At 40.2% G+C, this 144,179-nt stretch overlaps 6 protein-coding genes across 9 annotated transcripts in view; 3 read left to right on the top strand and 3 right to left on the bottom strand.

Annotated features, from left to right (window-relative positions):
- Nucleotides 1-5,176: 5,176 nt before the first annotated feature.
- Nucleotides 5,177-44,069, top strand: ephb3a (eph receptor B3a). Its single transcript, XM_063886564.1, has 15 exons — nt 5,177-5,685; nt 14,758-14,822; nt 17,738-18,410; nt 21,705-21,860; nt 26,051-26,386; nt 28,852-28,976; nt 29,916-30,072; nt 30,792-30,900; nt 31,150-31,202; nt 31,931-32,053; nt 32,765-33,012; nt 36,296-36,511; nt 37,216-37,365; nt 39,884-40,077; nt 42,170-44,069. Exons 1-15 carry the CDS (start codon nt 5,622-5,624, stop codon nt 42,279-42,281), a joined length of 2,781 nt encoding a protein of 926 aa, XP_063742634.1. The 5' UTR covers nt 5,177-5,621; the 3' UTR covers nt 42,282-44,069.
- A 30,128-nt stretch (nt 44,070-74,197) lies between these two features.
- mfsd8l2 (major facilitator superfamily domain containing 8-like 2) lies at nt 74,198-86,659 on the bottom strand. The gene is made up of 11 exons (XM_063886480.1): nt 86,542-86,659; nt 86,174-86,359; nt 84,669-84,731; nt 84,465-84,584; nt 84,204-84,283; nt 82,253-82,538; nt 79,562-79,635; nt 78,268-78,481; nt 76,284-76,406; nt 76,019-76,149; nt 74,198-74,895 (listed from the first exon to the last, which is right to left on the bottom strand). The coding sequence occupies exons 1-11, from the start codon at nt 86,615-86,617 to the stop codon at nt 74,815-74,817; spliced, it is 1,434 nt and encodes a 477-aa protein (XP_063742550.1). The 5' UTR covers nt 86,618-86,659; the 3' UTR covers nt 74,198-74,814.
- Nucleotides 86,660-88,814: 2,155 nt separating this feature from the next.
- Nucleotides 88,815-93,723, top strand: kcnmb3 (potassium calcium-activated channel subfamily M regulatory beta subunit 3). The gene is made up of 4 exons (XM_063886711.1): nt 88,815-88,900; nt 90,136-90,342; nt 90,889-91,063; nt 93,355-93,723. The coding sequence occupies exons 1-4, from the start codon at nt 88,815-88,817 to the stop codon at nt 93,721-93,723; spliced, it is 837 nt and encodes a 278-aa protein (XP_063742781.1).
- A 2,414-nt stretch (nt 93,724-96,137) lies between these two features.
- On the bottom strand, nt 96,138-125,465 carry LOC134866128 (phosphatidylinositol 4,5-bisphosphate 3-kinase catalytic subunit alpha isoform). The gene is made up of 21 exons (XM_063886113.1): nt 125,155-125,465; nt 123,292-123,707; nt 121,174-121,383; nt 120,822-121,072; nt 119,287-119,532; nt 119,007-119,092; nt 117,776-117,881; nt 114,695-114,847; nt 113,379-113,513; nt 112,499-112,623; nt 112,308-112,389; nt 110,730-110,894; nt 110,499-110,602; nt 109,361-109,532; nt 107,438-107,544; nt 105,120-105,241; nt 104,707-104,785; nt 104,346-104,516; nt 102,624-102,741; nt 102,382-102,533; nt 96,138-101,746 (listed from the first exon to the last, which is right to left on the bottom strand). The coding sequence occupies exons 2-21, from the start codon at nt 123,641-123,643 to the stop codon at nt 101,476-101,478; spliced, it is 3,207 nt and encodes a 1,068-aa protein (XP_063742183.1). The 5' UTR covers nt 123,644-123,707; nt 125,155-125,465; the 3' UTR covers nt 96,138-101,475.
- A 1,284-nt stretch (nt 125,466-126,749) lies between these two features.
- Nucleotides 126,750-131,045, bottom strand: kcnmb2a (potassium large conductance calcium-activated channel, subfamily M, beta member 2a). Its single transcript, XM_063886449.1, has 5 exons — nt 130,913-131,045; nt 130,684-130,797; nt 129,906-130,079; nt 129,044-129,239; nt 126,750-128,801 (listed from the first exon to the last, which is right to left on the bottom strand). The coding sequence occupies exons 1-5, from the start codon at nt 130,921-130,923 to the stop codon at nt 128,517-128,519; spliced, it is 780 nt and encodes a 259-aa protein (XP_063742519.1). The 5' UTR covers nt 130,924-131,045; the 3' UTR covers nt 126,750-128,516.
- Nucleotides 131,046-142,020: 10,975 nt separating this feature from the next.
- tbl1xr1b (TBL1X/Y related 1b) overlaps nt 142,021-144,179 on the top strand; it is a 31,978-nt gene continuing 29,819 nt past the window's right edge. For 2 of the 4 annotated variants that reach the window (XM_063886499.1, XM_063886502.1), the window contains exon 1: nt 142,433-142,620. The gene's annotated coding sequence lies outside the window, so the exon portion shown is untranslated. Of the gene's footprint in view, nt 142,185-142,432; nt 142,625-144,179 lie in introns of those variants that run through there. The other 2 variants (XM_063886501.1, XM_063886500.1) reach the window with 2 other exon arrangements.

The following is a 144,179-nucleotide window of genomic DNA, read 5'->3' as shown; positions in this document are numbered from 1 at the left end:
CTACTCGTGTTTGTAGACCTTTGAATTAAGATCGGCTTTTTGCCTCCTAGGCACTTCCAAGGTGATCTTGAGCAAGGCACCGATTCCCCAATCTACTCCAGGGTTGCTGTACTGTGGCTTACTGTGGGCTGCGAAACCTCTGAAATGCATGTGTGTGTACATTTATCTCGAGGCGACAGTTGTGAATTGATTTTGTTTATGGAATTGTTTTTAAATCTTATCATCTTTGGTATATGGTATAGCCTCAATTTATAGAAGCTATTTCAAGATGGTCAAGGTTGGACACTAACTTCAAATTGTTAAGGTTATGGGTACCACTTTACAATAAGACTACCCGTATAAAGGATTCATAAAGGGTTTATAATGAGGTTATTAATGAGGTTGTAAACACTTTATTAATCATTAAGAACCATTTATAAACCAGTTCTAATGTAGTTTTCATACATCAACACAGGCTCACTATTTGTCAAGATGACTAAGCCTTATATTGGCTACATAGCTTTCTTCATCCAGCATCCTGTATCTGTTGCTCACTGAGTTGATTCTCCCCCCATCCATCTGGATGTTTTGTTTATCTCATGTCTTATGACAGCGTATTAATGATTTTTAAAGTGTTCACAACCTAATTAATAAATGAATTACAAACTATTCGTAAACCCTTTATTATGGTAGTTTTATTGTAAAGTGGTACCAGGTTAGGTTACAGGGGGATGGTGTTTGTGTGTACATTTGGGTGACAGCCAGTCCTAGTGATTGACAGCTGGACCTTGAATGGTTAGTGGTGATCTCCAATGGTTAACAATAGGCATTGATTTGGAATTGTGGTTAGGGATTGACCTCCAATGGTTAAGGTTAGACATTGACTTTGGTAAGGATAACAGATTAACCTTGAATGATTATGCATTGACTTTTAGATGGTTAGAGATAGACATTGACCTCCATTATTTAATGTATTGCATTGATCAGGAATGGTTATGATGAGGAGAGGTTTTCAAGCAGCAAACTTTGCAAGAGATTTTGCCAGTCTTCATCAATTGAGGTTACCTTCTATGCACCCTATTTTATCTTATAATTGCCATTTTATCCATCCAGATGAGGCCCTCTGACTTTTTTTCTTTGCCCCTTACCTGACTGCCATACACATGTTCCCAGACAGCCTTGCAGTTTAAAAGCAGGTGTATTACATACAGTGTGTTGGCGTGTTTTGAAGTTTCGTTTTCCTGTCCTTTGTCTTTGAAGTGTTCTGTTATCTGAACCTGAACTTCAACCTGGACTTGTATCAACCTGACCTTATGAATGATTACGGATTTATAATTCTTTGCCTAGCAACTCGTCAGCTTTGTTTGCCTTTTTTGGTGTTTCCTGCTTCGACTCTGGCCTCCTCATGACTCCGTAAGCTCTCGTAACCTATTTTTTTGCATAAGTCTGCATCTTAGTGTGCATTTGGGTTCTATCCCCAGCTACCCTGCTAACTCCAACCGTGACAGAATTGTGTCAGTTTTATGGCCAGATATTTTAGCAGCTCCGCCACGGTTGTGCTAATAGTTTTATTATGACATAGGCTTAAAATTGTGAAATAAATGTTGTATTTAAAGGAATAGTGTGGCATTTTGGGAAATATGTTTTTTCGTTACATGAGAAGATTGAAAAAAACTTTTGTACGATAAATATAGAGCTAAAAAATGCTTAGTTTGGGTCAGATATTTTGTCTGTAGTCTGTGGTTTTGCAGAAAATGACCAACTATTTCTTCCCCAGGCGCAGTGATGAAGTGATTTAAGCTTCCGATAATATGACATTCTCTTAATCGGTAGATGGAGTTCTCACAAAATTGTAAACATTAAAGGTTCTCCAAGGAAGAGGCAAGAAACTTTGCAAACTGTTTTGACGCTTATGTAGTATGAGAGAAAACCCTAAAACACATCAAAATGGTGCTGTGATTATTGAAATAAATGTTGAATTCAAGTTCAGTTTTAGTTTTTATACTGCGGATTCAACCTGAAATAGATTGCAATTTCAAGTGAATAACAACCAGAATTCTTTGCCATTCGAAAAGTTTTCTGTCACTTGGTTTCATAAGCCATGTTATTATTGTAATATATTCATTGGAGTGTGAACCCAAACTATAAATTATGATTTTTAGTTGTATGTCTCGAGCATACGCCTAAAACTATAGTAAGCACATGATTAGATTCATATAGGAAAAAAGCTGCATGTGTCTCACATAAATCCGCACGCACACAATGCTTTATGTGCGGATGCATGTTTATTATACACACGCAGTGCGCTGAACTGGACAGGCTTCATAATTCACAAGTAGTTTGCAGGAGACAGTTCGGCTTTGTGGAGCTGTTCTGTCATCGCCTCTTGTCAGCTTAACACTGCTGTCCCACAGAGCTAGTCTTCATCCCTCTGCCTCATCTTCGGCTCCACTTGTCTCCTCTCTGTGCGCTGTAAAATATGTATTTTTTCCCCATGAGCCCGAGAACGGATTTCTCATCTGCAGCTGGATGGAAAGGACTCTCCAGAGCAGCTATTCTTTATTCCACATGTCCCTGCACCAGCTGAAGCATACACAACCCCGGTCCAGTCCGAGTTTGAGATTTAACTGCCATTTCATCATGTTCGAGGCGGTGAAAGGTTGCACTGGGACAAAATCTGAAGAAACATGTGGATGAACTTGAAGGCATGACAGCATGGGGGCCCTTTTCAGACCGAGTGATACATCTCAGCCCTTTTTCCTCCACATAAAAAGAGAAATATAATTGCCTTAGTATTAGTCAAAGTGGAAGGATAACATGCATTTATATTGCATTTTTGTTTTTCATCCATTAACAAGTCTGCTCTGTTTGTGTGGGTTTTAAGACACTGAGGGATTTCAAGGACTGTTGCAAAGCTGAATTAACAAGCAGATTTGCAAATTTAGTCCAAAACACTCTCTTAGGAGACTCTTAAAAACACACACAAACAAACAATCTGTGAGGGAATTTTTTTCAACAAATAAGACCACACATACAGCAGCAGCGGCGGCACTGTCACAAATTATTTACATTACCTGTTCATAATGACTGCAGCAATGCTGCCTCTGTCTTTCCTGTGTGTCTTAGTTTGAATACAGCCGATTAAAGAGAGCTGTCCATCACTGGCTTCAGCAGTGGAGGCTGACCCGAGCCTGCTGGGAACTGAACTGTAGTTAATTAGTGCACAAAGCCCGAGGGACAAAAGAAACTGTAGGGGTGGATGTGACGGGGGAGCTGCTTAGAAGTGGGGGGTAAAGATTTGGGAGAGGGGGGGATCTTGAGTTTGAAATACAGAGGGACTTTTTTCAGGGGGAATGTGTGTGTTCTTATGTTGGGGTGCAGCAGCAGGAGGGGTAGGGGTCGAAGCAGTGGGAGTGGGGGCTCACAGAGGAATGAATTAGCAGTGTGAAGGGGAGCCTTGTCCCTGAGCTGAGAGCCCCTACCAGCCAGCACACACACACTTTCTCCGCTGGATCCCGCCAAGGGACAAAAGCCTGTGTGGGTGGGGTGGAAAGGGACCTAAAATGAGCGACTGCAAAAGGTCAAAGTGTGGCATGAACTAATGAGAACAGGCAGTCTGTCAGGAAACTGATTTAGACTGAAAATATCTCTTTGATAATTAGTATCTTCTTTCATAATCCCCCCAAGGGACGCATGATCCTCCCAGCAGTATCCCCATATGTGTCTGTGCTGATTTAGGGCCATTATAATAGGTCTACATGTTGGCACTTCCTGTGAAATTGATCAAATAATGCTAACATATTTGTATGATATCAATTAGCCGGATTCGATTGATTAGTCAGGGTGAAATCTGTGGATTTGCTTGTGTAAAAAGACCCAGTGTAACTGGTACCACAGATAGTTATTATGCAGAAGGCTATCACCCTCAAAGGCCACTCAATAACCCGCGGGAGGCGCTGCATATCCAATGGGACCAAAGCTGATATTGACGTCCCCCGCCGAAGCGACCACAGTCCCTTTAATGCCACAATTGATCGGTGTTTAGCGGTGGTGAGCGGAGCGCGAGGCCGGTGTTACCTGCAGCCTGGACTGACAAACACTGCGGGTTGGTGGCCTCCTCCATCTCCCTGCACCTCCTCATTCCCTGCGCCCCCCGCTAGCAACATAAAGCAATACTAAGGAATTCAGAGCAAACCCGGAAATTCAGCTGCTTTGACTTCAAAATAAAAGCGTAAAATGTGGTTTTGACGTGTAATTATTCTTAAGAATAAATTAGTGACTGAATTCCGTTAGCTTGTTCCGTTATGCATAGAGCTCTCCAATCATGTCATGACATGTAAGAGCAGGGTAGTTTGCCAGGCGATAAAAAAACGGCCATGACGTCAGACGACGTGTTTAGGATGATGTCATCTTCTGTCCGGATTTCTACCTGGTGTGACTCACCTTTGAATTACTCATGAACAATATTGATTTGATACGTAGGTCTATAAAAAAAACAATGTTTCACTAGTGATAAATGCTATAATTATGGTATTGTGAGATCACAGACTGTAGAATATTGTTGTGAAAAGTGCCTTTTATTTGTTAAGCGCCTAATGTAGTCTAATTAATTCATAATAAAATAGAAAGATACATAGACAAAAAACAATATATCCTATACATAACTGTATAAATACTGTTGTATAGGCTATATTGGTTAAATCATAAATCTATTTCGAAGTAAGCTTAGAATACTACAGTGTTTCAAATTATCGTGTATATATGTTGAAACACATATATATATATATTTATATTTATATATATACATATATATAATGTTAAATCATAAAACTATCAGGCCAACAAATGAGGCTTTGTCTACTACAATGTTTTCCAAATTGAAGTTTACCTTCTGAATAATTATATTATAGATATGTAAATACATAACAACTTTTATGACAGTAAAAAAAAACAACAACAACAACAACAACAACATCATGTTTTTGTTGTGGCTTAATCTTGCCCATTAGCGTCACACATCGCTCCTAAATGTAATGTAGATATCTCTTGGATGAACAAATTAAGTAGCCCAATACTCGTATCATTATTTTGAAGATTCTGACCGGAAGTTAAGGTTCACAGTGTGTGGCTTGAATCTGCCGGAGCCCCAGCCCCCTCTGTGTCTCTCTGTCCCAGTGTTGCCATTCCGACGCACATCCCTCGCAGAGGAGCAACAGCTATGCGGAGTTGCCCAAAGTGGACTACATAGATTCCTCTGCGGACAGAAGGCGACCTGATACCCGGCTTTCATATCCACTGCTTGGGGAGGGCAGCAGCCGTGATATGCGCTCATGGACAGAGGCTCGGTGTGGGTAAAGTAGGATAAAGAAATGAGACTGGAAGGGTGCAGACTGTAAGCATCGCGTTCACAACTCCGGAGGAATAACAGGACCCAAATGAATGTGAAATAAAGACGCGTTCGGTTCTTTTTTTTATTTTTGTTTTTTATCAGGGAATGGGTCGAAAACACCCATCCCCACATCTGAAGACATGAGAATTGGGAGAGAAACAAAAAGCTCGGCTGCGGTGCTCTGTGTTTGAGTCTCCATCCACCCGAAGGGTCCAGTCTGCACACCGTTATTCATGTTGCAAAAGCCTGGTTTATGACAATGGATTACTTGCTGTGGATGTGCAGCCTCGTTGTCCCCGTGGTGCTGGCTGTAGAAGGTATGTGCTTTGATATTTGTATGACTACTTTTGATTGCTGTGAATGCACAATGGATGGACAGCTTTGATGCATTCGAATTTGGCAAGAAAACACATGATTGTCACATACTGAGAAAGATACATCATTAACACTAGAAAAAATTATTATTTTATCTGACAATTTGAATCATATTTAGCCCAGTCTAATTTGCCAGTTTAAACCCCCGGTTCAGTCTTTAATGCTGAAATGAGATCTGTAAGCAAGACTCGTGTTTTGGTTAATTAAAGCTGTTAATATAATGCTCTGTTGAATAGGCAATTTTGCTGAGTATCAATTGACTCTGTGATTGTATTCCATGTACTCATGTATCATTCCCTCTGTGTGTGGTGTGTTTGATGTGTGTGTGTGATTAAAAACCCCAGTGTTCCCATTGCGGCTGAAGCACTGCCCTGTTGCTATTGTCCCTGCTGTTGTTGTCACACCCACAAGCCGACTGAGGGTGCCCACCTGCCCCACCTTTCCCCCACCCCCCTACAGCACCACTGGTTATACAGTACAGAGGGGCGTCCCTCTCGCTGAAATAGGAATACACTGATGCATGCAGAAGGGTTTCGGGTTGGGTTCTCCCACCAATCAGTGGTGTGTTGAGACCAAAGCGGATCAATCCCGGCCCCTGAAGCTCTACAGTCACATGCGGAACCTATTAGATGACAAGTGTGAATTAAAGGTCAATGGCTTAACAAGTATGCTGCAGCCCCTGGAAGCTCCCTCCATCACTGAGGGGAGTGTTGCTCCAGGGAGAAGCCCACCCTTGTCACTGCCTGCCCAGCTACTGTAGCTACATTTCTCTCCCTTCTTTCCCTCCCCGTCCAATCTGCCTCCCCTGGACCGTGGCCAGCTTGATCCCTCATCAATTCTGGTGTCAGCAAGTAAATCAATGCAGCGGCAGCAGCCCTCCAAGTCCCAGTGGGCTTCTCACGGCGTGATGATCAGCCCCGTTTCCCCCCCAACCGGACCAGTAGCTGTTACTCACAGCTCAGGGGTTAACTAATGTTTGTCCTCTGAGGATAAACATCAAGGGCAGATCATCGGATTGGGTTTAAATGAGGGGGAAACTAACAGAAGCCTCTCTTTTTTTTTTCAGTTGCATGTCGTTTTTTTTAGCTGCTTACTCAGTGGACTCCAACACATTGCCTGAATCTGGAATTAGGTTTTTTTTCAGATTGGCAAGTGTTTGCGCATGGATGATGCAAGCTGGACTGAAACTTGTAGTGCGCTCTTGCTTATTTACAGAAGCCCCAGTTAGGACTTACTGTATCTCCATTCGTCTACAACAGACTGCAGTAAAAGCTTCAGTGTCTTTGACATTTTTATGTTGTGTTACACTTGTTTACAGTCAGTCCTTACTGTACTGTTACATTACAAAGCTCATAAACCAGATGGATGACCCATAAGGAAGGGTTTTATAAAGTTGTACACAGCTTATGTGTGTTTGATTGTAGGGAAGGCATTAAGCATCAGTTGATTTTCATTTCAACTGAGAGCTTCATTGGCCTTTTCCTGCTTTCTATACATTAGCAAATCAACAAGAATAATTATCTGTTGACCTGTAAAAAGCAGATGCAAGCAACCCTGAAGAGAGATTGAATTAGGTCAGCTTGACTTGTTCAGAAAGTGCTCGTCAAACATCAAACCGAGTATCACACTTGGCTGTATTGTTGTGATTCAATGGAGGGAAAAATGCACTGAAATACAAATGAACCATGGCTTAAAAAGAGCCAAGAAGTCAATTTGTTCTATCTTGATCACCCGATTTTTCCTCTACCTATTCATCGCCACATATTCAATCATCCTGTGATCACTGATGATGATGTTAATATTTTATATGTTTGCTTGTTGGCAGCAAGTGTCAGTGTAGTACAAGGCGATGCCTCTCTTTCATGGTGCACAAAGTGAATAAAACATTAGCATGTGTGAGCTCCCAGAGCGCACTGGGAATGCAGAGTTGTGTGGCATTTTGGCTCCTGCGGGTTTTTAAAAAAACCACACAAAAAAATGACGGTACGGTAAATGCCACGGGTGGTGATGCTCTAAAGTTCCCTCTGCAGCATTGTTTTCTTACCCCAGGGGCAGAATGACTCCACCACTGCTGTGGTTTTATGGGAGATGAGGGAGATTTCTGGATTTGAGTTATGGCAGTGAGGCGATCTCAGAGGCACTGTAAATTTAGCAGGGAGGGGGAGAACTGTGGAACAAATGGGATCTTTTTCAATCTGAACCGCTTTCGAGGATTTAGAGTTGGCGATAACACACTTCGGTCAATAGAGTCTTTGGCCAACGATAACCTTATTCCCACTGAAATGTTAGTGTTGAGCAACACGTGAGCCTGGACTCAACTGGTAAAGTAATAATTTACCTACAGAATTACCTTTTGTACAAATCTGTGAGAATACTCTGCTTTTTCCATATGCTTATGGGGTCAACAAAGAATCAAAAAACTGAAAAGTGTTGACGAAATAAGGTAAACAGTATTTATATAAATCCTTCAACAAGTCTTACACAACTCCTGGAGTATAATCCAAGTTTTTTGAATCCAGGTTTTTCCCTCTTTTTTCCAAACACATACGTTTTTGTTAAAACGGGACTATTTTAAACACTTGGGAATTGCTAGGAAAAATAGCCTACGTTAGTGGGACACTGTTTACGTTTAATGAAACGACTCGATAAATGATTGTCAGTAAGCAAACTTTTTATTTTATTTTGTATGGCTAGAGCTCACATTGGCTCCAATTTCCTTTAATTGATCAAGACTTCAAATATGTAGGATTCTTCATTCATTGTTGAGGATTTCAAGAAACTAATAGGTTATTCCTTAGCTCAAGGATATACAGCGTCATCCCCCTCCAGCTGGCTTATAATAGTTTTTGTTAAATAATTATCAAACAGAAAAAAGGTCTTAATGAAATAAGGTATAAATCAACAAAAAAACTATATCAATTCATCTATTTACAAAGTCTTACACAGCTGGTGTGGTAAAAAACAAATCTCATTTATCCAGCCTTACGCTCACTATTTTCCAAATACCTGCATTTTTGCTAATACTAAGTGAAACTTAGAAATACACAAGTTCTGTGAGTTTGTAAAACAATCTTTTGTTTTAGCTTTCCTAGTTTAAAGTGGCCACTTTACTTCAATTCATCAAGACCTTTCACATTGTTTGGTTCTTTGTGAAAGAATTTGTAAAAAAACTCAATTCTTTCAAGAATTTAAGGTTACCTATGTTGAGTATTTGAAAGAATTATTTTGTGGTTGAAATATTTTTTACATCTAAACACAGGCTCAGTTACTCTAAAATCTATATTTTCTCAGGAATAAGGTTATACGTTAGCTTGAGGACATACACCGTCATCCCCTCTAGCTGACTAATAATAGTTTTAGTAAAAGTATGTATCAAGTAGTAAGATTCTTTGAAATCTTGTGCAGAGAAATACTGTCCACGCTCCAAAGGGAGGTTAAAGATCATGTTCAGATAGAAGAGCTCCTCTCAAACGGTGAGGGAGTCCGTATCTCCTTCCAGATTCCTTCAGCGGTGTGAAATCCCGCTTTCACAGGGGCTTGAACCCGGCTTTCTACGGATGTAAGGATGGTCAACCTGCCGCCCGTCGTGTGAGGTGAAGCCTGCTAAAGGAGCATCAGGCCTGTGGGTTAGTTGAGGCTGAGTGATTCTGCCTCCGATGCCTCGGGGCGACCGGGAGAGGAGAGGGAAGGGGCGCCGCACCGGATCAGACACCCAGGGGACGGGCAGTATCAGCAGCATGTAGCCCGGGAGCATTCAGTCAGCTGTGTGCCATGAGTGCAGCCAAGCAGAGACAACAGACACTGATTTCCCTGATTAGTTCTCCGCTCTGACTCAAGTCGTGCAACAAACAACCGTGTTCACAATCGTGTATTCGAGCAACCCAACTGTTGTCGCTCATGTCCTCACACACACTACAGAAGGCCGAGAACGCTTTCATAAATTAGTGACAGGACTTGCTTTATGAATTTAAAGCATATTTCTGCTAAAATATTGCTTATTTAATACCATGCAGAATAAAGTGATGGAGGGAGCCACTTATTTCTTGTGGAAGGGAATCATTTGTACATTGTGCAGCTGTTTATTCAAACTTTTCTTTCCTTAAAATACAGCTTTGTGCACATTAAAGTATTCCGGTTACAAAATACCGGCCTAATGCACCCCATAAAGAAATTACAAAGTGACTATGAGTTCATTAGCTCCTTCTTAATGGATCGTCATTTAATGATCGTTAATTCAACGTACTTCGTTCTTTAATTTATACACCACCAAATGAGCTGGACTCCAGTTACATAGAAAAGGCATTTTCAGGGCCACACACTTAACCCCTTATCTTATTCAAATATCCATATGTATATCCATCTGGTATTCTTATGCAAACCCATTTAGCTTTGTGATGGTAAAAACACATTTTAAAGACATAAAATAAATCATATTTGGCATGTAAGCGCTCAATCCAATGAGAAATGCACAAAGCCTATATTCAGAAACATCGTTAAAGGATCTGTTTTGACTTGCTATAAGGTTGTGATGTCACAACTATACATATACATTATAAGTGTTTCTCGGCAGCTGTGACAAATGTCAAGATCGCAGATATAAAAGACCGGTAAAGCTGACTAATACCTAAGAGATTTTTTCAGGAAGATGTCTAAGACACAGGCGCAAAAACAGAGTGTCAGACAGAGGGTGAATACAGGTTCAGAAGAAGTATTTAGGAACATAACATTCTTTTTGAACATTAGTGCATGTATACATGTTCTATTAGAAAGCCAATATAGATGTATGAACCTGAAAATGTGCATATGATGTGCTTTTTAACCAATAACATGCATCATAAACTGGAATCAATGAGACATCCAACATTAATTCATTATTTAAATGAAAATGAATCATGCTTTAGTTATGCATTACTTACAGGAAAAGTGCAGCGGGTTTAGAAATATACATATTCCCTTTTTACTTTGCTGAGCTATAGATGAAAAGATTGCTACCACTTTCATGTTTGTTAGGATACATCTGAAGCTAGAGCAGCTGGCTAACTAGCTTAGCACAAAGACGGGAACAGTGGCAAAAAGCTAGCCTGGGTCTGTAAAAACAGACCAAACGTCCTCCTGCAGACATAGACCCGTGTAAACCCGCTGTCTCTTACCCTATCCAAATACACGATAAATTATTCATTGATGATTGATTGATATTATTTTCTAATATTAATCTGAATCTTAGTAATTATAGCTAGATAAATGCAGTAAAAATGCAACATTTTCCTCCGAAATCTTTTGAAATAGACGCATAGTCTAGCAGCAAATGGCAATACTCAAGTAAACTTCAACAACCTAAGAAATGTACTTAAGTATGTGTGCTTATTTATTATGCACTTATGATAAAGCATTAATGAAATGTTTAGTTTCTAGGCATGATAGCTCATGATCTGTATAACATAAAATTATTCTAAAGGGAAACAAAATGCTCAGAGAACATCCCATAAATAGTTAATCACCGCACATCAAATACCAGCGGTCAACTCTTTTCAACTTGTTTCCATTTACGGTACACACACCGCCAGCTAATTTGCATTGAAAGTAGGAAGTAGGAGGCCCTGCCGCTTGCTTTTGATCTTTCCTGCATCTGCAGTGTGAATGTAACCACATGAAGCTCTGCAGTGGTAGAACACCACAGATGTAATCTACCCTGTAGGATACACAGATCACTATTCATTATCTCTCGGCCTTTGAAAAGAAGAGAAACCATTGTGGTTCCTCTAATGAACAGAGTGTAAACACTGCACATATCCCCTGCTCAGCATCCTGCAGATGGACTGGTAATCTATCCACTCAATCAAACTTCTATTATTGACACGCAAGCCAGTAACATAACAGTCTCTAAAGCTAAATCCTCCACCAACACTCAGGCATGGGGAAGAACGAATTACAAGTAACGGCATTACGTTATCATAATACAAAACATACTAGCAGCTCATCTACATAGCCTTTAATTCAAAGAAGGATTTCACTGGGTGGACATTTTCTCCATCACTAAAACGGAGCATTTTCTATTATATTCTTTAGGTGATATGCCTCCATTGAACTCCTTTGTTTACTTCTGGCTAGCGCTCCAACACATTGTACCTGAGAGGCTAAGAGGCGGGATGGACAGAGGGTTAAAGAGCTGCTGCAGCACAGGCAGTATGAGAAAAATAAAGAGCTTTTTGAACATTAAAGCATGGAGACATGTCCCAGTAATGAAACAAAATACAAATATGTACCTGAAAATGAGCAGAATATGTCCTCTTTAATAAAATAAAAGAAATGAACCATTGTTCTCCAGTCCTAAATAGTACGCTAAAGTATTGTTATATCGTTTCTCCTGTATTTATTAGCATTGTATTTCATCATGTAATCAGGTTCCATTATTTTTACATTGTGATTCTCAGATGAGGTTACTGAATGCATTTTTTTTTTTACCTGTATCTACTAATTATAACACTTTATTTAAAACCCTTCTATCACTATGGGGCCGGAACAAAGCCAGAGCTGATGATGTAGCTCCACACAGGTCACGCTATTTGTTTAACCTCCTCCAGCACAGCCAACAACAACTTGTGAGCAAATGGTGCACAGCAGGCGCCGTGTCACTGAGTCTCCGCAAAGAAAGCGTAATTGTCCCAGTAATTAGGCGTTAACAACAACAGAACAATGGGAGTCGATGCGGCCACAGCTGTATGCAGGGAGCCTTGAGAGGGGGTCGCACCTTCGGAGGTGTAATGAACCCGCCAGACCACCAATCAGGTGACGGCAGACCGACAACAATGCTCATTGAACCTGGTGTTTATTCTCTGCCTCCCATCTGATTGTCTGCTCACATGTCACCTCCTCATCACGTCGTAAAAAACTGCTCAGATTACCTGCTATTATCAAACCCCTCTCCCGATGTGGAAAAACCCATTTATATCTTGTATTGACTGGATACAGGATCGGTTACAATCATGATTTTTTTTAAAGACTACAGTAGTAACGGTATTTATTGGTTCCAGTCCCAAATACAATTTTCTGAAACCCAAATTTACGCCCGGGTTATGGCACAATGATAAGCACATGTTGCAGTGAAAATGTAATTATTAAAATCAACAGGGTATGGACAATCACTATCATTTATTAAAGTGTAAAACATTTAATTAATATGTTCTCCTCAAGACTCCATTGACAGTAATAGTGGTTTTACCTCCCTAGTGATTGTAAAACACCTCATTTAATCTTGACAGCAACTCAAAAACAAAACTGTCTTTGTTTAAGAGTCTTTAAGAGAGATTGAATAATTAACAGATGATAATAAAAGAAGCAGCCATGGTAACATTTTAACAGTTTACAATGCTGCCTGGCGCATTGTTAAAGTTGAACATTAGACAAAATAGACCAGAGAAAGACATTCTAGGCAATGTCAATGGGAAAGAAGTTTTACCTATTTCTTGTACAGGTTTAGGAATGTTTAAATACCTGCTCATACTGGTGGGTGAAAGCCCCTCACCTCTTTAAAAAATCTCCCTGTGCTTGTATGACCTCTCAACCAGTGCTAGTTAATGAAATATTTCCCATCCAAAGGCATCTTGGAGAAAGCTTTGTTCTTAGTTTCACAAATGAATATTGAAATAAATGACTACAGAATGGGTAAATGGGTACACACCCTCATTTTAGCCCAGTTACAGAACGATGATAAGCACATGTTGCGGTTAAAACATAATTATTCAAATCAACAGGGATTTGGACAATCATTCCGATTACTAAAGAACATTTAATTAATAGGTTCTCCTCAAAGCCACCAGACTCCTTTGACAGAAACAGTAATTTCACCTCCCCGGTGATTGTAAAACACTTCATTTTAACACGACAGAAACAAAAAACAAAACGGGCTTTGTTTAAAGAGTCTTTAAGAGAGAGATTGAATAAGTAACAGATGATAATAAAAGAAGCAACCATGGTAACATTTGAAAAGTTTACAATGCTGTTTGGCCCTTCGTTGAAGTTGAACATTACACAATCTACAGCCTAGAAAGACCTTACTCGTCATTGCCAATGATGAAGAAGTTTTGCCTATTTTAGGCAGGTTTGCCAACGTTTAAAGGGGCCCTATTATGTTCATTTCCCGGTTTCATATTTGTATTTATTTCTTCTACTGATACATGTCTCCATGCTTTCATGTTCAAAAAACGCTTTATATTTCTTATACTTTTTCACCCTCGGTCTGAAACCAGAGCCCGGTCTGCTCTGATTGGTTAGCTGCCCGGCTCTGTTGTTAATGGTCAACCGCTTGGAGATGTCCTGCTCCTTAGCGTTTCATGTACAATGTGTTGGAGCTCTAGCAACTAGAGTGTTAAACAACAGAGAGTCCAATGGAGGCGTTTGAGGCAGGGGGGGAGTGAGTGGGATGGAAACTCCCTCTGGAGGAAGCTTTGAGATTTTAGCCTTTGCAGACCATTTACATGCACAAAAACTTATAACACACTACAGGAGAGGGAAACCCCCCCCCCCCTCCCCCCAAGGCATAATGGGGCTCCTTTAAAAACCTGCATATTACCAGGATACCTGCTTATTTTGGTGGGGGAAAGCCCCTCACCCCAAATCTGTTCCAAAAACTCTGCCTCTGCTTGTAACCTCTCTGTACCGTTGCTAGTTAATGAAATATTTCCCATCCCAAGGCATCTCGGAGGAAGCTTTGTTCTTAGTTCCACAAATGAATATTGAAAGGAGTGCATTTGTGAGTGCCAAACACACAGAGAGAAAGCCTTAATTAGGCGCCATCACAGACATGCCATGATTGTCAGTGCTGTCAAAAACTGAGTGCATGTGGGTGGAGGTTGTGAAAGAGACAGAGAGGAAGTTTATACCTGCATCTTTTGTGTGTGTGTGTGTGTGTGTGTGTGTGTGTGTGTGCTCCTTAAAGCTGTGCAACAATTTACCCCCCTCCCCCTCATACCATTTAATTCAGGTTTGTCAACCTTCCTCCTACTCTTAATTTGCAGAAACCCTTATGGACAGTCGGTGGGCAACAACAGAGCTGGCATGGACTACGTTCCCAGAGAGCGGGGTGAGTTAGTGTGTGTGTGTGTGTGTGTGTGTGTGTGTTTTCTTCATTTAACAACATTTGTTCCATTGGCTTGTTAATAGAGCCCGGTCTGCCTTGAACAGCACACCTCCTACTGTTTTATATCTTTGTTTTTGCAGTGTATGTTTGCTTTCCCCGGATACTTAAAAAAAAAGCAAAGGAGAAACACATTGCGTGGAAAAATCAAAAGATTGTTAATGTTGTGTAATGAGAAAACGAAGGACTTTCAACTAAAAAAAAAACACGGATACACAGAGCAAATCCCCACAGTGTGCCAGCACTATTAGGTACCTCACATGTCTCCCCAGGATAGAGTAATTGAAAGCATGTGTCTTTTATAATATGGGCCCAGGAGCGCATTACAGGCAGAAATTAAAGTTTTCAGTTGATACCCCCTATAGGAACGTTGAGAAAATAAAACAACATGAATTTGACCCCGGGGCTAACAGCCTGACAGACCTCCCCCACTACCGGCCAGTGTAATTTGTCTTCGCTACGTGAGCGCAAAGTCAGTCAATGGAAATGGTGGGTTTCCATGGAAACGATCTCTGGCAGCCCTTCCTCCCTTTCCTTTTCCCCTTACAAGGGCCCGGGCTCTGAATATACCAGCATCCATGAAGTCATATGTCACGAGTGGCGAGGCGGCCCCTCTCCTCACGCCTGACAAGCCCATACGTTCAGAGGGCCCGGCAATTATCATATTTGTCAGGTAGTGCATCAACGTGTTGCTGGTGATTTACGATGCCTAATGCTGACTCGTAGGGCTCATCGTTTGGGAATAAATTGCGCAGGAGCTGCAAGACGTGAGATGAGTTATGCATTATTTTCTTCCAGTTGAAATAATCAATTCCTGTGAAGCTCATTTGTTATGGAAACTAAGCATTCTGTCGGAGAGGGAATTAGGGGGAAAAAAATCCAAAAAAGATTGACTCCTCACAAGGTTATTTCCTCATAGACTAAACGTATTGACAAATGGAGCCATTTATCATAGTCTGTAATGTTAGCATGTTTGGTTTGAAGCTGTACATTGACATTATTCAGATTATTTAACTTATGCTCATGCCCAGGTCGTCAATGCAGGAAATTAGAGCAAACATCGACCGTTATGTCTAAAGAATTGGCCGTTATCAAAATTGTAGTTTGTAAATAAAGTTGAATGATTAACATGCATAGAGTTATCACCATATAGTGCAAACATGAAATGATAAGAAGGCATACCATCACTCTTCCAAAGAGAAGTGTTAACCTTTGATATTTAAAATTTGGTAGGACTATGTAGCATGGTGCGATGCACAAAAATGCCCCTTGGAGGCATGTTGTATATTTAACAGGAAGTCAGCCATTCTAAATTTTAGTGCAATTTATGGCACTTAATTTTTATTTACTTTTTTTATTTTATTGGACATTTTTACTTCAAATTCTTGTGTTTATATCATTTATTATTGTATATTACAATATTTAATGATTTCATTGCACAATCTCACGATTATATAGATATTTAATATAATGATTTGAAGTTCCAAAGAGAAGTATGTGAACCATAACATTGAATTATTTTCATTTTATTTTGTGCTTTATTGGACATTTTACCAATAAATGATTATTTTTGTATACTATCTTATCATATTTTACCTTTTATTGCCCATCCTTACTTCCTACTTATATATACATTTATTAACATTATCTTTTTATTTGTATTATTTCAAATTATTTTTTAAATACTAAAATGGATCTGGCTCAATCCCAATTCCCTCCGGGATACATAAAGTATTTCTGATTCAATCTTTACTTCATGTACAGAATACCATCTGTATATGTGAGAGATAGCAGGAGACAGTTCCAACTATGTTGGCTTTAGCCTTCAAAAATGTATAATGCGTTAGTTTATAACTAGCCTTGAATAACCGCTTTTTCCATTTAAATGTTGACTTTTGGCCCTTTAATCATGATTCTTTTAGAGTTCTCTGGGCATTTTTTGCCAACATTTCTGATGTTACATTACTCCTTAAATGATCATTTCCAAAGCTTGATACTATAAGAAGACATCAGTCTACCTAACATATTAACCACAACAGTTATCTGCTCTCAGGCTGAGTGTGTAGGCACTGGAAAAATATATAAATACAATATATTCTGCGTAACATGAAGTACTCAGGAGTGCAATCACACTGACAGCATTGCATTTAGATGACCATTTTAATAAATAACTCACTGTCTGCATTATAGATATACGGGAAAAGTTTCCATTTAAAGTGTAAAGATTTATGCTCTCATCTCTTCTCGAGCACAGATAACGAATTTATGAGGTATAGAAACCAAATCTCCTCTTGAGGCTATTTCGATTGCACTGCAGCAGTTATAGCTGCTTCCTATAGGTGTGAGTCCAACACACAGAGCTGCAAAACATCCGTCTTCCTACAAACCTGCAACACGTGAGCAGCGTCAAATGTGCATAACGCGTGAAATGTTTTTTAATGAGACGTTTTCTATTAATAGCCCGTAATGATTGTAATTTTCTGAATCATTCAAGTAATTAGAAACATTTGAGCTGCAAATTATCCCTTACAGGCCGCATGTACACAACCTCACTGTTGGGGAGTGTGAGTTGCGTTTTTTATTATCTGTGTGCAGCAGGCGTCACTCCGCTGTTTTTGGATGCCCTCTATGCTTGAATGGTTTGCATTAGGATGCGTTTAACAGTACTCAATTTTAATTAACAACATATTGGATGAGGGAGTTTCCACGCGGTTGTCGATGAATGGGTGATAAATCTGTTAATAAAAAGCGTAAGATAATCAATTAAATGTAGCCTGGCTTTATTCTTAAACAAATTCTTCTCCATCAGTTGGATTCCCTGCCTCTTCATTTCTCACACTGTCTCTCTGTTGTCTTTACAGTGGGAGGAAGTAAGCGGCTACGACGACTCCATGAGCCCAATTAGAACCTACCAAGTGTGTAATGTCCGACAGCCCAACCAGAACAACTGGCTAAGGACGGACTTTATCCCCCGCAAGGGCGTGCTGCGCGTCTATGTGGAGCTCAAGTTCTCCGTCCGGGACTGTGCCAGCATCCCAAACATCCCCGGCTCCTGCAAGGAGACCTTCAATCTGTTCTACTACGAGTCCGAAGGGGACGCAGCCACCGACAGCAGCCCTCTGTGGAGGGAGAACCCATACGTGAAGGTGGATACAATCGCCCCGGATGAGAGTTTCTCCCTCCTGGAAGCGGGTCGGATCAACACCAAAGTGCGCAGCTTCGGCCCACTCTCCAAGGCCGGCTTCTACCTGGCGTTCCAGGACCTCGGCGCCTGCATGTCGCTCATCTCCGTCAGGGTATTCTTTAAGAAGTGCTCCACCACTATCGCCAATTTCGCCGTCTTTCCCGAGACCGCCACGGGGGCAGAAGCCACCTCCTTAGTGATCGCCCCGGGGGCCTGCGTCAACAACGCCATGGAGGTGTCCGTCCCCCTGAAACTGTACTGCAACGGCGACGGTGAGTGGATGGTCCCCGTGGGCTCCTGCACCTGTGTCGCCGGCTACGAACCCTCCGCGGATGAAACCCAGTGCCAGGGTACGTGTATTTTGTTTTGTTTAACGATACTTTTGGTCAAAACATCCCTTCATTGTACACAGACAGACTTCAAATGCAATGAAAACTAAAGTACATTAGTTCAACAAATGTACCTACACTGAAAAAAATGAAACGTTGACTTTAATTAAATGTATTTTGTCAACAGATGCCACATAACTGTATTAACTTAGTTGAAAGCAATAATATTAAGTTGAACCTAATACAGTTATGTGACATCTGTTGACAAAATACATTTAATTTAAGTCAACGTTTCAGTTTTCTCAGTGTTGGGAGAGAAAAGGGATGGCACGCAGCAAATGGTTGCGATCCAGATTTTAACCAGGGCCCTCCACATGGGGACCAAGCCACAGTACATGGGCCGCCTGCTCTACCAATTGAGCTACACGGCGGTACGTTTTGGGCCAAGAGAGTGCTTTTATTGGCGATTTAGAGTTGTTAGGGGGAGATAGAGGGGAGGACGTTGCATGAAATGTTCAGCTGGCTCGGGATTCGAACCAGCTTACTAGGCAGCGGACACTGCATATGGGCCGCCAGCTCTAGCTACTGAGCGATACAGCGGCCCGGTTACGTGTGTTTAACAGACATTCAGACTTTTTATTTAACCAAACCTCCTTTATATGCTCGCTGCACGTCACCTCGGTCTGTGCCCTCCTCGCTGCATTTATTGTGTGGCTCCTGGAAAGGGGGTGAAGGAGGGTGGAGGAGAGTATGAATTAATGAGCTGTTGCAGAGAGGAGCAGAATACAAATATTGCAAGAGCGGCGCGGGAGGGAGAGAAAGATAGAATAGAGAGGCAACGCTTTTTGTGTGAGGAAAATGCAGATAATAGAAGGGAGAGGCGTCCGGAGAAAAGGAGATATTACCAGAGAAAGAGAGATAGTGCGAGGTGTGAATTGCCCAAGATGGGAAGGTAACAGCAGCCAAAATGAGAAGAATGAAAAGGGACGGGAGAGGGGGATGGGGGGATGGGGGTTGCAGGAAGTCAAAGACAGACAAGCGAAAGCCTCGTCTCACCTGGGCGTGAGAAATAGTCGACAAGCGTTTGGAGAGCTCATTCGTTGCCATTTGGCGGCTCAAGGTTAAAAGCTTGCCGCCAACGCTTGATAAAAAGCTCTCCAGGGCTTCAGCCGGCGGTGGCGATGAGGAAGTGTAATTTCCTCCCGTTAGTTAATCTACAGGCGGCCACACTCATTAACACCATTCAGACCCAACGTGAGCCAACACTGCCACGCTAACATTAATCACTCAGACGTTTCATTTCTTACCCGCGGAAGGAGGCTAACACAAGAGGAGACAATGGAAGGGGTTGTTGGTGGTGGTGGTGGGGGGCATTAGTGTATCGAATACAGGAGAATCACCGTGCCCTCCAAAAGAGGTTAATGGATTGAAGAAAGACAGCGTGGGTGATTCAGCACCCTCTTCCAAAAGGAGCAAAGGAAAACAAACAAACGAGGAAAATGATGATGCATTTTGTAATAGAAGTGAAATAAATCAGAGCGGAGGGCCTTAAAGGTCTCGCTGAATTATGAGACAGAGAGGATGAGAAAAAAAAAAGGAACACATTTTCATCTTATCTTTGGCTTTTTATTGCATGGCTATAGAGCTGCAATGCGGGGGCCATTAGCCGTGCTGATTTCCCTCAAAGTGCCATTGTTTGGAATTAGGGTTGGAAGTCGAGTTCAAACTGAAAGACCACTTAGCCTAACTAGTTAATCACACTCCATCGCTGGCTGGGATTTTTTTACGAGGCCCCTCACACTGACAGGACAGATGTTTGCCAGACCACCACTTTTACACAACCAGTAAGGAATGTGGCAACAGTAAAATGTGGGGCTCTGGAGGCTGATATACCCAGACCTTTTGCTGCTAATCCCCTTTATCTGACTCCTTCTTTAGTGTGGGCTTATGCTGGTTTATCCTTAAGACTCTGTATCAGCAACCTTCAGCGTCACGCTCTGGAATTCAAATGAACCGCTCGGACACGTTGTATATTTTTCCAATATCCTCTGCTAATTTCTCTGATGTCTAATGGTGGACCAAGTATACAGATTCTTTACTTGAGTAAAATAACCAATACCACACTGTAAAAACACTCATTTTCGAGTAAAATAACTGCTCCGACAATGGTCCTTAGGTAAAAGTATTTGAGTAGGAAATAGTACTGAAAGTATGAGAAGTAAAAGTACCCATTGCAGAAAAAAACCAAAATATTTTAAAGCAAAAGTAACAAATCTTCAGAGACAAGAAGTTGAAACTGTGAAATATATAAAAAACGTTGATTGCTGTTAAATACTTAAATATAATGTTTGATGGTTTAATCTATTCCAAATAATCATAAAATCAATAATATTGTGTGTGAGAATATGAATTAATAAAGCTACTGGTAAATAAATCTGTAAAATAAATTTAGTGTAGTAAACATTTGCTTCCAAAATGTAGTGGAGTAGAAGTACAAAGTAGTATCAAAAATACTACACAAGTACAAGTACCTGAAATGTGTGATTAAGTACAGTACTTCAGTAAATGTACTTAGAGTGAAAAAACTGAAACGTTGACTTAAATTAAATGTATAATATCAACACATTTCTATTACTGTATTAGGTTAGTTGAAAGCAATAATATTAAGTTGAACCTAATCATTTGTATTTAAACGTAATATAATTGCTTTCAACTAACCTAATACAGAAATTTGTTGACATAATACATTTAATTAAAGTCAATGTTTCAGTTTTTTCAGTGTAGTGACTTATTATCCATCTTGTGAATTGATTTATTGGCTTATTATGGAGCTTTGTGCATGCATGTGGATGCCCTGTTTGTATTCAGCAGTGTGGTTTTGGAGAGCTGAGGACACTCCAGACACTGATTGATGGGTTTAGGGTGTATCCCGTTTTCTCAGAAGCATTCTCCTTTCCTGTTTGTCTTACAACAGCAATCTCCTGTCAGCGAGGGGGCCTATCTCCGTCTTCATCCTCCTCTTCAACACGAGACTTAGCTGTCATCCCGACTCTCTTTTATAATGGGAGATTATTGTCACCTGGTAGAGGGAGGGAAGAGTGAAGAGCGCATGCAAATGTAAAGATAAGAACCTCGCGTTGAAGTGTTGGCCATCTCATATGGACTTATCAACGTTTTTCGCATTAATATCGAGTGCCGCATGTGCAGGTTTTGTTCAGATGTGACAGCCTCTTGTGTTTTAAATGACAAGCACATTTTTGTTTTTGTTCTCATTGTCTTTTTTGTTTTTGTTTGTTTTTTCTCCCGCCCATCCAGCTTGCATCCCTGGGACCTTCAAATCCAAATTTGGGGAGGGATCCTGCACTCCCTGCCCATCCAACAGTCGCACCAGTGCTCGAGGAGCCAATATTTGTCCCTGCCAAAGTGGCTTCTACCGCGCTGACAGCGACCCCCCCGACTCTGCATGCACCAGTAAGTAATCGTCCACTGCACACGCACGCTGAGCTCCTCGAATGTTGTTATTCTGAGAGGAGGCACAGGAAGCAGGAGTGACGTTTGGTGAATTGTCATTGCCATGTTTCAAAGATTCATTTAAAGGCTTTATTGTTTTATGCATGACAATTGTTGTTGGCAACAAAACATTGCAATTCTTATGATCCTTCAAGTGTGCAACATACAGTATATTTAAGGCATAAAAGAGATACAGAAGAAAAATAATACAGTAGTGTGAGTGACCCAAAGTAAACTATGTACTCAGGGTTTTGTCTAAACCGGTAACAGGGGCGCTGTGCCCTCTTACTGTCGCCCTCAAACCAAAATGCAGATTTTCCAAACGATATAATTTCTCCAGAAATATGGAAATCCTTTCAAATAGAGCGTCAAACTGCAGAGACAGCTTTATTTTTACGGAGAATAAATAAGGGATGGATGTCCGGTGGGTCTGCCGGTGGACGCGTGGCAGGCAGCAGGCTGACACTGAAACTGAGAATTCTGAATTAGTTTCTTTTACTCTTCTTTTTTCTATAGAGGAAGTAAAAAAAAACGTAACTCTGAGTTTATTTGTTGTTTGAGGTTCAATATATGACTCGCAGCTTTAAGACATGAAGAAACTATTATTTTCTGCGGAAAGTGGACGGGGCCATAATTTTGTCCGGAAGTGACATTAGCAACTAGAGATGGCAAATCCGGATCTTTTTACGGTCTTATGAGTCCTTTGAGTCAATTGAGTCTTTGAGTTTTTATTAATTCTTGTTTATTGTTTACTGCTTGTTTATTATTTATTATTATTTGGCTTCTCACAATTGACTGGGTGAAATCGTCAAATTATCTGTGCACAGTATGCATCTACGGTATCATAAACAGAGCTGACACTCACTGAAAACCATGACGGGTCCGACCGACGAGTTTGCTGTTTGGAGCTGTGTGGAATAATCCACTCATTCAGTCCGCTCACTGACTCTGTGTCTGTGAAGTTCCGCTGACTCACTCGTAGGCTACTACTGTTCTGGATCATTGATCTGGATCCACGGATCCCGCGAATCCGCGGGTCCACTATGTTTCCGGCTGTAAAGGAAGTTTCAGTGTGGCTATCTGGATCTGTGGATCTGCTACGGTTACAGCTCTGAGTCTGACGAGTCTGCAGGAAGTGTGTCTGATCCGCTTCCCCTGAGCCAAACGATGACTTGTGGTGGCAAGCGGATCAAAGTCCTTATCTATGATAAACTATGGACCTTCTGTTCTGGTAGCTACTTGCTAAAGGCTAGGCAGATGGACGGGGATATGTTGTAATGTGGTTTTACATGTTATAGGGAGCGTAGTGAATGACGCAATTTATAGTTTTAATGTGTACGTCACCAGGTTTAGGACTCAAAGGATTCGGGTTAATGGAGAAGGGAGACTCGTGACTCCCGGGTCATTATTAGGATCCGAGTTAATGATCCAGAAGAATCAGGACTCGTCCATCTCTACCTCATACTATATTATTCTTGAAAAAACCATGGTACATATAGTATAAGATGAAACAGAAGTTGAATTAAATACTGCTTATTGTAGCGATAAGTGGCGTCTGTCATTGTGTTGAAGGTCCAACAGGATTCAGATATTGCATTTTTTTTTTTTCTGGCTAAGGACTCAGAATAAAGATCTGTGGTGCTTCAAGTCATAAACCGAGATTAGAACACCACAGAGGGATTTTTAGGTTTAAACTGTTTAAACAAATAGAACAAATTCAAAATAATGTTATTCAACATTTTTGCATTAATCTCAAAATGCTTTATCATAAATTGAGTACAATATTAAACCACATACTTACAGTACATCTTGATCTGTTTTAACCAGATGTCTGGATGTCAAGTGATCAGAGATAACTGCTGAGCAAACATGAGTGGCAGCTAAGCAGCATCAGAGAAACGCCAATTTTAACAACTTTAACAAACTGCTTTACTCAGTTGAGCAGTTTTCTTCACATGGTCGGTTGTTTAAGGGAAGTGTAGACCTCTGCTCATTATTCGGCGCTGAACAATGTAATCCAACTCGGGGGAAGGATTCTGAAATTACAAAACCCCTATTATCCTAAGGTACTTCACAATGCCACAAAACAGCTTCTTTTGTTATTGTTTTGGCAGAAAATGAGATATTGTGCGTTTACCTAGCCAAAAGCCAGTCTTATCTTATATATACTGTAAACTAAGGGCAATGTGGGAATGGGAATAGCTTTGAGTGATTTGCCATTTTTTGTTGTGAAAAAAGCTCTAAAAACATGCTAAAGAGATAGATGTATCCCTCGCTCCATGATTCCAATGGGAGTCGTCCGTTCAGTGGTAACTAGGTTCTGTGTCGCTGACCGCAGCGTCATGCTTGTTGTGCATGGACAGGCCTCTGAGAGGAGTCCCGGCAGTGGTACTGATGGAGAGCGACATGTGCTGCCTTGACCGTGTAAAATCACCCCCCAGGGGCCTCCGGCGCGTTAAATGACACACAGGGCCCGCAACTGTCTTCCCCAGATCCTCGTCACAGGAACACAGTGGACTCTGACATTGACCAGCGCGCACAGACAGGCGGTCAGAGACTCAAGCAGCACCTCAGACTAAACACACACAAACACACAGCTCTGACAGCTCTGTCCCGACGGGCTGTCAAAGCTGTGCCAAGCAGCCTGCGCTTTGTGTTGCGCAAGAGAGGCTCAGCCAGTCAATGGCCGGCAGCTTGGGCTCAGCGTGTGTTTTAGACGGGTGTCCAATTAGAAGAGCCTCCTCTCTGAACTGTGTGCGCCTAATTAGAAAAGACAGGGTGAGGGAAGCAAATCTCAGGGCGAGCCGGCCGAGGAGCTGAACTCCGAGGAAAGCAGTCTTGGCCGACAAGCGCTGTTGGCCTCCCCTGTCTCCCCCCCCCCCCCCCCCCCCACATCTCCGCTCTGAGACAGGTTCTGCCACTGAAAGCTTAGAGAGGACCCTTCTCTTCTTTCGCTGAAAAGATGAAAAACATGTGCGCTGAACCAATCTCTGCTGCCTCCCTGTGTGGTTATCACACCTTATCCAGCATTTCAAACACTTGGCACTGAAAACGCAGCACTTCATATTGAACTGGGGTGGCCCTGGGTTACACTGATACAGGAACATGACGTTCTATCAAGAGTGGATTAGTTCCTCATGCATCGAGAGGGGGGCGGGGGTGTTCATAGGAATAGACATAATGTATATCATAAATCTGTATACTAAGGCTGGGGAAAAATGAATCCATGTAAGAATCAAGATGCTTAAGATTCTGAGTCAATTCACAATTAAAAAGAAATTATATATATATATATATATATATACATACGTATGTATTACAAAAAAAACATTTATTTTTATATCTATGGGACAGGCACAAACATACACAAAAATGTTTGGTTAATTTTCCTTTTTTTATTTTTAATTGCCAAGAAAAAAGGCAGGCAATTTTAACTTTATTTAACGTTATTATGGATATCACAATAACAACAACGTAATGCTGTCATTGACCACAGCCCTATTAGCAAACATCGGACTAAAGTAGATCCTGAAATTAACAAACCATGAATCTACAAATGTATTTTAATCAGGAACTGTTTTCAGTCCAATCTTGACCCAATCAATAATTAAATCAGATCGTAAGCTACAGAAAGACCCTGTATAGAATTATGCTTGTCATATAGAAACATGACTTGTTGATGAACAATTGCGTTGTGCTTCTGAAGACCAGCTGCAGTTATGTTTCTGATTGTGTAAATGTATTCATCTGCACACGTTGTTATGCTTCACATGTTTCCCTGCCCTTTCCTCCCTCCTAAGGATTTGTTTGGGCTTTTGTGCAGATGGATTTTATAAAAAAATTATAGGATTACACTCTTTTCATATTCCTGTACATGTATTACTTCCTTTTGCTGCCTTCTTACAGAGATGTTAAAACATTTATATCACCATAGAGGGTGTAAGCACTGCATAGGGAACATGACTAAAACCTCACTTGTGTGTTTTTCTTATCTGCCTGCCCACCTTCTTAAACACCTACTGTGTGTGTGTGTGTGTGTGTGTGTGTGTGTGTGTGTGTGTGTGTGTGTGTGTGTGTGTGTGTGTGTGTGTGTGTGTGTGTGTGTGTGTGTGTGTGTGTGTGTGTGTGTGTGTGTGTGTGTGTTTGTGCAGCGATCCCCAAGGCGCCTCGCAATGTTATATCCAGCGTGAACGAGACCTCGCTGTCCTTGGAGTGGGAGGAACCCGAGGACACGGGCGGGAGGAGCGACCTCGTCTATAACGTGGTGTGCAAGAAGTGCCTGAGGGACCGGAGCCCCTGCACGCGCTGTGACGACAACGTGGACATCGCTCCACGCCGGCTGGGGCTGAGGCAGAGGAAGGTAGTGGTGAGGAATCTGCAGGCTCACACCCGCTACAGCTTCGAGGTACAGGCTGTTAACGGGGTTTCTGGGAAAAACCCCATCTCACCCGTCTACTCTACTGTCAACATCACCACCAACCAAGCGGGTATGTGTTTTTTATTTCATTCTGCTTTTTTAGCTTTTTTAAGTAGTACTTAAAATTTCCCCTATAAAACTCTTTTTCAACAATATATTACAGGTCTCAAATAAACCCCTCTGTTTCATCCCTGTTACAAAAGAGCTGATTCTGAGTCTGTAGCTTTAAATGCAAATGAGCTGCTGCTGGCCACGCCCCTCTGAGAGATGATTGGTTTTGAAAAACACAATGGTGCTGTAGGAGGAGATTCAGGGGATAAGGTGGGTGGGGGCTACCTCTGTTGGTTATTGGCTAATGGTTGCATAACCCAAAAAACATTGTGACATCACAAAGTGGCCAAAACCAGATCAGCTCATTTTTTATAGAGATGGATCAGGACCAAAAGAGAGATGGTCTTTTTTCCTGAAACTTTCTGAATCTCTTAACACAGAGGGGACACATACTGTATTTGTGTATAAAAGACATGAAAAAGTGGATTTAGCATGAAAGGTGACCTTTAGAGCAGATATGTATCTCTGTAATTGGGGTGGAAATCTTTATCGAACAATATAAAGGGTGTTATGAACATCTTTTAGTTTGAGAAAATCTAATGATAGTAGTTTGTTTTTTTCCACGTTACTCTAAAAGTATGTTAATTATTGGCAGCTGTGATTGACTAAAGAGTACATAAAATAAGACTTTGTCATTACTGCTCCTTTCCATCACAGCTTATGTTAACTGCTGAAATCTTACATTTACTGTAAATTGTTTACCATTGGTGAAAAAAAATGGTAGTATTGCTGTTTGGCCACTAAAAATATTATCTTCAACGTACCTCCTCGGAACATGGATCTCATCGGGCAGATCGTTCCATCATTTCGGAGCCAGCATAGCAAACAGTTGTGTTGTAGTGAGGGGTACCTGAGTACAACACGCAGTGAGGGAGTAGCAAGCTGGTTGACTGAACCCTACTAACATGTAGCAAGGACCGGATCCATTCCCAGTATAATAGGCCAGTACCAGTGTCCTGAAGTGATTTCAGACAGCTAGTAACCAGTGAAGGGATCGGATATTCTTAGGAGAAGGACATCTATCAATGCCATTGGATGTTAGACGGACCAAGTTAATAGAGATGCTCCGATCAATACCACTTAACATCCCAATGAAACGGGCTGGTTAGTGGGTCCCGCGTTCAGTCAATGTCAATGAGTGTCCTAATGAGTATCCGGACCCGTATTAACACCAGCAATAAAACTTGTTGAACTTTATCAGTGAGAGCGACAGATGGAAAACTGTCTAATGCAGCACCGTTTGAGAGAGTTACAGGAAAGGCAGATAAAGAGTTACCATATATTTAATGTCTCCACTGGCAGCATTCAGCAGTCTGTCAAGCAGGCGTCTAACGTTACATCACTGACAATGTCACCTTTCAACATCTCCACTTAATATTTGCAGTGTCATCATCAACCAAACTGCTCAGCACCTTTCACAGACTGTAATTACTCTCCCAGTTAACCTGCACTTAATCCACCCTGCTGCAGTTTATGGAGCCAGGACAATGACTGTCAATTGAGTCAATTTCAAGCCTCACAAATCAATAATCTGCGGAACAGTGAAGGTGACACGTGTACCGTTTTTCTTAAACCGTTCAGGTTGAAGTATTTCGAATAATAATTATGTTACTCTGATGGCTGGTGACTTTGAAAGAGACAAATCTTGGCAACTTAGAAGATGTGAACCCCCTAACTCGTCACTGTCCGGTACCTTGAAAACATAATATGTAACAATTCCGTGAAAAAACAACTTGACCTATGTTATATGTATTTTTGAGAACTTTATCGCAGGTTTTCAACAATAAAAAAATATATCTGAGCAACTTCTTACTGAACGCCAGTATGTTAAGTCGGTCGTTTTAAATTATGTATTTTAACTGGAAGATGGATGTAAGTCATCAGATGACTAGATCTTAAGTTATCAGAATCCCTAAATCTTGAGAAAAACACAGATTTCTGACATGGAAAGGGCTTTATTTAGTGTTTTTAACAGTTGAAATCACCTGTTCGGATGGATTTAGAGAAGAAGAGTCCTCTGTGGATTATTCAGCTCCAAGTAAAGTCCTCCTGAACGTCTGGATCCTATTTTATCAGAAAAACAACCTCAGCAATCATTAGTGGCAACTCTGCTTGCAGCTTCTTGAAGACATCTATTTTCTGCCGGTTTGAGAAACTGATTTCTAGCACTGAACTGCTTTATTCAGTGTTTTTCCCATTTTAATCACTTGGTAGGTCTGTTTTGGAGACCAAGAGATCTCCTTCAGATAATTTGGCTTCCGGTTTGGACTTCCATTACAATGAACAATAAAGGAATCCTAACTGGGAGAAGCTGACTGCAATTCCACACTACTTTACTATTCTAGTCAAGTCTTTTTGTGCCAGGGCAGAATCTGACACCTAATCTGTATTGTTAACTGTGTCTTCTCGGATGTCCCTCTGCAGCACCTTCGGCAGTGCCCACCGTCCATCTGATGCGCTCCACCTCGGACACTCTCAGCCTTTCATGGCTGCCCCCTGAGAAACCCAACGGGGTCATCCTGGACTACGAGATTAAATACCATGAAAGGGTGAGGTTTGACTTTTTACCCACTGCCTTAATGTAGGTCACAGTGCCCGCCCTATTTACTCTAAAAAAATCAACTTTTTCAGCCTTGTGCAGAGAGAAGCATCTTTCATCGATGCAGAAAAATGTTGTATTGAAATGTGATGTGTGTGGGGGGGGGGGGAGACTGGTGGAGTCTAAAAATGCCTATTGTTAAAGAGTATGGGCCGGTCCAGCCAAGCAACTGGTGATGTAAGTGCTGCAACATTGCTATTGATTAAATTCTCTAGTGAAGTGCTGCAGATATTATATGGCCATTTTATAACTTTTGATGGTAAAGACCTTGCAGGGTGTTTGGACTGAAAACAGCTCTGCATTAAAATATTGCTAGGGTCTGGTTAGCATCAGTGAGGTCAGTTTTAGTAAGTGATCCATTTCTTTGAAGGCTTTATAGGTGGGAAAGATGCATTTACATATATATACAGTTTGTGATTAGCTACCTCAGTGCTTTGCTAAATGAATTAATTGCAGCAAAAGCTGAGCCACGGTTTAACTTGTTGCTGGACAATCATGCATTTAGAATTTAAGAATGTAATGATCCATACTCAAATAAATAGCAATCTATTAAACAGGTTGAAAATTACAGGATGGAAATAATAATACATATGTACTATTGTTCAAATAAAAAGCAATAACGTTAGAGGGCATTAGCAACCAGAGATTTGGTTCGTACTATAAAGAGCTCAAGCAGCAAAACCTCTCAGTCTGAAATGAACAATGTTGCGTTTATCGTTCATGAAATCCTGTTTAATTTGTAAGATGAACATTGTGTTATCTTTTTTTTCAAAATCTAAATAGTATTACTTCATAATGCTAACTATGAACTAAGAGATTGATTTATCATCTACAAGCCATTCGAAAATCTTCACAACACCTAACCTACATTTCTTTTCTTTGACTTCAGGGCCAGGCAATGTCTCACACCGTAACATCCCAGCATAGCTCCGCCAAGGTGGAGGGGCTGAGGGCCGGCTCGCCCTACGTGGTGCAGGTCCGAGCTCGCACTGTGGCCGGATACGGACGCTACAGCAACCCCATGGACTTCAGCACGAGCCTTCACAGTACGGACAATATCTCTCATAAAGGGCCTTTTACCCCGAGAACGATGACATATAAGATTAGCGTATAATAAGACTTACATTTCCTTGTTTAAACATAGCTCTATATATGTATGCGAGTCAGGTAAAAGTTAAATAATACCCAAGGCAACCTTTGTTATCTCCAATGTGTTTACAAAACCCTTTGATTGTATGTTTTCATATTTGAATTTTTCCAGGGAGATTTTGGAAATAGCTGACTTCCTGTGGATTTAGCAAATTAGCTAACAGGCTATTTCACTCAGTTTAGTTGCTTGTCTATGTCGATTGATGAATGAAATTAATATATGTTTTTTCTATGTGAATTTGAAAACAAAATTAGCACACCACACTGCGGAACGTTATGTTAACAGTCGCACCAAGTTACACACTTTAGCCCAAAAGCTACGCACATTAGCGCCAAGCAACGCACTTTAGCCCTAAGCTACGCACTCCAAACATATAGGATATACCCATGATTGGGTTGAAATGTGTTTCTGGCTATTTTAAAAGTGTTCTTTCTTGGTGTGGACGGCCTTTAACAGTCTGTTCTTGATGTCTGCTGCTTGTGTTTCCCTTAATAAGGGTTCTGGCTTGGTAGTTTTTATGGTGGCCATTACACTTGCGGAACAGGCCGCCCTTTAATCTTTTAAGTGTTCTTGGTGGTATTTACTTATTTGTGTGTGTATGCGTTAATGCTCCAGGTGACCCTCAGAAGTCGGTCCAGGACCAGCTGCCTCTCATCGTCGGCTCGGCCTCCGCAGGTCTGGTGGTCATTGTTGCGTTGGTGGTCATCGCTGTAGTCTGCCTTAAGTAAGTGTTTGATATTTTACCACTCGACCACATGTTTCACTTTATTAGACACTGAACAAAGAGGCTCATTAAACTTTAACATGCTTTCAAAAAGAGCTCTGCAAGAGAATAAAAACTGAGAGATTCTTCCTGGCAGTCTGAGATTTCATCTGATTGTCGAGTTAGATATTAGTTTCATTTGCTGTACATAGACAGGGTTGAGACTGATAATGTGAATGTGACTTTTGTTTGTGTGCTGCTTGTTTACAGGAAGCAGCGCAGCGGCTCGGAGCTGGAGTACACAGAGAAACTGCAGCAATACAGTGAGTCCATGTGTTCGACTCTTTCCTCTGTGCTCTTATGGTCATGCCAGTACAGTTAACCAACTGATCCAATCAATTATCCAATCACCTGATTGAGTCAGAGAAGCATTTTGCAATTTTCTCAGAGGAAGTCCGGACCATGTTGTCTGCCTGATGTCTGTCACGCACTACTGTGTATATGTAAACTTTAATAGACATGTTGTTTGGACATGGGAGTGGAATCCGTCCTGTAATCTCACTCTCAGCAAGAAAGCAAATCCTTTCCCAAAATGTCAACTCACAACATATAAATAAGTAAAAAATATATAAATAAATACGAAAAATGTAAATAAAATAAAGAATAAATCAAAAAATATATACAAAAAACAACTGCTGCAATAGTTGACAGATATCAGATAAGCAAAAATCGCAAACTTCTTTGATAATTGGTTAATCATGCTTTCATATCCTACAAAAGTGAAAATCTTTGGGTTCTAGACTGGTTAAGAGACGTCAACGTGGGCTTTGTGAACCTGCAATGGACATATTTTCATAATTGTTTGACATTTTAGACAAAAGCGACAATTCGATCAAAACAGAAAATAACCAGCTAATATTGTTGTTCTACATTTGCCATGTTGTTTTCTTTACCTAGATGATAACATTCTTATTATCATTCATACATTAGCTGTATTATATAGACTGGTTTGACTAGAGGTTGACTTTTCTGCGTTTTTGTTTCCTGTTAGTTTCTCCGGGTGTCAAAGTCTACATCGACCCGTTCACCTACGAGGACCCCAACGACGCCATCCATGAGTTTGCCAAAGAGATAGACATCTCCTGCGTGAAAATAGAAGAAGTCATCGGTGCAGGTACACCTACGCTGTTTGTTTTTTTGTCCGATAGATGGGAAAGGTCTCAGGTTTATGAATCATTTATTTGAGCAGGAGTGTGCCATCGAGCCTCGAGGTCTGTTCTGTAAGAGACTCCTCTCTGGGAGAAGGGTTAGAATTCAAAGAGTGCATGAGAGCTGCTGGTGGGAAAGATTGAAGTATAAGTCCCCTCTGAAGCTCTTCCCCCTCTAGTCTGTGTGTTTTTTTCTTTCTCTCCAGCGGCATGTTGTGTCCTAACTTCACCTCAAATGACAGTCTGCTCCTGCTTGTTCAATCTTCCTCCCTTTCTTTCTTTCTCTTTTTCTCTCCCCTTATAAACACTCAAAGACACCAATCGCAAAACCCCCAAGTTCCTTGCCCGTCCCCTGTCTCCTTCTACCGCTCCTAGGTTTCACTCTCACTCGATATGGGCCACTCCCTCTCTCCCAAACATCTTTGACCCCAGATCCCCCGGCCTCTCCTCTTCACTTTTCTAATCCTCTCCCGCAGTTGAAGCCGACCCTCAACTCTTTCAAAATCAGCTCCTTCAATCCGAATCCGACCAGTAACGTTCCCTCTCCCCGCACTTTTCCTCCCAAACCTCCTCTTTCCGTCAACCTTTCCTCTGATCACTCAACCCCTCTCCCCCTCCATCACCTTCACCCCCTCCCTCCCCTTCCCCCTCCCCCCACCTTGTTCTCTCAAACCCAGGTGAATTTGGCGAGGTGTGCCGCGGGCGTCTAAAGCAGGCCGGCCGCAGGGAGATGGTGGTGGCGATCAAAACGCTGAAAGCCGGCTACACCGAGCGGCAGAGGCGGGATTTTCTAGGCGAGGCCTCTATCATGGGCCAGTTCGACCACCCCAACGTGATCCGGCTGGAAGGCGTCCTGACGCGGAGCTGCCCCGTCCTCATCATCACGGAGTTCATGGAGAACGGAGCGCTCGACTCCTTCCTCAGGGTAAGCTCGGCAATACCTCCAAAAGAGAACATTGCTTTGTGTTTGTATCAAAGCGGAGAGGAGCACACACACAAAGAAAGTCACTCACGACACCTCTGCGTTATCACAATGTTTTACTCTCTTTTTAAACACCCCGAGGCGTTTACTTGCTGACTGATAGAGATTAAATGTGCAATATACCGCCTGGAGACAAGCATGGTGTCTTTGCTTGACGTGACTGAGTGATGCTGACAGGCGCTCAAATGCACAAACTCCTGGTGGAGACCCGCCACACGGCAGACCTTTGGATAAGTTTCTCTTCAGTGTATTAGATTCTTTGTTCAACTACAGAACACATTACTGATCAGAGATTTCAATTCAGACCATCCACCTACACAAAGTGCTGAACAACGGCAGGATGAGAAATGAGGTGTCACACAGTACATTTAAAGCTGCGTGGGGGCTATTACGTATCATTTACGTTTAATAAAATGTGTTTTTCCGCGTGGCTGCAGTGTGAAGAAGTCTACTTACTGTAACAGTTAGGCTGTGTGAGGATACTTAATGCTGCTGGTCCATCGATTGCCACACTGCTGGTCCTGAAAAGCAGTTTATATTTAAATGATATACGGCTACTGTTTGTATCGATGATTTTTATCAGCCTTGACATTGTCTGCTGTCTGGACACAAAAAAACATAATGCCAAAATACAAAACAAGACCAGCGCTTGGTATATTGATTGATATTTTTTATACTAATTAGAGTGGCAACAATTAATTGACTAATTGACTAGACAAGTATTTTTTAGCACTTAATCGCTCGAGTAATTTCATGCAAAATGTCTTAAAATACAACAAAATATATTGAATATAAAGATCTTGTGCTTTTTTGTTTTGTTTTATAACATATACCGGTGAATACCTTTGGGTTTTGGGCTGAAAAAAGGCATTTCAAGACATATCCATGGATCTTGGATTGAGAATGTTCACTATTTTCTGACATTTTTAGACCAATGTTGGATTGATTTTACAAAAAAAAAAGAATTGGCAGATCAATCAATCAGTTAAATAGTTACATTTACAAAATATATGGCTTAGGTTATTATATAACAGTGATCATTTGAATGAATTTTGGTAAATACTTTATACAACATAGACATTTCAGCTAGTAAAAAAACCTATTTAATAACATAACTCGCCTGAACAAAATGCAGTCCAACTTGGTTAAGTATGTTAAAATACAAACAAAGATTTAGAGCTTCAAAGCTAACTATTGCTACTTCACTGCTACTTAAAGTTTAAAGCTAGTGACACATTTTGGTTTGTGCATATAAACAATGGATACAGACCCAAAACATTTAGTCAATTAAAATAAATGTGTACCTCTCTGGTGCCAGAGAGATTCTAAGCATTTGTTCATGAGGAAGCTACGACCTGACAGGCATAGCATCAAGAAATACTTAAAAAATATAAAGCTTACTTTAAAACGGGAATACTGGTCGGGTTTTTGGTTTAGCTTATGGGAAAAGGGACAGAGATCATTTATTCATTCTGCCAGAATAGAAATGCTAAAAGGCATTTTTTTTAATGTACAATCCTTGGCTCTCACCAACTGGCAATCCCACAACCATTGTTGAGCTATGGTGGAGGGGCCAACTTTTAATATGGTGTAGCAAGATGCAACCAAAAAAGCTACTAACTATGCCTTTAAATAATGTATCAAAGCAATTGAAACTCTCTAGACTTTGTTTTTGTGAAAAAGAGCCTAAAAACTTACAGCGACATTAAATCAAACATGCTTGATCTGTGTAACAATTGGTAATCTGTTCATTTTGTTTTTGATACTTTTTTTTTTTGTTGCAAATTTGCATTCGCTCTAACCGTTCATTTCATTTTCAGTGAATCTAACTCATATCTTCCCAAACAGTCGGTTATCAATCGTCCTGTTTATGAGAAGTCATTAAAAAATTACTTCTGAGAGTCCAGCCTGAACCTCTTCCTCCTTCTCACCCACTCCTCTCAGTCAGCTGTCCCACAAATAACACAAAGAGTCCGCGGCCTGTGCTGTCCTCACCCCCGCTCCCGGCACTTTCACACTGCCTGTGACTCAGACCAGCTCCAGTTCTGCTCCCAAGAAGACTGTATAGAGTTAACTCACACACACACACAAGCACAGAAATTGTCCATGTGTGACACACACTCTGTACTGCAGTTCCCCAGAGACATGGACACACTACCGTCGACACGACATATGCACATGTAGAAGCTTTACACACATGCACACTCTCTCACAAACACACACACACACACACACACGTACGCGGCTTTGAAGGTCTGCTATGAATCATGTCTGTTTACACTTCCATCCATTCCGGCCTATTTGCTGTCAGACTTCATTGGACCGTGCCGACTATAAAGCTGAATGTTTATGCTTTTGTCATGTCACGTCTTGTGTTCTGCGCTCTGTGCAGTCAAAGAAGGGATTGATTTAAAGAAAAAAACGTTTATTATCAGAACATGATAGCAGTTTCAGCCCTCGCCCAATCCATCTTTTTTTACATCAGCTGATTGTGTATTGACATTCGATTGATTGGTTTCAATCCACACACATCAGGCTTCCCGTGAGGCCTCCGAAGCGCTGGAGTTCTGATTCATTACGATGTGGAGTTTATACCACTGTGTCACGCTTTGCACACGTGGAGAATCGTAAATGAAACCCTGAAAGCCCCTAATCTCACATTTGTTTCATGCTTCTCAAATGTTAACATAAAAGGGCACGAAAATCCTGCAAAATCAGGCACTTTAAAAACGAGAAAAAGCTCTGAGCGACATGCCATTCTAATTCCGTCGACGGGACGATTTCCCTTTAATGTTCGCAAGCGTGAAAAATGCGAACAAAGCTCCGCGCTCACATCCGTGCACCGCCTGTACCTGGTTTGTTGCAGAGTGGAGGCATAACCCCCCCGCTGTTGTCTGGTTTTCATTCCAGCTCTGCAGCTCCCTTTTTGTTTTCCGTGTGTCGATATAAAGCCTTCATGGGTTTAGCAGGACACTAAAGAGTCTAATTAATCAGCTAATTGGACAGCATGCGTGAAAAGGTCAACTGTCAGAGAGTGTCAGGAGCAGCCGTAAAGCGTTATGACAGATGTCATGTTTATGTGGCCTCGGTGACTGATCGGCTCTCTGGTGCCTCATCCTTATCTCCCGTGCGCCTTCCTAGCCTCCTCTTGCAACACATCCCCATTTTTCTTCCCTCCTCGTTCAATAACCCCCTGTTCTCTCTAACTCCTGCTGTGTTTCTGCAGCTGAACGACGGGCGCTTCACCATGACACAGCTGGTCGGGATGCTGCGTGGCATCGCCGCGGGGATGAAGTACCTGTCGGACATGAACTACGTGCACCGAGATCTCGCCGCCCGGAACATCCTGGTCAACAGCAACTTGGTCTGCAAGGTGTCCGATTTCGGGCTGTCCCGCTTCCTGGACGACACTTCCGCTGACCCCACTTACACGAGCTCCCTGGTGAGTGTGATGTGTTTGTACTCTGTGTGTGTTTAATTCAGCTTGTTAATCTCATCTACTTGTTTCACATGTGCATGATGGATGCATGTGTGACTGTTCATGTGTGCCAATATTTGCGTTAGCATGCAACGCCGTGAAATTTGCATAAGGTTCTGTATGTGTGTGTTGTTTAAAGTATGCCGTACGAGGTGGGGGAAATAAATTCATGGAGGAAGGGGTTTTTTTATCCGCAAAAGAACCTGATCAGATTTTTTTATTGTTTTTTTGTTTTTTTAAGAAACTTGCTTGAACAGAATCTCACTGACAGTTTTGTAAAAATCTAGTATTGTATTATAAAATACCTGTTTTGTTTACAATTGACTTTTTTTAATTAGCTGGTTTCTAAACCAAGCCACCACGCCTATAAATTGGATTCTTAAGATGCGGAATTGTTTCATAATTTCCCTTAGATTACTTTGTTTTTTTTCTTTAAAATAATTTAAATTGAGTTTCTGATGCCACATGTAGAATTACATTTTTTAAGTTAAAAGGATTTTTAGCTGCTAGCCTATGCCTATCACATATGTTACAGGCAGAATTGTATTTTTTTTTTATATTAAGGACAGAAATAATTAAGGAACAACGTCAAGAAAACTCGCTCTAAAAATTCTGTCCATATTTTATACAATCTGTAGTTGATACCATCCCCCTTTGCGTGTGTGTAGGGAGGGAAGATTCCCATCCGGTGGACGGCGCCAGAGGCCATCGCCTTCAGGAAGTTCACCTCCGCCAGTGACGTGTGGAGTTACGGCATCGTCATGTGGGAGGTGGTGTCCTATGGAGAGCGGCCATACTGGGACATGAGCAACCAGGATGTAAGTCAGCCAGACGATCTCATGGTGCAAACATACATCTATAGAAAGTGGGTCAAATACCTGGAGGCAATCGGGAGGATCCTTGAACATTTTGAGGCTTCCATGTGGTCTCAAGTGTCAATCAACCCCCAAAGACTGTATTTGGAACATATTCTGATGAATATTCAGGGCGTTTTATGTTTAAGTTAAGTGCCGGCTGAGAGCTTATTTTAATTTCCAGCGGTACAGGTTGGACCTGGGCCCGCTTTACTGTCTTTATCTACTAATTGCAGATGCTGCTGCAGCTGTGTGTCTGTGTTCTATTTTTTAAACCACTTTATTTACAGCCCTAGCCTGCCCACCCTCTACAAATCCATACTGCAAAGCCTCCCTCACACAAAGGCAAACTCGGGAAAATCCTTTTTTTCTGCTTTTTTAACGGGCCGTTTTACCTGTAGGCTATCTGCACTGCACAGACATTGTAACTTCAGCAGGAAAGAAAAAGAAATCTCTTGCTTCCTCCTCCTTCAACAAAGCGAAGCAATGTGCACACCTCCACTTTATTCTCGGAGGAATAACTCTGTATTGTGCTTCAAAAAAGCGAGTTGTAACGCTGATAGCAATAAAGCGAAAAAATGGAGCCTGAATGGAAAAAAAAGCCAGTAATGTATGTATAACTTTCATAACAAAACCCACATGCAGTAATGGAAGCATCAAAGTAGAAGCCCTCTATTGTTCCCAGTAGCCTTTGTGCCACAGTCGTCGCTCAATAAGCAACAGAGTCAACAAACGCGAGGTATAAACAGAGGTGCTCGCCGGCTAGAAGCACGACATAAGAATCAAAGGACAAACAGCAGGAGGAGAGGGGTGCAGGAGAAATGTTTTATTGTTTCCAAATGGCATTTTTTTTTCATTGTTGTGGTGAGTTAAAACCCATGCCGAGCTTATGGAGGGAAGTGCTGTTGCTAGGCGAAATCAAATCAATGCGCCAACATTTTCATCCCCCACTTATTGTCTCTCCTATCAATCATGCCAGTTTTGAAGTGAGAACTTTGAAAACACTTGAGAATTTTATAAAGATACTGAAGAGAGATTGGAAAGTGTGACAGCATGAGCTGAGAAAGTGTCTAATGTGGGACAGAATACAGTAACTGGGGATCATTCTTCCACCACACTAACAAAGGCCAAACAGAGAACTTAACACAAATGAGTCAGAGCCAAATGTTATCATTTTGTGAAAGCAACACATGAAAGTTCCTTGAATCCTACCCATTTTCACTTTTCAGTTCTTTTATTTTTAACCATGTCCTTCCACCGGATGAAGGAATTTAATCATTAGCAACTGGATCTTAAATTATCATATGAACAAGCTGACAAAAAGTAAGCCTTTAGCATGTAGCTGCTCCACCCTGTGTCCCCTGGGAAAACAGTCATGTTTATCATAAACTGATTCATTTAGTGTTATGGGTCTGTTTGTTTGGCGTTAAGGAGATGTCTTTGGATATTTTTGCTCCTGGTAAAAACCTGGAAGCAATGAACCAGGAAAGGCTTACTGAATCTCCCATAATCCCATGCTACTTTGCGATGCCACCAAACTCCGCCTTTATAAAATATGTTTTTTGCACTATAGACAATATAAAGTTGAAATATTATGTTAATTTAAACATGTTTACATATTTAGAAAGGCTAGTTGCCTATGGATGGCAATTTCAGTCGCCCACTTCATAAAATATCTTCATAGTTATGGATAGATTGCTGTTAAGTATTTTTCTGATATTTGTGATCCTGGAGGATAAATTGTAATTACTTTTCTGATCCTCTGTCTTTCCCTTAAGGGGCCTATAATAAGGTGGACATTTATGGTTTTAAGTAAAAGATTTTGTCAGATATTTGATGAATTAGCTATAAATATTCAGGTTCCCAAGCCACAGGATAAACTGTTTCAACTGTGATTGTTCTTATGGTCCTTCATCAGGTTCCAGTGTTGCAGCTCCCTTGTGTTTGGTGTGGAGTCAAACATTTAATATATTTTGGTTATATATTTATGTTATGCTTCGATTAGCAAATGTTAGCATGCTAACTGGTTAAACTTAGATGATTCACCCAGTAAATATCAGCATTGTTATTGTGAGCGTGTTAGCATTGTTATGTTAGCATTTAGCAGCCTCCCTTCAGCGACTATTAAGATTGACTTCAACATATAGTAGTTTAAGTCAATTGTATTGACTGCTATTGGAAGGATTAGCTAGCGATATTCAAGGACCGTAGTCCGGGGATAAATTGTTATACCTTAGATGATTCCTTATTTTTCATAAAGGCCATCATCAGGTTCCAGAGCTGCAGCTCCCTTGATCTTTTGGTGTCAAAATTGAAATGTTTTTTTATGATCTGCATTAATCTGTTAGCATGCTAACTAGCTAAATTAAGATGATCAACCCAGTAAACATCAGCATTTTTTAATGAGCGCATAGTAGCATGGTCATGTTAGCATTTAGCATCGCCCTACAGGGAATATTAAAAATAACTTCCTGTAATTCAGGTGATGACAGCAGTAGAGCAGGACTACCGGCTTCCCCCGCCCATGGACTGCCCCATGGTGCTGCACCAGCTGATGCTCGAGTGCTGGATGAAGGAAAGAAACCTGAGGCCCAAGTTTTCCCGCATCGTCAGCACCCTGGACAAGCTGCTTCGCAACGCCGCCAGCCTCAAGGTGGTGACCAGCACCTACTCAGGGTGAGTCCACAAGCAGGAACTGAGGAAGTAGCTTTCTCACATGCTTATTGTTAGGCACTGAGTATTGTTCTCCAACTGTTTTGTTTCATTGAAATGAATGGATAAAGGTTTTAATGCCAATGGAAAGTGTTTCCTTTTGGAAATGTGTTTTATCTTTAGCTCTTGTTAGGAACACCAAAGCAAATAACCGTTGCAATCTTGGCAGTGAGATTTAGCAACCTTTCAGGCAATCTTGCTGGATTTACTCTCACTGTGGGTGTAAAGGGTTGTACCAAATGGATGTTGATCTGCAAAGTTATCTCTCAACTTCAAAAGACTTCACAGCTAACAACAGCAACAAAGATGTGTAGTAAATGCAGAAGTATGTTGGCGAATTGTTCACATTTGCTAGAACTTTGATCATAAAGTCAGTAATGTATTCCTTGTAGTTTATTTTTGCTCTGGGCTGACTTGACAGCTGTTACCGTTATTGAATATATATATGCATTTTTCTGCTGGGATTTCCATATATAGGCACTTTTTGCTTTTGAGGTTTTTTCCACAACAACAGCTGAATAGTGCAAACACATGAAAGGGGTGATGCAATTCTTTCTCTTTCACTTTGTGTGAAATTGTCACCCATATTGTATTTGGCAGCTGTGAAGTGCACGGTGAAGCCTCCTCCTGGTGCCTCTGGGCTTTTGGAATGAGATGTAACAGTTAAAGAAAACATATATAAATATATGGCTGTCCTAAAAAGAAGCACATCAAGGTTGGTACTTGTTGGGTTAGTTTTATTTTATGCTTTTGGTTAATTCGAGAGATTTCTTTGAAGTGAATGTGCCTGACAGACGTCTGCCTCTTTTTCTCCGAAACTTCCTTTGAAAGTGAAGTTGACTTATTCATAGATAGGCCCACATTGACAAGTTGTTTTTCAACTTTTGTTTTTAGCGCAAAGGCTCCAAACGCCCCAACCAATTTTTACCGACGTGTTTGTTCTGAATTTTGTTAGCCTGGCATCCAGCATGATTAGTGCTGGTAGATCCTTAGCTCTGTAGTGATGTATATTTAATCAAGCGCACTTCCTCATCCCTGACAATGCCTCAGTTTCCTGTTTCCGACGGGCACAAAGGCAGAATTCATACATACGGCATCAGGGTCTTGTGCCAGCTCCTTGGCTCTCAGTCCCACTCCAACACAGAGCCCCAGGGTGATTCCTCTGCCAGCATTTGGGCTCAGCGAAGCTAATTGTGTGTGGAAATGTAATGGCTGACCTCGGTTTAATTCCCCGTATACTTGGCTGGATGCTGGAATGTAGGTGATAGGACAGACAGAAGCCAGAGCTGCTGATGTGGAAAAGCAGAAGGTGATGAAGTGTGAGTAATAAGGGAGATTGAGGAGAAGCTAAAAGAGAGGAATGTGTTTAATTAGGTTGCTAATGAGCTTTTTAATGCATCAGGGGAGGGCGCGCCCAATACTGAGCGAATAGTGTGTGTGTGTGTGTGTGTGTTGATGTTATGCTACGTGTCGCTGTATGCAGATGACATGCCAGTGATTAATTTATGGCCTCATCTGTATGCAGCGGAGACGGCGGAGGAGGAGGAGGCGGGAGATAGGGTTGTGTTGTCGGATCACGGTTTAGAGAGCGTCTCCCGTGTTTTCACGTGTGCGTGTGAGCGCTCGGTCCCGCTCACCTGCCATTGGCTGCTGGCTGATTTTGGGGCAGATAACAGAGGGAGGGAGAGGATATGAGATGCCTCGTATCTGTGGAGTATCTACATCCTTAAAAACAAGGACGCTGGCCGAGCAACAAAGAACGCATCGAGGCTGCAGCGTACTTCCCATGATAGCTAAGAAATATGTTGCGTTGTTATTAAAACGAGGAAATTAGTTGGGTAGATTTGACTTGGAATTATTTTTTTTACATCAGTAGATCAGGCGATTTTTCTTTTTTTGTTTATAACTATGAGGTCTAAGGTGCTGGCTATGTTCTATACACCGCTCAGATGGATGGGACCTTTATCCACCTTCAATGATGGCTCTTAGCGGTGTAATAATGAGCCTTATCTTTTGTTTCAAGTGGATGTGAACCTGTTGCTCTGTGTGTTGGCAGGGACCTGCTGCGGCTTGGAGGGACGCTGCCGGGACACAACAGGAAGAGTCCGGAGAGCAGTCAGGAAATCGTTCGGCAACAGATGAGCCAAACCCTCCCCATCCGAGTGTGAGCTGCTGCGAGAAAAAAAAAACAGAAAACTACCTAGAAACACTGACGTGAGGAGCCTGATGTAAAATAAAAAGAAGATAAAAGAAGGAGAGAGAGAAAGAGGACCGTTTTGGAGATGTCTTCGCAACTGGATAACTAACGTCCGTTTAAAGAGAACTGTCCATTGCAGTGTGTGTGTTCATTACTTGACACTTTGTTGACATAAAGCCAAACTTCCTATTGCCCCCTCTCAGGTTGTGTTTGCATGTCTGCATGAGATTTTATGCTGGTTGGGAATCAGTCTTTCCTTCCCCCCCTCCCATCTGAAGTGCGGAGAGCTCACACACACGATTCAGATGATACAACAGTGCCAAGAAGAAACAAATGTTGGCTTGAAACAAACTTTTAAGACAGCTCAACATCTGTAGACCTTCAATCCAATCAACCTTTTTCTTTTTTCAAACCCAACCTGTTACTGTTTTTTTGCTTTTCTTTTATTTCAGGATAAAAACGTTTCATCTGCTTCCTCTTAAATACTGTCTTCCACGTGTAACGGGAGATTTACAAATCTGTACAAAGCATCCAAGTCTTCACACCGTCCTTCTGCGTGGCGAGGGACGTAACTGACACTGTGCGGGACACGTTCATGTGCATGCCAAAGTGGAATCTTCTTCGTGAGAAAAAGTACAAACAAATTCCACATTAACCGTTTGCTTTGGTGGCATTTTTGCTGTACGGACTTTAACGTCCGCGTTTTTCCTAATCTCATTTGATTCATATACGCATTGTTTTGAATGCTAAGTTATTATCGCAAAGTTTTTTTGTGTGTTTTTTCTTATTACGAGCATCGGGGCTTAACTTTTTTATTACAATGCTTGTTTTTTTCAACCAGACAGACTGAATGAGTGAAAATGTTCTGCTTGGACAGAATACTTCTAAATGAAAAGCGCCTGTGGTCGTGCCGTGTTGTACATTTTACTTTGGCGATGTGTTGCAGATCAGTGGGAATTACAAAGGTCGACAGCCAGATGATAGCTTGGTGACCTTAATATTGACCTGACCTAAAACACCGATGTAGAAAGAATCATTCATTGGTTTATTTCTCCTGACATGTGTTTTCTGCAGCGTGCCAGCTGTCAGCGCAGTTCCTATCTAAATCAACTGCCTGTATATAATACTATATTTCTATTAGACCAGTCAGCTCAGCATTTACAACCATCTGGCCTGATCCTGGCTTCTCTATGACCCTCCTTTATATGCCTGTTTGTTTATTGTCGAGGAGCAAACACATGGAGGAACTGCAGTCTAAATGGTCATTACATATCTGAAACTATATGTCACAACGAAAGAAGAAAATGTTTGTCTGTTAGGGCAGACTATTTCCTGTGCAATTAAAAGGTGTATTAGATTGTAAAAAGAAAAAAAAATGGCAGAAAACTAGAACGAAAAATAAGCATTTCTCTTTCAGTATTTTTACGATGATCATATGCAAATAAATTATTAAACGGACCTCTGGTATTCTCTTTGATTTGTCGGCGGGTTCACCAGGCTGGAGTTCCGGGTCTCCTCTCATCTGGCCGAGGGATGAAAAGAGGGAATAGCAAGTGTGTTTTAGCTCCTTCCTCAGATATATCACAGCGGCTTCGGGTGGACTCATTAAGATATGAGATTAATCATAGGCCGGGCCAATTAGTGAGACCACAGGACTATTCTGGGGGACTTCAGTCTCTATCGCTGCTGGAGAGGCTTCAAGGAGGCGAAGTTAATCTGGCTTCACACCAAATGTCAGTGTTGTCTGGCTTTAATCCTGCCAGCCAGGACACAAACCGGATCTCTTTCCGTACCAGTGCAGATGAGTGAAGCTGTCACCTTCTGTTTTTATTGACTGAAAGGGAGCTGTTCTGTCAGGAGGGGGGGAGTCATACTTACCCGTTTGTGCCTCCCTGCTCAGACAGCAGCTGCAAAACCGGAAGGAGTGCTGATGTTGTGTTCTCTGCATGTTCTCTAATCATGGCTGCTGCTCTCACAGGATGTACACACGGCCGGGCGACACTAAGGTCTTGTCAAGCGCACGGATCCAAATGTGCAATTTATGCAGCCACAGAGCCACTGAGAGCCATTCTACTGAGCGACCCACGAAGCTTGGCATTTATCAGTGTCAAAGCTCTGCAGTCAGACTGAGATAAATGTAGGGCCATTTGCTCTAACTTTTCCTCCAAGTGTCTTCTGTTTGACATTTTCGGATGTTAGTACTTATATGGTGAAAAATATATAACAGATCAATAAGCAAATATGCTACATTTGATTATAAAAATAACAAATTGTGATTATTTTTGTGCAATTAGATATAGAATGGATTTATCATTTTTGCAGCTTTATTCTCATTAAAATGAAAAATACACAGTATATAAATTATTATGGTGTGATTTGGAGCTGTTCTAAAGTCTAGAATTAGAATTTGTGGCCGGGGTATCGCTTAACTTCCACAATACTTCACTCAAAATGGTATATCAACTCTTATTTTGCCAGAAAACAAATATTGTGCATCCTGCAACTTGTATATGCGCCAGTCCATAATGGGATTTCAATACAATTTAAAGGTCTCCTATTATGTTATATTTGAACAATATATTGTAGGGCCATATCTATACAAAACATGTCTGTGAAGTGTTTTGCTCAAAATACCAAACAGATCACCCATTGTAGCATGCCTCATCCTGATTCTGTGGCTGTCCTACAGAACCAGCTGCTGCTGGCCACGCCCCTTTGGAGCTCTGTAAATCCAGCTCATATTTCCGATATTGCCATATCGGCAGCAAATCTGGATCAGATGAGTCTCCTTACACACCGGGGACACATATTTATGTATAAAAGACAGCTAAAAGTGCATTTTGCATAATAGGGGACCTTTACATTAATTGATCCAATCTGATGTTTCCGATGTTTTGATTGTAGGTGTTCATCGTACATATTCCTACAGGTCTATCCATTCATATGCTACAAACACATTCTGCCAGCAATGGGAAAAGATTTTAGGAAAAGAACATTTCTGTAGTCTGAGTAATATCGACCAATCAATTTTGTGCAGGCTTTGGTTGGCCGGAATGCAATCTTGTTACCCATTGGCTATTGTTCGAAAAATTATTTGACTTTGAAATAGTTAGAAACAAGCTTGTGAAATTGCGACATGCCTATGAATAACGCTATTCTTGTGATTCCTCAAGTCAATGATCAAACTTTAAAAGCTAGCATTGCACAGAAATGGAGAGCTGGACACCTGTTGGCTACATCGGAACCCCAGAAGTATCGCTCTTGCCTTAGGAGGCTTACCATAATCAGAGTGAAGGCTAATGGATTCTGGCATCGATTGTATGTTGGCTATACTTACAGATTAGTTGTTCTCCTGGCTCTAAATTTGGTTGTAGCTAATTCCTCAGTTTTATTGATGTTTAAGCCCTCTCAGACAGGGCCTCTCCAACGTGACTGTGAAGTGTGAGTGGGGGGGAGTAGCTAAAGCCCGCACTTGGACAAACACTGACACAGAGAGCAGAACAGAGTAGCCTAACTGAAAATAAAACCAAAAATTTCAAACCTTAAATCCATCCTAATTTTGTTGAACTCATGATTGTCCGTGTTTAACTGTTTTATTAGCCCATCAAATTCCACAATCCGTCCATGTTTTCCACATCACAGATATCACAAGGCACTGGATAATTGCTTTCGCGGTTGCATCTCTGCTCTTCCTGTTGATGCGAGACAAGAGATAAAAATGCTTGACCTTGCTGGAGAATATAATGCGTACCAGTCTGCTGAGGAGGAAGTGTTCCGGTGAAAAGCTGTATTTTTCCATTTCGAAACAGACCAACGTTTTAATGAAGCTCTGAGGCATAGGAGAAGCCTGCTTTAACCATGCTCGCTCTGTGTTTACCGTCGCGTCCGAGATCTGACACGATGTCAAAAGTGATATTTTGCATCCTGTTTACCATTAGAGACTTGAAGCATATCCAGCTTTGCGGCTCACTGCTCACCAGAGAAAACACCCCTCGCAGACCCCCATCTCACAGAGCGGGATGTTTTTTACCGCTGCCTCTTAAAGATGATGCAAAATGGCATCGGACCTAAAGGAAAAAATATCTCATTATTGTATTACAGTCCATTAAGTGATGAGAAATCAGCTGCGACGGGCTCTCACTGAGCTTTTAATGAGCGTGCTTGGTGGAGGGAAACTGGAGGAAGTGATGGCATGATGACAGACAGTTTTTATTTCACGGCTGCTGGTTGCCAGTCAGTGACCAGGCGATCCACGGGTTAACGTCAAATCCGTACTTCCCCAGAATGATCCCTGTGATTAGTGCGAGCTTAACAGCGAGCCTTATACTGGATGTACACAACCATGCAACCAAACAAAAAAGACACATAGGCACACACATCAAACGCAAGCCCCCCCCCCCCCCCCCTCCACCACTCATACACAGATCTGCTGGATTGGCAGTGATTTGTCAGATTTAGCTGCATGTACTCGTGTAGTCCCTCTGAATGCACCAGTCAGTCTTCTTCCAAGCTCAAAGCACTCATTTGCCATCCTGTCCAAAGCAAGTTTAATGCCTCCAATTACAGGGGGGTCTGCAAGCAGGCAGATTTGGAGCGAGGATGCTTGGCAGGAGAGTTTGCTACGCATCAGGGCCTTTTAACAGAGTAGTGATTTGCTGCTGCTACTGCTGCCGGTTGCTGAAGCTGCCTGCGCCGGCTCATCAATGGAAAACTACCCTCTTTATGGTGAAGCGCATGCAGCACTAAGCCCAAACTGTGAGGAGAGACACAAAAATATCAGGCTTTTTCCTAAAAAAACGACCGGCTCTTCTACACTGGAGGAATTTCTGCATCTCTGCACCGCAAGCACAAATGGAAATCAAAGTCTTTTCAGCAATACTTTTTCATGTAAAAAATGGGCTGTATTTTAATTGAATATTCTAAGATACTGCACAGCAGAGTGATGGTGCAAAGGCAGCAAATGGAGGAATGGAGATAGCTGCAGTTATGCTTAAACATGTGATACGGTGCATTGAATATATTTTCTATCTGCCGTTTTTACTTGAATCAGCTTTGATTTTGGAGTTCATCTATCGTTAAGGTTCACTATGTAGCTGAAATACTTTCAAAGTGGCAGATTGTATTGATCCATATTCATATTACTGATGATATGCAGCAGAATTTTAGAAGGACCCTCTGCAGAACTTTCCACATAAAATATTTACTACTGCAGTTGTACTTTACTTAAAAACTGCACTCACATATCTAACACAGAACCCAATGAAGACATAATTACATTTCCCCATTCACAGACTTTAATTGAAGCTGGTGGTTAATTTCCCAGTTCTCTCATGATTTTACTGTAATTCTTTAATTCAGAATGCAGCCACCCGTTCTGAGACATTCTTCTTTTTAATCCAAATTAGTGGATTAATTTAGCTTCTTCTTATAGCCAGATTATTGTAATCTCGTTAAAGATAATCCCTAACCCTAGTCTTCAAGTATTATATCAGCCAAGCAGCTGCCACTAAAAGCAACAGTTATCAGGACTAATATACATATAAATGTGGAGCTGCAAAAAATCTCATTAAAGAAATACTCAATTTTCCCCTCAATTGAATTGTTCGCATTTAATAAAAAAAAGCTGCAACACGAACACCCTTGCGCACACACAAGTAAATAATGCCTTCTAATTTAGCTCTTACCTCCCAGCACTTTCCTCATAAAAGCCCCCAGTGTGGCAGGGACTGATGATTAGCATGACAGTGCACTTTGTGCTCAGAGGCTTCCCCATGCACTGTGGCTCCCTCTCTGTAGAGTGTGATCCATTAAATGGCTTCCAAAGCCCCGGGCATTGATTAACGGGTGTCAGTGCCCGGTTGGATTTGAAGGACAGGATACTGCATTAGAAAAGTGCCTCTGGCCTACCCAAAGACTGGAAAGAGGGGTAAAAACAGCCTGACTCTAATCGTTTTTACACTTTCGTATAAAAGCAGGAGTGTAAAAATGACCATTTGCCTTATTACCGGGGGGTTATGTGCCAGACTATTTCTTGGCCGGGGCCTGTAAGTGCATGGAGTTGGCCAAGAAATAGAGAGCTGGGTCTTTCAGGAACAAAGTATCAAAACAGGGTTTTTGATACTTTGACATATGTTCCAACACTAATGGCTAAATACCAAGCCTGGAAAAACCCCAACAGTATTGGCAATGGTTAATTCCATTTCTTAATAAGGTTGGTGATCATTTTCATATAGTCCTGCATTCAAAATTCTACCAAAATTAAAATATCTAAAACTCAAAGTACTAAAACTATCATGCAATTATGTATTTCAGAATATTATATTCCATGTTATGGTATTATTCTCACTGTTTAACGCAGTTTCAGGTTAAAGTCAGTGTTTTTCAGATGCTGTTTAATGCTGTTGTTAATTTTAATGAGCCTCCTTTTTACTATAACCTTCGAGAAATCCAATCCCTCAAATTCCTAATAGGCTTATAATATTGAGTTTAAAACAACCAAGTGTAATACAAAAATGTAGTTTAAAACTGGATAAGAAGTCAATGTATAATGCCATCTCATGCCCATTGGGATTGATACATTGTGTTACAGGCTATCAAATATAACACAATGGGACCTTTAATATAATTACAGATTTTTTTAATCAGGGGTAATTTAGCATAACATAGGTTGAGTTAATTTAGACATTAGAATGCAGAATTTTACCTATTATAAGTCAAAATTCTACGTAGGTACAGCAGTAAATGTACTTTCTACTATTGTTTTTTACTCCTCAGTTTCTGTACAGATCAAACTAACACACTGTAATGTGTAAAACTTTAGAAGTGCTGGTAGATTGTTTTTTTTTTTTACTGTTGCATGGAGTTAGCTGTTTCTGTCCTCTCTGAACTGAGCTAAGCTAACTAGCTTCCGGCTCTACGTTTGACCCTACCTGACACGAGACTGGTGTCATTTTTCTCACCTAAACTCTCGGCGAGAAAGCTACCACACTTTATTTCGTCAAATATCAAACTGTTCTTCACGGTGACTGTGACAGGGCGAGGATGTGACATTTCACAGCTATGTGTGTGTGGGACTAGGAAGCCATGACTGTCATGTTGCCATGAGGTAGAAAAAAAACAAGAAACAATGTGACACTCTCCCTTGAACACAGTGAAAATAAAGCAGGATCCAGCCTGCCGGAGCTTCTATAGGAGCACATCTGACTGCCAGTGTGTGTTTCAAAGCAAAGCAGTGAGCTCTTGGTGAAAAGAGGGGGCCAACAGAGATCATTAGCATGCATGTGAATGGCTTTGAAAGAATGAGAAGATTATGCATTTGTATGTTTGCTGATGAGATAGAGGGGTTTAGGGTCCCTCAACCCAGTTTGAATGACAAATCCGCACCAGGGGAGGGGAAAGGCCACGGAAAGAGGACAGCAGGAAGAGACAGACTTTAGGTTTTTGAGTAAACCTAGTGGGGGTGTGTGTTGTGGCAGATGTCCCAAATTGAAAAGAAAAGAAGACCAAAGGGATCGGTAAGCTTAACTCCTGTCTTTTTTCTAAATCTGCAAAGTATCTGTGTGGAGCATCGCGCCACTGGGGCTGCCAGTCAAAGTTTTTGAGAGGTTGTTTTCAGAGCCCCCTCTTGTTTTGGCCTTTGGAGCGTGTTAGCAACATGGCCGTGAGTGAAAACGCTTGGCCGGCTGTCTTCAGGGACTCTGCTCTACATGTGGAGGGCTTTACGGATCGCTGGAAAGATGAGGAGAGACAAGAAACAAAAACACTTCCTCGCCGTCCGAGCTGAAAGCCAGCTCGTTTTGGCGCTTCTGTTCTGTTAGCGGGGTCACCGCCACTGATGTTGACAGCGGTGTGTGTCACCGCGGCTTTGTAATTAAATGGGTGGAGGTTGTTTGACTGGAATGCAGTGTGATCTCTTTTCATCCACAAAGAGACATGCACACACCTACACACACACATGGATTCTTATCGCCTGAAACTACCTGTATACTCGAAATAAATGGCCTGCCAAGCATTTGATGGGTTGGCTAGAAATCCCAAATGCTTATAGTGCCTTGGCTGCTTTCAAGTAATCATCCCCATGGTAACACCTGACACCAGCTATTCATCATGCAGCCCATATAAACTCCAGCATATTCACAACAACACGTCACACAGTCAACTTTTCAAACCCGCCGATGACAAATAGCTCCACCAAACATGTCTGTGCATGGTGATGCGTTGAAAATCAAATCCCCTTATTAGGGCCAGGCCGCATGTCGGCTCCCGGTACGTGAAACTCGTCGCGTCCCATCATGCACTTCCCTTCGCATTAATTGTCAGTCGTTAGAGTTAATGTGACAGGTGAAAGTGAATTTGTCGAGATGACTCTAATGTGTTGCCATAGTTTATATCAGCCGGTGAAGCGTGCGGCGTCGGCGGATGAATATTCAGGAATCACAGCCTCATTTAGCATCAACACAAGCAGAAGCGGAAATTCTTTGGCTTTAAATGAAATGAGGTGAGGATGCTCACATAGCACAAATACACCTACTGTATGAAGCTGTTATTTTTTTCTCCTCACTCGCGCTGCGGTTCTACCATCTGTCAGTGGTATTGATGTTTCTCACAGAGGGCTACAGGGTGCAGGATGGAGGAAAGGAGCGAGAGTGAGGAAATATTTGTGAGACGTACACAACTTTCATCACTCCTTCACACCGAGTCCCGGGGTACCTATAAACACCCTGGGGTTTTATTTTAATGCTGGACTGCAGGCAATTTTAGTCGATGGTGAAAGAAATGGAATACAAAAATGAGGTAGGCTGAAAGTAAAGTGCAAGATAAGATATCAGATTTTCATCACACGATGATCGAAGCCAATATAATTCACAGTAACGACAATGTCTATGGAAAATGTAAAAAACAGATCAATTGTTATCATTGACATTCATCCTTAACTTGGATTATTGTATGTTTTTACCTATTTTTTACAACGAATTACACTCAAACTTCGAGTAGAGTTCGGCAATAGGGAGAATTGTATATAATGGGTTATGGGGTTTAATAACCCGGTTGCTCAAGGGGGTACGTCCGCTGACTAGGGTTCAACGGTTCAATCCCACATGTCGAGCTGTCCCTAGACAAGATACCTAACCTCAAGTTTCTCCTGTAGGCATGTCCACGGTATCGAGTGTACAGTATGTAGCAGCTTTGGATAAAGGGTCAGATACATAACATGTAACGTAATATAAGCAATACAATGCAGCCTATACAACTTTTGCGATATTACGATATCCAAAATGATAGACGACAGGTTGTCTCGTAAAAATATAGAAATAATATTGATATATTTCCCAGCACTAACTATGAGTAGGGCTAGACGATATGGAGAAAGTCAAATAGCTCAATATCCATATTGTGAGCATATTGTAGGGTTGACTATTGGTGCTTCACATTTTTGATAAATAATCATCATTATTGTTGATATTATGTCTAAATAGTCAAAAGCTAATAATAGAAAAGCTACAACAGTCTGGTACGTTCAAAAAATCACATTACTTTACTGTTATGCAGCCCTTATAACCACGCAATATACTTAAGCGATATTACAATATCGACAACGAAAGAGGACATGTATTATTACTATAAACAAATATCAAGGTTGTAGAAAGGTACTTTAGTCTAGCCAAAGAAGTCAATGCAATGCATAACAATATGATCGCAATGTCTACAGAAAACTGGAAAAATAGAAATAATGCTATCAGTCAGACTCATCGTTTTAATTACACCCAAACTATGAAGCGATATGGAGAAAATCAAACAGCGCAATATCGATATTGCGACCATACATCTGGGTTAAATATCGGTGGTTTTACTTGAAATGTACAAACGTTTTTTAAAGATAACCATTAGTTTTGTGGAGCATTTATTTAAGTAGGTAACTAGAACTGCTACTATAGTCTGTAGGCCTATACTATCCGGCGTCCTTTAAAAGCACAAGAAGACACTTCTGCAATATTACAATTTCCAGACTGAAAAATGATATGTTGTCTAACAACATATAACCCTAACCCTAAACAATAATATCAATATAATGCACAGCCCTCCGCATGAGTGTAGGGGTGTTGAGAGACAGTCTGCAACAGAGTATTTACATGATTTGACCATATGTAAAATATCAATATGAACTAATATCAGTTTTGTAATGTAAAAAGAGCCTTTCGGGTTTTTTAAAATCTAGATGTCAGGTTTTTTTGGTCTAGCGTTTGCCTAGTATTTTAAAGCCATAATTTCGGCACAAAGAGTGTTGCTTTTCTGCGAGCTGAAAGATTGCAGTTCTTTGTTTTTGCTTGAGCTTCAAAGCGTGGAGTAGAAGAAAGCTGTGCTCCCGACTGCTGGAGGTTCTCTATCTGTGGACTGCAGATAATGAGGCGCTATCTGTTAGCTGGAAGAGAGCAGAGCGGCCGGACCGGAGCGCCAGTCCGCAGAGAATCCAGTCCAACAGTAGCAGAAGCTTTAGTAAGGTACATCCTGAATTCCCCCGGGTTTAATGTCTCCATCAAAAGGAGATCAAAAGGAAGGGATTAGAGCAACATAACAGAGGTAAGTGTGGAGAAGAGTCTTCGCTAAACTCCAGAGCGCTTTTGATACCGCTCATCCCTGCCAAACCGTAGCCATGGCAACAGTGGAGAGGGAAGTGTGCGGCATTGATAAGAGTGCGACTGGGGATGAAGGGGTTGACAGATCATTTCGGAGAAGTCTGACCCTTCTGTAGAAGAACGGGCGTCTTGTCTGGGAAATTAAAAGCGTACGCAGATGGTATGCAGAGATTGACAGCCTCGAACCCAATTCTCTCTGTGGTAGCAATTTAACACGTATCATACTACAAAGTGTTAACTTCAGACACTAGTGAGGGTATTTTCACACTGTAAATGTCTGTGACTGGGTCTCTTCTTCAAGTCCTTTAGGATTTATCTGCTGTGCCAAGCTTACTCTGCCTCACATTGTTAGGGAAATATGCACAAAACTCCAATAGCATGCCCATAGCGGGGCTTTAGCACGGTGCTAACGGATGCCATGTAGACACAGACATTCTACATAATGTGACAGATCATATATTATCGACAATTTTGATAATCCCTTTTTGTTCAAATTTGTTTACAAAAACTGCTCTTCGTGCATGTTGCAATTTGTGTAAACATGACTAATAAAAAAAGGCAAGCTAGCTAAAGAAAACCACTGGGAATGCTTCGTTTCCTCCCTTCGTGTCTGAGCACAAGAAGAGAGGAAAAGAGGAAGAGGAATAGCAATGTACAGGAGAAGGGCCTCCAGCCTGCCTCAGGGGCAGCGCGCCGGATACAGCGTATGATTTCACAAACAACGTTAGTTTTTGCACCACTGATTCAAGCAAAGTATACTTAATTAGTAAAAATGGACACTAATTGAGCCCCAGCTGTATGTGGAGGGACAAAAAAAGTGAATCTCTAAGCACACAACAACCCAAGAGCTCCAAGTCTCTCTGATCCTCTTCTCCCCCCTGAGCTCCGTCTGTTCACTCGCTGTGCGGAGCGGCTTGTTAGCACACTGGGAGATTTGTAAGGATAATGAAAAGTCGGGAGAAGATGGGAGATTCAGCACAGGGACTTTAGGATTTGTCCTTTTCCTAACATGTCCTGCTAGTGTTGTCGTAGCACAAAAAAATCCCCAATTTTCATCATCAGTAATGCAATTTTTACACATTTATGTGATGTGAAAATCAAATGCGTTTCATTTAACACAGAGATTGTTTTGCAGCATTTTCACATTTTAAGCGCCAAGCAGTAAATATGATTTTGGGATCTCAGCCAGACTGACTCAGCGCTAAATTAAAGAACACAACAAACTTGAAAGCTGACTTTACTTAAACATGTAAATGGGCTTTTCTCTATGCTAATGGAAATATAAATCTCCACATAAATACAAACCATACAGCCAGAGGGCAAAGTAGAAACTGTTAAGTACATCAAATTTGTCTTGATATTTGCACAGGGACTCTGTACGTGTTTACAGTAAGCAGAAATCTGTAGATACAATGTCAGCTTTCGTTCACTGAGTATATTTTCACTGCATGCCTTTTCATGTTTGATGAACTGACAGTTGTATTCATGCTGTTGTCACACCAAGATGCTCTCACATGTCACAACGAATGATCATGGTAATTACAATCATTGCTTTTGAGTCAGAGTTATTTTTCCATCGCCTTTCAGCCAGCATCGTGCGCCCTTTAGACCAAATTATCACAATTTATCGACAAACAGTACATTTATCATGACACTCACTGTAGGTCAAGAATATGTTGGAATATATTCCTTAAAGGAAAAAAAAGGAAAAACAGGCTTTTAGTATTCAAACTTAATTTGCACATGCACCCATCACACAGCTGCTGACATCCTAAGCGAGGTCAAACGGATAATCCAATCAGATCTCAGGGTCTGCATAAAACATTTTCTTTTCAAACATTATAATGCATGACATGGTCACTATTAATAATCTATTTCCCTGCTATAAGAGGCAATTAGCAAATTGCCAGAATGCTTGTTAAATATGCTTTGATGAACATAATCAAACTAATATAAATGTTTAAGATGAATCATTTACAATCAGTATGTTATTAAAGGGAAACTCAGTCTTTTTAAAATTCATACACTGTGTTCCTTTGGTCTGAAGCAGTACAAAAACACAAAACAACAAGAACGTCTTTCCCATATTCAAAATCCACAGTGGTAAGACTTAAATGAAACCTAGAACTGCTTCATAAATCATGCATCGGGGAAAGATGTCACAGATCACACAGCCTGTTTACACCTAGCATTAACATGTGGACCGCACCAAGCACATCAGTTCACACCTAGCATTTGAATTTGTCTCCACCTGCGTCTCATTTACCACTTGTGATTGGATCACATGTCCACACTCTTTACTTAAACACACCATCATTTCCGTTTGCAAAGACCAAATACATTGTTTATGACCAAGGGGATGTAGCAATGCACTTTCCGTGCCAAGAATACAGGGAAAAATTAAGGAAAACAAGTTTAGATAACCGTGGATGTTGATGTACTAAAATTTTTCTTGATGTAGAAATTGTGGGGAGAATCAATGTAAGCTATTTTTTTGAATTATCTCTAATCAAAAGGCTTTATCGAAATTAAAGATTTCTCTGGTAAGCCTTGATGCGGTGTAGTTATCTAGGGCTTTTTTGTGAAAACAGAATGAGTTAAACTAGAATTTGATAATGCCATTGATAATGTTGGAGCAAGAAAGAGTGTGCCCTTTTGGTTCAAGATACAGAGTTATTATTGTATTGCCTTAATAAATACAGGCGCAACACGTAACTTGTGGCTACACTAGCCAGCGTTCGACAACCAACTGTAGGGGCTACACTAGCTAACTGTATGGAAGAAAAATTAGGGACAAAACCCTTTCCTATGACAAATAGGAAGCATTAGCTTTACAGTACAAAAGTAAGAGTTTGCATTCAGTCAAATAAAACCACCTAACCAAATGGTTCTAGAAGTCGGATCACAATGCATCTCGTCGGTCGATTACACTTATTTAGAACAGTCCACTGATCGCATCGACCAACTCAGAGAGTAGCTCAAATCCACTTACATTCAGAACAAATACAATTTTCCTTGGCAACATTTTGTCATTCATAATTTAGGTGGTGTTCACCTTTAACGTTACATTGACAGATGCTTCTCTTTAGTAAGCTTGTTGTTCATTCTGTCAACTCACTGTACTAAATGTATGAGTAATCGTCATTCCTCTTGATGTTGATCGCCCTGCAAGCTTCTCTTGCCAAGAACACAAACATCTTTCTACAGAGTCAGAGTGAAGTTAAAAAGCTCTACTGTTTCTATAGGCTTCTGAGAAAGAAATATGTTCTCCGGACAGTTTTCCCGTCTTAATCGTATTCCGGTCATCAAAGGCCTGGCAAGACTCCCTGTAATCAGATTTTAGGACGACTGAAGAAAGACTCTCCTTTTGCTTCTGATATAAACAATCCCGACACTCATAAACTGACAGCCACACTTTTGTTCTTATTAAAGGCTTATAACTGAAAGCGTTAGAAATCTGCTTTGGTCTCTTTTTAGCTTTTGTGCTTTATAATATAATAGTGGAACAAGCTTGATTTCTGGACGGTTAAGTCTACACAAACTGAAATTGCCCAAGTTTTCCACTGCAGTTTGGCCATTATCCTTACATTGAAAACATTTTAATATTTAGCTCAATTGAAATCCATGAACCAGCCCTTACTGTACAATGGTTTGGCCTATGTGAAGCAATTTATCTGAGTTTGTATTTTAATGTCCTATAGAGTGGTGCAGTTATAAGTCCTAAACCCAGGAATTAGTTAGCATTTTACCACTTTCAGTTCCCAGTCAGCTTTTTTAAAAACATGTTTGTGGTAAGAAGCCTGAAATAAGATCTATGGTTAACACAAGCTAAAGAGATTTTCACATTTTGTAATAATTACCCAACTCTCGAAGATCAGAAACTTTTAAGTGTCATAAAAACGGCGGTTGCTAACAACTGACTAAATGAGACTTAATCATGATACAGCCACAAGTCCGCCTTTAGCTTAACGCTGGTGGTGCGTAGCCATGCAACTCTGATGTAAATTGTTTATAGCATAATGTTAGCTTATAATATGTGGTCATCCTTCCGAATGAAATGTGTTAAGTATCATAAACGTGTGTTAGCTTATTTTCTGCAATATACCGAAATCCAATGGAGAAATCCCATTGCTTTTTGTCATCACTGCGCCACCCTGTATTTCCTATTCTAAGTTAAATGTAATATGATAATAGCCACAATCATCATAGCCAGACTTGTAACCTGGTGGAGGACAAAACATTAATTACATGTCCTTTTAGAGTATTTTGACACTTTAAAAATGTGAAATATTATATACCTAGAACAAATCCCCGCCAATATAGTATATTTTCTTCCCTGAAAACATAAAAACAAGAGTATTAAACTCGTTTTTAAGCCTTTTGGAAATATCGTGGTAAAGTTTCTATTTGAAGTCTGTCCTAAAGGTGCAGTCACTGGTTCAACTATGTCTGTCTGCATGAACACACACTTTATTTGCGAGTAATTTGCATTTAAGGATGCTGATGAATCCAGTAAGGACCACAGTTTAATGTTATTCAGGGAAGTTAAATTCTTGACTTTATTTCAAAAGGTCCTGTGCAGGTTACAAACAGCCTGCGCGTGATCAAAACAAGATATGGAAGTTTAGCGGAGAGAAGGGCACACTTGACTTAATTAGAAGGGAGACTTGTTTGCCGGTGCTGACTTATACTCGACTTGTTTTTCCTCAACTGTGCCTTCCCATTATTTTTGGAACATACAGTAATGAAAGTCTGTGCTGATTGCAACAGCACTGCTGCAACCTCATGCTCATTTTAACACATTAACATAGTTTTTCAACAACTAGATGAGATCTTGATGAAAGAGATTTGATTAGAAAATGGTGGATGGTTATGAAATGAAGTCTAGAATAATTCAGTTAATTCTTATATGATGATTGCACTTCACTATTAAACACGTTTCAATACTTACTACAGCACATTTTATGATTTTATACACATAAGACTCCATTACACGACCCACAAATATCAGAAATGTAATTGAAATGGCGCTGATTTAAGGAATTGTTATTTACCAATATTACACTGACTTAATGTTGATCAGATTAATGAATTATGGACTTAGTGGTGTAAAAACTAAGACTTTTAATCAGCAGAGCCACATTAAATCCCCTGTAGGGAAAGCAAACTCTGAATATACATATACAGTATGGTAACCCCCTGTGGAGTGGGGGGAAGTGAAAGGGGATTTACAAATGGAGATCATTTCACATTAATATCCCCACGTGATTTTCAATGCCAATAAAATCAACCTCAAACATAAATCAACCGAGGAGTGACGACACTATCAGCCAGCCCCTGTCAATTAAAATGTATCTGCTGATGAGGGTTTATTGCAGCCACTTAAATCAATAATTTAGATCAAAGTGGTGGGCGCGTATATCAAAGAATTATAGAGAGTCATGTTCATCTTGAGGATCCTGGTTTTCAACGCATTAATGTTGTACCAAGCCTTTTTTCAGTTTTATCTACAGGATATTTAATTGCTGGAATACATTAAAAGATTTATAATACAATGTATCTGTCTCTCCCAACCCTGTCTGTAGCACTCAGCTGGAGCACATTGGTTCTTCCCAAAGGAGTATATCTCTAAAAACTGGGTCACAGAAATATAGTTTCAATAATTTGTCATGATAGCTCAATAAATTGCTGTTCAGGTTTATTGGTTGGTCCACCACTTTGGTTCAGAATCAATTATTTGAACGTCTACTGGATGGGTTGACAGACAGTCATGGTCCCCAGGGGATGAACCCTAAGAACAATGGAGATCCCCAGGATGGTTTTCAATTAAGTTTGGTCCACAGATTGGTGTTCCCTTTCAGGATTAATTGCAAATAAAATGCTTATCCAAATACATCTTTAACCTGTCCGATATTTTTCAATTATGACCATATACCTCCAAAATAAATTACATTCCCATAAGCCTCAACTGTACCTCTGTTTAGTGCTACTTAGAAAATGTCATATCATGCTAACGTGCTAAAAACGATGACGGGTTGTGTTCAAATCACTCACTATTCAGTGTTAGTCTATTAAATAGTGAGTTTGCCATTTTGTATTGTTGTCCCAACCCGTAGAGAGAATTATCATAGCCTATAAAGTGTTCCACAATGCATCATAAAAAGTAGTTTACAACCGACGGTCACTAACCAAGCACTATATTCCATCATGCATTGTGCGGAAGGCAAACAAACCAGAGGAGGGAGAGCAGATCCAAAGTAATTTGTTTAATATGAGCAACCCATCAGAAGCTAGAAATGTCCTAGGTATCGTTTTTGTGGAGGACACAGTAAATTGGGCTGGTGGGATCATTTTTATACCTGAATTTAAAAGGGGGTTCAGATGGCTGAATTTTCACATTCACAAGTCACATTTCGCTATTACACAAAAAGTTCAGCGTTAGCTTTTTATTTTCTAGCTTTCTTTGGTGTGAATATAATAAAATATGTATGTGTTATTTGTAGGAAGGGTCATGCATTTTCCATTGTCACTCAGGGAAATCACACCGCACACCACCGAAAATCTCACACAGTTCAGATGACAAGATTTGGGAATAGCTGGACAAAAGGGAAAACACTAAAATGGTTGGACAAATTTAACATAAAGAAAGACATTCTGTTCATACTCCAGATTAAGAGCCGGCTCTGTCATATTGTGCCTGTTTTTCAGGTGTACCCCCTCAAGTAAACCTATGGTGTGAACAAAAAGTGTATTTTGAGTAACTGAGATCACTCCTCACACGGAATGATTTTTGATATGTGTTACATATGGAAAGGGGTAACTCTCAATATTTTGTGGATCTGATTTTCCAGTAATTGTCCCAAGTCAATAGAAGAATACAGTAGAGATGGGTCGTTCGCATCAGTTTGAACGAACGAATCTTTGAAACGAACGAACTGACCTGTTTCGTCGATTCACCTTCCTCTCGTTCGTTCGTTCGTTCTCCCACGGACTAGTCGTTGTGCCAATCGTATGCTGTTGTCTGTTGAGTCTAGGACGCCCTCGTTGAATTTTAGCCAATGAGAGACAGGAATGCTTCTCGTTTATTCCTCTCTAGTCGTTCTCGTTCAGTCAGTCAGTCACTCAGTCAGTCAGGAGGGCTAGCTTACTAAATGGGGACTTGAAACCTTTTCATCAACTAATCTTTCTGCCAAGCTTTTAAACATGTTTGTCGGCATATCGTTATTTCTTTATTAAGTAGCCCTTGCTGAGAGAGAGAACAAAACAAAGTAAGACAATACATTTGTGGATCAAGCCGTAGTCTGCGTAGTCTACTACTTCAATAAATGTCAAGGTGAATATACACATTAGCCACTGTTGTGTTGTCTAAAAGTCCACATAATCATGAAGTTGCAGCTATGTATTTGTCTTGAACTACGATGTTGTGTTGACTGTTTCCACAATTGTTTGCGAACGAGGAGCTGAGAACCGTGCATTCCATGATTCCCCGCTGAATGACGTTGTACCGGAAACGCGACTGAACGAACGAACGATTTTGAACGATTCTTCTTGGCGAACTGACCGACGCGACCTGAATCCCGGAAAAGAATCATGAAATTCATCTCTAGAATACAGCTATGGGCGTTTCCCAAAGTCAAAGAAGCATACTTACCATACCGGAGGCAGGGCACTTGCATTCCTAACAATAAAAAACACCTAGTCTACTAGCAATCTAACATTTCCCTGTTATACCTACAGCGGCACAGCAAGAAGACAATTAATGTAAAACAATATTCACCTCAAATTTAAAAATATATGTTTTAATGATTGCTGTCATCTTGCTCCTCACCTTATACAGTGGGGCAAAAAAGTATTTAGTCAGCCACCAATTGTGCAAGTTCTCCCATTTAAAAAGATGAGAGAGGCCTGTAATTTTTATCATAGGTATACTTCAACTATGAGAGACAGAATGGGGGAAAAAATCCAGAAAATCACATTGTAGGATTTTTAATGAATTAATTGGTAAATTCCTCGGTAAAATAAGTATTTGGTCACCTACAAACAAGCAAGATTTCTGGCTCTCACAGACCTGTAACTTCGTCTTTAAGAGGCTCCTCTGTCCTCCACTCGTTACCTGTATTAATGGCACCTTTTTGAACTCGTTACCAGTATAAAAGACACCTGTCCACAACCTCAAACAGTCATACTCCAAACTCCACTATGGCCAAGACCAAAGAGCTGTCAAAGGAGACCAGAGACAAAATTGTAGACCTGCACCAGGCTGGGAAAACTGAATCTGCAATAGGTAAGCAGCTTGGTGTGAAGAAATCAACTGTGGGAGCAATTATTAGAAAATGGAAGACATACAAGACCACTGCTAATCTCCCTCGATCTGGGGCTCCACGCAAGATCTCACCCCGTGGGGTCAAAATGATCACAAGAACGGTGAGCAGAAATCCCAGAACCACACGGGGGGACCTAGTGAATGACCTGCAGAGAGCTGGGACCAAAGTAACAGAGTCTACCATCAGTAACACACTATGCCGCCAGGGACTTAAATCCTGAACACCATACCTACTGTGAAGCATGGGGGTGGAAACATCATGCTTTGGGGCTGTTTTTCTGCAAAGGGACCAGGACGACTGATCCGTGTAAAGGAAAGAATGAATGGGGCCATGTATCGTGAGATTTTGAGTGAAAACCTCCTTCCATCAGCAAGGGCACTGAAGATGAAGCGTGGCTGGGTCTTTCAGCATGACAATGATCCCAAACACACCGCCAGGGCAACGAAGGACTGGCTTCGTAAGAAGCATTTCAAGGTCCTGGAGTGGCCTAGCAAGTCTCCAGATCTCAACCCCATAGAAAATCTTTGGAGGGAGTTGAAAGTCCGTGTTGCCCAGCGACAGCCCCAAAACATCACTGCTTTAGAGGAGATCTGCATGGAGGAATGGGCCAAAATACCAGCAACAGTGTGTGAAAACCTTGTGAAGACTTACAGAAAACGTTTGACCTCTGTCATTGCCAACAAAGGGTATATAACAAAGTATTGAGATGAACTTTTGTTATTGACCAAATACTTATTTTCCACAATAGTTTGAAATTAATTCATTAAAAATCCTACAATTTGATTTCCTGGATTTTTTTTCCTCATTCTGTCTCTCATAGTTGAGGTATACCTATGATAAAAAATTACAGGCCTCTCTCATCTTTTTAAATGGGAGAACTTGCACAATTGGTGGCTGACTAAATAGGCCTACTTTTTTGCCCCACTGTATTTACTGTTCAGGTTGTCCCATTTCTTTTTTGCCTGAACTGGAGTGACCTGGTCTTCCAAGCTCATATGCTCAATCAAAGTGCTATCAACATATAAGTAAATTATATAAATTACAATTACATAGGTACATTACAAACATTGCAAATTATTGTTGCATTTGTCTAACAACATTTAATCCCGCAAGAGCTTCTCACCGATAGCCGTTAATGGCCGTATCCCTCATTTTTTGCATTTACATTATATGAATAATGTAATACGGCACAAAATATTTGTGAAAACTTTAAACTAGCTTATATTTGAATGTGTACTGCCTGGATTCCGCCATTTCAAATACACCGCACAGCGTGAACGTAGAGGATTGTGGGTATTCTTGCTCACTGAGGATCCATCGATGCATCCTTGAAAATTCTCAGAATTCTCAAAAACAAAGGGCGCGAGTTTTTGAGTGTTCTCGACATTGGAACAGTGCTTGGTGGCGCTCTATGACGTTGCGTCCTTAAAACGACGGCAGTTGAGCATGCTTCCTTGACTTTGGGAAACGCATAGATGAGAGTTAACGTCACTTCCGGGCAAAATTTCGGCCCTGCCCACTTTCTCTGGAAAACAAAGCATCAGCGCAAAGCGGAAAACAATAGTTTTATCATGCCAAAAAACTGCTCATCGTGTATTGCACCTCAAACATAAAAAGTCCAGAATTACGTTTTTCTGTACTTCAAAAAAGGACAGTATAAGAAGTGATCTGGGGCTTCAGGTTATTCACAGAGAAGACGAAAATCATAAAGATATGACACCTCTGGCCATTGCGTTGGGTCATTTGTCCACTCGTCCACTGAATGGACATCGATCACCTATTGATTTCAATTTAACCCTAAACCGAACCCGATCTCCGATCTCCAATGGTGTCGTATAATTGGTTGCCTGACTGTCCATTGTAATCGGGCTCCTTGTAGACAAAAAAAAATCCACGTTTTATTCTAAATTTGGGCATGGATTGGCAAAAATTTCAGAACTGTATTTACAGATTTGGATCTCCCTTAAACACTTCTTTGACATTAGAATTGCCATTATTGCTCGATGTATGGCCAGCTGCACTGGTTTGAACTTCTCTCTAGCTCTCGTGCTTTTCTATTCCTGAGGCTAAGCTTCTGTATAAAGACCATTGCAACACCATAAATGTGGGTGTGAATGTCAGGTCATCTGTTTTGGAAGATAACAGAAATAGCTGGTCACAAATCAGAAGGTGGTGGGGGGAGTGAGTTTCTGATGAGATGATACTGGACCATCCGATATGCAGTTCTGATGAATTATACTGGCCCTTTTAGTCTTATTACAAAAAGGTTCAGACATGACTTTAAACAGCTGGGCATCGCAGTTTTTAGCAAATGTCTTTTAGGCAGGAGTTAATTTGTCAAGGATTATTTTCTGCAGAGGATTAACACATTTTGTGCTCCACAGAGTATTTACAGCAGCAGGACAGTATGTTGGATCGACTGGAAATAAACTTCAATGTTCATCTAAATGTAATAGTTTTTTAATAACAAGGAAAGCACATAAAATAAGATATATCCGGCGTAAGCTAGACACATAATTCTTGTTGGATGAATTCCTTGTTGGTTGTGGTCTTTTTGTGTGATTTGTTGACAATAAAAATTTAAAATATTACCAGACTTATCCTTTAAGCTTACTGGGTTTCTTATGCATAAATCTTTTTAATGATCCATATATATTTTTCTTCTTTGTATCTGCGTTATTTTCTGAATTTATGTCTAACCATTACTTTTTGTATGAGTCACAGCCGGAGACTAAAACCCCCCCCAGGGCCACAAACAGGAAAACAGCAAGGTCAGTATTTACTGTGGCGTTGGTAATATAAAGCTCATCTCAGCGGTAGTGTCTCCAATTACGACAGACCAGTGGGCTCGCCGCTCTTCCTTAATAGCTTTCCCCGTATCTGACACTCCTCATTTCACGTAATGAGAGTCTTCAAGATGTGAATAAAGGTATGCATATGATTTGGTACAAAGGCTGAAAATGAGATAGGCCTCGGGGCTCACTTCAAACACGACAAAAATTACAGCTCAAGAGAAACTGTGTGGCTACAAACCAGACATCTGTTCTCTGTCCCTCATTGGGGCTGAAAAGAAGCAGCCAGGGCCTCTGTGCCAAGGAGCCCCTTGTCTACATCTCTGCCAACTTATTTGTCACCGCGGCCCCATTGACCAGAGAATCAGCCAGTCACTCTACGCCTAATGGTGCGGTCATCTGTTGCTCCTTCTCCAGGGCTGGGAGGGTTACTTTAAAAATGTAATCTGTTACAATTACTAGTTACCTTTAACAAAAACATAATCAGAAACCTAATCAAAGTATTGTGAAAAACTGAAATGTTGACTTTAATTAAATTCCACATAACTGTGTTAGGTTAGTTGAAGTCAATAATATTAAGTTGAACCTAATATTTGTTATTCAAACGTAATATTATTGCTTTCAACTAACCTAATACAGTTATGTGGATTATAACATTGATTTAAAGTCAACATTTCAGTTTTTCAGTGTATCACAATACAAAAGTAATCTAACGTGGTTACTTTCCGTTACTTTTGGATTAGCAAAACACATTGCAAAAGTGAAAGAAATATCAATATGTTTTTTTATTCAGTGTATTATGTAAGACAATAACTGTAGAAGAGAAGAAACCAAGATATTTAGGATGAAACTGGTCTTCTCAAATTTAGGCTAGACCAAAATGTGTTTTAGTTTATTAAATGAATTAAAAGCAAAGAGTATTATTATTTTAATAAATCAGGTGTCCATTTACTGCGTTAGAGAAATTAAAAAATAACTTCAAAAACATAACTGAAGTTATCTAATGAAAACCAAAAAGAAAATTCAGCAGTATGTCAACCTATAGTATATTAATCTTTATTGATACATTGTAATCCTGAAAGTAATTCCTGTTTACTAAAAATGTACGAATAATCTTATTACGTCTTTTTTTAATGTAAGGGTATACAGTTACGTTGCTTTTTTATCCTGATTATGTAATCCCGTTACATGTAATATGTTACTCTCCAAACTGGTTCATCTCCCACTTCACAGCTGAAACCTCCCGACAGAACATCAGAGAGGGGTGGAGGAGGAAGAGAGGAAACAGGACCACAGACTGGATCCAGTGTTCGCTGGTCACACCGTAAAGCCACCTAAAGTTTATTGCCTGTCCATTTGCGAGCAACCCAAAGAGAGGCTCTGCTCTCCCAGGAAGCCTCAGAAAGCTCTTTTAACTGCCTGACCTTCCTGTGTTTTTATGGAGCCGGGGAGCAATTTAACATGTTTTACTTTCTCTGCTGCACCAGCTGAGATGCACGAAAGTGATATGAGGCAGGAAATCAGCATTAGCCATCTGACTCACCACGGGAGAAGTTTGCCATGCCTGCTACAGTATATCTGCCTGAAACATCTCGACCTCATTCGTCAGCGCTCAACCCCCGGCTGGCCTTGTGGAAGTCCGTTCAGACAGAGTTTATCATAAACCGGTTAAAAAAACTGCATTTATGCAATTACCTTGAAATCTAAAGGCCTGTAAAAGAGAGCACGAAATGTGAGTAGAGACGCCTGACTGCATCAAAAGTAGACACGAAGACGGGGTCAAAGAAAAGAAATCGAGGATAAAGAAACTGCCACTGCACCAGTTTATCTTTTAATTAACATCTCATACACCAAGACAAACACAGCATCAATAATGCAACAGTACCACACTACAATATTAATGTCAGATGAAATGCGGTAATTAGACGAGGGGAACTATTTTAAGCACAAGTCCGCCCCGGCTAAAGCACGCCGGGCAGAGTTCTTCAGTTCAAAGAAAGGGAAAAATTGAGCCATGAGAAGAAAGAAGAGCAGCTGAAGCCATGTGTGACTGCGGCCAAACGGGAGGGGACCGAGGGCCAGCATTTTGTTTGTCAGGACGAACAAATGGTGACAAACGATGGCAAATTGGAGTGAAGGCCCCCTGCTGAGCTATGGTCTGCCCAGCGGGGTCCCAATGGAGCAGAGGTGCTAGCTCGGGAGAATGAAGACGCACACACGTATAAAGTTATTGAAATGTAATAAAGTTGGAGGCGTGGCCTACATACAGAAACACAATAATAGGATGGCAGAAAAAGGCGAGCACAAAGGCTTGCGTTGACTGTCTAATCCAATGTTGCACATGAAAGAGTTGAGCCTCTGAAGCACTAAAACAGCATTTGGCTTAATCCTATAAATCTATGCGATGGAGACGGATGGAAAGTAAGTTCTCTGCGTCTCTTTTTCTGGGAAAAAAACCACCCTAACCCTTGACTTCCACCCTCGACCCCGCGGGGCGAGGTGAAGTGAAGCTCTCTGCGGTGAGGAAACACAACGCACTTATAAAAAAGATTCCGCGGGCCAGCTCCAGCCATGTACGAAAAGGTGTATATCATTTAATTGGCTGGATAAGACAAAGATTTTTAATTTCCCATGAGATCTGGGTTGCCAACTTTTGTTTCTACGCCGCAGAGAAGAAGAACTGCACTCAGAGCAGTGCCAGGAATTCACAATGTTCTTTTTCCACGGGCGATGTTTTTTTCTCCGTCTCCGCGGAGAGCTCCACAGATATTGGATTAATTACGCTGATGTTTGAATATCAACCGCGATTAAAGACTCTTACCAGTCTGTGAACCTTACTGTGTCTGTCTCTGAAGACACATCATGGCACATGCTTCGGCACAGTGGACACACACTTACAGCTTTTCCTCGCCTTTCTGCCTCCCCCTTCCCTTCCTCCCTCCTCCGTACAGACAGGCCATTGTGTGAGGGCACAGATGAGATTTGCATGCATGTTAGACTGGATTACACATGCAGGCTCTGGGAACCTGGACCCCTGTGGTCTCCCTGCACTGTTTGGGCCCGGAGCCGGCGAGCTCTCCTTTCAATCTACGACTTCAAACAAATCTCACAGCTTAATTGGCTCAGGAACGAACAAATTCAGAGGTTACATTCCTTGGTTTTTAGGAGAGTGGGAGAAAATGTTTCTGGAGGTTCATCGCAGAAAACCAATCTCGTGAAACCCCTTCATTGAATTTTCAGATTCATAACTTTTGGGAGATGAGAACGGGTTTATCCTCTGAGTGATATGTGAAATGAGAAACTTAATCCTTGATCTGAAGATGCTGAAAAAGGGTTGCAGATAAGAGCAGCCAAATCTCCTTAAAAATAGCCGCAGACACAACATCAATCTGCCAGGAGATGTAACAAATATTTGATGGACTGGTTTTAATTTCCTATGTCAATACTTGGCTTGATCATGCTTGTGTGTGCAAGCGCTTTTCGGTCAATCCATCAGTGTATTTATAGTGCATTCGCTGACAACGAAACAGCACTTAAGTGCCTACAAACAGACAATAAAAAACATTTCATCTCAAAGCGCTTGTGTGTCATTACATTTATTCATATGAGCATTAAAGCAAATTGTCAAATGCTGTCTACTTTAAGCAGCTAAGCCCCGCGGAGCCTCTCCGCTCAGCGGGATTATAAACGAGATAGGATTTAATATTGATCCTCCTCTGACCTCCTATGAAGTTCTCATCATTTTATAATATTCCTCACACATGCTGGTAATGGGATCAATGGGCTCCAACATGTCCACAGGCAGATAAACCTTGACCTTATCTCCGTCAACAAGCATGACCAGGCGTTATTACCACCACGGCAGGATGAAATTGAGTGTTGCTCGATTTTTCACAACAGAGTTTGTTATTCATTGTCATTCCTTCAAGCAGGCCTCAATCCATCCATGAAAACAAGGCGTCAGTTTGAGGTCTGTTTCATTTTGGCTCACATTGAGCTTTGCTGAGTAACGCCACCTTCAAAGGGCCAGACCGTGAAATATTGGATAATTTTACCTCACACCGGAACAAAACCGTTTGATGAGCAAATTTACTGTCTGCTCTGGAGCTGCTGCTGAAAAAAAACCTCTCTTCTCAAAGCAACAGCAGGTTCATAAGCACGCCACATACATAAATGAGCCTGATAATTATCTGAAGATATTTCCATCGCCACAACAATGAGCTGCAATCAATGTGCGAGCTGCTTTAAACTCTGGGCTCGTGTACGTCCCGGAGGCATTAATTTCACCAAGGCTCACATGTGAGTATGGGGGTGGATGGTTGGCGTGGGTGGAGGCAATTGATTCAATGTATCTGAGGCGATGCCAGGCAGAATACAAACAGGCAGGGATGGGAGCTATAAGAATGCAGACGGGGCTACCTGTGCACATATTCATACCCCCGAGCGCCGCCATCACATGTGATAAATCAAATTATTTGCCTTTCAGCCAGTCCAATCTAAAGCTGCTCATGATAAAGGGACATAAAAAATATTGTAATTCATTGATAGCGACGTACGAGCACGGCGTACCCTTGGTTTTCTCCCGTCAGCTCATTAGTCGCCCATCTTGATTTTAGTCTAGTTGCCAGCTTTAAAGAGTCCTATTGTAAGTACACCAAAGTTTTATGTTAGACATGTATAGTACGGGTACCCAGCACATAGAAAGTCCATGATGCTATAAATTGCATATGTTGAACAATTAGCATCGTAAGCATAGGTTGTGTTGATTAGGGGGTTATTGAGGATGAATGCATTGCTGACCTTCTCAGGACAAAAAATTGCATCATTTGTACTCTCGGTGCACTTATTTTGAAGATATAGGGGACTCTGGGTCATTGGAATTGGACGGATTGCCTATTTATCTGAAAAAAAGTTTTCCACAATAGAGATAATCATTTTCATCTTGTGCTCTCTGTAGCGAAGAGTCGCAACAATACTCGTGGTAGTCATAATAATCCCACCAGCAGTGATAATATGGCCCCTTTCTGGTTCAAACTGTAATTTTTGATCCTGAAAATGTCAGAAATGGATTCAGCATCCTCTAAAACGACCTACCACTCCAAAATTGTCCAAACTGGCCAAGTCTTTTTTTTTTACTATTGTCCTCTATAATGCTATTTATTGCTAATTAATGCAATTTATGCTAATTGTGCAAATTGCCCAACATATGCAAGTTAGCATTTGGCGGTTTCTATGTGCTGGGGACTCAAACTATAGATTTTCTAACATAAAACTTTGGGGTACTCAACATGTTCGGGTTCACTATGCTGGCAACTAGCCTATATTGCTAAAAGGTGTACATTCACAGCATTGTACCAGCTCACACAAATTATACTGCGGATTAAATGGAGAAAAACGTTCGCATAATTGTTAGCAAATTGTCCTTTTTTGTGATTGCACACGCACGCAGCGCGCGCACGCACGCACACACACACACACACACACACACACACACACACACACACACACACAGTTTTGGACTGGGGCCACACCCTGGCAATGACATCCAGGTTTAAGTCAGCAACAATGACGGGGAAACTGTAAATCTTGGAACAAGCTGGCAGCAGACCAGCCGCCGACATCTATTTAAAGGATTTTCTAATGAATTGCTTCCACCACGGAAATAAAATTCCATCCCGAATAAATATATTCCTGTAAAGTTAAATATCGTTACAAATGGTCCACAGGGATAAATCTCTCCACACAAAGAATAGATGGCAGCGAGGAGAATAGGAAAATGAAGTGAAATATGGAATGAGTATGGCTGGCCTGATTCACCCCCCCACCCTCACCATTGCTATTTTTCACCAGACGATAACTCATCTATCATCTATGAGCCATTAACAAGCGTCCTCAGTCCTGCCACAGTAATGCCATCAGGAAGAGGAGAGCCACTCTCTGGCCCTCGCCTGCCGCTAACATAATTGTTACGCACTGGCTCCAGTCAAATGCTGTTTTCCTCAATTACCTTTATCTTTGTTAGACGACAGCGTCAATTTGCTTTCATAGCTGGTCAATGTTGTAAAAAAAAGTGAAAACAGGCCTGGGTAAAGTGCTCTTTGATGAAAAGTGGATGTCTTTTATTAAACCTCTGCTGCATGAGTTGAGTTTTGCAGTCGTGGACAGTAACCAAGCACAAGTACTGTACTAAAAAGTACTAAATGGTGCTATTTTACATGAGTATTTCCATTTCCTGCTACTTTATACCTCTATACCATCACATATTATGTGAAAGATATGAGTACTACATCCACCTCTGGGTTTTTGGGAGATTTAGGTTGTATGGCAGTCCCCTTCCAGGTCAACAATGTACCATATGGGTATAAAAACAAGAACATTCAGTCTTACAGAAAAACGTATGGTTATTTCGACTTCTCTTTTGGTAACTTCAACCAGCCTTCACTTCTCAAAATGTTATTTATACCATCAAAAATGGCAATTATGGATCATTCTTTATTAGAGGATTATGTCATTATTAAAAAAATAAAACACGTTTGGTTATATTTGTTGATTCCAGAAAGGTAAAAACCTACAAAACTCACCCCACCCACCAATGTGCAATGAGTTTTATCAAATAGTCATTACATAGTCCAACTTTGACCATGGCATGTTCCTAATCAGTGGCGTTGCAGCAACAAATACAAATTCTGGGTACATGCTTGCATTTTTCTTCCAAGAAGTTATATTAAAGGCATTAAATAGGCAAATGTATGTTACCTTTTCCTATTACAGTGCCACATTCATTACATTTACATGCACAGTTACTCTTCCATTATTTTCCTGAATACGACAATATTATGCATTATGTATATGTAGTACACGGTGCATTTGGAATATTTATCTCAAATAAAGTTTTAACACAATTTATGACGAGCATTTTCTTTCCTGTTTACTTCCAGCTCTGTGCGTGGTACACAAACCAACTAGCCAACACTTTGCAAGGCTGTGGGAGAAAGGCATTCCTAAAAGAAAAGAAGCACAAGAAACACACATAATTTCAACAAGACTTTTGGAGGGGTTTTTGGATGTTTACGAATATTGTAGTTGCGACCTTTGCAAGAAGGTGATCGCAGAAATGAAAGAGTATTATTTTAAAGTCAATCAAAATGTCCATAATTTTAACAACATGTGAGTCTGAGTATGCACTGCTGAATGGGATTGGAAATATAAGTTAAATTGTCACTTCCATTCTATTTAAATGAAAACAGGTTAACAGGAATATTGTCTTTCTAGGAATAAAACACGTAATATTGTGTGCATGTTTGCGTATTCACTGGCTCTCTGTTTCCTTAAAAGGTGTTGTCACTCGGAATATATTGCAGTGACTTGAATGATTAATGAAAAACATGTTGTCCAAGTGCACAATTTGTATATTTAAAATGGAAGGGGACAAAGTAGTGTGTGTTGCCTCGGGGCTACTGTACGCTGAGAGATACCCAGGCATGGTGTGATCTAACAGCCATCAACGACAAGACTGCGATGTAACAGCCTAAAATGTAGTTCAGTGTTCACAGTTCACTTCATTGTGCAGCAGCAAACACTCAACACTAAAGAAGAGTTGGAGCGGCGAGATATTTTTACACTCTGCTCAATAGCTTTTCCTCAACGTGGCATGAAAACAGTCAAAGAGCAAACCGAGCCATTTATAGTAAGGTAGTAGTAAAAGATGCAGATGCTACTCCCCTTCCGCCCCCATCATCCACAGTAACCAGGGTTTCAACTCTCCATTTACCTAATATTAATCTCTGTAAGGTTCTTTACTCCTCGCCCCAAGAAACTCAATTTCCTTAGCAACAAACGCTGCTCTGTGCTTCATAGAAATAATTGCTGGCTCTTGGATCAAATGGTTGTTCCGTGTATGTTTAAAATTTCATAACTTGTGACTTCCTCTGATATATTTACCGTTAAAACCCAAGGACTGTGACTTTTCTATTTACGTCCTTGGGGGGTTGTGTGCCGCCTCTATAGGCTGAAGCTCAGTCGCTACATAGCTGAATGCGTTGATACAGAACATCATGTGTAAAAAAGCAGAATGATCACAATGTACTGTAGAGAAGAAGTGGTTTGTCTGGAACAACGTAGAGAAAAACCTTTTAATGAATTGTACAATGATACCGTTAATGCCATCTCCCTGAAGGCCCTAAATCCGATTTTTACTATGAGTGATAGGGTAGTACAATTTTGTTTGTTTGAAAAGTATTTTTTTTATCTGATGTCCTTGCTGGTTTAAAGCTGGCAAGGATTGGTTCGAAAATATTCCTTACTTTTGTACATAAATCAGAATTTCAAGCAATTGAATCCAAATGTTGTTAGAACCGTCAATCAAACCAAGCAGACCTGATCAAGCACATACGGTTTTCACTGTCCTCTTCATCAATAATACCAAAATATAATGTACAATTGGTATATTAAGTCAAAAATGTTTAATGTTTTACTGAAATACTTTAGATTTGAGGCCAGGTTCTCCAACATGCTGGGACCTTTACTTTTTATTGTATCTGCAGGGCAGAAATATCAAAAAAGACTTCATCATCATAAGGCTTCTTTGTTTTGTCCCTTGGTGAGCTACAGTGTGTTTACTTCTTTTTTTCTTCTTTTTTATTACCTCTGCCAAGAAGGTTAGGTTTTTGGTTTGTTGGTATTTTGTCTCTTTTTCAGCAGGATAGCGAAAAAACCACTGGCCCAAGTTTATGGAATTTGGTGGAAGGAGGTATCATGGGACAAGGACATTACATAAGGGAGCAGATCTGAATCGTGGGACTATTACACGCATAATGTGTTACTCAAGGGAAAGATATTGATGGATGTCTCCAGTTTGCCTTAGTTTCTGTAATATAACCATTAACATATTGATATATCTAAACAGTTATTGAGAAAAACTGAAGATTAATGTCAGAAGTACCCAGATTTACCTACTTTGAAATGTGCATTTAGACCCAGGCTTGCTATTAACGCATGTTTTGAGTCTTCATACTATTCTATGCTAAGCTAAACTCCGCTACGCTAAAGGGATGCTGACTTACCCAATACAGACATGCACATTCATTCACAATTTCAGGCACTTTAGAAATGTGTGAGGCTATAAAGGTTGTTGTAAATTAGTTGTTTAAGAACACAGGGATACATTTTTTAAGGAAACTTTGTGGCATGAAGCATGGACATTGCATTTGGGAGCAGATGAGAATTATGGGATGATCCTTCGCATTTTTTGTTGCTTATGGGAACAATATGGATGGAAGTGTATCCCTAACCCTAATCCTTTGACCATGGAAATCTCGATCTATTAATCAATCTATCTATGAATAGTTCAAGTTATAGCGGAGAACTGAGGATTCAAGTCAGATGTTGCCTGATTTTACATTTTGTAAGGTTTAGCTACTGTGTTAAAATAGGTGAGAACACATTTACTGTTCATATATCCAATTTTCTTGTAAAATCTGGAGTCATTCTCGCTGTCTTTATGCTAAGCTAAGCTAACTGGAACCTGGCTTCAGCTTCGTACTTACCCTATACATGCACATTTTCAGACACTTCAATCCTTGTGGTCACTGAGGTTGTTGTGTGTGAGTTTCGTTAGAACACAGGGCATCAGGAATCATGCTGAAAAGAACACGCTATTTCAAAGAGAGTAATTCAAGCTTGACCTGATTTTTTTGCACCCGTTATCTCCCTCAAAATGTCAAGTAACTGAATACGCTGATCAGGGCATGAAAGTACTTATATATATTATGTCCTTCAGTCCCAAAGATTAAAATTTCCATTTCAGGCGAAAAGCCTCTGGAAAGCCAAACATCACATGCTGAGTGTAGAAAACGAGAAAAGGTTACTGAGTCTTATCTGCAATTATGCAAAAACACAGAGATTGGCCGGACATATGCTCATTGGTACAAAGGGAATGTACAATGCCTTGATGTTGCTTACAGCGGGCTCCAATCAGGGGGAGATGTGTAGCATACAGCACATCCTAGAGGAGAATACAGGCAATAACAGCTGACTATACACAAGTCACACCTTGTCATGTTCTGAATTATGAATACAGGCAATTAAAATGTAATTCCCCCCTATAGTAAAACGATAGAGATGGCTAATTAACGAGCATTTCTTAAATTTGGTTTTAATTCAGGATCTCCTCATTTGCACATAGTTTCGGATAACATCGGCTTCAGTTAAGGCTCTGCATGAACACTAGAAACATCCCTCCAACAAAACAAATAAATAGCAAAAGCGATTCACTGTCTTCGACCCTATTCTTCTATCAGTCACACTGACATGGAGCTGCTTAGATGTTGACAACTCCACTCCTGCACCCATTGTGTCAGCCGTTTCATTTTCAAATAGGATTTTTTTTAGAGGAAGACAAGAAATGAGATCACAGTACATGGGTCACATGGGGAAAAAAAGCTGCTCTCTTATCTTTTCATCAACACCTGGGAATATAAATAGTTCTGTTTAAAAATAATAGCTTTCATCTTCAATTACCCCTCTGAATATTCAATATGAGAGCAATGGTGCCCCCTTGTGTAAAGTATAATTAATAGTTTGATGGTTATATACGTGCAAAGGTAGATTCTAATCAGATGTGACAACAGAGAGATTGTGCAAAGCTTAAAAACGTTTAAGTTGTAGGCTCCTCTATGGCAGGGTCTGTACACTATGTGTTTTGAATATTTTTATTCCACACTGCAGTTTTTCTGTCCGTCTGTCTGTCTGCAGCTCTATCCTCCGCTGTCACAGCTCTGGGCGCTCTGCACCGCCCTGGGCTCAGTGAGCCGGTCGTAGGACAGCACTGTCATAACCTGAGAAATGCACACAGTGAGATGGTTTCAGAGAATACAGAGCACTGAGTCATGAGTTAGTAATAGGCAGAGTGCTGAGTTAAGGGTTTTACAGGTGACTGTTTTTTAGTGTGGTTAAGTGGGAAAAGCTTTAAATAGTTTCTAATAGAGAAACTGGCTCGAGAAACGTATTTACTAGGCCAGTTCCAGCTCATTGAGAGTTTGAAAAGAAAAGCAATATATAAACATTCAGGGAAATACGCATATTTATTTTCTTGCCAAGAGAATACATAAAGCTACAGCAGGAAGTGGCTGTGCCTGGCCAAGAAATAGTCAGGCACAGCCACTTACTGTAAACCACAAACTGTCCTTTTTACACTTTGTAATTTTATTGCAAGAACAAAATATGGCTTGTTATTAAGTGAGCTTTGGATGTGTTGGTTCTGTAGATGGATTTTGAAATAAGAGGAGCCCCTTCTTTTAAAGACTGTATAGAGAGGAAAACAGAACAAAATAAGGACTCCGGCTACCAGCACCTCTAAAAGCTTGCTGATTTACATATTGATTTCTAAAGCACAATTCAAGAACAAGGCAATTCAAAGCGCTTTCCCAAAAAACAATAAAAGCATCATAAACATACATTAAATGTAGTTATCAAAGAGCAAACACAATATGATAGAATGAGAGAACTGCATAGAGTATGACAGTTGCTCAGTGGCGCATGAAGCCAAAAAATTCAACTGCCAAGTAAAAAAAAGATCTGATCATCTGATCAGTAAGCATTTAGTGGCATCGCAGAGACAAAACAATTGTTATTTTTTACAGTGGGAATTTCATTATCTTCAAACGGACCTCAAACTTATAAATTCACAGTTGGCAAGTTGGTTTCAATAACCTTTGCTGTTACTCCTTCCAGTTTTCTCCTTGCTTAAAACTTGACCTTTGGACAGAACCACACTAGCTGTTTACCCATGTTTCCACGCTTGCTAAACTAAGCTAAGCTAAGCTAACCAGCTGTTTACTCCAGCATCAAACTTACTGTAGGGACATAAGAGTGTTGTCAATCTTCGAGAAATTAATCGTTTCCTCATGTTACCAACTTTCTGATTCTTTTACAAGGTCAAATGGTCTGTGTTTTACTTACTGTGATCATGATGAGTAGAGCTAGCATCATGCCCAGCATTACGTACAAATTGTTTGTGAGCCCTCCCGCCCACAGAGGACCCAGGATGGTGGCCAGGCCCCCAACTGAGCGTCTCACACCTTGGCTGAAACCTATGGGGAGGCGTCACAGAAAATACAGTTACTAAAAAAGAAAAACATGTATAACTGTGTTTGCATTACATATGCTGAGCAGCAATCTGTTGATTTAATATGTTGAATTGTGAGGCGGTAACAAGCGAGCCAACCTTGTGTTTTCTCTGCGGTGAGTTTGGAGAAGAGAGACACCTGAGACACGGCCACGAAGGGAAGCCCCAGCAGCTGCAGGAACACCCCGATGATAAAGGCCGTCAGCTCCCATTCATATCCACCTGAAAGAGAGAGATACCCTGCTATTACTTAATTATAGTAGTTGACCCCATATTATAAGGAATATGTCATTAAACAACATTTACAGGCTGCAAACACCAACTTTCACATTCATAAATTAACATATCAGTCAATTTTTTATTTATAAAATGTAGTGTTGTCAATGTTAAAGCATTAACACTAGCGATTCATATGGAAACCTTATTTTAATTCCAGCACTGATGTTTACCATGAATTGTAATGCCAATTGAATTTCGCACTGGCTGGAGACCATTGGACATCCGTTAGCAACAATTACAGGTTTTACATGAGGTTAGATCACTTTTCATCACTTGGGCACAGTGTGTAGTGTTCATATTTGGAGTATACCTGTATTTTAATGTATGTGTGTGATGCAAGTTCTGTGTAGGCAGGTAAATTGTTACAACAGTAAGTATATAGTTTTCAATCAGAGACTGTATTTAGGAAGGGGACTTTTGGTCCCCCCTTTGGTTTTTTGGACTGCGGTCTGAAAGCCTTGAGTTAGTTTTTTTTGCTGTTGCCATCTAGCTTTTTTTTTCAATAGCAGATAGGATGAAGCTAAGTACTACTGAACGCTGAATATGACATATTTAGGCCACCAACATTTTACAATGAACTTTCATCTCAACGATGCAAGACAAAAATACCTATTGATTGACAGATCGCCAACACACACAATCTGTAAAAGGAAGCCCGCCAAAAATCATGCTCTGCATTACTGTCTATTTGACTCTTAATGGGATCACTTGGCTAAAGCATTGACAGAGCCTCTGTGTTACCCCTGAGAAAAAAACAACCTGGAAAACCTTAACAACTAAAAAATTCACAATTTTGAGCCTAACTTCCTCCCATAATTCCAGCAAAGCAACAGCGGCTCTGTAAATGCTTTAGCTAAGTGCAGGAAAATCATCTGACCTCATGCCAGTAATTCAGAAATATTCAAAACCCTGTTAATGTTTGCTTACTGATGTCCAGCGGTCTTCAGTCCAGGAAGTTTGGTTTGAAATTGGTACTGCTATTTTTTAAAATAAACAGTTAAGGTTTCAAGATGAATCGCAAGCGTTAACGCATTGACGTTGACAGCTCTAGTAAAGCCTACATCACTTCCTATCAAATTATAATATTTAGTTGCCTAATATAAGGTGATAAGGATTCAAAGTGTGTGTCAGATGATATCCATCCCTTCTCTGGGTTTGTAAGCTCCTTCCACCAGTGGGCTGGCACCACCACAGATAGCTCTATCTGAAAACCAAACCGCTGCCAAGCTGGCAGCCACTAAATATTTGTTCTCTGCTGCTTTGCACCGTGCACATGTTTGTGTGAGTGTGTGCCCACTCAGACTGTTGGATGTCTATGCTTGATCTGAGGAGTCTGTAATCTTATGATCAAAACGCAATTTCACCAAAAGTCAGTCCATGAAAAAATGTGTTTTTCTTCAGGTGTCTGCCGGTGTTGGTAACTGTTACTGTAACAAATGGCAAACAAAAGTAGGGTATGCTTTAAGAAATAGCATTTTTGTCTAATTAGATTACTGTAATCCTTTTATACGGACTCCCCGGCTGCAGCACCTGTCACTTGTAATCAGAGCGATAAAAGTGACGAGCTGCAACAGACGCGGGGCCAGCATACAGGATCCTGTGTGTCTGTCTGATCTCCTGCTGAATGATATCATTTACAGAGCACATTCAATTCAGCCAGTGTGTAAGCAGATATGTCTCCTCTGCGCTGCACACACCAACAACAGCCTCAGAAAAGGATTTGGCACAGAACACGAGGTATTTTTTGTAAGGCTGTGTGTGCCTCTCTATTGCTGTTTGTATGTTTTCCCAGACAGGTTAGCACCTCGGGGGTTGCAGAGGAAGACGAGGCACCAGATACAAGCGGTGCAGCAGATGATCAAGCCCACGGCCAGCACGGCGCGGTCCGCCACCCTCCTGCTCAACCAGCGGACAAAGAAGAAGCCCAGGATGACCTCAACCCCGCACAGGCTGTACATCAGGCTGTTGCCCAGCTCGCCGAAGCTGAAGTGGCGCTGCGTCAGAGGAGTCACCATGGTCTGAGGGGGGGTTTAAAAAAAGATGTTCAGGCAGTCAGACAAAGGGATTTATTTAAGAGGAGGATACTTTTAAAACAGCTGAAACCAGCACTTCTTTATTAGAGATGTTGCTATCTCACAATTCGAATTTCAATTCATTGGGGCACAAAGAGTCCCTATTATGCTTTTTGGGTTGTTTCCTTTCCTGTAGTGTGTTATATAGATTTATGTGCATGTAAATGGTCTACAAAGGCTAAAATCCCTGTGTTCCCTCGAGAGGGAGTTTCTACCTGAATCGCCTCCATTTGCACTTTTGCTGTATTGGCTAGGGCTCCAAGGGGTGGGGCATCTCTAAATGATTGGCCAATCCCAACCGAGCAAACCAGATTGATATAATTTTAAATCTTATTTGGATTCATTTAATTTGGAGAGTGTAACGGGCCAAATCTTAAACTCAAATGCTTTTTTATTAAACAAAATAAAATGTAAGATATATTAATATTTTTTAATATTTTAAAAGCAATAAAATAAAGCTTCCTTTATAGCAGATATTTGACAATTTCCCCTAAAAAATGTTCACAAAATAACTGAAAAACTGGTATTTTTTTTATTAAAACAAAAATAAATAAAGAGTTGGTGTGTAAGTCTACTGTCAGAAGCAATATCTACTTTCCTTTTGAGAATTTTTTCAATTATTTTTTTCTTATCATCTTAGAAGATAAAAATCATGATTCTTACATTAATCAGTTTATTCTGCCCGAACCTTTTGAATCCTTCAACAGTTTAATTCAGTCGAGAATCTAAAGAATTGTTCTGTTTTGATATTGAAATCAAAGTATAATCTGGGTCAGCACGGTTTAACGAGAGGAGAAAAAGACCTCTTCACGGTTTATGTCTGGGACATAGAGGCTGATTATGTACACTCACTTACATCACTTCTACTTTGAAAGTTAAGCAATAGTTGATTATTTTCTCCAGCGGGTCTTTCAAGGTAAGGCTCAGATTGATGCCGTTTGGATGAAACTCAGGGTAAAATAGTGTGACACTGTATGAAATGCTTGGAAACCCTGGCTGATGGATCTCAACGGTAGCTGCTCTCACCTCCAGCGCTGTCTGATTGAAGAGAGTGATGAACTGAGCCGTGAGAAGAACAACCACCTCCTCTCTCAGGAACTCTGGAGAGAAAATCATAAAAGAAAATCAAGTGGTGCCGGGGAATTGAAAGTTTCGAATGGCAAGTTTGGTTGAGATAAAGAAGTTTATAGAGGAAAGAAAACATTTGATTATTTTCCAAGTAATCTTCAGTCTGAAGTTGCGATCAGTCTTTTGGTCATGCTGTTCTTTTTTCTAGAGATAAGTAAGAGTTCTGCTATTTTTTCTTAGCCCTAAAAGTTGATAACATGAGATATTTAGTATTCCAAATTCAGATCCCAGTTTTTCCTGGAACAGAAACTCCCTTATGGACTTGGATAGGAGGAAAAATGAGCTGGGCTGCTAAATTTGGAAGTATGTGCCAGATGGCTGGATGAATGGCTTGATACTACAGAGTGTGGTCTACTATGGCTAAGTACTCTCTGTTCTGTCTCTTCACGACCGCATATAGAGTATCTGAATGTGTGTGTTCAAATGCAAAGGATGACTGTGTTTTATAGTGTGTGTGTTTCCAATAGGTAAATTGTTGTATGTGTAATTAATATAGGTTTAAAGCAGAGACTATATTCAATAAGGGGATGTTTTAACCAATACATCTCTCCTTTGTGTTTTGAAGCCTAGAGTTTGGGCTTTTTTGTTGTCACCATGTTGTTTTTTGGGAACCAGTAGATAAAATGCTGATAGGATCGAGCTAAGTACAACTGAACGCTGAACAAAACCTATTTGGGCAACCAAAATGTTACCATTAACTTTAAAAACTATCTGCGATAGGGTTGAAGTTGTAAGACCTAAAACACCTATAACACTGTGTTAGTGAGCTGTCAATCACAATTTAGCCCCACCAGAAATCATACTCCACTTTATTTGCTATTTTACTCTTATTGTGACCATGATTTACATAATGAAGATCATGCTGTATTGAAGAAGACTTGAAACTAAAAACAAAGGGCAGGAAACTCATCAGAATTTTTTGTGTGAGTTGATAAATCAAGTGTGGTCAATAGGGTCCATTTTTTCCTAGACTTCTATACAATCTTGCAATCTTGTGAAGTGGTTTTTCAAAACGCTTTAATGGATTTATTATTGCATGTGTTTACAAAGTTGGAGGATTTTGAGCAAATGTAAACTATCCACAGCAAATGCAGATATCTGGGTTTTTCTGAACTCTGAAAACATCCTACCATTCACACAATGCCCCTTGAAAACCTTATAAGACCCTCTGAGACAACTGCCAGATCCTTGACTCCAACAAACTTGTCAACTTGAATTTGTAGGTCCTCAAGTTAAAGCCATGACTTGAAACTCCTAAAGCTTCTCCAGAAAGGAGTAGTACCATGGAAAGTATAGTCATCCTGGTTTTGTGTAAAGTGAAATTGCTTTATTCTGTGTTTTCTAACATGTTGTATTTGCTCTGTACGTTAGTTTTTGAAAAGAAAACACCTCTAGGATAATTTGGTGAGGAACAAGGACCATCTTGCGTTATGATCACACAAGCAGTGATACCGATTTGGGCCTGGGTCCTAGCATATAGTTCCAGTTTGTTTATTTGGACCACAACGATCTTCAAAATCAGCCTTTATATTGATCTGGATTAATCCTGTAAAGCTTTTTGAAGCCAAATCGGCATAAAGAGGGGTGTCCACAGAATATGTAACAAATATTTAACCCTTTCTACGAAACATCAGTCACTGTTATATACACTACCTATTTAAGATATAAATGGGTTCCTTTTTACGAAGTAATAAAGGTTTACTCGTGTTGTTGGCATGAACCCCAACAGAAATAAAAAGAAAGTGAAAGATCAGTCTGAGTTTCAAAGATTCTGCTATAATACACAAAAGGACGAGAAAGATCAATAATTCAAGAGGGATACACTGTAACGGCTAACAGGCACACATCTTCCAGTTCTCTTCAAATCAAAAATAAATCGATAAGAAGAATGTTGGCCACATCACCAATTCTGTCTCCATTTCATCCACAAGTCAACCACAGCAAGCCTGTCAATAAAAAAGGAAGTCTGCTATCCATGCCTTTGCCAAATCTTCAAAGAGTCAGGGAATTGATTTGAAGGCTTGAAACACACACACACACACACACACACACACACACACACACACACACACACACACACACACACACACACACACACACACACACACACACACACACACACACACACACACACACACACACACACACAAACACACACAAACACCCACACATACACGGACTGACAAAGTACAGGAAAAGTGAATCAATAGCGGCACACGATCACTGCTCGCATGTAAACTTGCTATGACACTAATCCAGTAGGACACCACTCATCATACATATGCATGTACACTCTGACAGAAAGCACTGACACACTGACACACACACACACACACACACACACACACACACACACACAGCTCCAATCAATGCACTGGGAATCTGATCCGACATGCCACACAGAATTCCATAGAGAGACTTGGAGAACGGAAAGTGTGTGTAAGTATGTGTGTGTGCAAGAAAATCAATGGAGCTGATATGAAACATGTGCATTGGCAGTGACACCTCTTCATACCTGAAGCTCACAAATAAGGCGGAGGAAGGCTGACAGTCATTGCTGGGGACGGGCAGTCAAATCTGCTTGCTCACCTCTGCTGGCGCTGAAGTTTTTGAAGGGGTTCGGTGCCGACGAGGGGCCGTGGACGGGCTGCACGTCAGAAGATGCGGAGGCATCCGATTGGTCGGAGTTGACAGCTCTGTAGGTGTGCACCGGCTCATCGTCGGAGCCCATTAGCGGCACCTCCTCCTCATCATCTTCCTCTCCTCGTTTCATCTCCATCATCACTGCGCCCCCTTCTGAGCTGATGGGTGGTACATCCCAGTACAAAGCCAGGACGACAAACTGAAGCAGCATCCACAACAGGCACATGAAGATCTGAGAGCAAACAGGGAGGGGAAACACGAATGTTCTTATTTCATTGCTTTTACCACTAAAAACACATGTTCACCAGGAGTGAGCAAGACATTGTTTGTTTTTTTCAAGATATTTTTAGGGGCTTTTTTAAGTGACAGGAAAGTGGGAGAGAGAGCCGGGGTGGGATCCGAAAGGACCACGGGTCGGGAATCGAGCCTGGGTTGCCGGCATATGGTGCAGGTGCCCCAGCCAGTCGCGCCACGGCCGGGGCCGTGAGCAAGACATTGTTAACACTAAGAGTTAAGGTCTAATGAATGATAAAAAACGTATGCGTATGATTAAATACCTAAGAATCTGTACATCTGATTGGAAAAAAACATATTCATCAAGGAGAAAAAGATGACTTATTTCCATACCAGCCACTTAATACTGTATGAGGCCAAAAGTGTCTGATGTTATTATTTTCAAGGTTGAAAACCCTAGTTGCTCATGCATTGGGAGATTCCATCCAAGTTTTTGATTCCTGTTCTAAAAACATATTGTACTAATTAGCACTTCTCTGTGAACAAACGTGTCAATAGTCCTTAACCTTGTTAGCTTGTAGAAGCTAGTTAGCTTACAGGACTATAGCTAGCTAGCTAGCAAGCTAATAAGAATTAAACATGACACACATAAGATAAAAAACAACCTGTGTCAATGTTAGGGCCAATAGGTCAGGATATTTCCCGACATTTTTATCAGAGAGTCAGACAGGAACAGAACTGCCAGATGGGAAATTTCAAACTCTCGTACCGTATGCTTAAAATCGATTGCTTTAGGTTTTTTTGGAGGGAAGCTACTTAACGAGAATTAAAACCTCAGGATCAATCAGGCGTTATTATATGATTAGCTGGCATAGCTACAGCGCTTACAGGTCTCAATCACTGTGGCTGTTTTAAGCATGGGCTGTTTAAAATCATATACTATTTAACTTAATAAGCTCAGGCTCATAAATCTTTTTCTTGCTTTACTCCCTGTAGCTTTATTTTGTGCTTACTCTCAAAATGATATTGGCTGGAAAGTGGTCACATGACAGACACAGGAACTATATGATGCTTTAGTTGAAAACTATCATACAAAAATGATAACTTTTGTACATCTGGAAACCCAGAAGGGAAATTACAGAAATGTAGAGTATTAAAAACTTTGAAAAAGCAGGGCTTTTGAGAGATCATTTCAAGCAGGGGCTCCAGAAACCTCTATGCCCCCCACCTTGCTACTCTGCTGTTTTTTACAACATCAAAATCCTAAAACACTATGAGGAAAGCTAAAGTATTTGACATGTGAATGAGAGTTTTCAAAATATAAAGCAAACCTGGCAGAGTGAAATGAAGAGACGTGTCGTGCGGTGTCAAATTATGTGGGAAATGGAAGTAGTCGAAGGAGCTTTGTTTTATCTCATTTAAGCCGCATCCGTCCTACAGGTGTTTTATTCAAAGACTCCTGAGATGGAAATAGATCGATGTCAGTTGTTATGGGCCTGAGTAACGCTGCGGGCATTTTGTATTCTTCTTATTCAGAGCAGAACAAAGAAGGAAGATATAAGACATGTGAGCCAGTAGGAGGGCGGAATGCACAGAGACTATTTCTGTTGTTTTTCGGGCTTTCGGAGAAACCTTAGATTACTGATTATGTAGATGCTGTTACCCCAGGAGAAGTATATTTGTTCACAACGAAGGGCCCCAGTTTGAAATCACACAGTCGCAGGAACAGGTTGAATGCCGGCCCTGGAGAGACAGGGGGAGAAACTTAAGAAACAGAGGATGTGTGGAGACAGGGGCCTTCACCTTGGTGATTTTTATTGAAAGTCTCCTTCTCACAGTTGAAAGTGAACATCAAAGAAAATATCACATCCTCCCCAGTGACTGACATCTCTGAGAAGATAGAGGGGGGTGAAATGAAACTGACCCACAAGTAGGCCGGCTTGTCGGCATGCCATGATGGCGGCGAAGATGCCGGCGCGCTCCTCCGGCCGCGTGCTCCGAGTCAGGAAACCGAAGATAGAGGAGCCCGCTCCCGCACCAACACCTGAGAGGGAAATCTCGTCTTACACCTCCACAACACGCTGATACTGTAATGCTTTTGGTTTTATTCATGATGTGTGTGTGTCACCTGCTACAAGCCGACTGTTTAACAACAGCCATTTTGAGTGTCCAAGAAAATACATGAAGTTACCTGAGGACACATAAACATTAGGCTGAAAAATGCAAATTCAGAGTGAAACATTTTGAAAAAACCCCAGCACTATGGGATGGATAGCCACGCTGTTTTAAACCCAGGTTATGAAGCCAAACTACTTTTTGTTCCGCTGACAGTTTCTTTTAAAAAGCAGAGTTGGACGAAGAACTCGTAAAGTAGAAATACTACTCTGTAGAAATTAGCCAAAACAAGAATAAGTCCTGCAATTAAAGGTAGTAAACAGTAGTAAGTAAAACATTTCAATTATTAGAATCAAAATGTACTTTTATGCTTCAAGAACAAAAAAGTGAAAGCACTCATTGTACAGAACGGCCCATTTCAGAATCATATATATTAGCACCAACTATAGTAATTGAAAAATGAACGTGTTTTCATAGATTTAGTGTTTAATTGGCTAATAAAGGTTAAATAATTGTTTCCCCCTTTTTTAGAGCCATTTTTTATTTGCAGAAATGTATAGTGAGGTATAAAAGATTTAAAGGTGCATTATTTCCATGTTTTTTATAGTTGTCAACGCACTAAAAAAGAGAACATTACAAAATAGCAATGACATAAAAACAAGCAATAAGGTATTCATAAATAATCTAAACAACCCCACATAGCTTCAATGCAGGGGTGTCTTAACTGTTTCTCTGAGGGCCACATACAGAAAAACAAACAAAATGCTGGGCCACTAGAGGTGAGGTATGTTGACTCATAAACTAGGTTATAAGTTAGCAAAATCAATTAAATGTAGGTCAATTATTCTTGATATTTGAATATGCTAAAACAAACAGCCTACCCCACAGCGCTCCGTAAGGTTTAGCTTTCTTTTGTTGGCAGCCCGTCCCTAAAAACAGAAGCCTCAGAATGCTTATAATAAGGGGAAATATGAAGGGTATTTGTTATGCAAATACGTATTTGGGCTTTTTTAATCAACTAAGATTTGTTCCAAAATGTTTTCAACTTTAATTGACTGAATTTATTCGAAAAGTTGAGCTTATTAACACATACTGTGTAATATATGTTTACATATATATTTAAGAAGTACAATACAAACAAAGCACAAGTTTAATGTTTTGGCCAGATTTCATTCAGTTTGGACACCCTTACCTTAATGTATAGTTAAGAAATATGCAAACATATTATTTTATTTAGTTATTTTACTGTTAATAAAGTTGAATTGGAGCTGTTTTAAATCTACAATAATACACCACAGTGTATTAGTTGTTTAATAGCTCTTATTATAATCAATAATATTCAAAGTAAAAGTGCAATATGTGCCTCTGGAGTAGAAGTACAAAGTAGAAGGAAATGAAAATACCTGTGCCTCAAAATTGTACTTCAGTACAGTTCTAAATATTACTTTAACTGTCAATGGCTCCTGAGTTTTGGCCCTCTGTGTCATCATGGGGTTTGTCTCGTGTTTTATGACTCACCCACGATCTCAAACAGATTAGAGAAGAGGATGATGGATTTAGTAGTCTTGCTGCGGTCGGACCACAAGCCAAACAGCGGGCCGGTGAGCAGGCCGCTCAGACTGAAGGCAGACAGACCCAGACCCAGGAAGTAAGGGGGGGCCTCCAAAATCTGCAGATACCTCCATATTGTCGGCAGAATGACGGCTAACCACCACAGAAGGATGGAGGAGGAGGAAACGGAGGGAAGATGTGTAAACAACAAGCTTTGTTTCCCCAAAATCACATATATTTCTTTTAAATATCAGACAAAACGCCAGGCGGATTCTAATCTAATGAGTTTCTTATCTCACATCTTCAAATCCATAAAGCTGTCAAATTCCACCTACCATACTCAATGCCGCTCAGCATAAATATCAATCCAATGGTGAGAAAAGTTAGATTCCTCTTCTGCTGATTATCCATAGCGACTTTTTTCTGCCTCTTTTTTATACACAGACCTCTGGCTGCGCATGTTGTTCAGAAATGTTGTTCAGAGGCATAATTAGATAACAGGACACACTGTGAGTCCAATTACAACCACAGACCGGGAAACTGTGAGGAATTTGTCCCGCCATTGTGCGAGGTCATTTCAGAACTTCTTTGAAAAGTGACATCACACGAGGCTCAGCGGGGGCGAGACATGAAAACAGAATATATAAAACCTGCGGAGACAACAACCCAGTCCAGTTTGAGATGTTCCCATTAGGCATTTATGTTGAAAATGGAATTCTGTTTGAGGCACGTCGGAGGAGCAGCGCGCCACGCTGTCAGCCTCACGGTCAGGGCAATGTCTCGAGTTACCAGGTGGGGTAAAGTGCACTGAGCTTCTTCAATATTTAATGGTGTTTTCTCCGGTTTCATCAAAAGCACTTGATGCTACCACTGCTGTGAAGAAGTGAGGAAGTGTGCCAGGCTTATCTGCCCTCCTGTAGGTTAAAACTGAGAGGAACTTCGTACAAAAGAGACTCGGTTATTCACAAACACCATACATCACACACAGTAATAAAAAGGTATGGGTGGAATCCGATAAACTGTGTAAAGCCGTACCCTCCAATGTGCAGTAAAAGGTTATGGGAAATATTCCCCCAAAACGCAACGCTGTATTGTATTAAATAGTGAATAAATTAGGTATGACAGCGCTGTCTGTTTTATTGAACCGGTGGCTCGATTTTCAAGCTGCTGTGCTTCTCCTAGCCCTGGGCTTGTTATAATAAACAGAACTGTCACCACGTTAATACCTCCATGTGTTTTTCCAGAAACCCATAAATAATACAGGGTGTTTGAGTGTTTGAATAACGCAAATACACTCGCTCAGCATCTTGCACTCCTGTCACACGGTGCGGGGACGATCTGAGAGGTTTCTGCTCAAACAGGCCTGCAGGAAAGGAAATGTGGCAGATCACACATGTTTGGATCATTATTTGTTACAGTAAAAGGTACAATTTCATGCAAAAAAATCATGAAATGAAGCTTTTGTTCAAAATAAAGAGATTTCCTGCTTTCCCCTGTTTATTTGGGGTTTGGACCCAAAAAAAAAGGCATTTAAATACATTGTATAGATATTTTAGAGACCCAACAATTGGGCAAGATAAAAGAAGGAAACAATGATGAAATATTTCATAATTGTTAGTTGTCGGCCTAATGTAAATGTGTGTGAAGAAGGTTAATTTGTCATATAATGGCACTTTTTTACATAGTGACATCACTATGCAACTACTGGCTACTGCTCTAACACATTGTATGTGATATCTGATAGGCTAAGGGGCAAACATTTCTAAGTGGTTCACCAATCACAACAGAGCCGGCCCGCTAACCAATCAGAGCAGACTGGGCTCTGGTTTCAGACGGAGGGAGAAAGGTGCTGCAGCACAGGCAGTATGAGAACAATAAAGAGCTTTCTGAACATTAAAGCATGGAGACATGTCCCAGTAGAGACACTAAATACAAATATGAACCTGAACTTTGTTTTTGTTTTTAATTATTAACTTGTACTCTTTCTGAACATGTTTAGAATAAATAAAAAATGCTACAGGAAAACTACTTTATTGAAATAGGTGGAAATAAGTCAAAAAGACAATATTACAGTATTACTATTTTTCAACCAAAATGTTTGCTGTGATATTATTTAGAGTCTCGAGGCTGGGATATTCAGTTCTGTCTTCTTCTAGTCATATAGTACTACTAGACATTTTTAAAATATATGTTTCTATTTCACAACTGTGAGCCTCAGAGGGAGGGCCCACAGTGGGAGGATTTACAAGTAATCAAATTAAATGATGTAACCGGCGATCAAGAAGGGATTTGTTCAGTTTTTCCATGACAAACTGCTACATGCAGCTGAGCGTCACAGGCCCACTGAGAGGTCATTAGCATCCTACCTGCCTTACCTGTGCTGGTCTCTATAGAAACACACAGGAGGGTGGAAGGTGTTGTTGCAGTTACCTTTGAGCCTTGGTAAACAACAGGATGTCCCCCAGTGAACAAACCGCAATCTGGTCAGTCATCTGGCACGCTACAGTGGAAGATCGTTGGCAGGACATTTGACTTTCAGATAGTTAGCAGCTTGTTAGGTGATCGTACATTGGGCTGGGAGGTGTCTGAGACAAAGAGAGGAGTGGGAATGTTCTTGAACACAGCTTCTCCCCGGAGGTCGTTCACCATCCCCATCAATATCAACCTGCAGGGTGCTCGAAGGCGGCAGACACGGTAGGAGAGTCTTGCAACAAGGACTGAAAAACCCTGCGGGGAGTTAATACGTTGAAGTTTAAACAAAGATTCACATAAGACTTAGAACTGTTGAACAATTACTAGCAGGTGTCATTAAACTAAATGTGTCAGAAAAGCCAGATCTTAAAAGTTTGGATTGTCAAAAAAAAGAAGTATTAATATTGCATTAAAGGGACATCTTACAGATAAAGATAATTAAAGAGAAGTTCAGATTTGTCCTCTTAGCTGTAGTGATTTTATCAACTCTGGATTTAGTATTAGTTGCTGAATGTTGGAGATATTGACCGGAAAGATGCTCACCTCTCCTTAAGTATAATGAAACTATGGAACTCGGCTGGTGACGCTAATAGCACCACACAAAAAAAACATTTGAAAACTCAACAGCAATGCCTTTTCAAAAGAATCATGATCCTGTTACTTATGATAATCCACAGACTTGTTGTAAGGAGTTAAATAAAGGAATTATTTTCTTTCTACTGTATAACCACCCAAAAGGAAGTGTGTAAATACTCCTAAAAGAGAGGCTTGTGGCAGAGTGGGATTTAAACAGCAATTGCACGCTTCTCTAAGCTAAGCTATGTTAACTAGCTCAAGAAATCCTCATTTCTACAGTAGATTCACAACTCCTTCAAGAAGGGGATACCTTTTTCATGTTGGGAAATAGTAAACATTCTACCTGCTAAAGAAGAGTGGGTTAGCATTGTTATTGGGAGCATGTTAGCATGCCAACTTTAGCATTTAGCCCAAAGCACCACTGTGCAAAGCTTTAGCCGCAAAGAGCTGCTCTCTCAAAAACATGGAAAATATGAATTTGTCAGTGTCCTCCTTTAAAGTACTTTCTCATTGAAACACTACCAACTGAACTCTATTTAGTAAGCTTAATTAAGATTGTTTATCTTATTTAGCTATCTTTTTCTTGAAAAGGTAAATGGAAAAAGAGAAAATCCCGGTGCAAGATATCTAAAATGTTTAGATGTGCCTTATTTCCAAAATTGAAAACTACTTCAATCATATATGTTCAGCCCAGAAGGGGAATCATGTTGTTTGAATAGACAAATTTATCAAATCAACCAAATCCATTTTAGTCGTACAATTGTTGAAGCCTTGAATCAAAAATCTAATTTGTATCACTGCTGGATAAAATCGTTACATCACTGGGGTCTGTGCACATGTGTTTGTGTGTGTGTATGTGTCTGATTATGTGTGAGAAACAGAGAGCTGGTCCACACAGCAGCAGCACAGGAGCAGGAGTGGAGCAGAGGGCTGGATGTGCGGGGGGGGCAGCAGCGAGCTAGGACCCAGACTCCGGTGTCGAGTGTTGGGGAGGACCGAGCCATCCTGCTGGGCTTCGCCATGATGGCCTTCTCTGTGCTGATGTTCTTTGTGGTCTGCATCACTATGGTCAAACCTTATGTCAACAGGTAGTTGCTGATGATGAATCATTGACAATGGCAGAATATCATGTGCTTTTTGACATATAACATTTGCAGTCGATTATTTTGTTTGTTGTCTAAACTAAAATACTTTAAGGAATAAAAGGCACATGTGTAAAACATGTAATGGCAAACTATCTCATGCATGTCACGATGTTGACCTATGAGGCTGGAAGAAAGGTCCAGGTTCGTCCTCTGTGTATGCTAAAAATCAATAGTTGAGTTGTTTAGATATTTCAGCTTTGACCAAAGCGACCAAAAGACAAGTGTTGCTATGTGAAGCATGTTTAAATAAAATGTAAAGTTAGACATGTAAAAAATAAAAGCACTTAGTAAGTATGTTATCATTGTGAGTGTTAAGTGTCATAATGCATAAGTTTAATCAATTTTTTTTTGGAAGAAATGGGCTTCCATGCAATTTCTTACAACAGAATAAAAAGACAAATAAAAACACACAAAAATGAAGACACTGCCTTTCTGGTGTGAGTCTGTTTATCTGAGGGTACTGGAGCTGTTCCTTCCTTTGTTTTCCAGTAACTGGGAGGAGAGGGCCCGCTGTGTGCTGCTGCAGGCTGACATCCTGGAGGAGTGGGTGGACTGCAGAGGTGTGAGCACCGTACCGTGCCTCAGGGTGACGGTGAACCTCAGCGACTCCAATCAGATGGCTTCCCTCCACTTTGACGAGGAGTCTGTCCTCCTCGCTCCTGAGGTATAGTTTTATGTCAGTCAACTCCAGGTTTGAAGTCCTACCCTTCAACTTAATGCATGGGGGGATTGGATCTGATTCTGAAACAAGTTGAAAAAACTATGCAGATAAAAAAAATCACATATGAACAAAAAAACATGGGCATCGTTTCATAAAAGTGTTGCATAAACTAAACGCTGTATAATAAAAACGCAGCAAATCCAAAAACGCTGTAAGAAGCTCAAAAAACAACAAAAACTGGGACACTAAAAAGTGATGCACACAGCTGGGACCGGAGCGCTTGTTAACTTTCAGGGATTATAATGTTGGCCAGCTTTCCCTCTCGCAGATTTAGCCTGTTTCATAATTGTTTGTGTTTTGTCAGTATCATTAAAATGACTAGGTAAGCTACGTTAGCTAGCTGCAATAATACCCTAAGGCAGGGGTCTTCAACGTTTTTCAGGCCAGGGACCCCCAAACTGATGGAGAGTTGGAGCAGGGACCCCCTACTATTAATATGGCATACAATTGTGTTTTATATTAAACGGGGCCTAGTGCAGTGTGTAAACATAGATACTGTTATTGTACATTCAATACTAAGCTATTCAAATAATACACAGGTTAATATATTCATGTTTTTATTTTAAACAAGTGCAAGGTACAGTGTGGCCGTACCACTGCCATTTATGAACATATATCTTGCACACAACACAGGGCTATTAAAATAAATCACAATAAAAGTTTGAACTTTAAACAAGTGCAAGGTGCAGAGTGGCTGTGCCACTGTCATTTATAAACAAACACTGCGCTATGAGATTTTAACACTAAACATGCATGTAGATGGGACAATGAATCCTCAAACCATCTGTGGATGGCACACGTACTCTCACATCAGTGAGATGTCTGACCCTGATGAGCAGCACACAGCTGATCCAGCCTTGGACGGATGGAGGTTGTCAGGCAGAGGGTCATATCAGCCTCAGGCTGCAGCCTTGACCTGTATTTGTTTTTCAAGTAAGTCAGTGAGGAAAATCCACTTTCGCAAAGATAGGTTGTGGCAGAGGGCAAAAGGCTCATCATGGCTTTTCCTGCCAATTGCGGAAAGTCTTTCTGGCAAGAGATCCAGAACTGGGTGAGTGGTTTTGTGTCATATATGTGTCTGAACGTACATAATATTATGTCTATGAGCCAGCGTGTGTCACACGGCCTCGTGATTGGCACATCTGCCTCCATTTTTCCGTTCGCTATAATATTTTGGATTTGTGTTGTGCATTTAAAGACATTGCAATTTGTGGGAAAAAACGGTTTGTAAAAAAAATATATATATATAAAAAATTGTCTAATCAACCAAAGATTTCGCGACCCCCCTGCAGTACCTCCGCGGACCCCCTGGGGGTCGCGACCCCCCTGTTGAAGACCTCTGCCCTAAGGCATCATGAGATCACAGTCAAAATAACCCTATAAAACTTACATTTTACATAGTTGGCCAAATGTATATTCTCCAAACATCAACAAGGCTTGTGCATTACTTTTTTGTGTCCACTTCTCGGTTTTGTTGTGCTTTGAGCAAACGCTGTGCATGTGTTGTCAAGTTGGAGAAGATGTTTCTTCTTTTGCATGTGTTTTAGCATTTAGCACGTATTCATGTTTTTTTATTTGCACCATTCTTAAAACTGCAGTGTGTTTCTCCTAATGGAAATGTTTTGACCATTGTAACGTGTTTACACCTGTCGTCCACAGTATAAACAAATATAGAACACATTTGAAATGTCACTATTAGATATAGGATAGGATGGATTGTCATTAATGAATTACTTTCATACAGTTTACATACAGTATGCTTAAGTTAAAAAGAAAATAAGAAAAACGCGTTGGCACCTGTCAGCCACCGTAGATTCCACCCAGACTATAGCATAGTGGAATTGAGCATTAAGACTTAATGACTATGTGCTACAACTTACATGAAGGACTACTCTGTGTAGTATATCTTTATGTTAGGCATCTAAGCAAGGACATTAGCAAGCTTCTGAGAAGGAAGTGAAAGTAAAAAGCCGAACTAGCTGACAGGATGGAAAACTCCTCAGATTAAAACAGCAGATATTATTCGGAGACCCTCTCATGCAGCACTTCTGCCCCATCCAAAGGAATTATGGGAAAGACAATTCTGTACCAGTTCTGCACACGTTTCTTTTTTAACATAAAAATACTCAATCAAAAAGAACCTTGCGGCTCGTCTCCCTGATTGCAATCAGCCGACTGTATCAAGAAGGCCCCTTGACAAAAAATTACACTTGAAACATCTTTTTCTTTCTCAGTGTTTTTACGTACCCAAATGTCAGATGGACAGAGCGGAACTGGAGGATGAAGTCCTGAAAGTGAAGAGCAGCTTGGACAGTCAGAAGGGGATCACCTCGTCGTGCATTGCTGACCCCACGGGGCACCCCGGGGACGTCATCCTAAACAGGAAGTTCACCCTGAGGATCGCTCTGTTCACCCTACTGTGGCCCGGCCTGATGCTGGGAGGCGGCGTTCTGCTTGTGGGGCTGGTGAAGCTGACGCAGTGCTTAGTCCACCTCTCCTCGGAGATAAGCAGTCAGGCTGCAGAGGGCCGGCTCACATCTAGATATACTCAGGGAAAACTGTACAGACTGCTGCGCAGGTCCAGCACCCAGACGCCTTCCTGACAGCAGCATCAGAAAATGTTATCTCTCCTGAGGTTAATTGGGTTAATGATAGTTGCTCCATTTTAGAATGTATTTTAAAAATAGATACAAAATATGTTTGTAAACATAAGGGGTTTAAGAGGGAACGTGCAAATATATGTATTTTAAATAATATTATTATGATTATATTATAATGATATTTCTAAATTATAAACAGGTTAAAGTAAGAATGTCCAATACAAAAAAATACCCATGCATACACAGAGTAAAGGTTGAAGTGGGGATGTGAAATAAAATATAAAGAATATAATTCAAATCATAAAATAAAAACAAGAAGCTTAAGTTACAATGTGCACATTGTAAAACAATGAATGTATATAAAAGAAATAAAATATTATATTTAAATAAACTAAAAAGTTAAAGTATATCTGATGTAAATAAAAGAAATAGAGCAAAAATATTATATTATTATTTAAACATAAGAAAAGAATGGTCCATTATAATATAAAAAAATTAAATACAAATATTGACATAAAGATCCGAAGCTAACATTTCTAATCAAAACAATTTGAAAAATATTTATATAAATAAAAACATTTTAAAAAGAAAAGTATGTCCAATTAAAATATTTTTAAAAAGATGTACAGTATAAACACACTAAAGTTTAAGGTCAGAATGACCAACACAAATGTAAAAGACAGAACCAAAACTGTATTCAAACATGACAAGTTATAGTAAGAATCTCCGATAAAATTAGAATTACAATAATATAACATAAGAAGCTCATGTAAATACTGTATGTGCACAATGTACCACAATATATATTATATACAAATCCAGCGTTTGTTCAAAAATGCCAAACCGAAGGTCAATACACTGTAGCAACATTTATATGATGTGATCCAGGGCTTACAGTCTCGAGGGTGTCACAAATCCAAGACAGACTTTTATATATTCTAGCCTTATTCTCCAGTGCTGTGCAGAGAAATGTTAAGTGTAAAGAATTAATCACAGCTCCCAAATTAATTTAGAGAACTCCAGAGGTTTCTGAGCTCACTTAGGAGTGACCAGCGGATACTGTGGTACATGCACAGAGGCAGACACACACTCATTTAACAAGAAAAATATATATAATCCTGACAGGAATTTAAAACCGAAGCAGGAGCAGCTGTGATATTAGCCAAATAACTATAAAGGCATGCGTCACTATATCGAAGCACATACTGCATAATGTCAATACTGGAGCGTAGTAATGTTTAAAAAAGGACCGTTGTGTTTCTAAATTTACATGACTGCTGTATAAGAATTCTGACAACGGTTTTCACTGAAATAAAATCCAGAGCTAGATTTCTTTCTTTGGTTTAGGTTTGAGACACTGGAAGATACTCATGTCTATTAATAATGGTATACCTTGGACGTTGCGCAGGCACTCCAGGGCTTTGCAGTTGTTCAGACATAAAGGCAAGGCGAGTGTATTCATAAAGCTCCTTTCAACACAATGCAATTCAGAGTGCTTTACAAAAATGAAAGAGGTTAAGAGCAATACGAAATAGTGCAGCGGACACATTATAAAGACATGTTTGCTTCCATCGAATTGAGAGCTTGTCTTTGGTTTTTGAGGCATCTCGTTATTTGTATGAACAAGAGAACATTTATTTTTCCCGTTACAAGAACTTTGGGATGATAATACATTCAGAAAAACATGGCAAACGTTTCTTTCTACAGTGAATTCATTACTTCATAGCATCACGGTTGTATGAACCTCCTATTGGCTGATTCAATGCATCATTTAGAAATGATCCGTTTTAAGTAGGTTTACACATGCCAGGAATTTGCTTAGTAGATGTTGTGAGTACAAAGACAAGGAAAGAATAATATAAAAAATAAAATAAAAAAAGGACTGTTATGACTGCTATTTAAAAAAACGATTTTAAGACTATTATAACAAATTAACAATATTTACATATGAAATACTATACACTGTATTTAAAGTGGAGAGCTGTGCTGATTTTAAAGTCGAGTGTGGGGAAGAAATGTGAAACGTGCAGGTTTTACACATTTATTTCTGGGGGGGGGGAGTCAGTGACAGTGGGGGTCCCGGGTGTTTTGGATGAGGCCAGTAGCAGAGGGGAAGAAACTGTTCAGTGTGTGGGAGAGAGACACTGGAGGGACCACATTGATTTAAGCCTTTGCAGACCATTTACATGCACTAAAACCTCTCTTTAAATGTCATTTATAGCTTTCCAGCCTCCCTTTTTTTTCACATACATACCAGTCCAGTTCATCAAGTCTTGGGTTTTACTATGGGAAGATTGAAACAAAAAAATTGCATAAATGTAAGAAATGTTGTAGCTTTATCCCAATAATGTAAATGAAGTGTCTTATACATTACTCACAATTGTTTACCGGTTTAAAAAGCATCATAATAAATAAACTAAGATCTGTCTCCTTAGGGAGCAATGTTTTTATTCAACAGTACAATAAATGAATGCATACAGTTTCTTATCAGACATATGAGGATGAGTAAAACGAATATTTGAAAAGGTTTAATGATATATACAGATGGATATATAACTAACACATGACTGGATCTTTTTTTTAAAACATGCAGGGTAGCGTCTTCCTCTGTATTGTGCTTACAGACCTCCACTTGATGTGAGGACCGTACTCCGACGTCCTTCATTCGAATATCCTCCTCTCATTCATTTCAACCTACTAGCTTCTGTGTGAGGATGTTGCACATTGATGCATGATTCCTCCTCCGCCTCCTCTTTTTTTTTTCTTTTTCTTTTGGTTAGCAGTTACATTTATACGAGTTTGCGTACATTTTTAAAAATACAAAAATATATTACCTCTGTAGTTATTCAAGGAAAGCACATGATGTAGCATTTTTTCGGTTATCTTCATTGTGACTTTGTTGTACCTCACACAAGTAACAAGGTCATTTCTATACATGAAATTCAAGTAAACAACATCAGGTCAACCAACAGAAAAAAAACAACAAATAAAAAGTAGATATTCGAGGACCTCATGCATAATGCAGTGTGAGAAACAGAACGTTACAAAGGGAAATAGAGAGTTCTTCCATAAAGTATATGGGGTCTTTGTTTTGTGTGTGTGTCTGGGTCCGGCCCACTGCTCTGTAGCCGGTACAGAAGCATCTCAGCAGGGGGCGGTTTCCTGAGCAGTTTGCAGTCTGTTCCCACATACAGAAAAAAAAAATTGGACTTTCACACAGACTCCAGTGTTCAGGAAACCGGCCCGTTGGGTATCATTTGGTAAAGCTGGAACATTAAGTGACCTCTTACACACGTGTCTGTGCAGCGAACCCTGCAACCATCCATACATGAGGGCGACAATCATAGGAAAGTGGAGGGAAGAAGACACTTGGTTCAAAGAAGAATTCACCTCGGTTACTTCTTTCCATCTGGATGTCACGATCTGGAAAGAGTGTGTCTTAAAGGAAGACTTCACCCATAAAAACCATCATCTCTGTATCAGTTACTCACCCCGTGTCACCTTGAATAAAAGTGTTTCTCACATGCCTCGACTGTTAACGAAGAATTAAAAAAGCCTTGATGAATAGAAATGGGGTAAAGCTAACTACATCAAGACATCTGTTTACAAACTCTCATGTTTCATTTATGCGCATGTATGCCGATTGCTTCTCTTTAGTAAAACTATTTAACACACTCAAATGCGTTAGTTGCCTGAACACTATTTATCTGGAAGTGTATATACCTAATTCTCAACATTCAAGGACTTTCCAGGCCCTATTCCCCTCAAATTCCAGAAACCAACCCATAGATTGACACACGGGTTACAATGGTAGAATGTTTACAATGAGATCAAGCAGATTCTACGGAAGCTCACTGTAAAAATAACAATAATAATAGAACTTGAATTTTCTATTCTTACAAGAAATGATCAATTCAAGCACTTTTAATGAACATATGTACATTTTCAAATACTTCCAAGGCCTTTGTTGTCTTCAAATTCCAAAGTTTTAGTGTAATTAGCATAATAACTGGATATATGTGAGAGTTTAGGAAAATATATTTTAAAATTGTTCAGTAAGACTTTGATTATTCGTTACCTGAGGAGGCATGCGGGAAATACCACATTTCCCAGAATTCAAGGTAACACATGTTGAGTTACTGATCAACAAATGGCCATTTTTGGGGTCAAATTCTCATTTAAATTATCCGTTGATATTTCTTTTTGTGTGATCGAGAAGACAGGAGCAAAACTCTAACATTTTTACAGATGGCTTTAAAATCGAAGATCCGAATAAAAACCCGGTAAGGAGAAGCGGAGAAGGCAGGGGTCAGAAGGCGGGGTTTTTCAGTCCTTTTTCTCAGGGAAGAAGCAGCCGATTCTGTTACAGTGCAGCATTTTTTTTTTTTTTCTAAAAGCATTTCAACATATTCTTCTCTTCCGTTCCGTACATACAGTGGGGCAAAAAAGTATTTAGTCAGTCACCAATTGTGCAAGTTCTCCCATTTAAAAAGATGAGAGAGGCCTCAGTACCGAAGGAGTGGCAGACCGGGGTGGTGGTTCCTCTCTTTAAAAAGGGGGATCGGAGGGTGTGTGCCAATTACAGAGGCATCACATTACTCAGCCTCCCCGGGAAAGTTTACTCTAAGGTGCTGGAAAGGAGGGTCCGGCCGATTGTCGAACCTCAGATTGAAGAGGAACAATGCGGATTTCGTCCTGGTCGTGGAACGACGGACCAGCTTTTCACTCTCGCAAGGATCCTGGAGGGGGCCTGGGAGTACGCTCATCCGGTCTACATGTGCTTTGTGGATTTGGAGAAGGCGTATGACCGGGTTCCCAGGGAGATACTGTGGGAGGTGCTGCGGGAGTATGGGGTGAGGGGGTCTTTGCTCAGGGCCATCCAATCTCTGTACTCCCAAAGCGAGAGCTGTGTCCGGGTTCTCGGCAGCACGTCGGACCGTTTTCCGGTGAGGGTTGGCCTCCGCCAGGGCTGCGCTTTGTCACCAATCCTGTTTGTGATATTCATGGACAGGATTTCGAGGCGTAGTCGTGGGGGAGGGGGTTTGCAGTTCGGTGGGCTAAGGATTGCACCACTGCTTTTTGCAGATGATGTGGTCCTAATGGCTTCATCGGTCTGTGACCTTCAGCACTCACTGGATCGGTTCGCGGCCGAGTGTGAAGCGGCTGGGATGAGGATCAGCACCTCCAAATCTGAGGCCATGGTTCTCAGCAGGAAACCGATGGACTGTCCACTCCAGGTAGGGAATGAAGCCTTACCCTAAGTGAAGGAGTTCAAGTATCTCGGGGTCTTGTTCTCGAGTGAGGGAACAATGGAGCGTGAGGTGGGCTGGAGAATCGGAGCAGCGGGAGCGGTACTGCAGTCGCTTTGCCGCACCGTTGTGACGAAAAGAGAGCTGAGCCAGAAGGCAAAGCTCTCTGTCTACCGGGCCATCTTCGTTCCTACCCTCACCTATGGTCATGAAGGATGGGTCATGACCGAAAGAACGAGATCGCAGATACAAGCGGCCGAAATGGGATTTCTCCGCAGGGTGGCTGGCATCTCCCTTAGGGATAAGGTGAGAAGTTCAGTCATCCGGGAGGGACTCGGAGTAGAACCGCTGCTCCTTCGCGTTGAAAGGAGCCAGTTGAGGTGGTTCGGGCACCTAGTGAGGATGCCACCTGGGCGCCTCCCTAGGGAGGTGTTCCAGGCACGTCCAGCTGGGAAGAGACCGAGGGGTAGACCTAGGACCAGGTGGAGGGATTATATCTCTTCACTGGCCTGGGAGCGCCTTGGAATCCCCCAGTCAGAGCTGGTTGAGGTGGCCAGGGAAAGGAAAGTTTGGGGCTCTCTGCTGGAGCTGTTACCTCGGCGACCCTGACGGAAAAGCGGGAGAAGATGGATGGATGAGAGAGGCCTGTAATTTTCATCATAGGTACACATCAACTATGAGAGACAGAATGGGGGAAACAATCCAGGAAATCACATTTTTCTCATTTTGTCTCTCATAGTTGAGGCATACCTATGACAAAAATTACAGGCCTCTCTCGTCTTTTTAAATGGGAGAACTTGCACAATTGATGGCTGACTAAATACTTTTTTGCCCCACTGTATAACATAACTTGCATAGTGTAACAGCGCAGCACTGCGACCCAGCACTGTACGTCTCCCTCCGCGTCTCTCGCCTTTTACCAGCTCGACAACAACTCACAACATGTGTACCATCCTTTCTCGGGTCCGTCTGCGCCCAGTTTGCATGGGAGGGGGGTTGACGGACATTAGTTCCCTCGACATCTGACACAGAATAATACTGATAGACAAAAACAAATACTGCGGAGATCAGTGCTATGAGTACACACGAGAGGCTTGGAATAGTAGTGACTATTTTTTTTTTGTTCACACAATAAGACTGCTGAGTAATGGGGGGGGGGGGGTTACACATGTAGTACTTTGGCTCAGTAGGAAAAAAAAGGAATATGTGCACTGAATGCATACAAGTCTATGGATATACTGCTGTACAAAAGTCTGTTCTGTAGCGTCAATTCAAAACTGTGGGGTCAAACTGACCATGGGATTTGAGTTTGCACCAGAAGCATTAAATGCTAGCTTAACAACGCGTCCTTCGTCAGTCCTGTCGTAGTGTTGTAGAGTTTTTTTTCTTATCGTCCCCTTTCAGTCTGTGTGTGAAATCCCCAAAATAGGTAGTGGAAATCTTAGAAAAAGCTGGCTGTGAGCAAGGTACACCGCTTCATGATGCTCCTTCCTTAACCCATTTAGGCCTAAAATGCCTGGAAAAAATGCCTGGAAAACCTATGGGCGATTTTAGAAGAACCCCCTAAAACCTGAAGTGTTTCTGGAAATTCAGCAATTGTGTCAACGCCTACTAATTGATTTCTCAGCCTCTGTAGCAGATAGAAACAAAATTCAAAAAGTGTTTGAGAGCTTACAGCTGTGGCTTTCATGAGTGGTCTCTGCAGGTAAATCAACTTTCCCCCCTGGGGTGCGGTTGAAAAAACTCTGTGGATTAGAGTGGTAATTCTCCGTCCTCCACTCGGTTTCAAAACCTTCAAACTCATGGTCATCATCGTCGCCGTCTTCAAACATACGTCTTAACCATTTCGACGGGTTCAAAGTAGTCAGCAGTAATGTCATCAGCGCTGTGCAGATCGTCAATATCCCTACCTTCACTAACTTCAGAATTCCCTCCGCGGTAGTCTAAGTCGGCCATGATTGTTAGAAAAAAATCCAATCAATGCCACGTGTATATTCTGATGCATTTCATTGAGCTAAGAGGCCGATAATTAATGCAAAAATATACCACAGAGCTCTTGTACCAGAAAACGACGTATCCGCTTTCCCGGCTTCAATGGTAGAATGACGCTCTCGGTTTTAATGGTAGAAATGCAGCAACGCTTTCGCGGCTTAAATGTGTTAATGCTGATGGTTGTAGATGTACCGAAAGGGAATACAAATAAAATAAAAAAAATAAAATGTTGCCGGTAGTTTGTTCACACGAGGAAGAAGGCCAACGTTGTCCAGGTCCATTACACTTGCTTAGTTCCTATGAAGAAGACTGATGAAATACAACTCCACCCTGCCTTCTGAAGTTCCTAAACCTGTAGAACAGGGGCGTTTAGGCATGGTGTCCCTGAAATTGTCCCTTCTGAGCACCCTTATTTCACCTTCAGAGTCACACCCTGACAGAACACCACCTCTCTTCTCGATGTTGTTTTGGTTCTCAGTGTGCAGAGGTTGCCACAGCCCTCTCTGGTGTTGCTTTAGTTCATGGCGTGCTGGCGGATGGTGTGGAAGATCCAGTCCATCTTGGTGGTCCAGCCGCCGTGGTGAGCGTCGTTCATCTGTTTCATGAAGTAGTCCAGGGCCTCCTGCTCCGTCTTGTCCAAAGCCAGGGTCTTCCTGATGTAGGCGATGTCGTCGAAGGACTGCAGCTCGGGCATCCCGGAGCCCAGCATCATGGAGAACAGGTTGATGAAGAGGTTGGCGTGCTGCCGGATGGCCAGGTACGCCTTGTAGCACATTTCCTGGAACCTGGAAATAATGACACAAATGGATATAAGCGTGGATAATATGGAAACAATCAGATGTGCAGGATATTCTACAAATCTCATACGTAGGACAGTTAAGAAAACAAAACAATAACAAAAGAGTTTGGTGGCATTTATTTTCTTCATAGCAGTCAGCCCTCTGTTGTTCAGGAGGTTTGTCTTGGAGCTGGATTTTCTGCAGAAGTCTATTATTGATCCAAACAAACATACCAGGTGAGTAAAAGCGTTAATAACCCTGAATAAAGCAGTTTCCTTTAAATCAGGGTTTGTTGATGCGGTTTAGTGGATGTAGGATGGAGGGGCTACAAGCTAACCGCTAACATTTGCTTAACTTGTTTTTGTTTGATATCTTAAGATTCAGACCCTTACCCAGTTAAAAGATATAGTTAAAAACAATAAATTATCATAAGAAAAAGGGAAATTAAACTAGATAAAAACACAAATAATCAGTCATGCTAAAAGGGGGGACCATGACCTGATGAAACCTACTTTTACCTTTGTAAAAACTACTGATTTCTCTAGGTATGATAATGTCTGTTGTGTTGGCTCAGAATGGAAACCTGTATCTCATGAGTCACAGATCACTTTTTCTTCAATCGGCAGATAATGTCTGCTTACCTTTCAAACTCCCTTGTTTTGGTGCACTCTTGAGTTCCTTTGCTGATGACGATCAGGAAGTCCTGTGTGAGCACGAAGGGCACGCGCTCTCTCTTGTAGCCAAACTTCTTCTTTTTGTGGTCGAGGAAATGACCGAAGTCTATGTGGAACAGCTGAGAGAGAAAGAAGATGAGGAAATTAAAGAGGGGAATACAGGGGATGCAATTTATAACACTGAGAGCTTATCAGAATGAGATCTTTACCTGTCCGTCATCTTTGACCATGATGTTGCTGTTGTGTCTGTCCCCTATGCCCAGGATGAATGTGGCTACACAGTAGCCCGCACACGAGCGCGTGAACAGATCTATAGCCTGGTCGTACCTGAGAAATCCAACAGATGGGAAACATTTCAGTCTAGGAAATTAGTCAGTGGCTTGATGCATTACCATAAAAATAAGGAAAATATGTTGCTTCCAGCATTCAAGCTAACTCTGCAAAAAGATTTGAATATTTTTCCATAACTGCCCCCTCTCTTTTGAACTCCAAACACATTCATGACTTTAACAATCTGTCTATATTCAAATCCAAAAACAAAACCTTATCAGAGCTGCTTTGTTGTTTTTGTGAATTTTATTAATGAATTTATTAATGTCTTTGAGTACCTTGAAAAGCACTCTATAAATAACACCTATTATATTATTATTGTTATTATTATTACCAGGGTTTTGCCTAGACCAGGCAACAGGGGCACCGCACCCTCAAACCAAAATGCAGATTTCCCCGTAAAATATTAAAGTGATGCCAAAAAACAATACTATTGTTCATCAAAAACAGTATAATTATTCCAGAAATATGAAAATTGTGCCAAATGTCTCGTCAGATGGCAGAGACAGCTCTGTTTTTACGGAGAATAAATCGGGGATGGATGTCTGGTGGGTCTTGGTGGACGAGTGTCAGGTAAGGAAACTGAGATTTCTGAATTAGTTTATTTTATTTTCCTTTTTTCTATAGAGAAAGTAAAGAAACCATAACTCAGGATTTATTTGTTGTTTGAGGTGCAATATATGACTCAGCAGCTCTAAGACAAACTATTCATTTCAGCGTTGCTCTAATGCAATATTTTCACCGGAAAGTGGGCGTGTCCGTCATTTTGAAGTGACAATAACTCATACAATATTTTTCTAGAAAAAACCTGATTATTATATTTAAATTATGCTTTATTTAGCATGATGTCCATGCTAAAATTTAAATAAATCCATTTGCTGATTGGGAAATCTGTTCAGAAAGCAATCGTACATTTGATCTGTGCAAGGCATGACTTATTAATACAATTCATTTGGTAACCATGGTAATATGTACGCATGTGTTATTATGGGTATTGTGCTTTTATTTAACTTTATAGTACTGAGTCGGGTCCTTAAATACATTAGATATTGTGGTAAAGCAATCCCGCAGTAATAAGCACTCAGTCATTACTACACCTGGGAGTCATTATTCATGAGAGGCGGTTGGTTTGCCGTCTAATGGAATTAATAATTCCTATAATCACTCATTTCTTTAGAAGCATAAATCACACCAAGCACAAGAATATAGGTTTATATGTCTTGTCAGGCCAAAAACCCAAAGTTATTCCCTTTTAAGATTTGAAACAGACTAAAATAAGAGATATCTACATATTTACCAGGCTTCATTTTAGGATGAAAAATGTCTAAGTAGCCAAAATAATTATTTTCCTGACTAACTGTTAATGCTCTACCTCTCAGTCTGTATACTTTAATGTACTGTCCTCTTGGTGCATTTATAATATCTTAAACCGGAGCAGAATTAAAATGCCACATAGCATCTTTCCTCCTCCTCGGTTGGGCCCAAATGAAGCGCCCTGCAGGAGTGAGCGCACCCTAAGTCTCCACATTAGTCTTTACATTATCTCTAGCTCTCCCTACAGCCTGCAGATCAGACTATAAATCACTGCTGTCTCCACTCACATCTCCCCCTTGTTCTTATCCTTGAGCCACTGGTGCAGCGTGTGGCTGTTGAACTGCAGCGCCCCCTTCAGGCCTCCTTTGCACTGGATCTGCATGATGGTGTGAGAGTTCCTCACCACCTCGATCAAGCCCACGCAGTCTCCAATTGACAGGCAGCCGTACGGGAGCATCCTGGGAGAGGAAGACATAACGAGGGGCCAGAAAATAATTAGGGCGGCGGTGATGGACTTCATATTACATGACTCGAGGTGGCTTGCTGCTAATCTGCATTCAGGTACGGAGGTGCGGAGACATGAAAGCATCCAGCGGCTGCTTAATGTGCACCTGCATCCTCGCTGTCGTGGCGAAGCGTGGAGCCTACCTGAGATCAAGGCCTTGGTTCTGCCAGATGTTCTCCATTATCCTAATGATCTGCAGCGTCAGCATGTCCTGCCTCAGATCTGTTGGGGCACAGAGGGAGACGAGGAGGTGGGTGACAGTCAGGTGAATATTAGGTGCTCTTTGATCACTCCACCATACATTATGGAGCGGAGCTGTCAGAGGCAGTTTTGGTCACAGATGGTGCAGCAGAACGCTCCGTTAGTGCCACTCCGATAATGCGACTTGTTCTTTTTTTTGGAATCCGTGAACAGAACATGGATGAGGTTGTGTTTGTGTGCCATGATATGCCCCACAGGCTTAGAGTGAATTATGTTGCAGGCTCAGCAGGAGCTTTTTCCAAATCTGTGTGTGTGTGATACGCAGAGGGTGGGAAAACACAGAGACTAAACTCACCATCTCCATTTTTGAAGATGATTTCGTTGTTCTGAAAGAGCAGCTCTGACATCATGTCCGGGTTTTCCCAGTTGAGCCACAGAGGCCGCTTGGCTGATGACATCATCCTGCATTCCTCCAGGCTGAAACAGTGACAGGGAAGAACACGATAGAAAAACCATATACTGTACATCTCGCCTGATTCAACTCATTACACTCAGTTTCCATCTCCCCTAAACAATCCCCTGAGCATTATACATTGACACTGATGCGTAGCCATGCCAACATACTGTACTCCTGGGGTTTTAAGAGTTTGAGTTGCCCTCTCCGGACCTTTGAATCCGCCCACTCCATGGAGCTGACTGGAAACACCGTGCAAGAGCTGACAGAGTCCTGTTCTTTAGTTGCACAGCTAGACAACAGCGTCAGTCTGGCCCTTGGTGCTGATTGGCTTATAGTTTGTTCTCAAAAGCGATTGTTGGCTGGATTGTTTTTCCAAGCAAGAAGCTGTTATTTCATGTCACAATGCCAGACCGATCAGTCAACTTGATGGAGTAGGTCGAGTTAAAGGTCTGGGCCCAGGCAACCTGTGCTTTTGAGCCCTGACTCAGAACAATAAATACATCAGTATTGCTTCTACAGTTGTTGAACGGGATCCCCTGCAAAAAAGTATGTTTTAACGCCAAATATAGCACCAAATGTAGAAATTAGGCCATTAAAGCGAAAGGAGGAGTGCAAGGCCCCTTTGTATATACATATTTTTATATATATTTGTATATTTTTACTTTCGGTCTGTACACACAAATTGAAAGATTGACAATAAAGTTGACTTTGATAGTTAGCAAGCTAATGCATTCATTTAGGCACCATTGACAGTAACACATAACCTGTATTTATATAACAGTATTTAAATACGGGTCATTCTTAAATAGTGCCCAATCCAATTTTCTTTACCATAATAATAATACATTTAATTTGTATAGCACACTTTAAAAACAACGTCATCTCAAGGTGCTTCACAATTCAACGCGAGTACAGTTAAAAATGATCTACGAAACATGTTTAAAAAAGCAGGAGGTGAAAAACTAAGCAAAAACGGAGCAAACAAGGTAAAAACAAAAACCACGGGAACACTATGCACCTGTACATTACACACAAGTGCATTTTGCTGAGTTGTGATGCATTGTGATGACAACATTTGTCCACATCCACAAAGAAATAGGGCGAGTCCAAACACACCAAACTGCCTCTGTGGTTAGGGTCCTCCAGGAGCACATTGTGCCACATCCTAAAGAGTTCTCCCCAGATTTATTCTGCACCGAAGCACTGCTGCGAGTCCAATAAAAGGTTCCTATTATACTTTTGGGGTTTTCCCTTCCCTGTAGTGTGGTATATAGGTTTGTGTGAAAGTAAATGGTCAACAAAGGGGGAGTTTCTCTCGCCCCCTCCTGCCTTAAACACCTCCATTGGACACCTTTGTTTACTTCCCAAACATAGTAACCTCACAACGTAATACTTGCGCTTCTATTGGCTAGCGCTCCAACACATTATAATTGATTTGTTAAGAGGCGGGACTGCTCTAAGCAGTTGACCAATCACAACAGAGCTAACCAATCAGAGCAGACTGGGCTCTGGTTTCAGACAGAGGGTGAAAAGAGGCAGGCAGTATGAGAAAAATAAAGAGCTTTTTGAACATTGAAGAATTAAAAAATGTCACAGTAGAGACACTGAATACTAATATGAACCTGAGAATGAGATAGTATGTCCTCTTTAACGAGGCGAGTGTCTGTGGTGAGTTCACATGTCTGTAGGACAGCTGAGTGTCTGTTATCTAATCTGGTTGAAACACCTTGTGATGCTGTTTTGACCTTAGTGCTGTCGGGATGCTTCTGTAGCTGTGGAGCTTTAGGGTGGAGCGAGCTCTGTGCCAGACCACATTTAAATAATAGCCTTTTAAATGCTACATTGCCTGTCAGTAACCGGGCATACTTAGGAAGCAATTTGGCCTTTTGTGCTCTCATTAATTTGGCATGCCGTTAACATAGCAGCCATAATTAGTTATAATGAAAAGTCAACTCCTGGCATTTGCTGCTGGTGTTCTTCCTCACTGTTTTAGTAACAGGAAAAAAAGGAGGAGGGAGTAGCTGAGAACCAGCTTTAAGGTGACATTCTCTTCTTAGATATAAAGTGTTGCAGTGGGTTTCATTTATGTGAGGAGTGTTTCATGTGGATTTAAAAACAAAATCAATTGATAAATATTTTTGAAAAGTAACAGATACATTTTAAATATTAATAGCAAATGCCAGGCTTTGAAGGGGAGAGTAAGATGAGAGATGTACCGGAGGTTTCCCAGCTGATGTGCGGGATTCAGGGGGGAGGTGAAGCTCTGCAGGGCGTCCATGTAGTCAGGCCTTCTCATCTGCTCCACCAGAAACTTCATTTGAACCTTAAAGGAGAGAAACCCATGTAGGAGTTAATAAACACATGCTGCTGCTTTTCCCGGCAGAATGATGACACTGTAGCACGAGGTGATGCAGCCAAGCAGATTTGTGCTGGTGGTATTTAGTTCTTAAATAATAAATAAATAAATAATGAGATATTTTGATACTCTCTCTCCACCCTGCCCCCACTGGACCTAGACTTTAACACCCCACACACACACACTCCAATTTTCTTTACCTTATATATATATATATATATATGATACATTTCATTTGTATAGCACACTTTAAAAACAACGTCATCTCAAGGTTTTTCACAATTCAACGTCAGTACAGTTAGGCACCCCTGCGATCGTCACACTGTTTCTGTTACAAACTGACCCCGGCCCCCATCAGAGAAGGGAAAAGTTATGTGGCCCTCACAGGAAAAGGTTTGGGGACCCCTGCTCTAAACGGTTCAGGCTTTTCCTTAAAAACCGAGAGTGATTCCACAGGCCCAGGGTGGAGGAAGCACGGTCTCCTATGCTGAATACGTGGAATAGCAAGGAAGTTGGAGCTGCCAGACTTGAGTGTGCCTTTGTAGCTGATCCAGTGGGTTACAGGGAGCCGGTGGAGTGAGAGAAGGATGGGGGTGATGTGCTCTGAACGATTTCATTTGATCACAATTATAGGAGATGGGTCTTTTTCTACTGAACTCTGTTTTATAAGAAACGTATAATATGCTAATACGGAGCATTAGATTCTACAGCTGCTCTTTACATTTTCCTACACATTTTCCGAGCAATACAGACAGTAATGGTACTAATATTGTAGAAATGAAAAGGATGTTTAATGTACCGTGCAATATGGCTTCTAAACAACATTTCAATTTTCTTTTATAGCACTTGTTGGTCTTATCTAATGTAATTGTTTGATTTAACCCTTTGATATGCATGATCATTACCAGCACAATCATTCCGGTAATCTGAACACCCTGAGGTAGTTGAGTGTCAGATTGGTTTTGTAATGCATCATTTATTATTGAGTTTGACTAATTATTTATGTAATATATATATAGATAATTATTTTGTTAAGGCAGTTTATGCAAAGAGATGTATTTGTTACTTCATATTTATTATTTTAGTTTTTTTAATCTATTTTTTATTTATTTATTAAGACTGACTATATGAATGAATGTGGAATTGCGTATTAAGTCAGTTCTTAACATAACTTCTAGTATTTAAATATACCACCGAACAACAAAGGGTCTAATTTAACTGTCTTTGTCAACATGTATAAACTCGCTTTGCAACTTTTTTCGCTCTGTCCAGAGTCTTTTCCTTGTTCCCTGCTTCCGTCGACATTTAAAAAGAAGAGTCCCACACGCATCCATGCTCACTCACAGCACAACTTTCCCAGGACAGAGTGTGTGTGAGGGGGAGAACGCCGTGAAAGAAGCGGAACACCAAAGCGAGTCTCATGCTGGCGGCTTAAAGAATCGCCAGCCAATTCCTATTTGTACAAGATGTTCGTGGTATAATCCTTTACAACGAGCAAACGATCCCACGTAGCACAAGCTGAGATGCAATGGAGTTTATTCGTTATCTACCACCTCTAGAACTAGCTTTCATTTAAGAATAGTCCATATGAATCTATGGCAACTAATATAAAGAGCACTCACTTCCATTTTCAGAAATGTTTGGTTGACATTTAGCAGGAAACTGAAAATAGAATCTGTCTGGATGTCTGCTGTCTGTTTGGCCTGATTGGTTTGGATGTTGAAAAAGATTCAACTGAAGGATTCAGTGGATCAGAATTAGCAGCTGTCGGCTGTCTGCTTACCTTCTGCGCCTCATCTTTTTTCTCCTGTTTGAGGAGGTCAGTGAGATTGATGAGTTTCTCCATGGCCTCCACCTGTCTGCTCAGGTGCTTCAGATACATGCCACAGGCCCGGCAGTACGACTCCAGCAGCAGGCCGAAACGCTGACTCACCGTCTTGTTGTGCATCTCCGACCTGCACACACAAATACACAAAAATAAACATCAGGGAGGTTGTCAGTGTCTTAAAGGGAAATGTATGGAAGCCCTGAGATGCAAATAAGGGACGCATATTTTGCTCATCCATTTTCTAAGTTTGATCTAAATATTGTTTTCCTATGTGTATAGCTTAGGAATAGTGAAAATAGTTTGATATAGGAAGAATATTTTCCTATATCCTTTTCTTATTCATCTGTGAAAACAGGTCGAATTTAGAAGGGTAAAAAAAATACCTTGATTCATTTTATTAGAATCAGAGGGTGTCCGGTGCCTTGCTCAAGAGCACCACGGCAGGGCCCAGGAAGTGAAATAGGACTGCTCCAAGTCCACACTCCATATTTTAGTTCTGTTTGGTAACTTGAACCAGCGACCCTACGGCTCCCAGTTCAAGTCCATACTGACTGAGCCACTGCTCATGCATTTTTGGTGTTCCGAGTTATTTGATATTATTCTCAGGTTTTTGCTGTTATACTCCTTTTAACACACAATGGACCTTCATTTTATAGTATAAGAATAAATGAAAGCTCATCTGAAATAAAAAAAGAATGTATTTTCAGAACATGTGGTGCACCTATGCCTCTAGTGACTGAAAGGAGTATTAAAACAACAATCAATGATCCACGGCAAAACAAGCTAAGACAATCACCTTGGAAAAAAAAGTGTTGTCTCTGGTTCCTAAGACATAAACATGGAAACAAATATTTATAGAAAGCTTTAAAAAATGGATCACCAGAATAGTTTTTCCTTATTTGCCTCGTCTGGCTTCCATAGAATATGTTCAGCCTCCTCACAGATGCACATGAAACCCAAAGCAGTCTTCACAGAAATGAGTTCAACGTGATTGGAGACCAGACAATGAAGTGACATTCAAACATCAGTTTAACCTTTCAAGTCGCACACAGCTTCAAATTCGTCAAAGAAGACCTTTTTTTAATGAACTCACTTTAAATGCCAGAAGAAGAAATGTCCTATCCTCTGATTGGTTAATGCCTTTTTCAGTAGGAAGCGTGCAAGAGGGTTGTCAAGGTACTGCTCATACTTTAGGACCTGGGCACAGAAAACAGAGAAAATACTTTAACAACAATATTGTTTGACAGAAAAAAACCCAATTGCAGTATATCAAATGGAACATAAAACTTGATGGAATGTTAAGTGTGACGAGGACGCAACACACCTGAACAAGTTGAATGAGGTACTGCGAGAGTTTGTCATCAGTTAGATATTTGTCAAGGCACTTTACGGCAAAGTCTCGGACCATAGGGTCGGGGAAGTTGCAATCCAGCAGCTCCATAGCCTGCTCCGGCTTGATGGTAGGCCAGTCCTTCAGGAGGCAGTACATCTGAAAGGAAAGGAACACACATTGACTTCCAACATACAGTGGAGACGGTCAAATTGTCCAAAAAATCAGGTCTTTTCCTAACCACTTTGCCTTTACCGTACGGATTAAGGTCATGGGGTTAAGAGAAGATGGGAAGGAGAATTCATCAGGAATTAGGAAAAGACAACAGCGGTCCTCAGAGAATCACTTGTTAAGATGTTACTTATGTGCTTTTGCTGTGGGAAAACTCAAATTTTACGTGAACGGACTACCAGAGGTGCACCTAGTTGCATCTACTTCAGGGAGAAGGTTCTGCAGCATGAGGTCGAGCTCCATCCAATTAAAAAAACAGCTTTTTCACCAGGCTCTCAGGAGACTGAACCCTCCCCCCTGCCCCCATTGGACCTGGACTTTAACAGCCAACACACACATCCAGCACCAGAAATGTTATACGCTGCATTAATGCACATTTTTGACTGTCACAGATATCTACCTACATCCGTTTTGAAGTGAATGTTATTTTGTACATATTGACTGTTTTTAAATATAAATTTGTATTTTTTAATCCTCGGGATTGTGGGAAACAGTATTTTGATCCCTCTGTCTGTACACACAAACTGAATGATTGACAATAAAGTTGACTTTGACTTGACTAGTTACTAGTTCTTATCAATTTGTTTTATGCAGGCTTCATACCCTCATCACCAAGGTTTGAATGAAAATAAAGGAACGTGAAACCAAATGGTTGCTAGCACTCACCCTCTCGTTCACTAGCATTAATCAACTATTTGAATAAATAATACTGTAGGCAATATGAGCATAACTTGTTAGGCCTACAAATCTATTACTGTGCATCAAAAATATTGGGAAAAAAATGGGTTAAGAAACACCATCCCATTTAGTTAACACTGTTAACGTTATTTGGTCATTTTAAAGTTGCTAGCAAAACGTTCATTGTTTGGCTTTTGGTTTAACATGTTGTTGAAAGTTCAAAACACAAGCACTTTGGCGAGTTATGGCATAAGATGGAATATGAGTATGACTATGAAGACCCATGTTTGTTGCTTGTGTCCGTGAAAAGCCAAATGGTGCGTCACTTTAAATGTTGTGAGTGCAAGGAATTGTGGGACAGCATTAACTCCTGTCCTTTGGTAACCTGATGGTCCGATGTATCCTATGCTAAAAGAGATAATAAAAAGGAAGCATTGAAGCTACTTCCCCATCATCTAGAGGATTCTAACCATTCTTATCATGGCTGACATTTAAAAACATCCTGGTCACTTCGCTCTGCTGGGAACCTTCCTGAGCAAAAAAAGCTGTTTGACTGCAAGCGTTGTGTGCTATCTGTGTAAATATCAGCTGATTTGCATTAGTGAGCCACTGGCGTGATGTCCTTCAAATAAAGGCGTGTCAGCAGAAGAAACCGGAGCTTACCTGTGCAATCTCATCTCTGGAGTTCCATTTCACAGCCAGGAGGATCTTGGGAAGGATCTCCGGCATGTTGACGCAGTCTTGTCTGAAATAGTTGAAAGAGAGAATAATTTAGTTATTCATTTAGTGACATATAGATCAGTCTTAAATGACAGTCCACAATGTCTCAACATCCAGATAACAGAACACGTTACCTGTGCCTCCAGAGGAAGTCTTTCTCCTGCTCAGTGATCTCAGACAGCGGGTCTCTGTTACAAACTTGGCGTAGCTGATCGTTGTCGGTGTCGGTCAGGGGGTTGTCACGCGCCAGTCTGTTACTCTATACAGGTAACATCAATTAATAAAATAAACCGAACAACAATGTAAACACCTCATTGTGTCACATGAAACGTAATATGTGAACATAAATAGGAAATTAAACACACAATATGTCATTTCCTGCCTTTGGGGGCTCTCACTGAGTTGAGTTACATTGTTAAATGGCATTTGATCACGGTGTTACGGTCTTTGCAGTAGGTTTCTACGGTAAGATCTATTGTTTTTTATTGAGTCGAATTATAAACTGAACTATGCTTTTCCTCAAAACAAACGGACACAGCGACGTAAGCCGGTGAAAACACTGTCAATGAGTTTTATGTAAAAAAATGAGTGTTTAACTTCCAGACAAGGTCAAAGAGGCTCTTGTTGAATTATATAGTTAAAAAAGACCAAACTCTAAAAAGTTAATTGTTAAAATGAGACTTTCAACTGGATAAAAGGTCAATTCATGACAACAACAACACTGACGCAAAGGGGATAAGACATTACAGGAGACCAAATGTCCCCAAATTAAATTAAGATAACAGATTTTTCTACAATCTGTTGGTAAGATTTGGAATAATATTAGAACAACACTCAAAGATATAACATTGGTGTAGTCATTTTAATTTAATTTAATTTAATGCAGAAATCTTACATATTATACCTTTTCAGTGACTGTTTGTGTGAGTGAACTGCAATGTGGCGGTGACTCAGAACTAAAATCAGATCTCATGATGAATCTGATAGGAGGAGGGGGGAATGAGCTTATCTTACCAAACCGGTGTGGCAATAATTGAAGCCCAGCTCTCTGGAAATGTTCCAGTTAGCGTGGTCCTCGATGATGGTCATATCAGGATATTTGACAGGGCAACTGAAGTGGTCGAACTCCAGCTCTAGACAGGGGGTTTCCTGCAGATTGGGAAGGTGGTGGAAGGGGAATTAGTAATCAAAGAACAAGGCCTGTGTCAATGAGTCTTTAATTAAGAGAGATAAGAGGCTTGGTTGATTAAACCGAGGCGGCTCAGATTCGCCTCTGAAAATCTACAGGTCATCAGCACTTAGATTAAAAATGAGTCATGAGGCTTAGAGGTCAGTACAGACACGAGCGTGATACATATTTGAAAAGCTTTGGAAAGACTGTGCTTGGTGCTACGCTGTTCTATCTTTTTAGAGTTTCAAGATCTAAGTAACTGAAAGAAAACTGCCTATACATCCTGTGTACTTTCCAATATATTATGTTTGGCATAGATGATTTTACCTTTATTTTTTAACAAACATATTTTCTATTTCAGTGGGGGGAAAAAAGAGTGCAACAGAGTGGTGCAGTGCTGATGTATTTTGGAATGCCAACCAGGAAGTTAGCATTGCAAGGGCTCCCTCAACAAAAAGCAGAGGGATTTTCAATCAGATTTCGGAATATTGCAGAAAATATGTCCTGTGGCAGCAAACCTTTATGATACTACATTTTTTCCCATCCACCCATTCATTATCCGCATATTAACACCAATTTTATGATTTTTAAAAGCATAAATTCAATAGCCATAATTAAAATGCTAACGTTGGGCTACATCACTGTCACATGGCTGCGCTAAACTAAAGGTGGCTAATGTTTGGCATGATTTAGTTCAGTACTCTCATCCAGTCACTTGTTAGCAACAGCTGCTTCTATGACACATATAAACAAACTTCATCACAGTCGCATGGCGGCGCATCACCACCGCTAAGCTAAAGGCGGCTAATGTGCGATATGATGCAGTAAGTAGTCTCATTCAGCCACTTCTTAGCAATAGCCCTTTGTAAGACAGGTAAAAGCTTCAAACATTCACCAGTGTGGTATTTACAGATGTATATTAAGTCCTAGAATAAAACATGAACATATCACAAGCTTGAGTTTACCATAGATCTTATTTGAGGCATCTAAACAAAAACAGGTTCAAAAAACGGCTTAGGAACTGGAAGAGGCTAAATGCTAACTCATTTCTGGATTTTAGGGCTTGTTCCTGCACCGCTATACTTGTCCGTCACACCGTTTTTTACCCAGAAAAAAAAGAAGATGACACAAGATGTTAAAGTTGACATTTGTTTTTCACCTTGTTGGGGTTGGAGCCTGTGACGCCGATGGGGTTGAGCAGGTCCTCCAGGCCGTGTGGGACAGGCCACAGGTTGAGTGCCATCTTCCCTGCTACGAGTGTGTGGGTGTAGTCAAACAGGTTGATGTTGCCCCAGGCGAGAGGACAGTGCTCCTGCAGGAAAATACCATTGAGATGATGCATATGAAAAAGATTATGAGAGGCAACAGCTCGGGGCTATGGAACATACAGGTGCGGATGAACACGGGGAAGTGTTCTAAATCCCATCCACCCATTCATTATCCTTTGTTAACTGATTTGATGCAAACAACAAGCATGCAAAGATTTGAATAACAACTTAAGAGCTGCAACCAAGGGTTATTATCCTTGATCAGTTGATGGAACACCACTTTCTGTCACCACTTTGAAATTAAACATATAGTGTGAGTTTAATATCTGACTTTTTGAGGATTTTCCCAGACCCAATTTGGTCAATTTCATGGACTTAAATAGGCATACTATAAGACACTAATTATTTATAATGAATGTTACAACATTGGGATTTTTTTTTGTGAGAACTAGCAGGTTTTACAGAAACTGAAAAAGAGGAAGCATGAGTATGTGAACACTTCTCAGTGTGTTCCAGTAAGAGAAAAACTATATATTATGTAGGGACTTTTCAGTTCTTTCCGGTTACATATACTGCAAATAAAAGCATTTTGATCTGTGTTTGATGTCTGTTTTGTTTAATCTATATAGTACAATATGTGTATATGATTCTTTCCCTGTAGTAGATTGGTCTATAAGAGAGTATTGTAATTTCCAGTATATCTTATAGTGTTTATTCTCTTCTAAATATATGTCTACTGCTGTGGCGAACCGTGTCTATCACAGCTGGACCTTCTGTAGACACCCCCCCCCCCCCCCCCCCTTGTAACGTACGCTCTTATTCAGTTTCAGGGCCAGAGCATTCTATCAAGGATACAGAATACCCTGGTTGAAGGATATTCTTCCCAGAGACCCAGAAAAATAACTGATCAAATGCGTAGTGCATGGACCGAGAAAGACCAACAAATCAACGTAACACTAAAATATTACAGGTCAACAACACAGATTCTCATTTATTCATTTTATGTACATTTTATTCAAGATATTATTATATTTGTATAATTAATTCAATTTTATTTATTTTTTATCTGAGCGTTCCATGGTATTCTCTATATACTTGAAGGCCCTGAGGGTTCACCACTGGTCTATTGTGAATATGTATACTTTTACACGTTTATTTTATTTTAGTTGTATTTTATAATTTTTCAATTAATGTACAATGACTTTCAACAATGCTGCTGTGACTAAACAATTCCCCAACTTGGGATAAATAAAGTATATATCTATCTATCATTTATCTATTTTCTGCCTCTGAAATATTCAAAGAACCCAAGGGCAACCATGCCTAAGGGTTTCCTGAAATCAAACCTAGTTTCTGATTGTATTTATGGTTGACAATTGTTTTTGTATTTACATTCTGTGATGAGAGCAACCCATCTGGATACTTTCCCTCCATGTCAGGGCCCGCCCCTTTGGAGGGAAAACATTTGCTGTCATTTGACTAGCAGTAAATAAAGGGTTGCTAACTCTCACTCATCTGGCGTGTGACACACGCTTTCACTCTCAATCTCACGCTCTCACACTGCCCAAACTATTCTCATGCCAATTTTTTTTTTACCAGCAATCGTTTTTGGTTGGTAATTTACAGTGTTGAGTTGACAGCTGCTCAAGCTGTCGATCCACTCCCTTCCTGCCCCCACCACACAAAAAAACAGACATATGTTTGAAAACATGATTAGAGTAAGATAACCTATTCTATAAAAGCCACATGTATATATAGATATGAATATATATCTATATATATGTGGCTAAGGTCCCGCTATCGACACAATAGCAGTACTTTAGTGCGCATATGTGTAATTAAACCCATGATATCAAAATCTCACTCCAGCCAGATACCCAAAGTTGGCAACCCTGTAAATACAAATCCAGAGTTTTCGCCAATACATCAGAAGACTAAGAATAGTGTGCACAAGAGTAGAAATCCCATGGTCAGTGAGGCAAACAATTACACGTCATCTGAGAAAGATGATTGGCGTTGATATATCGTCAAATTGAAAGCTAAAGAGGATCGATGTCCTGTCAGTCTGCCGCCGGACGAGTACCAGGCAGTAGTCTAGCACTTAAAGCGGTTTTCCTTGGCTTGTCAGTGTTTTATATTCTAATCAACAGGCCCGGAAAAAATTAAGAGACCACTCCAAATTCTTCTTAAATCTCAACCTCTACATGTATGGCAGCCATTCCAGTGTCTGTAGAATTCCATCACAGAGCAATGTTGTCTGTAGTTTATAGAATACAATAAAAATAAATCACTTAACTCAAAGACAAACCTATAAATAGCAGAACAAGAGAAACTGATAATGCTGAATTGGTCTCTTCATTTTTTTCCCGGAGCTGTATAGTCACTGCTTTGACTGTTAACACTATAACTGCCAAAGATATTTTCTTTTAGCATCCTTTACTCCAAGTAAAAGTACAGATAATCAGATCTTTTTGTTGTTCGACTGCAATATTTACGACACAGCAGTTTTTAGGCGTGATGAAACTATCTTTTCTGTTGGCGCCGATTCTTTGTTTCACCGTTATTTTGGCAGGCTGTGACGTAGCTCTGCTCCCATCTCAAGTTCACAAATGCAGCCCTAGATTTAAATCGCCTACCCACGCACGAGGGGTCAGAGGATAATGATGCGTGTATATAATCTTGCTTCACTGTTTATTATGGACTGTCCCAGTGTCAGAGCTGTATTCAGTTACTACTTATACATGTCCTGCTCCGGTTGCTTCACATCAAACTGCTGAATGCTTTCATTGTGAAGCACATGGACTCAGGAACCACAACGCAATTCACCCTGAGGTTATTGCTCATGAAAAATGCATGCATGGAGGGATTGCTTGACACATTTGTTGTAACCACCGGTAACCACGATGTTGTCAAATCATCCAAAGCTCAGATCATAAAGCATTTCAACTTTAATGTAGCATTTTGCTGCTAACCTCTTTAGCTCCCTTCCTTCCTTTCACAGAGCAGATGGAGAGGCAGAGCCGGGCGGCACGGGGGATGTCTGGAATGTACATTTCGTAGTTCAGCCACTCGTTCCACCTGGGATAAATAGGAAGGGAACCGTTAGCATAACCAATCACATTACTGTCGAAAAGCAAAGTTAAAACCACCTGAAATGTGACTTGTCTTTTACCTCTTTGTACCTAAAAATATCCCTTAAGGTCTCAACAAAAAGCGACTCATACGTTTCGAAGGGTTATTATGGCCTCAAGTTAAAAAAAAGAATACAAAATGATCCTGAGGAATTCTCTCTCAACAGCCCTTATTATTACAGGGGCCCTATCACGCTTTTGGGGTTTTTTCCTTTCCTGTAGTTTGTTATAAAGATAATATACTTTATTAATCTCAAACTGGGAAATGTTTGCGTTGCAGCAGCATTCAACAAAACAAGGCATTGCACATAATAAGAAATAAAAAGTAGAAACAAACAATTCTTTAAAAATAGAAACATCTCAGAATAGAAATAGAATAAACCAGCATTAGAGAAAAAATAATATATACAGTACAGTTCAGTGCAAGGAGTAGAATATGAAATAAAAATGTACAGGGTGAAGTTATAAGTCCAGTACACAGAGAGAAGCTATGGAGCGTGAAACGCCTCCAATCGGCCGCTTTGTTTACTTACCTTTATGAATAAAACAATTACATATATATTTTTTCTGTATATCAACTAATTGTAGCAGCTCTTATTTGACGAAAACATTCAACAATATAATCCCTAAGAAGTATCTCGACATCTTACTTAATATAAAACATTTTTAAAGATATCTTTTGGGCCAGACACTCCCCCGCCCCCCCTGCCTGAAACGCCTCCATTGGGCTCCTTTGCTTACTTAGTGACATCACTATGTACAGTTGCGCTTCTCTTGGCTAGCGCTCATTGTACATGATAGGCTAAGGGGCAGGACATCCCTAAGTGGTTGATCAATCCCAACAGAGACGGCTAACCAATCAGAGCAGACTGGGCTCTGGTTTCAGATAGAGGGTGAATAGACAGGCAGTATGAGAAAAATAAAGAGCTTTTTGAACATTAAAGCATGGAGACATGTCCCAGGAGAGACACAAAATACTGATAAGAACCTGAAAATGAGCAGAATCGGACCCTTCACCTGTCAAAAAACGATCTAAAGCTGAGTGAAATCACATGTTTTTCACTGTTCATACCTGGGGTTGGAGCAGGGAACGCGCTGGGAGTTGACGTTGTCACACAACTGCTCTCCACCGTGGTATATCCCGGTCCTCACGTAGATCTAAAGCAACCAGAAGAAAGACACTTTTTTTTTTACTAATCCTTTGAGAGTTGAGGATATCTTTCACTGACTAGATAATGCTTTGCAAGATGTTCTAATACTTTCAAGACAGACGATGTGAGATTTCATATTCTTCAAACAGGGGGGGAATAAATAAAACACGCTGTAGTAGTCATAGCACCGCGGCGCTGTACCTTGTCAATGTCTCTGATGTTGACATTGACGTAGGTGGCACACAGTATTCTGATCCTCAGCGTTCCGTTGATGTTCCACAGAGACTTGGTGGCTGTTTCCCCGTTCATGTAGGGCGTGGCTGTGGATATCCGCCTGGCATATGACGGCATGGTGAAGTTGTCTATGGGCAGCTGGGAATACAAGCTGTCCTTCGCCATTAGCATCAAGTTGGGCATCCGTCCCAGCATGATGCAGCTGCGCACATACTGCCAAGGACACACAGAGTGACATTTTGAAGCCAAGCAAATGTTTCTAGTTTATCAACAGAGCTGCAACGTTTAGTCAACCGAGCAACAGAGAGATAATCAGAGAATATATTGATAATATTGAGTCATTACTCATGCATCAATGGCAGGAGAGAAAATATTTCATGACATCTAATGGACTAATGATGTCTAATAATGTCTGTGTATATTTTTTACCATCTTTTTTATACATTTCTATCTTTGTTGTCCAATAACACTACTATAATATCTACATATTTACATTTTTTGTACACAATTTATACATTTTCTAGAGTTTAATAGTGTTACTGCTGGCTGCTACTTGAATACCTTAGACTGTAACAACACTGTTATATTGAAATAACATTGTGCAATACTACTTAATTAAATATTGTTATGACTGTTAGTTATTTGCTAGTTAATTGTTTTACGTATATTCACTAACTTTTAAAATGCTACTACTTCATTTTATACCTAAGTTGTGTACTATTTTAATTGTATACATCATCGCCTCTTTATCGAATATTTAAGTCTATTCTTTTATTGTATCTGCCCTTTGCTATGGGAGGGGAAAAAAAAGGTTCACATTTTGAACGGTTTTTATTCATTTATTTTTTGATTCATTGGTTCATTTATCAGCTAGTTTTTTTTTAATTTAATTTATTAAGTAGGCTTAGTTTTTTTCCTTTTTGTTATTGATGTTTTCTCCTTAAATAAAGGGAAGGTTGGGTGAATAAACTAGTGGCTTCTTATCTTTTCAATTACCTTAAACAGCTTTTTTACAGCCTTTTAAATATGAGATTTCTTGTTTTTATCTTCTCTATGATATAAACATGAATACCTTTGGGTGTTGGACTGAAAAATTAAACATAAAAAGACATTAAATTGGATTTTGGGAAACTAGGATAAACATTTTTCAATATTTTTTGATATTTTATAGACTGACAAATTAATATTTGAGAAAATAATTAACAGATTACTCCATAAAGAAACTAATTGTTACTTGCAGCCCTGTTTGTCAGCATGTTTAGGATTGGATTATAGATCAAATAAGCATAACTGGAACATTTGCTCTTATTACTTATAGATCATGACGTGCATACAGTCTATTCTCAAGTCAGCTCTTTCACAGGAAGCATATTTCCTCCTAAATCAAATTCCATGTGACAAATGCCAGGCAGGTTTACGTGGGATGATAATGGCATGTGAAGCGTCTCTCTCCCTCCCATAAGTAAAATAGCATCAGACGCAGTGAGATTAAATCAGATTACCTTGTACTGACTCAGAGGGTATTTCTCCAGCAGGTACTCGTCACAGCCGCACACTTTGAGGATGTACTTCCCCTGATACTCCTGCACGCACATCTTCAGCTGTTCCTGGGAGAGCAGCATGCTGCGCGTCTTCTTACGGATGGCCTCGGCGATCACCTGCTCCGGCACGTAGTCGTGGTTGATCTTCAGGGTGTACTTCTGCTTGTCATTGCTGGGCGACACGATCACCCATATTACGACAATGATTTGACCTGGGGGAGGGGTAATGTAATTGAAGAAATGTCTTTTGTTCACAGAAAAAGGGTGCAAAAAGCAAAAACTGTGAATGTGTGCCTCACGTAAAATGTCTTACCTTTATCTAGCTTGTTATAGATGTGCCTGGGGAGTTCCACAGAGGATTCTACATTGGGGGGGTACACATACAGCGCTCTGCTGTGGGGTCCGTTACAGTCTCTGAGGTCTACGGCCTCTTTGCAAACATTTAAAATGTTCCTTCTGAAGTCCTGCACTTCCGAGTCCTTCACCAGATCAAACTCACATATGGGCATTCCAATCGCAAAACCTGAAAGGAAAAGATAGCGCTTAATAAAACATTGTCTTTGTCGGGACACGTGAAATGTGAGCCATGGCGTATGAATAATTAATAATAAGCAGCCAAACCCTTTTGAATTTAGCATTAACATCTTATTAAAACTAATACACCTATATACAAGTATGTCTCATACACAACTGTATACCGTAATGTACATGTAATATATTGTAGCACATTTTTACTTTAGATTCTTATGTTTCTTAAAATATATTTGTTCTATTTAATCTTTTATTGGAAATTTTACCTTACCTTAAAATGTTTGTATAAATACCTTTTTTTATTGCACATCCTTACTTTAACGTTTTATTTTATTATAAATATTTCAATTCTATTTTTATTTATGGTTTTATTCTTAATTGAGCAATTGTCACAAAACCTGATTTCGTCCAAGATAAATAAAGCATTCTGATTTTGATTACAGCGTAGCACTTAATGTGATCAGATTAATTGAAATGTGCCACTTTTTCACACATCCATCCGTGTTGATGGTAAATGTAGTCCAATATAGCAATACATTCCTTAGTTTGTGCTATATTGAGTCTGCTGGAATCTGTAGTTCTCCTGCATCCAGCAGCGCCGGTTGATAAGATTGTGACATAATTAGTGGCAAGGAGGTACACTACAAACTTCCTCAGGTTAGATTTCTCTGTACATTCAGTGGATGTACTCAAGAGCTGCTAAAAATAAATAAAACACCCTGTCGTTACGTGAATTATGTAAATAAAGTTATTAAATAAACGTTCTTTGTTAGCTTTGTTTAGATTGAAAACTAGTTTCCAGCACCAAAAATGTAACCTCCAAATATGAGTGTGGAGGATGTTATGGGAGATGATGTACAGTGTTTTGGCTGATTTGGATATTCAGCACTATTTATTAGAGCCAGAGTGTTCTGTTGAGAAGATGCAGCCAGAAAAGCCCAAGGCTGAATGAATTTAAGGCGGGCTTTAATGTGAAAGATAAAATCTGAAAGTGTGAAGTCGTAATGTGCCGCCACTGCAGGGCAACGCATCCTGCTACATATAGGCACGGAGCTGTGTGCACATGTGAGGAATTATTTGTTTCAATAGACTAGATTTTTAGGCTCCACATCCAAGATGGAGAAAAATAACTTGTGGCGATTATATTGACAGATAAATACTATAGATACTGCTTTAACCACTGATATCTGGCTGCTATCACACTACATGCCACAATTTTTCTTTCTAAAATTCTGCCACTGCTACTTATTTTTATTCACCTAGATATGTACATTTTTATTACTGTATATTTGTTTTCCTTGTGCATGCCTCATATCTAATTTTTTTTCTATTTTTTTTACTTTTGCTGTAACAACATTGAGTGAATATATGTCAATAAAGGTATTCTGATTCTGTTATTGCAGTTGCGTGATATGTTTTGCCATATTAGATTAAAACAAAGTTCAGATCATCATTGAAAAAGATATTAAAATGATCATGGTGTGATATTTGAAGGGGTTGTGGACCAAACACGGGTTGTTTTTAAAACTATAGAATACGGTTTGTAGGCTGAGACTTCTCTGCAGCACCCAATCCTTTTTAAGAATCAAATGTTCAATTTTTTTGCAATCAAATGTTCAATTTTTTTGCCTTTCCTGAATATTCTGTTAACTGCGATTTCGATGGAAACCTAGTCCATATTTCAACAAAATATACACTCGTTTTGCAACTCTACAACATTTACCATCAACACTAATTGGACATCCACATAAAAAGGTGCAAAATGTTCTTTTCCAGCCAACAGTATTATGTATCCTCTTCTCTGCTGGTAAAGACACTGCCAAGGCCAATGGTTTTTCCAGTATATTACTGTATAGTACAGTAGGGTGTTTGTAACTTTATAATATTTGAAGAACCATACCTATTTCTCTGTTGAGAATTTTCTCTTCCCTGTTTCCCACTGGCTCGATGACTTTGAGGAAGGCCTGGAAGAGCCTGAGATCGCACAGCCTCCTGGTCTCATCGTAAAACTCCTCCCGCTCAGCCTCCTGCGTTACACTGACAAAGATGTAGGAGCTCTCCTCCTGCAGCAGATGGTAAAGCGGGTACTTCCTGGCCTCTTTGAATAGCTCATGCTTGACTGTGATCAGCGTGGCCTCCCGGAGGCACTCCAACGTGAGAATCATGCCATTTGGCAGAAGGCAGTCCACGAGGATGCTGGGGGGCATCAAGTGCATCCCCCATAGTTCTCCTGAGGAGGGCCTTGGAGGCATGGTCGTGCCAACAAATCTGCTATTTTCAGAGCCTGGTAATTATCAGATGAGTGTTGTCGACCAACTGCCAAAAAGAAAGAAGCAGAATTATGTAAGAACCACTGACCTGTGCACAATAATGCAAAACACTTGTGGTAAACATTTGACCTAAGTGGTGCTAGAGTTGCATAGAGCAACATTCTAAATACACACATCATCAATTTCACTTGGGATGCCAAAAATAATGTGAAATGTTGTATTTGCATAACAGATGAATCCCGGTAGCACCACTGAATATTGTTCATATTGTTTTTTAGCTAACCATATTGCACATAGCCAGTGGGTTAAAGTGACTAAGTACATTAAGTCAAGTACGGTACTTATGTACAATTTTAAGAGACTTGTACTTTGATTGACTATTTCAATTGTTTTGCTACTTTGTACTTCTACCCCACTACAATTCAAAGGTAAATAGTGTACTTTTAATCCACTACCGGTATTTAATATCTTTCAATACTTTGCAGATTTTGAATAACAATGTGAAATATGAACAACACTTAAATACGACTTTAGTTACACCTGGAGTAAATTCACAACCTACCCTGCAAAGTAGTTAAAATGCGCTGCATCCCTACATGCTTTAATAAACACTTTAATGCATCAATAATGTCATCCAAACGTATAATCTATGAAATGGTCCAATTTGCATAATGAGTACTCTTTGGTACTTTAAGTATATTTTGATGATAAAACGTTTGTACTTTTACTTGAATAACATTTTGAATGCAGGACTTTTACTTTTAACAGAGTATTTCTACAATCTGGTACTTCTACTTTTACTTAAGTACAAGATCTGAGTACTTCTCCCAATACCACCTCTGCATATAGCCATTATGTGGTCATTGTTCGCACAGTTTGACAGATGAGTGTTAGCAACACATTTATAACAACTTAGCTGGCTGTCCAGCGTTGTAACTAGCAGCAATTAAACATTTTACTGTGTTTTAATTATTATCATGTTAGCAAGCCACCTAACGACAACATAACGTGTCGTCACATCAGACACAGCAAACATGTATGAAAGAAACTTTCGCTTAGTGATTTGGTGTTAAACTCATGCTAACTCAAAGAGAGCAGCGAGATACATGTCCAGTGATGCCGACTGTAAGGACAAAAACAACGTAAACAAACACAATAATGAACAATCATTACCCACTCATTAGTAAAGTATGGCTAAGTTATAGATTTTTAGCCTGGGCTTGACAGTGATCTCGACTATGTTGTGCTGCTGCTTGGTGTGTTAGGTGTTGTTTCTAAGCTTGCTAGCTTACAATGCTAGCCAAGTTCAGTAAGCAGACCAATGTCATCTACAATATAAAAACCTCGCCTGATACATAACTATGTTACACTGACGTTACTTCAATACATGGGTGCGAACCGATGGTGTGTTGTGAAAGTAAGTGGGTGGCTGCTTTGATAAACAGTGAGAGCGAAAATTTAACAAATCACGACAAAAACAAATACAAAGCTACCTCTGTCAGTTAGCTAATGCCAACCGGTTAGCTGCCAAGCTAATGTTCCAGCAGAATCATTAGCAGCGGCTAGCCGAGTGTCCCGTTTGTGCCCGCTCGGGAAGTCTCAAACAGCGGGGCTAGCTCTAACGTTAGTCCATCCAAACAATGACACCGAGGGGTCAGGGCGGACCCGCAGTGTAGGAGAAAAGACGCCCCTAGCTCCCAGTGATGTTGTCAAAACGCTGTAGCGGAATAAGTCTATAATACTTCATGATGTTCTTCATCGTGCGGTCCCAAAAATGAACTGCACTGTTCGGTAGCACGCTAGCTCCACACAGCTAACCTGCTCAAAGGCTACTAGCAGGCTCATCATCATGGAGCGCCCTCCCACACGATGGAAGTCCCATAGCGAGTTTACGTGAGAGAAAGCGCTGTGTGTTTCGCATGAGTAAAAGGAAGCGAAGCTGCTAGTTCACTGTTTTCTTGCATTGGAACCGAAATGGTTCTTAATAAGTCACTAAAGAGCGCAAGATAAAAGACTCCCAAATAATGTTCTGTTACTATATTCAGGAGAGCCTATAGCAAATCCCGTTACCAGAATGTGCTTGGATGGAGCCCCCACATAAAAACTGTAATCAGGAAAAGTATTATTGAGATTTATATGAGCCATTCATTTTAGTTGCATAGTTGTATTGCTTCCACATAAGACACAAAGGCCAAGGGAGCCGAACACATGACTCCCTAGTCTCTGCTGGCTTCTTCTCGGTTATATGTGAAACATTTGGGTTACCTGGAACAGGTCAGATCATTTCCCAGAACAATAAATGGTTAAATAGGCTTTATAATCTGCACAGCATGACACCCTCTGTCCTTCTCGACCCTTGTTTTCGCATGAGGTGAAACTATTTTAGTTATTATGACATTTGTTGGACCATACGGCCTGAATATCTTACATTTGCACTATTTGAAACTACTTATAGAAGCAAGCTTAAGACTATTCATGACTGCCTGTTAAACAAAATTGCACATATATAATGCTATATGTAATAGCAATTAGTTTTGCCTTATTATCCATGTCATTTTAATTAGCATTATTTATTTATTTTACATTTTTGTATGTATGTATACCCATTTGTTTTTCCTCTCCTAAAAAAATATGTTGTATGCACTGTTGTGTTATCATTATCTTTAGAAAAAACAAAAAACTTCATTATATAACGCACATTGAACTGCCTCAGTGGATTACTACAAAACCTTGCCTTGCCTAATATATTTGTAATGCCTATTGGTCCAATAGGACATATAGGAGGCCTTTGGTGTATTTTTGATTTTGAGTTATTTACTGATTATATTCATGAGATGAGCTGTAAGTGAGATTCCGACCCTAGAACCTGACATGAGAATTTATGTCTTTGACTTTGTCTATCCTGCAAATATGCAAGTATACTGTACATTGTGTTATAACATCTCAATCAATAAGACATTTCAATCATATGCAATGTATATTGTAGTTTGATGAGTTTCATTTTTATAGTTTTTCAATGTCATGACCAACAACAAAAATCATCATCACCTTATGTTTATTTATTAAAAACATTCAATAATGAGAGGCTTATACATATATCATTTGGTCGCTGACATAGTGGCTATAAAATGAGAACATTTAGATGTTATTATCAAAATAAAAGACGTCGAAGGAAGTCATTAAAATTGTTAGTTCCTCCACCACATAGGACATTTTCGTACTAACATCAGAGTTTTCTCTCTTTGGCTTAAATAAATGCTGGTATTGTACTGTGTATTATATGTACAAAAGCAAACATGCACTTATATATAATATGCTTTATTTTCAAATGAAAGGAACTGTTGTGAACAAATATCCATAAAACCCTTTACAAGGCTTTAAAACCATGCAAAATGCAGTGTATTTCTATAATTGGCAGCTACATGTCCGATAGTTTCCACCTTGGAACCTTCACTTCACTTTTATAAACAGACACATCCTCTTTCCGGAGAAAAATGTAGCTCTTCCAAATGTCTGTACCCGAGAGGAAAGTTTGTAAAAGGTCACAGCAAGGTTGTTGGGTTTAAACATGACCTGTTATGAGTGCTATTAAGCTATTAAATGGGCTTATCAGTTGTTTTTACTTTCACTCTATTGCTTCAGAGAGGACAAACTGCTCCCATAAGTAGCCTAGCCCAGAAGGTGCACATCCAATATGAAGAAAGGGTTGCAGTTTGATTATGTTTTACTTTAGGTTGTTAAGGTCTTTGCGTAAATACAGTGTGGTAAGATTTAGGTAAGAGATCATGGTTCGAGTTAAAATAAGTATGCCTACGTTGTTACAAGTGTTCACAATGTGAATCTTCATGTTAATTATGTTAAGTAACTTTGCTTAAGTAGAATACTTCAGTACACATATCTCATTATGTTTGGCTTCACCGAGCAAAAACACCCAGTTCTGAAAAGTGAAGACAGTGCAGGAACTTCTACAATATCCAGCGACTCGTATTGTAAAGAAGTCTAAGAGGAAATTACCTTATATCTCGCCTGAGTATCATAAAATATAATGAGTTTATGATCCCGAATGTAATGTGGCTGTTGTCTGGTCTAAGTACACTCCAAGTTTTTGTTTTACAACTTTAATTCTTTCTCAGAGTGTTTTAATACAAGTTTTAAGAATTTGGTCACCTAAAAATGTCAGTCTCAGTCGTTCTTTTACAACCCAGTTTCCAAACCAATTGGTGACTACAACCACTTCTTATTTACAGTCAAGTAAATAATGGAAATTTGCTTTCATAGGCCACGTCAGTAAGAAAAGCATTGACTTTTGGTTTCACACATAAACCATTAAAAGTCCTGTGATTGTTTGACCCATTTTTCAAACAGTCCGACCCACCCTTAAGAAGATTTTGAGGGACCGAACGTTGTTCCGTCATCATTATAACAGCCGCTAAAGGTCGCCATTGTCTTGTTTTTGTATTGATGAGCAACTGTGTGAAAAGATGATAATCTTGTTAAGAACCTAGTCTTTATAAAGAGATTATGAAATCATATAAAATCCAAGCATTGGACAAGGATTTGTTAGTGGACGAGTTCTGTTTTGCGCTTGTTGTCCAAGTATTATTGGCCAACCCTAAGGGAAGTTGGTCGTTCAATCCTGTCCTGAGAGGATCATCATTGTCAGAACAATAGCCGATGGATTTCCAGGTCAAGCCCCTTCTGACCCAGATATTTTACATTGATACTGATTCTCAGCCACGGATAACGGCCATTTAATGAGCTGATATCATCTGAAGCAGGTGCACTAATCCCTTTCATGTCCTATGTCCATCACCAGCCACCATATGCTTTGCTTTGACAGCTGCTGCATTGGGTTTCATCTCTTGATCTTCACTATCTCTTCACACAGTCTGGAGAGGTACTGCGTTAGCTTTACCATCACAATGATGAGGGCCCCTCCAGTGAGCATGCAAGAGGGCCAGAGCAGCGAGTGGAAGACGACTGTTTGGTCGTACAGCCGCGTCAGGAGAACGTTCTCCTGCTGCTCGCTGGGGTCGTAGTAACACGTGACCTGCTGGTTCACCTTCAAACGCTCTGAGATGTTCATGATCATGACATGCATGGCGACTCTGTCTTTCTGGCACCTTGGCACGTAGAAACACTGCAAGGACAGGATTGAAAGACATTTAGGTTATCTAGGGGGCAATCAGTTAGTTTGTTATTTATTGAATACATCACCCTTCATGTATCATCGTTCAGCTTGACCAAATGTAATCCTATAGACTAACATTTTTGAATCGGAAACAGAGCAAGTCTACAATCAGGCCAACATTTGACAGCCATTGTCAACATTTGAAACGCTTCAGTAAATCTCAGTATTTTCCCCTCTGGCACTGTACTCACTTCAGTGCTGGTGTCCTGTGTCTCCTCGTTGTGAGATAAACGGCTGACACGGCCTGTGTTATTGACGCTCACGTAGACCTGCAGGCAGGGGTATTTGGAGTCTCTCCAACACTCTGACCCACAGTTGTAGGAACAGTTCATGTCTGCTGTGACCGTGGAGTTAAGTATAACACACACACCTTCCTCTGTCCACACACTGTGTTGAGATTTAAAAGAAAAATCGATTTAATAAAATAAAAAAACGTGTAAGGACTCATGAGTATTAGGGACATAAGGAACAAGTTCTACAATTCAGGTAAAGTCAAAATGTTGGGTAGAAAAGCTTAAATGTGAAGAAATACGGACTTTTTGGGGACAAACACCATTTTTAGAATTAGAATTAGTAAGAAGTATTAAAAGGTGGAGAATAAAGTCAGTATGTTGAGAAATGCTACTTTGAGAGTTGAGTCAAAATGTTGAACATAGAGTGGAACTATAGGGAATAGTGTCGAAATGTTGTTAAACTTGAATAAATGTAACTACAAGCAAAAGCACATACACTGAAAGCTTGAAATTATCCTCAAGATTTTTACTTCCTCGATCCCTTTCCCTAATCTAAAAAATATATATATATTCCTTCTCTCGTCTTTTCCTTATGCCAGGCACTGATAGTCCTTCGTACAAATGGTATGAAATTGGCTTGAGATATAATTTGTTCCTGGTTTCATAAAGTATTCATTTTTGCAATTTTCAGGTTGAGAGAGCAGTGAAAGTAGTTTGTCAAAGGCACATCTGATGAATAAAACATGTTTCTGACAGTAATATCACTAAGCTCCCTTTATGGGGTGTAAAAATGAAGGGATATCAAACAACAGGCCTGTACCTGTCTGCATAGGAGCGTAATATAGTGATCCCCAGGACAAAGCACATCATCACTGAAGAAAGGATCATTCCCAGTCCCAGGAAGATGGCACGATCTTCACCGGGCTTCAGAGCCGTCACAGTCTTCTTCTTATTCAACAAATCTACCTCACGGAACTTCTGGTAGATTGACCTGCTGATGAGTTAAAAAAGGAGACATTATGACATATTGTTTAACCAACAGTGCAACTATTATTCCATTAAACTTGCATGATAGTTAAGAGCTTCTTTCTGGGCGTAGCATTCCCCCTTCCTTCTCTTTGCATTTTAGAGGCCCTGTTATGCTTAAGGGGGGTTTCCCTTGCCTGTAGTGTGTTATATAGGTTTTTGTGCATGTAAATGGTCTGCAAAGGCTAAAATCCTTTTTTTCCCACACACTCAAACTCTGCCTAAAACGCCTCCATTGGACTCCTTTGTTTACTTCTTTATCGTAGTGACATCACTACGTAACTTTAGAGCTTTTTGAACATAACATAATAGGGCCCTTTTAAGAAAAACTAAGGGAATTCCATCAATAGTGATCTGAATGTTTGCAAATCTGGGGGGTTTTGGGGGTGAACTGCAAAACATGCTTCACTTTCAGTACCGCTTACAGTTCATTTATGGGGATTTCCCACATTTGCCTCTCGCTATCACCAATAGCCAACATGTAACAGTACAGGCAAAAAATATAAATCTGGACCTGAAATTAAGCAGAAAAAGTGTCCCTTTAAATGAAATTCTAAGCATGAATTGGTTACCTCCTCTCATTTCGTCCTGCATTATTTTTGGCACCGGCCACAAAAAACATCCTTCCCGATGATTCACGTCCCCCTTTGCTTGCTGAGGTGGAACGGTAGGATTGCTGAAAAGTCCTGTGAAATGTAGTTTGTTAGTTGTCCGGCAGCACTTTTACTATTAGGATCATAAATCCCAATCCAAAATCACTGGTTACAAAGCAAATGTGTAAGACAACAAATCACACTGTACCTTTGGTGCATAGTTGCTGTCAAAGTCGCTACTATTGTAAATATGTCTAGGTTTGTAAGTTTTAACTGTATGCCTCTCTATAACCCTGCAAGCTGCAGTTCCTGACTCTCAGACTGTTGTGCAGTGTGGGGACAGGAAGCACGTAGTGGTCTCCACCAGGTAAACATCTCATTTTCCACACAAAGCAAAGCTACAAAGGGTAAACAAGATGACAGATAGCCACAGACGAAAGGTGGTCATGCTGATGAGGCAATCATGATAAACCTACCTGCTGTATCCCGAACACTTCTGCTGTCAACACAAAGTCATTGGGTCCTCTCTTGGCACGACACCTTGCACATGCTTCCTCTCGCTTTGTACTGGTCCTGCAGTCTGCAGAAAAACAGAGTTCACATGTTGCTTCGGTCCCATAAATAACATTAGCCTCGATTCAGATGCCAATAAATGGGTAAGTGAGACATTATGAATTATTTGTTGTGGGTCCCCAAAGGGTTATGGTGAGGGTCGATGCAAACCCACTCTTGAGATTGCCAGGCAGTTATTCCAAAACACAATTTAGGACAAATGTATTTCCGCTAGTAATGTGTGGTCATCTGCTTGTATATCAGAAGTGAGCTCTATCATATTTAATAAGAAATACAAATCAATCAAGACAGTATCAATAATCAAATCTTATCGAATAAATAAAAGGGATCGCTGCACTCTGCACCGGTCAAGAAACTAAATATACAGTATATTGACATCTTGTGTGTTTAGCATAAACACCTTGAGATGAACCATCTCATTTTCAAGGGGTCCTACAAACAGCCAGTCAGTTAAATATTGGTGCTCTTCAAGGATAAGGCTAAACATTAAGCAGGAATAAAAAAACAACAATAGCTATCCAGCCAACTTTCAATGGAAGTCATAGGTATATCTTCGTAGTCTGGAGAGTATCCAAAACAATTTGGTTGTAAGTTATAAAACCTTTATTGATAACGTGTTTCAACTAAAGAGAAGTCAGGGTATAAAGTGCAATAAGGAATAATTGAATCTCACAAAAAGGTCATGTGACCTCATGTTTTAATTTAATTTCTACAGGTATACCTATATTTCAACCATATTCGATGTAATTATTGCTATATTTTTAATGTTATTATAGTTATCTTAAAATCGTTTTTTATGATGGCTCCAATTTATTTTTTATGTTTATGTATGCACCATAACACCAAGAAAAATTCCTTGTATGTGTTAACCTGCTTGACAATAAACCTGATTCTGATGTAAATGCTTTCAACTAAAGACATGACAGCAAAATGTAAATATAAATTCAACCTGTAACAAACTGACAGATAACTGGGAAAATACCCCAAAGATATTAAATTTAAAAATCAATAAATGACCATAAAAAGTGTTTTGTATGTTTATTGACTCCCCTTCAGATGCAGAATAAAACATACCGCATGGATTTTATGATATATTGTTGTATATTCTGTAGCCCCTGCCCAGTCCCTTAACATGTAAGAATAATAAGAATGCTGTTCATTTTTGTAGTAGAAAACAACCTTTCAAGAAGCAGAATAGTTGGAAAACAAGCCAACAAGTTCCTGTTGGATGAGTAATTTCCTCATTGTATCACATTCCCAGCTGCTTGGGGGAGATGTTGCTGGGAGATAACCCCAGCCCAGTGAGGCAAAGGGAATCTGAAGGAAACCATAAATGTTCGTGGAAACAGTCCGTGCACTTTTTGCATTCACATCCATAACAAAGGTTCATGAGATTTATAGTCTGTCTTACAACAGTCCAATTCTTCTCCTCTATAAACGCTTGTCATTTCCACTGAAGTGCTTCAAGTTCCAAGCATACCTGTATTGATTTCAGCTAAACACGGACACACTCTGTTTCAGAAAGATCGCCTTACTCCTTCTGCCAACTGTTTCAAAGGTTTGAGGGAACAGATTTTGGATCCGTGCCTCATGCATGCCGGTGACTTCAAATTCAGCAGTACACTGTGCAGTTTTTATTTCAAGAATATTTTAATAAATATATTAATACAAATATTTGTATTCTATTTTTCAAAAGTATTTTTATTGCACAACAATTTTATTTTCCAATTTCTTATTATTGGACATTCTAACCTTTACATTCTTATATTTATACAAAACATTTTCATTGTATTTGATCTTTTATTGGATATTTTATTTAACTTCTTATGTTGAAATAAACATCTTTATTTTATGAATAAATGTTTTACTGTACTTTACTGTTCTATTGTTCATTCCTCCTGGTATTTATTTAATTCTATAATGGAGCAACTATCACAAAACCTAATAATCAATTTATAATGAATAGACAGTTAACCTGGCCTCACACATTTACATTTCAACAAAATGTTATATATACATATATATATATATGTATATATATATTCACATTACACATCAATTTTGTCATTCAATCATTATTATTTTCTCATTGCTAAAAATTGAAAGTATTGGATATTTTTAGGCAACTTAAAGTTTATTCAAGTAAAGTTTCTGACACCCTTGGAAAACTAAAATGGCTTAGTGAATCTATAACCATAGGAGGAGATTGTTTCTAAATGATGGTCAGCAACTAAAATGTATTTTATATGTATTTGCATCCTCCATATCACGGCTTATTTAAAAAGCTACTGAGTCTGCAGTGTCCCCGCAGGAAGCACTGGAGGGAGACAGTGTGTGTCTGAAGGGAAGCCCTATTGTGAAACTGCTTATGCCAGCAGGAAGTTATTGTTCACATTTTCCTATTATCAGTTTAATGAACTACACATCCTGAGCCAGGGGCAGAAAGGATCAGCCGACCTCACTGTATGGGTGTGTCCTTGGTTTATATGTTTCCCAGCTGCCTCTGTCCCGTATTGTGAGAGTGAAAACGTGACTGAATGAGTGATAAACCTAAATGGCATGCAGTGGACCGCATAACTGTGGAGCAGGTGTTATCTTACACACAGAGGGATTGTTGCCTTTGTTAATAATAGTTATGTACAGTTCAACTGTAGCTTCTAAAAAACATGTTTGTTTGGCCTATTTGTAACATACAGAACAGCAAGATAAAAATGATCCAAAAAAAAGAATGTACACAGCAGACCAACAGGAAGTTGAGAAACAAGGCATATCTTTCTGTCATGAGCTAAATAGAAAAGGTGCGAGATGAAAAACAAATTAGTGAACTAGCTGTTTCGCAAACAAAAGCTTACTTGAGATGTTTGCTTCACCTGCAGAATAAACCAACCAATGAAGACACGAAACAACAGATATAAAGAAATGTATAATTCAACACAAAGTGATGACAAAAAGACAAAAATGAATGGACCACAAGGAAAACGAGAAACCACAAAGTAAGACAATTACTACAAAGAACTTCGGAAATACACAAAACGAATACAAAGAGATGCAACCTGACTACAAAGAGACGCTAAACAACAACAAAGAGACACAACAAAGAAAAAATTAAACCACAAAAAGCATTGAAAATAGATGAAAACCAACAAAGAAAAAGAGATGCAAATCACTGTAAAGTCAAAATTTGATTTGAAGAAACACCAAACAACTACAAAGAGACACAAAACAACCATAAAGAGACGCAAATTGACTAAAAAGAGACTCAACCAACCACAAAAACACAACATAATGACGAAACATGTGAAACAACTCAGAGATGACTGCAAAGAGATGCAAAAAAGCACATGGAGGCCAAAATCCATTAAAAAAAACTGCAAAAAGACACACAAACCAAATACAATTTACATGAACATTGTGTTTTTGAGTCAGGGTGTTTTGCTCCATGGGTATCATGCATCATGGGTAGGGGGCTTTTTAATGTTTGTGCTTAGACACCTGTTCATAATATAAACGTTATTTCAAGTGACTATAGTGACATCCTATGGATTTATAATGTGTGTGTGTAACCTGAAGGGGATTAGTCTAAGGGCTCAGCTTTGATCCCTGCTTTATGGTGTTTACTTTCGCCCCGTGTTTTAACAGCACTATGGAATTCAAAGCCTGACCCACTATCAACACGCTCTTTGACGAGAAATGCAGGATGTATTTTTTGCCTTGTCCTTCCAGTCATTATTGCTCCAGTCGTGTCCTAGAGTGTTCGTCGCCTTAAAAAAGAAGCACATGCTCCGATGCACGGCACGCCATAGACGTAAAACCGATCAATAAACACCTACCTGAGGGGCACTGCTGATGCAACAATGAAAGGCATTATAAATGACATGTCAGTCACATTAAACATGCAGTACATATTATATGTTAAAAACGTAGGTGGATTGTAAGATCAGTTTTTCAAGTACTGTAATTTAGTACGAATTTGAGGAACTTGGACATCATTTAAGTATTAGTATTTTCTTCTAGTCCACTTCAGTTCACTTAGATTATTAATCACAAAAAATATAATCAAGACATAATTGAACATCTTTTATTAAAAAGTAAGATAAAACTGTATTTTTCCTTTGGTGATCACAAGCTACCAGGGAGCATATGACGTAATAAAACAAATAAAAACATAAATAGACAGACGGACAGACAGACAGACAGACAGACAGACAGACAGACAGACAGACAGACAGACAGACAGACAGACAGACAGACAGACAGACAGACAGACAGACAGACAGACAGACAGACAGACAGACAGACAGACAGACAGACAGACAGACAGACAGACAGACAGACAGACAGAGAGACAGACAGACAGAGAGACAGACAGACAGATAGATAGATAGATAGATAGATAGATAGATAGATAGATAGATAGATAGATAGATAGATAGATAGATAGATAGATAGATAGATAGATAGATAGATAGATAGATAGATAGATAGATAGATAGATAGATAGATAGATAGATAGATAGATAGATATACAATTAAGAAAAACATGCTCCTCATTTTGTAGTGGCTTTGAATTGGAGAACACATTAATGCATGAATAATAGTAATCCAATAATACCAAGTTACTTTTATTCTAAAATGGGTAAATCTGTGCAATAAGTACTTGTTTTTTTACTTAACATCTATTTCAATACTGATGGTACTTTTTCTTCTTCTACCTAAATAACATTTTGAATGTAAAAGTTTAATTAAATAGTATTTCTCCACTGTAATTTCAAGACTTTTACAAAAATAAAATGTTTTAACACTTGTTCCAGCGCTGGTCAAAAATCATATTGGTCATCGATTAATATTCAAGTATATTGCAGTTGTTTAGTGTCTTGCTTTTCCTACCAATACTATCCAGTTAAGAGTCATCAAGGTAGTTATTATTCTGGAAATCCATTTCACATGTAAAAATAAAATTCCAGTATTGCCAGGTACATGCTGTGTGGAACCCCTTTTGGATTACTCTCTGTGGTTCCTGTAATAATCTCTTATCTTTACACATCGGCAGTACAGTAAGCCCAGGTCCTGTGTGTGCTGACTTAAAGCAGCAGTGGTTATATCTGTGAGATCCTACCTCTTGTTGTGGTGTTGTAATGATAATCCAGACTCTATGCTACAACTGTCAGCAGTGGCTCTCCAACACAGTCTTTCCCCGGGCCCAGCTGGCTACCTCTTATTTAAACTCTTTCCCCAAGTGAACAGAATTCCTGCCATACCTGTGTCAGTAATATGAGTTCCCTGTACAATGTCGTCATTCTTAAAATGACTTGGTAAAACAGCACAATGGATGTGTCCACTGTACCTCCAAATAACTGACTCTGACTGGCTGCACTCTGGGCCTGTGGCTATATTTGCTGCACAACCACACAGGAATTCAGAAGCACTTATTTTTAACACCTCTGACTTTAAATGTGATAAATGTACAGTATGTGGAGACAGCCTGGAGGCCACAGATTCAAATACTACTCAAGAAAACACATCAGTGTCCTGCCACAAGGCGTCGCTGCAGCCTCAGAAACTGAAAACATTATTTGGAGCGAAGCTTTTATTTTGGTTAAGGTCCAATGGGGAGAAATTGTATCTGAAAGAATGTTAGTAGGCAGTGGTAGAATCAGTCAAAAGTAAGAATGCTGTTACAAGTGATTTGCATTTTAAAAAAAATGTTTACTAAAAGAACCAACACTTAAAGTGCTCATTATGCAGAATGCCCGTTTTTCTGAATAATATAAATTATTCAACGTGATTATGTTCTGTAAACCATTAATGATGATTCATGTTCATGTTGCAGCATAGGACCTAACTTTATATTGCTAGGTGTCTTAATCCATAATATTATGTCATAAATCATGGGTCAATTTTCTTTTTTTCTAATTTATAGAATGAACCTGAAAGTAACTAATGATGTCAAATAAATGTAATTAGTAGAAAGTACAATATTTGCTTCCAAAATGTAGAATAAAGTAGCAAAAATTATAGCACTTTAGAAATTAACTAAGTTATTTTCCACAACTGTTAGGTGTTGATATGTGTTGTAATAAGGTTACATTTTTTTATTTCTTGTTTTGCAAATCACTACAAACATTTACTTCCATACTTTTTTCATTTCTTTCGATTTGGTTTATTTGGCAGATATAACCTGTTGTCACAAAGAGATCAATTGTTCTTTGGTTTTTATTGCTGCCGCAAAAATGCCTGGAATTAGAGCAGGAGAATGAAAGGAATGTTAAAAACTGTGAACTCCTTTGTTGTTTTTTTTCTTTATTTCAGATTTGTTTTCTTAAATATTCTGCTTTACATGAGAGACCTCTTGAAGAATGTAAACAGGATATATAGGTGATACTTGGTTGTTTCCAATGCAATGACTTCACTGAAGGCAGCAGGAGGATGTTCCCTGCAGATAGTATGTGTTTGCTGTCACTCCTCACCCCCCTCACTGTGTGTGATTATGAAAATGCAGGCAGCAGCCTCATTTTAGTGCTTACCTCTTCAGATAGAACACAATAATACAAGACAATTCCACTCCATTCGTCTTTACTGTCTCTTAGCTGATGCGTCCCACTTTAAATATATACCCTGGACTAAGAACTATAGGATAAAAAAACAATGGAAGGATCTTGTAAACAAAATGTATCAAATGGACAAAATAACATGAGAATAAGAAAGGTAATTTATTTGACGATATGGAAAAATGGTATAGAACCTCACAATTAATGTATCATGAGAATGAATGTTGTATATGTTGTCTGTTAAATGTATGGTTTATTGCTAATTATGTTATTTCTTTTGTCTGTTTTTCTAACTTTTTTATCTTTTTATTTATTTATTGTTTTTTGAATTTTAAAACGTAATTTGTTTTATTATGTATTCTTTTTTATTATTATTTGACTGGTGGAGTCATTTAGACTTGTTCTAGTTTTTTTCTGTATTTCTTTTTTTCTGTATGCCGATAACCATATCAATTCTTAAAATTCTCCCACAAATAAAATGCAAATATTAATTTAATTTAGTCAGTCAGTGGGAAATATATGTAAAAATATAGCAGGATCAAAAATAAGAAGTCAGGGCAGATGGATATGTATTTGGATTTAGGCCTAAACATAGCTCCGAACAGGGGCAGACTGTCTTCCAGTTCCACAATTGGAGTGGGGGGGTTCTGCTCCTTTGTTTCACGAGAATCTAAAAATAGCTCTTGCTGAGCAGGCAGTGAGGCTGAGCTGCAAAATCGGCTCTGTTTCCGCTTTTTCTGTCCCTCACTCTCAGGCTAATGATTGATGTGAGGTGGCCTTTAGTGTAAAGCCATTCAGTCAAGCTGTTCTGACACTGCATGTGGATCCTGGATGTTATCTATTATCCAGGACACAAGGAAGGACAGTTATTGATCTTTGTGTGGTGGGTTTGTCACCTGTGCTGTGAATCAAGGTTATCTACGTTTATCTATCTATTAACAATACTATCGTCATAAAATGTTAATGATTCTTATTTTGCCAGACAACTAGGAAAGATAAGTCCAGAATTAGATTTTATAAAAATGTTGTGCATCCGTCTACTGAAAGAAGCAACGCATTTTCCTTCAGTCACATATTTCCCTATAATTAGTACATTTGGGATGTATTTATTTAAAAAGAAAAGTGTCAAATTTTGTTATTAAGACAAAAAAAAAAGATCAATGATCAATTAGACAGAACATTTATGTTTAAATACAATGTTGCTCTGATTGGTTAGCTGGCCAGCTCTGTTGTGATTGGTAAGCCACTTCCCACCAGAAGTCCCGCCCCTTCGCCCTATCATGTACAATGTGTACAACATTACAATTACAATAATTATATATATTTTTGAAAGAAAATCAAATGTTTGGAATGTCACATAAAGAAAACATGCTTTTAATTGAACTGGTTATTATTTTAATGCATTACTTAACACATACTATAATGGGTTCGCAATTAAATCAAAAATATGTAGCTGATTTGTTATTGAACCTTCATGTCTTTTTTATGGTGATGAACATCTTAAACTACTTGTACTTATCTCTGATGTAGCCACTAATCTCCTGCTCATCTTCTTCCCTCTTCACACAGAAATGAAAAGACAGTGCTTCTGTTGTGAAGCCAGTTGATGCAGCCTGCTGCTGTCTGTGCGGCAGTATCCAAGCAATTACACAATGCCAACAGGTCGAGCACACATTTATCAGTGCAGTCGCTGTGCTCACATCCCTAGCAACCTCGTGTTAGTGTCCTGCAGATGTGTTCCCCGCCCCCACACAGATCCCATACTGCCGTATTTCCTTCTAGTCCCACACTTTATAAAGGGAAGCTAATCTCATTTCATGGAGAACAACTGTCGGCACAAACTGAATAAATGGAGTTTTTTGGTCATTTATGTTCAGTGTACAGTAAGTGCATGTAAAAAATGTTCAAGTAGGATACATTCACAGAGAAGAGGTCAGTCGATTCACAATATTGGCCCTTAGAGTGAATCATATATTGTGGAAAGCTTGGCATTGGAGCCGAGGAATTTGTTTCACATTTCTTCACTGGCAGCCAAAACACCCTCGCAGTGCAGGAGGGATGGAGCACATATCTCTGTTTCTCCTGGCTTGAGGAGAAATAAGCGAGAGGCAGTATGTGGGAAATCCCCATAAATGAACTGTAAGCAGTACTGAAAGTGAAGCATGTTTTGCAGTTCACCCCAATAAACAAATTGTTAGACATTCGGATCCCTTTTGATAAAATCCTCTTAGTTTTTCTTAAAGGGGGCCATTATGCTCATTTTCAGGATCATATTTGTATTCTGTTGTTCAAAAAGCTCTTTATTTGTCTCATACTGTCCGTGCTGCAGCACCTCTTTTCACCCTCTGTCTGAAACCAGAGCCCAGTCTGCTCTGATTTGTTAGCTGGCCGGCTGTGATGTTATTGGTCCACAGCTTGGAAATCTCCCACCCCTTTGTGTACCACTTACAATGAGTTGGAGCGCAAGCCAATAGAAGCTTGAGTGTTAGACAGTGATGTCACTATGCTACAGAAGTTAAGAAAGGAGTCCAATTGAGGCATTTCAGGTGGTGTGGAGAAAGAGAAACCTCCTCTGGGGGGTATTTTAGCCTCTGCAGACCATTTACATATCCAAAAACTTATACCACACTACAGGAAAGGGAAAACTCCAAAAAGCGTCAAAGGACCCCTTTGCGAAACTACAATGTCTTGTCACCCACGCATATGGTGAATGTGTGGCACGATATTAGAGTCATAGAGGTGTGTGGTGGATTAATAGCATGGATGTTGACATAGGAAAAGATAAGCACTGGTATAATGCAGTGGGAGGATAAACAGCTCAGAGGCAGCAGAGGGAAAAAGTCAGAGGACTGCAGTAGTCTAAGTGGCTGTCTGTTGCAGCCACATCCATCAACCAACAGATAGGCTACCCTTAGAGACGTTTACCATCTGATTGCATGCTAATACTGTTTCTCATTTTTATTATCAATGTGAGCTAGGCTAATGAGGAGTGTTATTGCAACGACAAATCATTTGGCTAACACATTCCACCTGTTTTTATGATCTTATGTTGTTTGTGAGGATGCACAGAGTACCGGATGGATTATTGCTTGGGTCTACAGGGCACAGACCCAGGGGCCCTACAGGTTAGGAGGCCCCTGGGCCACAACTACCTTTGTGGGGAAGTCACTAATTGACAAAAATGTGCAAAAAAAGACGGACTGTCAACACAAAGCATCAACAAATAGATTAAAGTTGAACAAAAAGAACCTCAAAATAACCAAAAAGGAAAGCAAAATAACCCAATAATAGCCACAAGAAGACAACCTACAGCTACAAAATAACCATTAAGCGACACAAAATAACCAACACATTGAAACAAAATAACCAAATACAACCAAAGGAGCCACAAAATAACAAAAAAACAACAAATAAATCAAAAAACACAAAATATGACACAGAAAAGCCACAACATGATTACAGAGAGAAACAAAACAAGTCCAAACAGACTATAAAGAGATCCATGATGATTACAAAGAGAAACATAATGACCACATAGAGACACATAATAAATAAAAAGAGATGAAAAATGACCCGACTCTTTGAATGTGTAGCTCTGTGATGCTTTGAATACGTTTACAATCCCAGGAGAGATTATTAGATGTGTGGTAACAATAAATAGACACAGTGCCATTCATGCTGAATATGCTGCAGTTACTGCTCTTGCATAGCTAATAGAATGGTTCCCTGATTCCACATTTCACGCTGTCATCATCTCACAGAGGAAAAGGCATAGAGGCAGTGCAGCCACTTAAACAGGGACCGTTACCAATCACAACCAAATAACATATAAAGCAACTGTAAAGGTCAGCGCACAATCCTCAACTGAATCCTTGATATTAAATGACCAGGGCCCATGATGAATATGGTCAGGCAATCAATGTCGTTGTGAAAATTGGATAAACTAATATGATTATGGCTTATGTATGCAGTTTTAAAAAATCAGTGTAAAACACAGATTGCAATGAATGATGATGTAAGCTTGTTGTTGACTTTCCCAGTCTGAATGACTGAGCAGAGGAGAGGGGGTGGGGTGTCATTAATCCACGGCGAGTGATGACCACGCATGCAAAAATGAGGTGTAGTGGGGGATGGGCGAGGACACTGTTGTTATGACTGGTGCTTGGCTGTGGGACAAACTTCCAGAGGCCTCGGCTCTTTTTTCCCTCTGTTCCACCTCATTGGTCGGTTCAACGAGGAAATGTGGCTCCATTTTGCTGTAAACCTGTCAAACGAACCAGGAGCTAATTTCACATCAACGCTTGAGGGCTACTTGCACATTTAACCAACCACGAGGTGTTTGGTGCTTTTGGAAAATAGGTTAGTCACCGATATATAGCATTATATGATAGTCATGTTTGGATTAAATGTGAAATAACTCCTTTGTAAAATTAGTTTTATTAGCTCGTATTCTTACATCAATAACCAATCACACTGTGCCATATTTGATCGAGGAGGCAGTAAATACATTATACATTGCCGTCGTCACGGGTTAATCGTTACATTGAGCTTGAGCAATTTGAAATAACAGTAGTTACAGGCGGCTCATTTTTGCATGTCGGGTCACCCCACTGTGTCGAATGTCTGAAGCCGTTGCTGGGTTCTTACCGCCTGGCTGTAGTTTAAATATTATAACCTATCGATAGTTAATACATGTGCGTAAAGGACTTGTCTTGCAATCGATAAAAGAGATAACATGGTCTGACGTGAACACAAGAGCTGTGGAAGATATCGTCCATTGAAAGGTTTTATCCAAGTAGGTACGAGATTATAGCAACACTGTCATTAGCATAGCATGCTAGTGTTAGCCACCTAGCTAGCGTGGTAGCAAACTGACGGTCTCACTGTACTCGTCATAAATGCTGTTTCAAAGAAGCATACTTGAAGCTATCGCTATTTAAAATAAGCAAACACACCGGTTACCCATGTTGCTTGGGCTGCATCAGTTTGGTAGCTTAAACACTGCTCGTGATATGTGTAAAATAAACAAAATGTTAAGACCCCATTGCCTGCCTGGCATGTGTGGCGACCGTTACAGCCGCCTCCAAGGCAACATTAATGTTAAAGCGCATGTTAGCCTCTATGCTAACATCCCGTGGCTCATGGCAATGCAGATGGGGACCCGCGTTAAAATGGCTTGTAAATAAACGGTTAATTACACAATTTAACAAGGTAATTAACAAGTTGCAAATTCATGTGTTTACTTGAATAAAGCCTAGAATGCAAACACCGAAAAAGCCCGGTCCCAATTCATCCATACATTCACGTAGTGACATGTGGACAGTATTGTCAGTCTAGCATTACAGTACAACAGTATCGTGTTAAAGGGTTGTTACATTTTAATAGATGCATTGCTGCTATATATTTCAGATTTACACTGACGAAAGAAGGGACATTTGATTCAGGCTTGTCTTACAGCATTAAAGTGCATTTTGAGTCATTCATTGGCACTAGCCGGTGTTGCTTTAAACAGCATGTCGGATAACGTACACACTGTAGTTTCAGCCCATTCAGTCGCCACCGTGTGTGGGGGATGGGCAATGTGTTTCCGCAAGTAGCTTGCAATGATATAATGCTAATTTAGCTACTGGCAGTTTGGTATGGTGACTTAACTTGCACGAGATTAATCTGACTTTAGTAGCAAAGTTGGAAGTCGACACAACAATTCCATAATAGAGACATACCAAACGAACTAAAACACTTCATCCAATGACTCTAGAGGGTTAATATTGTCGGTGGCCTGCATGTAGATGGTGTTTGTACCCTTTTCCAGTATGTGTTGTATTCACTCAATACAATGCTTGTGCGTACTGCCCCTTTAATAACTATCCTCCGGTGTAGTTACAACATGCTTTGCATAAATATTCTCAGGCTGTTTTGGCATTGCTGACCCAGTTTCTTTAATTGTTTTGATGACACACCCCTTTGTTTATAACACTTTTCCTCTGGCGGCCTTTCCCCCCACTCATTGACACTCTGCTGCAGAATGTCAATTGTAATTAGGGTTATTTTTCACTGCTCTGTTAGAAAAACTTTGTCTTCAGTGGATGACAGGGCCTCCATTATTTTTTAGTCACCTAGATTTTAACATCTATTACCTAAATATGATGAGTGTTGAATTGCTTGGAACTTTGGGGCTGATTGCTAAACTATAATACATGTATAGATGCCATTTCCACTTACCAAATATGACAGTTCTTACCCCCCAATTCAGGATTTTCTTTCTATGTTCTTTGTCTATGGTACCATGCAAGACGCAGTCACAGAACTTTACAGATGTGTGGTTGAGCCACACATCTGTAAAGTTCTGTGACT

The sequence above is a fragment of the Eleginops maclovinus genome, chromosome 6 (genome assembly GCF_036324505.1).
Source record: "Eleginops maclovinus isolate JMC-PN-2008 ecotype Puerto Natales chromosome 6, JC_Emac_rtc_rv5, whole genome shotgun sequence".
Lineage (NCBI taxonomy): Eukaryota > Metazoa > Chordata > Actinopteri > Perciformes > Eleginopidae > Eleginops > Eleginops maclovinus.
The sequence above is the reverse complement of the archived record's forward strand: the minus strand, read 5'-3'. Positions and strand labels throughout refer to the sequence as shown.

Coding starts and splice junctions, on each gene's coding strand:
- mfsd8l2 (XM_063886480.1), bottom strand. CDS start 86,617: ATGGATAATCAGCAGAAGAGGAATCTAACTTTTCTCACCATTGGATTG. Junction 84,732..86,173: donor TAATCTGTTTGAGATCGTGG/GTGAGTCATAAA, acceptor ATGTGTCCTCAG/GTAACTTCATGTATTTTCTT. Junction 78,482..79,561: donor TCAATCAGACAGCGCTGGAG/GTGAGAGCAGCT, acceptor ACCCCCCCTCAG/ACCATGGTGACTCCTCTGAC.
- LOC134866128 (XM_063886113.1), bottom strand. CDS start 123,643: ATGCCTCCAAGGCCCTCCTCAGGAGAACTATGGGGGATGCACTTGATG. Junction 119,533..120,821: donor ACCCTCTGAGTCAGTACAAG/GTAATCTGATTT, acceptor TGTCCTTGGCAG/TATGTGCGCAGCTGCATCAT. Junction 107,545..109,360: donor AAAAAGATGAGGCGCAGAAG/GTAAGCAGACAG, acceptor CTCTCCTTTAAG/GTTCAAATGAAGTTTCTGGT.
- kcnmb3 (XM_063886711.1), top strand. CDS start 88,815: ATGTTCTTGAACACAGCTTCTCCCCGGAGGTCGTTCACCATCCCCATC. Junction 88,901..90,135: donor GCTCGAAGGCGGCAGACACG/GTAGGAGAGTCT, acceptor TGTGAGAAACAG/AGAGCTGGTCCACACAGCAG. Junction 91,064..93,354: donor CTGTCCTCCTCGCTCCTGAG/GTATAGTTTTAT, acceptor TTTCTTTCTCAG/TGTTTTTACGTACCCAAATG.
- kcnmb2a (XM_063886449.1), bottom strand. Junction 129,240..129,905: donor TTACGCTCCTATGCAGACAG/GTACAGGCCTGT, acceptor ATCTCAACACAG/TGTGTGGACAGAGGAAGGTG. Junction 128,802..129,043: donor CACAGGACACCAGCACTGAA/GTGAGTACAGTG, acceptor CTGTCCTTGCAG/TGTTTCTACGTGCCAAGGTG.
- ephb3a (XM_063886564.1), top strand. CDS start 5,622: ATGACAATGGATTACTTGCTGTGGATGTGCAGCCTCGTTGTCCCCGTG. Junction 14,823..17,737: donor CTACGTTCCCAGAGAGCGGG/GTGAGTTAGTGT, acceptor TTGTCTTTACAG/TGGGAGGAAGTAAGCGGCTA. Junction 26,387..28,851: donor CATCACCACCAACCAAGCGG/GTATGTGTTTTT, acceptor GTCCCTCTGCAG/CACCTTCGGCAGTGCCCACC.